Consider the following 113,018-nt stretch of genomic DNA (forward strand, 5'->3'; position numbering starts at 1 on the left):
ATCCTCAGCTCACTTGCTCTGTGACCACAGTCGATACTTTACTGATGAATTTACAGCCTCAGCTGCTAGTTTCAGTTCATAATGATTAAAAGATGAAGTTGATTTTTTAAATTATTATCCAGGAGATGCACATGAACATGCACATTGTGTTGGTTTTTGTGGAGCCATTTCCCTCTGTGCTGGGTTTTGCAGATTTGAATTTTGTGAAGGAGACACTCTCATGACTCATCAATTGACGCCAATGACTAGTCAACTGACACATTTTTGGATCGACTCAGATCGCTTGAAACCCCGGTCAAGTAGGTCTTATAAAAGTACCTGGAATCAGGTCCTCCCACCTAACCAAACCCTAAAAACTGAGTTGAGCCAAGCCAAACCAAACCAAGTAGATACTAAAGGAAAAGGGCTAAAAGATGGTCTCCATGCTCACACTGAAGTTTCATAACAGGACTTCAATAATTCATCAGCCAATGGGTGATGTCACAGTGGCCACATCCACCTCTTACTCTGTCAGCAGTAAAAAAAAAAAAAAAAAAAAAAAGTGGTTATGAGAAGAAAGTGTTACAAAGTAATGCTTGTGGATTTTACAAACTATTTAACATTCAGATCAGGATGTTCTAGTGTATCCCAGATTTAAGGAGTTAATAAAGGCACCACTGAAGCACTTTCATGTAGTGTAACAGATTTCAACCAGCTCCAGCTATGGCTACAGATACCTATGGGTCACTCCATTCAGTTTTCAGTCAAATGTAACCCTAGTGTTTGTAAAAGGACTTTCAAAGATACAAAGGATGCCAAGAAGTAGCATCATGCGGCATTCAGGGAAACATTCAAAAGATCTTGGCATATGACGGGAATCCAAATAGTTTAGACTTTAAAAAGCTCTCAAATTTCTTAGAGGTGAAGCTAGTGTAATCTGAAAACATGCCAAGGAGACTAGAATGAATAAGAATCACTAAGGAAAGATTTTATATAATAAAAGGCCCTCTAGCAGAGGCATAAATATTCATGCTGGCTCAAACACAGCATTTCATTTAGATGATTTAGAGGAACAAAAAGCCTCTTCTGCAGAGGGCTTATGACTGACCTTTAACATCCAGCTTTAGCAGAAAGCAGCTTTGTAGAAAGACTGCAGTTATGCCAAGGTGTTTGTTCTGAGTAATATATCACTGTAGCGTGTGATATGAGCTGGATCTTCTCCAATATGTCAAAACTGATAACTGATACTTCAGTTTGAATTTCATTTTAGGGAAAAAAGAAGGGAACCATAGCCAGCCTAGTGTGGTGGGTTGAACAGGTGATGAACAACAAACATGCTTGTGTGTTCTGTAAACTACTAATTAATAATTAATATTCATATAATATCCAGTATTCACTAATTAGAGATATGTCTTGTGGATTTTTTAAAATAGTAGCAGCTACACAGATTGTCTGGTAAAGTTTCAGCCCATCTTATGACACACAAGAAAAAAAAAACGAGCACAGCTCTTCATGAGTCATGGCACCTTTGAGCGTTTGATACAACTCCAGCTGTAAACTGCTCTTTGGTTGCTGGCTTGTAGCTGGAGACCCAGCTCTTCATGAGTGATGATGGTCAGAAAGCAACATAATTTTGGACAACCTTTTGTCAAAAAGGTTGTCCAAAGTTTTTGCAAAGATGGAAGTTTGGTCTTGTTTATTTGAATTAAGGTGCAGAGATGACAATGTTTCAGTTAAGCAGCAATTTGTTTTATCCCATAACTGAAGAAAGAGAAAGCAACAGACAGCAACTCCTGGAATTAGTCATAAGGTAATATTTAAAAAAAAATCCATTTAATTATACTTAATTGGTAATGCGAGCTTGTTGTAAGTCCAGTGTTTCTGGTACAGCTGGCATGATGAACATGACAGGATTGCCAATGGCGACAGGCAGACAAAGAGAGAGACACACACGTTAAGACTAAGCAAGCTTGCATGTAGAAAGAAACGTAGAAGTGAAACTGAGACGTGAGTTTATTTTGGATGATGAGTGATTGGTTTTTTTTGTTTTGTTTTTTTTAACATAACATCAGAAATGATAGCAGTCAGGAGATCACCTGATCAAATTTCATGGAGCCGGGCCACACTGTGCAGGCAGGCTCATGTGTTTCATACATCTTCCATTCATTTCTGTCCAAAACCTCCCTCATAATAAGCGGTCCATAATCACCGGGCATAAAGTCACACTGTGAGACAATAAGACTGTGCTATACGTGCTACACTACACTACACTGCTGCCTGTATTTAGCAATGGATTATTAATTTTCTTTAAATTCCTCAAGCTTCCGACTGCTCTAAGTGCTGGGTTGGGGTTTTTTTTTTGTTTGTTTGTTTTTTTTACTCTGGCTTAACATGATGTCAAAGAGATGGGATGACCCAAGTTTGGTGATCTCAGGCACAGAAACTCCACCCACTGGTTTGATAATGAAGGGCAGCTAGCCAGGAGAAAGTTGCCTAAAATTGGAAGGAGGTTCCTTCAAACAGGATGAACAGGATAATAGGTGCCATCAAGATCTAAAATAAATAATCATTATTTTGAGCTGTGAATCATACAAAGTTAGAGTTCTAGAATAAAAATATGGAAAGAATAGTGAGCAGTAAAAGTATGCTTCAAATGTTGTGTTTAACAGTGTACCACTAAGCTTATCTTAGATTTGTTCCAGATGAACACCTGATGAATTTCACTCACCAAATTAAAATACAGATTTCAATAAAAAAAATTGTAATCTTCAAAAATAGAAACTGGCTGCTACATTTAGAAACCTTGGTGTTCTTTTCCATCCACTATCAGGGCTTCACATCTAAAATTTCATTTCCATCTTAAAATATGGCTGCTGCACTGCCATTCCTCTCTCTGAGCACAGTTAGACCCAGGTATGTGATACACTGAACATTCCAAGATGAAACAATTTGCTTTAGTGCGTTACATGATGCATATCAAGGACTGGAATAGTTAACACTTGTTTCTCATGGAGTTTCGAATGTGGGAGAAGTGGTTTAAAGACCTGAACTACCTGAAGCAAAACCTGGCAAACAAGACTGCTGACTCAGAGCCTTTCTGATCTGGACTGGTGCAGCATCTGCAGTGATGTGGGTGCTGTACTGATCTGTGGAAGCTGTGGATTATGGTCCATCTATTTTCCTGCTGTATGTCTTTTCCTATGACCACAAGCTAGTGACTGAAAGAATACATTTGTGTATCTAAGTGGTTGAAATGAGCTTCTCCTGAAGGGTGTCTGGTCTCAACCTTAGAGTGGGAGAAGAGTATAGTGTGAGGAGCTTGGTCATTTGGAAGGGGCTCAGATTAAAGCTGCTACTCCTCCAGAATGAAAAGAGTCAGTTGAGGGGATTCAGGTATCTGACCAGGATGCCTCCTAGGTGAGGTTTTTCAGGTATGTCCAACTGGCAGGAGACCATGGGGATCCAGACAAGAGGCAGAAAATTGATGGATGTGTGGATAACTGGAATGGTTAAATCTGAATGGGAGTGTGACTAGGCCAAAGTGTTTGCCGGATGCATTTTTTGACTTTATGACATCACCTGAATTACTATGGATTAGGGATCAACACAGACATTCAATCTGCAGTATTACAGCAGCATTATAAAAGAGTAGCTGAGTCCTGAAATGGACTTAGTCAGATCACATATTTGAACTTCTTTCTGAGGACATTCAACACTCGTCATCGTCAGGGTGGCGATGCCCTCAATATAAGAACAGCATCACCGTCATCATCATCATCATTAGTGAAAACAGAAGGCCGTGTTCATGAGGACAGTTAACTTCAGCTCGGCGGAGGAAATCCAAAACAACATTTCCATCTGCCTGTGCTCGGGTTACAATGTGTCCTTGTGCTCTCTAATCCACGTGTTTGTCTGGAACATGTCCCGCCTCATAAATCAGACTGTTCAGGCACAATCATTCTACTTTGCTGAAAAAAACGGAAAGCATAGTGAGAGAAGATGAAAGGTGAAAAGCTGAAGAAAGAAAACAGAGTTGGCGAAATAAAGGCAAAGCATGATCACAGACAAAAGTATAATACAGCTTAGTGCGATGGATTCCCCTCATTCAGCTCTATATTTTTAGAAAGACTGTAAATCCTCTGTCCCCTCTGAATGATATCAGGCAGGGTTACTCTGCAGTTTGATTTAGGTGGATTACTGGACTGGGAGCTGGCGGTGGGTGTGCTGATGGAGGGCCGTCTGTTTGGAAGTGTGTGAGAGATGGTACAGTATTCACTGATGCCATTATGACTGCAGAGTTTAGGACACTGCAGAGATCATGCTGTCTAGACTGGTAGTGCTATAATGGGATTCAGGCAGATTACTGTGATTACACTTGTAGTTGTAAAGCAGGGCAGCTTTCTGGGTAGCCAGAAGGTTCCAGTTTCATTCACTGATGAGCCAGGTTGAATTCCTCAATGGCGAAGGCACATACTACAGGGAGGACTTCCCTTAAACAATGAAAAAGGTGTTTCTTCAGATAATCAGACTTGTTAGAAAACATTTGATGCATCTTGGCATCTGGTGCCAATGTTTACAGCCTGCTACATAAAACTGTTGTAGTCCCTATAGCTAATCTGCCCCTTCATAACAACTGTACAGTGGGAGAGTATTTTTATTACTCACCTGTATAAACTGCGTTAACACTTAAAGTTTGCATTATTAGGGCTGTAACCTCCTTGAATGGCTCATGGCTGTAGCTGCTATCTATCTGTTAGGCTTCACCTCAGATAATTAGGACCATGTTTATGCTGTTGGAGCCTTTTGGTGGTGGTTAATTTTTCTAACAGGCCATCAAAGAATTCTGAGCTCCAGTTTTGCTTAATGAAATTCGAAGATTTTATTTGTATGTTACTTACCAAGTATCTTTGTCTACATGATGTTCTCATACAGTGAATGGATGCACTTTAAAAAATTCATCCAGTTTGCAATTCTTAAATGATCTATCTTTGATATCATTTATGATCGCTCCACTTGTGAAAAAATATCACAATGTCTTCGAAACTGAACTTATTTAAGCTTCAAATTGTGTTTGTTAAACTCTGTAATCTTTTTCCTGCATCCTCTATTAGCTGCACATGAATTTTAAGTTCCATGATTGGATCCAAAACCACGCCTCCAATATGTTTGAATGTAGATGTTCATTTTTAATACTGTGGTGACCCCTCCCACTCTGGCTACCTTTAATCTTACACCACTGTTTGTTTTCCAGGCACTAGAAACTGAGTTGGAGCTGGGAGGGTCCTCTGCTCACACTTGTTCATCTGAGCAGGCTTCCATATAGGCATGAAGGACTAAATCTCTCTCTCTGTCTCTCTCAGCCAGGCCTCCTGGATTCCCCTCATTTTATTTTCCATGGTTTGGTTTGCTGCCACAGTCAACGAGCAGCTTTAGGTGGCTCGTGTTTAGATGAATATTCCTACGCAACTAATATTGAGTCAATGTGTTGACATTTTGACTTGCCTCTACGTGTTCTACTGTAACACAATATTCAGTTCCAGCCGGAAAACACAGTGGAAAATATGAGCTCTGGTGAGATATGCTAAGTGTCAATCCAGTCTTCTAAAGCTGTAGGGAAAAAGTGTCATATAGTTACTTAGGAAACACTTAACAAAGCAATGCAAAAACTTCTTCAGATTATCCACAAAACTTGCTATCAATACCCATTTCATTTGAAATTGTTTTTTTTAAATAACATGTCATAAATCCATCCATCCATAAATTAGTGTAGATTTTAGGTGTTTACCTCCACTGATTTGAGCAGGTGGAAGAATTTTCTGGGACACCCATGTAATGAAATCAGCATGGTTAGACATCCCCATAGAGTGTATATAAAAATGGACACATCACATTTTGAAACCTTAATGTCTAAAGCCTAATACCAATACTGTTTATATAATTAATTTATTTGTTTTATTTATTTTTATGCCCTTAGCACATTGCCCCAAAATATGCTAAGATCACCACAGACGTCCAGTTCCTCAGCGACCCTGAGTCGCTGAGAGGAAGCCTAGCAAACAGCTAGCAGCTATAGCTGCCTCTGCCACCATCCAGCTGTTAGCTAAACTTTAAGCTTTAGCAATATCCACAAATAAACTGAGCTGTTATGTCCATAAGCACTAGGTCACTTCTGGACATTGGAGTAATGTCACTGAATTTTCCAGCCCTGGAGGTTGCTGCTTGGATACCATAAGAGGTAAGTGAGAAATACCCTCTGACCCTTTAAGGCTAAAGTAAACACAACAGCTAAAGCTAGCGTGAAGCCACTTTCTCACAAACACACACAGACACATGACACTCAGGTGAGTGACTTACAGTGACTCTTGCCAAGCAAAGGTCTTAAGATTCCTAAATGAGGTCGTCCAGCTTCCCGTGGCCCTCCTGCATGCTGTTTGGACAGCCTGTCTGCAACTACGGTGATGAGGTAAATAGGGTTAGGACAGTGGAAACGGTTAAGTCAGAAATTACATGAAGTTCCAGACGATGCCCCAGACAATGCTCCTGGTCTTAAAGATGTCTGCGGCCCACATGTCAAGTTGTTTGAGGATTTCAAAACTGCCCCTTCACTCTGGCTTCTTGCTTTAAGGGGAATAACTTGCTTGCTTCAAAGCAACTGATTTCTCACTATAAAAGATCTTTTAAATGCTACATGTGGGTAATGTGATCAGAGAGGCTTGTGTTTGCTTTGTGTATTCGTATCAGACACCAATACGGAGTGCTTAAGTCACTGCAGGCTGATCTCTCTGCCATCACTCAAAATGATCCCTCAAGATATTTTTTCACCTACATACTTCAAATGGAAATGTTCCTCAAACATCATTAGTTGAATGGCTGTCTGCACAGGTGTACATAAGACTCAAAGCATGGTCATTTGGGCCTTGACTCAGGAGCTTTTAAGTGCGCTCTTGAAGCAAATTCCATTTGTTACGCCATCAGATGCTAAAGGGTGTTTTTACAGTAGACCTGCAACTGTTGACAATACAAGACCTGTTGTCTGTCATCATCACTCGCCCGTCTGAGAATGATACCAGTCACCCAATACTCTGTCACTTTTAAGCTCATCTAATGGTACTTCAAAGCACCTTTACTTAATCACCAAACCTAAAGCGAGAGCCCACAACAAAAGCAGGAAACAGTGGGGAAACTCCTCAACCTCTGACCTTTTCCCTTATGAGACTCCGTATGAGGAATTAAAGCTCTCAGATGTGGCACATATGAACCCCTTATTTCTGTCCCCATCCCCCAAACCCAAGCCTGTGAGCTTTTCTTGAATTTAACTGTAACCTCCCTCTATGACAAGGGCTGCAGATGGAACCAAGGAGGGGGCAGTCATGGCAACTGGATCATATCTGAGAGAGAACAAGTGGACCTCTGGAGACCACAAGGCACAGATTTCAGAGAGAAGTCAAAGGCATTAAGTCCAAGTCCAATTTCCTTGTATGTCTGGACACTCGAGGTTCCCAGACGGTTTGGTCATATGGAAAAAACAGCCGGGTCTTTGATTTGAGAGGAAGCACCAAGCTAGCTACTCATAGAGGTTTACTATGTAATATATCACAAGCTGGTTATAATAAAGGGGGAAAGACATGTCAAAAAGAATAGCCTTGATCATACGTCTGCAGAGTGTTTAGGTACCGCCATTCAGACAGGTGTCTGAGAGCTCTTGCATGAAGTTCAGATTGGAAAAGTAGAAAACTAACAGCACAACTACAGTCTAATGTCAAAGGCTAGCAGTCCCTGTAACAGGAAGAGTTTTCTGTATTATGCACAACTCACAAAAAAAAACTTTAAAATATTATCATGAATGTTGTTTAAAGATACTGTTTAACATTTTCTAATATAAATATAATTGATTACAGAGGCCTTTCCAGCAGTGTGTGATGCTTCTATTGCGTCAGAAGTGGCTAGTGTCACAGAGATACACACAAGGTGTGTGTAGGTATCAGTGCTTCGAAATGCTGGGCACAACAATTTTCAGTGCCTAGGTCCTGCCTAGGTTCCACTAGAAGTTGCCTAATTTAAGATAAACACAACAAACATATGGACTTGAATCACCACAGTACCCTCATTTATGGTGAACCTTTGTTATAACAGATTATAACAGATTCTTCACCATTTAAGGACGTCAAGAGCAATTTGAAGTGATTGGCATCTCCTCAGCCAACGGAATGAATTGGATGACTAAAAAAACAATCTAATTTTAAGTAGTCAAAATATGAAATATCTGGGACAAATCATAAAGATGGGCAGAAGAAGAAAAGTCACGAGGCAACCAGAGAACTGAAAGAGTTACAAAAAGGAAGTCAAAAAGCGGCCGATATGGGAGAGCGATGTAGAGATGAGGGAGAGTTTATTCCTCTCCCCTCCTCTGCTGTCCTTTTATTCTCTGAGGCTCAGACCACAGATGTGTATCTGGATCTGATCTGCATCTTTTTGGACTGATCCCTCGCCGGAGTTCCTCAAACCAACCCTCTGTGTTTGGGCAAGCTTGAAAGAGCGCTGATAGTATTCAAAGTGCCATGACAAGAGAGTGACGCACACAGCCACAGAGTGTTATCTCGTCATCGGCAGCTGCGAGTGGAGTCCCAACGCATGCCCGCCGTCTCACATTTCTTCAGCAGCGATCCCAAATGCAAGACAGACCATGAAAGGCGCTTCATAGGTCAATGGCTAGGTGATTTATGAGACAGTGAAGTACCGCACAATGACAACACAGTGTGCCATGTCACCTGAACAGATGCCTTAGAGGTCCTGAAATATTATCAGCTGCATCTCAGTCATACCCCTGAGCCATGGATACATAGAGAGATAAAAGGACTATAAATCCCCAAGTCTTGCAGAAAGCCTTAAGAAGCAACCAGCTGATAAATTCATTATGTTAATGTGCCCGTGTGGTTGGTCTAATTTCAAGCAGACTGTTCTAGTCGGAGAACAACAGGATGCAAGTTTAGACCAACCAGGACGTTTTCCTGCTTTATTGTCAGCACAACTAGCACCACACAGAATGGAAAAACTCAGCGGATATCCCTGAAAAAAAAAGGCCTCTGGTAAAGATGTGCCTCACTTATATCAGCACCACAGATCAGTAAGAACTGCGGGGAGGTCTTCCACATACAAGGCAGATGATTGTTCCTTTTACTGCAGTTTTTCTAAGCAGTGTTTGCGCTGGTTAGATACGCACAGAAGTGATTCAGCAATATTATCATTTATTTTGTGGTGTTTGAAATGTTACTTCTACTTGTTTCTACTTGTATTCTTGGTCATTGTGTATTTTTTTTAATTCATTTTGTGTCCCTTTTTAATCATTTTTAATTTTCACATTTTAATCACTTTTAATCACTTGGACACTCTGTTTGTTTTTGGTTTTTTTCTTTTGTTATTTCATGTATTTTTAGCCACTCGATGCGATCATTTCCTACCTCTGCACTTGTTTATTGTCTCTTTGAGCTCATTTTCGTCCCCTTTGGGCTGAAAGTGAAGCTGAGCGATCATGTAAGCATTTAGAAATCCATCCAATCCATCCAACTTGGGTGCACTCAAAACTAACTTGTTCATACATGTGTAGTCTGACCGTGCCTTAAGGGGGTCAGTGTTGATACCTGTTATGAACAGATGAACAGCCACACTTGACCTCTTAACCCTGTGAGATCAAAGTCATCATTGGTAATAGCTCTTACCCTAACACTGAAAAAAGACAAGGACCTTTTTGGAAAAACTGTAAAAAGTCATTCAGGGATGTCAGTTACAATTATCATTATGATTAATGCAATCTATCCATCTTTCTTGGCTTATCCAATTCCAGCTGTCCTAAGTCAAGAGGCAGGGTGCATCCTGGACAGGTCACCAGTCAGATGAAGAGAGACAGGCTATCATTCACTGTCATATTCACACCTATACCCACTTTAAACCTAACATGCATGTCTTTAGACTGTGGGAGGAAGTTGAAGTGCCTGCGGAGAACCTACACAGGCACAGGGAGAACATACGAACTCCACAAAGATAGACCCCAGGGGACACTTGGACTCAAACCCAAGCTCTTCTTGTTGTGAGGCAGCAATATTATTATATTTTTTTTTTGTCCCTGGGATGGCATGTCTTAGAGGAACAATTTCTAAAGATGAAAAAATACATATTTTTTATTTAGATAATTTTTATTTTCATTTTTTGTTGCTAATTTATTATTTTTGTAATTTTAATACATTTGTCTGACACAGATCTCTCTTGTAAACTAGACATTGAGTCAGAACCAGTAAAGGCTTAGATCTCACAGAGGTAAATTCAACCAGGTTGTTGATGCCCATCTGAGTTAGGGTTGGGTTTAGTATTAGCTACCTAATGAATGGGCCAATTTTTCAAAACTAGGACATTTTAAATGAAATCTAATACAGTTTGGCATTACAGTTATTCTGATAAAAGCTTTTTAATTTGCGAAATATGGCAAAAATTCTATAAAAAGGGGAAGAAGCTCAAACTACAGAGGCATGCTGGTCTGGTTGTGGATCTTGGAGAGTTGCAGCAGTGCGTCTCAAACTTTCCATGTATGCCCCAATTCAGAAACTAAAAGATGTCAACCGCCCACACCTCATTAATAACAAAAAAGGAGCAAATACCTTCCAAAAATAAAAAGTTTCACTTCATATTTCTCTCCCGATTGTCCACAGCCAAAATTTTGGCAACGACTCAGAATAGAAACACTTACGTGTGTGCATAGAGCAGCAACACAGTTCCAAGATTGGAAAAACAGAAAGTTTTCACACATCCAGAGTTGGTGTGTAAAAAGACTTTTTTAGTAGTTTTATAATTATCTGTTAAAAACCAATAGTATGTTTTTTTATGGCCTACAACCATCAAAACATAAAAATCAACGGGCAGATAATTTTCTGAATTCGTGACTGAAACAGCTATTGCAAAAACTGATCACCGATGCCTCCTTGTGTTGACCGCTCATAGTGCAGCTCACACAACCCTTAAGTGAGAACCTAAACCAAGCTACAGCAGTAAAATGACGTTTATTACTTCTATAAAAAACTCTGGCTCCAGCTGTAAACCCTCCTCTAATGTGTGATTTTCCTCTTTACCGTAACAGCAGTGGGACTTTTTACTGGATCATTTGGAGACATCACAGAACTCCCTCACCGATTCTTCCCATGAGAGTGACTGTTCGTGTGTGATTAGTGGTCGGCTTGTATGTTGGTGCTCTTTCACAGGCTCTGCGCTGCACGCTACCGTGACTCGGGTGGCCAGACTGGGTCGTGATTCACAGAATTAGCTTCACTTACAGTTACAGCTACTGTATCAGCGGCAATCTGTGGTTACCGGTCTGGACCTCAAGTGGCCAGAACTACTTTCTCATGGTGCTCAAAGGGGGATGTGAAGGAAAGTCCCAGACAGAGTCATATCCGAAAGTGATATGACTCTTTGTAATTGTTCCTGTGGCAGCTCGCTTAGCATTTGAAGTCTTAAAACAAAGAGATGACTTGTCTCCACCTGCTGAACTTGCATGGCCTTAAACAATGACATCTTCTTCACCACTTCTCCCAGTTGAGCCAACAAAATGCCTGGGCCGGATTTTAGAGACCGGGTCCTTTGAGGTTGACCGTGACTCACTGAAATGGGGCAACACCCTCCCTCCCCCGTCTCTCGCTCCCCTCCCACAGCTTTGAAGTGGTGGCAGATTGTGCACAAACAACATAAACCTCCCTGCGACAAACACTGCGATTTACCACCCAAGGCAAGGAAATGGCCACTAAGACAGATCCATTCAGTTTATAGGGTTGTTTTGTAGCTTTCGTACCTCCGGACGGACTCTCCTTTGTCACAGCCACTTTGAGATCTGTGGTAATGAGGATTCCCAAAGAGGGACTGCGACAAATGACCTCTCCAGGTGCCTCAGTGTAGCTTCGGGACAGTTTTGTCACAGATAAATACACACACTCTCACCGCTGTGCTTGACACCTCCAAAATACTGCAGTTAACTGCTGCTTCTTCAGGTTCAAGGTTCACCCACATGTGAAATCCAGAGCTGATGTACTAACAGTCCAGATGAAGGCTGCAAAGAACTAGATATATTTTTACACCACAATTTTCACTTAAAATTGAGTCAGAAGTATAAACAATTGTGTACCTCTTTCAGAAGTATAAGGTGTACTTTGTACTCCACAACAGTTAGTTAACTAACTAAACGCTATGGAGTACACCCAAAATAACAAGGACAACATAAACGCTCTAAACTTTACTTCAGCGAAGGAACTGAGTACAGGTAGCACGTTCCGTCGATCATGCCGTGGCACTGGAAGATTACCAGGGCTCCGATCCAGCTGTACCTGCGGGTGGGCAATCATTAAGCTCCTGTCTATGCATTCAGGTTTGTGCTTATTGATTTTTGAAAACAAAAGGAAGAAACACTGACTCGCAAAACTGAAAACATCAGATTTACTTCAAATTTTACAGTGATGATGTATCTCCTGTGCTGGATGAAGCTCTTGTCTTTTCAATGTGTTACAGTTCTTTGTTTCTTGTATCTTGCCATGATTCTCAGACTCTCCCACTTTTTATCAGCTCTGTTCATGTGCAGCAAGTCTTCAAGCTCAGGTTTTAAAAACCCTCAGTTTAACTACAGCCTATGGGCTCACAAAATATATCAACAATTAGTAAAAGACTATTTTCAGACTGAATCAGTTGAGACATGATTGAGACGCTTTGTTTCCAATCTGATGTCAAGCTCTTCAAAGATTTCTACTGATTTTTAACCGAAAACGTTGCAACACTTTGGAGGACCACTAGAGGGAAGCACTTTCCTATTAATTCAAGGCACAGTTTCCCTACATCTATTGTGACTCACTGAATGCATTACACATAGAGTGCATATATATATATGTGTGTGTGTGTGTGTGTGTGTGTGTGTGTGTGTGTGTGTGTGTGTGTGTGTGTGTGTGTGTGTGATGCTGACCAGCACTTTTTGCCTCTAAAAACCCATCAAATGTTCCAGTAAAAGAAAGAAAACTACACATCCACATTAAGGGCTGAATATTTAAACAGAGGTCAAAAGGTCAAGAAACTATGTGATACTGTGTTATATGGTTTTAAAACAGTGTTATTTAATGTAGTCCTACCAATCTAATCAAATTTCTTCTATCATAAGCAAAATGATCAGAGTAAGAAACTATTTTAAAATACATGTTAAATATGTGTTATTTTTAATTTCTTTTTCTCAGCTTATTTGCATCATTAGTGTGTTCATAATAACCTGAAACTTCCGACTGTGTACGGATGACACTGGAGGAGGTCGGGAAAACACTGGTGTGCTGTGAGGGGCACAGCAACTGAAGGAGGAGCTCAGCGATGGCAGATAAGAGGACAAAGCGGCCCCTGTACTCCAGCAGAGGGCTGCCTCACTTAAAGCCAGTACCTCATGAAGTCCACCTTGTTTTATGGAGCTGGGAGGATTGAACATGTCACATGTTGCACAGATTTTAAAGCCCTCTCTGTTGGTGAAGGCAATAAACTGATTTTAAATGCAACATTAAACTCTGTTCAAAGCAAACCTTTCTATTTGCTCTCATTTTTGTGAACTGTGCTGAATATTTTGTACAGATATGTCTGTTGAAAATGGGCTTCATTAACGTAAAATGACTCATTTTATTCTAAAATAAATGGTGAACAATAAATAAATGCAATAAAATGATTCAGAATAATGTAATATAAAACAATATAGTCTAGCCCTATTGGGATTAAATTTTTTAGTATTTTGCCCATGAACTAAAACCAGTTTAGCTCATTGGTTCAGCTACCAGTTTTATCAACTATCAATAAGAAGAGACAACACCTATGATGTTATGTAAAGGTAAGATTTGTGCATTTGGGCTGAATTCAGCCCACAAAACACAAGAAACAGACATAAAAAGTGAGTCTATTTGTTCATGTTCAGTGACACAAATTGTCCATGGACAGATACTTTCTAACTGATGCATTTCAACGACATATAATGTGCTGTCCAGAGAAAGCACCATGGTTCACGTAACCATGGCAGCCAAGAAAACAGATCTTTAAAAGGAGTGGCAACTGTGATGAATTTCTAAACCTAACCACATTGTTTCAGTGCGTAATCCAAACCAAGTCATTTTTAAAGGCTACACCAAGCAACATATGTTTACCATTAAAAAGTTATTAATTTTTCAAAATTAATACCTTTCTTAAAAAAAGAATAATAAAGGATGAATGAAAATCGGTCAAATGTGTGACTCAACCCCCTACGACCTTTTGGCCATTAAAAAGTGAAAAATATTTTGGGCACATAAACACAAAATAGTTCATATGTGACTGAATAGATGAGAAGTCATGTTCAGGGAGATGAAAAAAATGTATGTTCAGAAATACAAATCAATAGATTTGCGGTCTTAACTATTTTACAAACTGCTGTGAGACTGCGCTGGTTTGTTGTGTTGCAGAGATATCAACTGGAATAAGACAGCATGTACTCCCCGTGTAATGCCACTTGGAACCACAGGGTGGTGCAGTGAGTCATGGCAGTGTTATTCAAGCCTCCTTTAACTGAGCACTGGGACAGAATTTATGCTGCTTTAATACTGAGCTGACATATTTTGGTAGCTAGAGGCGCTCAGACGGGTAACCATTAGAAACCTTCTTTCATATAATTATTTTAAAAGAATTATTATTATTATTATTCTTTAATAATGAAATTTTAACTTTGCCTTTGATACGACATAGATTTCTAAATATTTGTATATTTATCAGTCAATGTGTTTTAGCCACAACATCCTTTTACTGTGTATTTAAAAAACATTAACTTGACTTGTTTCACAGATCTTAGGCTTATTACTTTTTTCTTCATTATGTAAAACAAATGCAGAAAAGATGTAATGATGAGTAATCTTAAATATCTAATGCTGCAAAACATCTCAGAGTGATTTTTTCTAAAAGTGAAATGAAAATAGCAGCATGATTGAGCAATGGATGACAGAATGATAACCAACCTGCCAAGTTATCAGTAAGAAGTATGCTATAAAGACAAACGCTGAGTTTCTATTACGCAGACACTGACCTTCAGATCAAACTGAAATCCACCAGATTGGCCAACAATTACATTTAAACAACATGTGACCTATAAACACGGGCAAATAATGAGCTGCACCATCACGGGCTGCAGGGGTCATCACTAAAGAATGCATGAGCTAATACGATCAAACTATGATCTTGTGGTCAGACTTTGAATCCTTTGCATGTCTTCACCTCACCTCCTTCCTTTTATACTTGTTCCCTCTTTGATTCTCTGTCCAAAAGCTTTGGTGTTCGATCTCTGCCGTTACATTCTTCTGCTGTAATCAGGGGAAAAAAACACTCATTAAAATTCCTGCCTGTGAGAGTGTAGTAGCACGGGAGAGAGGCCTGACACTGGCATTCACCCTCTTTTGAGGACACATACAGGCACAGAGGACGCTCATGTGCACAGGCTGGTTTTCACAGTGGCCACTCAGGCATGATGCAGGCGCAAAGAGAGAATGCCACAATAGGTGGCAGCACCTTGAGCCCCAAAACCAGCTAGGCCTGACAGCCCTCCTGTGACTCCGTCTATCCTGGCTCTCTTTGCTCTGGAGCTGAACATGTGTGGTCAGGGTTACCTGGGATGTCCATGTTAGTGCTTGTTTCTCCCACAAATGAATGGCAGGGCAGGATCACGAAAACATGCTAAAAGGCCTCTTTTATGGACTGTGTGTGTGTGTGTGCGTGTGTGTGTGAGGGGGCTCTGTGATTGACAGGCCCTCAAAAAACAAGAAAGCCTCGCAGGGATGAAAAGCCGATGAAGAATGAATGCATCTGTGAGTCAGTGTCTAACATCACCAGCCATTCAGCTTTGAGTCTCTGTTTACTCAACTGCTATATAGTTATTTTCCATATTTCATTTAAGTTGTCTAAATCGACCAGACTAAAACCGCTTCAATACAACTACATCCAATAATAAGAGCTGCAGTTTTTGGCCATATGAGTGCATTTTATTTACAGGTTGCAAATTAACGATCATGAAACTGAGTTTGTGGCTTATTGTTGGGCAGCACTGCAAGTTTCAGTCATTATGCAGCTGTACTGTTTATAAGGCTGCAGAAACCTGCAGTCAGCTCACAGTCAAGAAGTCGCAGGGATGAGTGATTGCATCCAGGTATTTATTTGTTTTTTAATATACAGCAATGGCACCTCAAAAATCTTGCAATAGCTCCCAGAAGTTAGCACTATATGCAACCCATGCCATAGAGATAGTGACACAGAAGTTTAAAATGCACTTTTAAAAAATGTTTAATGTTAATGTTTAATGAATGAAATCAAATTCACTTGTAGATTTTGGGCATGATAGTTGATGCCAGATTAGGTTAGCAAACATAATAATAACCAGGAACATATAATTAATGGTGAATTAATTTATGTTAATAGTATTTCATCTAACATTATGGAATCAGTAAAAAAAAAGCTTCAAAATCTGACCTTGTTGCGTTGACCAAGTTAAATATTAGCTTGTAGACACACTTGTAGACACACTTATCATCATGTTAGTTATCACAGGACGACTTAAACCACCATGAAAAAAACTGGCAGCTAGGTAATAAATCATTTTTAAATATTTATTATGTTACATTAATGAAAAGCAGCCGGATTTCTCACTGTAATGATCAGCTCAACTATGTCAAGACTGCAGTTAAAGGTTTGTTAATACTTGCAGTTAATGTTAGTGCTTTAATATTTTATTAATTTATATACAGAGATCTAACTACATGCACTTCACTTTGGCTTTACCACCTATTGTTTTTCAATGTTTTTATTCACGACTAATTCCTGAAAGAAGAGCTCTGCCTCCCTATATTCACATATTCCAAATCCCTGCACAGCACTTCCGGGAACTATCTGAAATCTATATGAACCACATGACAATCCCACATTCTGGACCCCACTGAAGCAACTCTTCTCATTTGAGGGTCTCTGTGTGGAACCATTTTGACAGAAAACAGAATAAAAGGCAGTCAACATTGATAAAATCGCTTTAGATTTTCTTTGAGAAAACTAGACAACCATTCCTGAAGACCACTTACAGAAATTGCAAGAAAGCTACCTAAGAGAGTTCAGGCTGTGTTGTAAAGGCAGTCATACTAAATATTGTCTTTCAGGCTCATTAGAATTGTACACACTCTGTTTTTGCCTCGTTTTCTGTATTTCCATGTGTGTTTGCACATGTTTCAAAGTGGAAACACATAGAAACACATAAGCATGCGATAAACTGCTGGACTTTTTGCTCCATTTTCTGAGTGAAATATGAAGAAATGAGTGGCAGCTCAAGACATTTGTGCAGTGTTGTATGTGACTATGTCATGAGTGGGGACAGCTCATTGGTAAACTGGTATTTATGTAACACTTTTCTACTCTTACTATCCACTCAGACTTCACACACGCGCTGCACTTCAAGCACTTTTTAACTGCCACTCACATTCTGACGCAAAGCATGCATCAGGAGCTTTGGGGTTCAGTATCTTGCTTGGGGACATTTCCAAATGCAGACTGGTGGAGACAGGGAACAACCCACTTGATGGTCTGCACAGACTGCAGAGAGGACACAAAAATTCAGTTATTATTATATTTTATTTGAAAGGGAAAACTGATGAATTTATATATATAATTTCTGTTTTCACACATTCACTGCAGCAACCAGCTTTTTAAAAACAGGACTTTTAGAAATGTTGACAAGGCTGATGCTGATGGATCGAGTGTTCTTCAGACTTTAACCTGCAAGATACCTGGTACAAAGTCTGTGCACTGATGTGCGAATAAAGCAGCTAATAACCTGGTTCATTAACTGCTCCATCAGGCAGCTTCACCTAAACCACACAGGCACTTACTGTAGTAATACTATGTCCTGCCTGTGAAAAAGGACTACTGATTCTCCTGAAATTTTCCATGCTCCATGTGTGAAAGAGTCAGAATGCACAGAGCTCTGCAACTTCTGGTAAGCCTGTGTTAAACGCAAATTCACTTAAGACTGGAACGTGAGGAGGCGAGCTGGAGCACGGATCTCATTTTCTTTTGCATTATGTGGATGGTCAGGTGCTGCATGGTGTGAACTTGGGGAAAGGATGCCAATGTGGCACTTTGAGCAGTGTCCCACTGGGAAGCCCTGGGTCCTGCATTCATGTTTCTGTGTCATCTAAACGTTTTACAGACCATGTGACACCTTCATGGGAGCCATGTTCCTCTTTTTTAACAGAAAAGATGCTGCCTTGGCATTTTGTGGCTGATAAAGTCAGTAAATCAGCTTCACCATGAGGCACTTCAGCATTAAAGTGGTGCTCACATGGAAAAACATCTGCTGGGGTATATATTCTAAGATTGAGGCCTTCTACTTTGGATACTTTGGGTATTTTTTATTTATTTCTTTTATCATGAATCTGTACTTAAGCAGGATTTAGAGTTCAGTCTTTTTACTCTTCAGCTAAATTCAGATTTGATTAAAAGTAAACTTTGCGCACTTGTGCAGAGTGGACCTGGCTTCCCTCAGTTTCTGTCTCCTCTTTCCACATCGTCACTTTCCTTAAAAAAAACATCTAATAATTTGAAAAAAGAACCACAAAATGAGCCTTTGAACGCTCTGCCACTGGCTGGGTTATGTGAGGTGAAATCTACTGTACATGCATCACATCATAAATGCCGTTTGTCCGCACCGTGCTGCCCCCGCTGCACCGCTCAATAAAAGGTTCCAACCAAGATGAAAAAGCCTCCATGGAAGTAAACAAAGCATGAATTATGAAGATTGCCTGTTGTCTACTTTTTAAATCAACAAGCTGTGACTGGAACTACAGGTTGTGGATGTATCTGTTGCTGAATGTGCGTTTGGTTTGTTCATGATAAAAGAGCGCTTTGATAATGTGTCCACCCACTCAAAGAAATCACTGCTCCCAAAAGGGAAAATTACCAGGCGCTTATTTCTTTTCCAACATCAGCGCTCCAGCTGATGCAGATTTGCGCATTTTAAGCGTGAAGTCTAAACCCGGCTCAGATAGACACGCTTAAAGATGAAGCCTGTGAAAAACCTGGCAATAACTGAAACTTAAGCTAACTTTTTTTTCCCCTGCCTTCTGCAACTGCTGGATTGAGTTAGCCCGGCCCATCTGGTGCAGCAAATGGCCCAACTCACCAGGGAGCACGGGGAGTGAGAGAAGAGGAGGGATGGTGAGGGGGGGGGGAGAGAGAGAGAGAGAGAAGGAGGGGGGTCGGATTGAAAACAGATCAGCAGTCTGAAGATCTCAACAGCACCGCATGTCTCTGCAACAACTGCCGTGAGACGCACACAAACCGCGTTTGCTTCCAAACTTTTACGCACGTCAAGGAAGAAACTTAAGCATGAGGTTAGTTAGTTGAGAGCGCGCACAGCACAGCACAGCACGCACGCACGCACAAGCGCACCTCTTCAGGAAGATGGATTGTAAGAAAAAGTTAGACACTGCGCTCTGAATCGGGACAGAGGAGACGAAAGAGAGAGAGATCGAGAGAGAGAGGAGTGTAATGTCGCGCAAACTTTGCGGCTTTCCAAACTTTTCTTAACTCGGTTCATGGAGTTTTGCGTCCAGCCTGGAGAGCGTCGCTCAGTGCTGGTGCCAGCTCGGTTCTAGTTTACGGGAATCTCGACTCCTGGCACAGTCCCCCACCCCCCACCCCCCGGCAAAAACACGGAGCTGGAAGAGCTTCGAAGAGAAAAAGAGACGTCAGTGAAGGTAGGAGAAGTTCGTGCTGATGCTGACGGGAGTCGCTTTAATGTTGCTGTTTTTTTCCCTCTCTTGTGTTAGAAAGTGTTTCACTGCTGTTCCTCCTCCTCCTCTTCTTCCTCTGTTTCGGCTGCCTTGCGTGTCAGCGGCAGATGAAGCTTTTAGGGCAGCTTCACATCTCATTTGCACTTTGAACTTATCTGACACAGGAATCCAAAAAATTTTTGCTCCTGCAACTTGATCCATATGGGAAGAGATGTGATCAGAATACCCGGCGCCAATCCTCCTGCTTCACTTTTCACAGTTCAGCACTAATATACCCAAAGTCGACTGTATTTTTTTTTATCTTCTTTTCATTTGTTTTATTTCAAGCAAAAATAACCTTTGATATATATTTTTTTCCTGCTTCATTGTAGTTATTCTGATGTCAGCCACACGCTCCACTTTTTTAATCCTGTAATGGTACAAAGGAGCAAAAATCAAACAGCGAGCTGAGGAATGCAGCAGCAGCGTGGACACATCAGTGCCTGGGACTGTGGGAGATGTGTACTTATTGTTGAAAGATTCAAAGTTTACTGTTTGCTCTGCAGCCTGAGCAGTCAACAAACACTTCACGCCTTTGTGGGACCCTTTAGCAGCTATATTTGCTGTTGGCTTTCCCTCCTATCTAACAGGCGCTGCTAATGATCTCCAAAGTCATGGGTGGACTTTTATGAGTCCCCCTTTTTTCTTACTTGCTTTGGCCTAAATGTTAGTGGGAAAGAAGCCCCGTCTTTGGTGGGAATTTTTTTAAGTCACATTTGAAAATCTGCTTTATTATTATTATTTATTTATTTATTTATTTGTATGTTAATGAGACACAGATTTAGGAAAATTGGGAAATTGTTGGACTTTAAGGCCAAAATGAAGCTTTTTCTAAAGAATTTTTAGATTTTTTTAAAGGTTCAGATGATGCCAGCATTTGTGATCCTTTTTTAAAAACTGAGAAGGTTCATGTGTGTTTTCCGCTCCACATGATGACACTGGCGGTCAGGGCTGAGGTGATTTGCATGAGAAGAAAAAAGAAAAAGTTTTAGTGCGTTTGGCTATTGTGAGGAATGAAGAGTTCCAACAGTTCAGGCCTGCGGAGAGTGAAAGGAGGGAAGAATGGATGAGCCTATTCAGCTCATTCAGCCTCAGTTTGGGGGCTCCGCTCTGTGCCGTTCATAGACCCTATAGTGGCCATGTCACTTTCATCTCCACAGCCCCCGTGTGCTGCTGAAGCCCCCGTTTCACACAGGCCCCATTTTATTGATCTGCTTCTTGTTTTGTTTTTTTTTGTTTTTGTTTTGTTTGTGTTTGTGTGTGTGTGTGTGCGTGTGTGCGTGTGTGTGTGTGTGTGTGTGTGTGTGTGTGTGTGTGTGTGTGTGTGTGTGTGTGTCTTTTTTGGAAGTCTGCAGAAAATTTAATGAACCAGATACTGGTAAAGGAGTCAATGTGTGTGTGTGTGTGTAGGTGTGTGTGTGTTGGAAGAAGAAGAAGAAGAGGAGGAGGGGGTACTTTTCTTTTTTTCTTTTCTTTTTTTTTAAAGCAAATACCGATGAAGTCTAGCGTACAGGGGCAGAAAGGAGGGTTTGGAGGGTGAAGTGACTCTGAGGAGGGGGAGGAGCACCCCTATACCACCACCACCACCACCCTCCTCCTCCTCCTTCTCCAACACCACAACCACTCACTCCTGCTGAGTAAACTCAAAAGTTGAAAGACAGAGAGAGAATGCCTCTCACAGTCTGCACTGTACCAATGAAGCCATTCAGTGGCCTGTCACCTCGTGATGGCACAAAGTGCGGCCAGCGTCAGGATGCAGTAGCTGTGGGGTGTGTGTGTGTGTGTGGGGCTTCTGAGGCCTCTGTGGTTGAGCGGAAAAATGTTTGCACTGGAATTTAGCTGCTGTGGATGAAGGATAGCTGCTGCTCGCTCCCTTAAGTGCCGTGTAAACCCCTGAACTGCTGCAGGGAGCGTCAGACAACACTTTGCAGACGTACTGATGAGCACTTGGCCATCAAATCTTTGAATATGTGCCTTCAATCACTTCAGTTAGTTGATTGTAATCCAGATTATAATCCAGAAAGTGTACAGAACCTCCAGAAGATGAATGCGTGGATGCTTGGCTGTTGGTGGTAGATCGGCAGGAGAAAAATAAATAATGAAAAAGCAATTTAGGCTGACAATCTGACTCCATTTAGGCTACAATTTTTAGAATAGCCATGGAAGTTGGGACGTGGAGAAAAAAAAATAGGTGTCCAATTCATCTTTATGTTTATTATGCCTTTTGTCTCTTTTCCCCCCCAATGATCTGCACTGAAAAAAACAAGTGTAGGGAGTTCCACGGAAAGGCTGTATTGTGAGTGTTAATAAATCAATACTTCAATACATGTCAAATTTTCTAAAATGACAATATTTCAAAAATGTTGTTTTTTGCTGTTACAGCATATGATATGTAATAACAGTATGCTGATCGAACAGGTGCTAGACACCTCTTTTGGAAAGTTATGTGGATTAGAAAACTCAACTCCAAGGCTGTGGAGGCACCAATAAAAAGAGTCAAGAGGAATCTGGCGATATTAGCTAATCGACACAAAACAATTACTTGATTTTATTTTATTTTTAAAAGCAGATGAAAATACAAAAGTGAGTTAAATTGTTCAAATGATTATATTAAAGGATTATGAAAAATAGTTGAGATCTACACCCATATATTCAGAGTGTGTGTGTGTTTTTGCTCCTGTTTTCACTGAGCTGGCCTCAGACTGTCATTTCAGTCTGTAACTGCATCTTTGGGCCTTTTTCATCTTCTTCTTCTTTTCTCTCTCTTCTCCTCCTCCCTTCATTTTCTTTTGGCAAAAACGTAAACATTACTGGCAGAGGAGCAGAAGCATGTGCACGCCTGAGCGTCGTGGACATGGTAGTGAGAGAGTCTGTGTGCGAGAGCGGGAGTCGATCTTGATGAGTTGGTTGTGAAAGGCCTGTTAACTCCTTCCTGCCTGTTGCTTTATTACCGTTCGAGTTCGTAGCGAGCCAAAATGAACCTCGGGCTACCGGGAAATGTCCTCCAGGCTCCTGACAGGCAGTCCGTCACCAGCTGCAGCTCTTTTCCCTGACTGATAAACTAAATGTAAATAGAAAATCGTGAGTCATGTTCTCCCTGCTCAGCTTTGCAAAGTTGTTTTTCACACATTAATTTTGGACCGAGTCAGGGTGAGATATTTTCAGTTCAAGTTCAAATTTTTAAGTTGAACTTTAGGCCCAAGAACCTAAAATTTAAGAGCTGAAGCTAAAACCTAATCTGCTGCAGACAACATCCTTCCTTTTAAAACTTTTATTTCTTGCTGATCTCATTGACCAAAGGGTGTTTTGAACTATCTTGGCTTGAGCTGAACTAAACAGTGATTAGATTTAAGCTTTTAGGGAGAGGTGAAAGCGCACTACTGTAGGTGCGCAAAAAAGATTTAATCTTTAAAGAGAAAATTAATCAAACAGATTTTTTGTTGATTACATGATTTTCATTATGATTGGAAGACAAATCTAAGTGAAATTTTAATATTTGAATAATCGACCAGTCTGAGCGTAAAGCAGGAAATACTCAGCTTCAGATGCATTCACACTCCGTGTGCTTTAGGTGAGTGAGCTGCCTGAACAGAGCGTGGAGGAGGCAGCACGCATGATCCTCTGTAAGGTTCTGGAGAAGCTTGGTTTGAAACCAGCTTTTAGTCATCCTGCTAAAATCTTCTCTGAGCACGCCTTAAAACCTGAGGCAACCGTCTCTGTGAGAGTCCCATAACTGACAACTTAAGATGACTTTCTGTTTTTATTTGTTGTCACTTCAGCCTGTGGTGTCTCAGGATTTTTGTCCATTCTGAGTCTTTAATGGGTTTTTTTTATGCCATTTCCACTTATATATTTTCCTTGAGTTCTTCTGCTTATCATATCGACGTGGCTGTTATGGTTTTATTTCTCCCTCTTTTTCACGCCGTGTGGTGTGCTGTTTTAAAAAAATAAGTGATTGGATTTGAAATTTGAGGTGTGAAAAAGATCAGGAAACTCACAATTCTGTCTTCACGTCTGTCACGGCCATTGTGCTTTTTTAAAAATATAGAAAACATGATATCAGCATCAGTTTCATTATCAGTTTCTCTTTCTCTTTTAAAAGACTAAAGCACCCATAGTTGTTAAATATTTACATTATTGAGGGGATGATGAGTGCGATCACACACCTCTTACAGAGCAAGATGTGTGTTTGTGTGTTAGTATAAGGTTGTATGCAGGGATTAAATATATAGCAACTGATTTTCACCATCACAAAAAACTGCTGTAAAATAATTAATTTGGTTTGTTTTATTTCAATTTGCTGAGCCCAAGTTAATGATTATGATTTAGAAAATAAAACATAATGAAATGTGTAGCTCAAAGCTGACACGTGGACCAAGTGAGAAATATCTGATATTGTAATTAATGAAATCTGTTAGACATTCTGATTTGGTGATGATGAGACTCACTGTGAGGCCCACAGCCCACAGACAGACGGGGTGGGGAGGTGTGCTGAGGACTAAAATGTGCAGGGATGAATTGATGAGACTTTAATGGGCGTTTAGAGCGGCAGTAAAAGGCAGTGAGCGTTGCACGCCGCCGCCGCGATCTTTCACAGTCAGCCTGCACTTCAGACGGAGGGGAAAGTGTGCGAGCGAAAGAGAGAGATGGCCGCTTACATTCATGTGTAGAGTCCTTCACTCAATCCCGTCTCCTTTGCTTCTGGCATGGCGGGCGGTGCAGGACAATCCCCGCTTGTTTTAACACTTGTTGTTTCTCTCCCCTCGAGGCGTCCCGTTCAATTCTGACTCAAGTGCGTGAGGTTAAAGAGGCTCACATCATATCCGGGCTGGGCTCCCTCCTCTTTACACTAGAGCGGGTACGAGTGGGCACTCGAATCCCGGCACAGAAACAGAGGTCACGCCACATTCAAAAGGAGCACACATGGCCTGTGAGAACACATGTGAAAATGCAGGATAATGTAGTTTTAACAAGCCGTTTTAAGGGCTGTGCAGTAAAATAACTGACAAGCTCATTACAGGCCAATTGACCTCATCAATCACTGCAGCCTTTCTCCTTCATCTTCAACACGATTGCAGCGGAAATAAGTTGTTTCAGGGAAACTGAGCCAAACTGAGGGTCTAACGATCGCCTTCCTCTGTCATGTAATTCTACCTCGGCCAGCTCGAGTCTCTCCAAAGAGGGAGGAAAACTTAAACATATCCACTCTTGTATACACTGTACTTGGTGTGATGCACGATGTGTCATCATCAGCAGTGGTGGACAAACACACAGCCCGGTCAAACTCTTCACAGACGCTTCTCCACTGACTCATCTCAAGCCTGGTTTCCCAAAAGTGTTTCAGGTCTAACATCATCATTGTCTATCAGCTTACAAAGGAACAATGGTGGTCACAGAGCGGGGGTCTTACGGGGAAACCCTACCCAGGTCACCACAGGTCAGTTCATTTGCAGGAAGGGAGGGAGGGGGTGGGGTGGTGAAACTTATTCTATTATCTCACCGCAAGATAAACTCTGTGGACAAAGGAAAGTGACAGGTTGGATGGGTTTTTTTAAGCCGAACACTGAATATTTTTAATTTAGTCCTGTGACTAAGTGATGAAGTGTTTGTCTCTGGCTTGGACCGTTAGAAAAATGGTAAATTACCAGACCTTATTAGCCTGTATCAGCTACAAGCAGTAACCTCAAGAGCTGAAAAATAAAACCAACATGGAAACATCAACAGGTGCAGTTCCTTTAACGTCCACTTGAGGCTCCAGCAGTCTGTTAGTGCCCATAGACGTCCATGTGATGTCCAACTTCACATGAGAGCAGCAAATTATTTTCCGTCTCTGTAGCTAATTTTCACCTGGACCTCTGGATTGCGTTTATGCTGCCGGAGCCTTTTGAAGCATTTTTAATGAAATTATTGGACCAATAATATGGCTGCTGTGCGGTTATTTGTACTAACAGATATCAAAGAAGTCCAAGCTTCAGTTTTGGTGCAGAGTGAAATTCTAGAATTTTATTTAGCAGGTAACTGTGTCTGTATGCTCCCATACAGTCTACAGAGGCAGACTGCAAAGCATTTCAGCTATGATCAGATGAAAACTTACCACTTCATTCAGATATGGTCACTTCCTGTTGTAGCTAGCATTTATAGATGTAAACAGAAAGTTGGCAACTAAACTGCACTGCACTCTTCTGCACATGTAGCCCTTACAGAGAATCAGCTTCAGATATTGTCCACAGTTGCTTTTTATTAAATGTAGCACACAGCACACAGAAATAGTCGACCTTTGACCTGTTCACACTTTAGGAAATAGTTGGGGGGGTTTTACACAGGCACAATCAAATGTTGTCGAGGTGTTTAATATCCAGACTAAAATTGGACATTTGCATTCTCATACTGTGCGTATTGCAAATAAAAAAAGGTTAAAGATTGAACTTCACATCTTTAGACTAAGTCGAACTGTCTTCCTAAAATATTTGAGTCTGTAGAAAGTGATAGTAAGTAAGTAGGTAAAGTTTATTTATTAAGCGCTTTTCATAGACATGTAGTCACAAAGCGCGTCACACAGAGATTAAAATAAACAGAACAATAAATAGCAAAATGCACAATATACACAATATAGAATTTAAATGTAAATTAAAAAATATAAAAATATAAAAGGCATTGGTCAACAGAAAGCTTGTTTAAACAGTAAAGTTTTTAACTGTTTTTTAAAGGATTCCACAGAGTCAACCAAACGTAGTTGTAGAGGTAGACTGTTCCACAGCCTTGGTGCCACAGCCTGAAAGGCTCTGTCCCCTTTCGTCTTCAGACGTGTTCTGGGAGCAACCAACAAACTCTGAGTCTGTGAGCGGAGACGGCGAGCAGTAGTGTATTTTGTGAGAAGCTTGGATAAATAATCTGGGGCTTGGCCATTTAGTGCTCTGTATGTTAAAACAATAATTTTAAAACGAATTCTAAAATCTATTGGGAGCCAATGTAAAGAACATAAAATAGGAATGATGTGAGCTCGCTTGCTAGAGCGAGTTAGTAGTCTGGCTGCTGCGTTTTGTATAGCTTGGAGGCGAGAAAGAGATGATTTATCCAAGCTGGTAAACAGGGAATTACAATAATCTAAACGAGATGACACAAATGCATGGACAATTTTTTCCAGTTCAGCAAAGGAGACCATATGTCGCAGTTTAGAAATATTCCTTAAATGAAAGAAACAGGAACGAGACAGAGATTTTACGTGTGAGTCAAGGCCCAAAGAAGAGTCAAATATTACTCCAAGATTTCGAATATTTGGCTTAGCGGAAGAACAGAAAGGGGCAAGAACCTGACTGATTTTAGAATATAGATCAGGAGGAGCTATGATCATGGTCTCTGTCTTGTTCATGTTTAAAACAAGGTAATTGTTAGAAAGCCAATCAGAGATTTGAGTTAAAGCCTGGACTAGGGTGGACAGCCTATCCAGCTGATGAGGCTTAAAGGACATATACAGCTGAATGTCATCGGCATAGAAATGATAAGAAAGGTCACTAAAAGACTGAATAATGCCAGCTAAAGGAAGCATATAAAAAGAAAATAATAATGGACCCAAAACTGAACCCTGTGGAACCCCGCAGGTTAGGGCAGCAGTGTTAGAGGAGAACCTATCAGTCCTAACAGAAAGGTCCTGTCTGATAAGTAGGAAGAAAACCAGTCTAAGGCGGTGCCAGATATACCAGCCAAAACCTTGAGCCTGTTGAGTAGGATTTTGTGGTCGATGGTATCGAAGGCTGCGCTAAGATCTAGCAAAATGATCACAGAACAATTTCCTGCATCAGATGCCATTAGTAGATCATTATGGACCCTTAAGAGAGCGGTCTCCGTAGAGTGCTGATTTTGAAAGCCAGACTGAAAAGGGTCAAAAATCTGCAATCGGCATAGTAAGGACCTGAACTGATTTTCTACACTTTTTTCTAGTAATTTACTTATGAATGGCAATCTTGAAATAGGACGATAACTACTAGGGGAGGTAGGATCTAGATTCTGTTTTTTTAACAGAGGGGTTACCTCATCGTGTTTAAAATTGGACGGAACACAGCCTTGCCTCAGTGAATTGTTGATGATGGATAGTAGTGTGGGACCAATGCTGGTGAGAGTCCCAGACAGGACAGAGGGAGGTAATATATCTAAGGAGCATGATGAGGATTTCATTTTACCTATTACTGCAATTAAGTCATTGAGTGTGATTGGAGAAAAAGAAGTAAGTGACCCGGGACAACAAGGGGCATCTTCATAAGGGGAGGCACTTGAGGAGATTTTGGATCTCAAGTCCATCACCTTATTTACAAAGTAATTGAGGAAAGTGTTACAGTCTTCATCAGAAAGTAACACAGCATGCTGAGTTGGAGGAGAAACAATACTATTGATAGTATCAAATAGAATTCTTGGGTTATTTTTATGACGATTTATGAGATTATTGAAGTAAGAGGCTCTGGCCTCTTTAACTGACTCATTAAATAAGTGAAGAAGTTCTTTGAAGTGTTCCCGATGGACAACCAGCCCAGTGGACTTCCAGAGACGCTCTGCTTTTCGACAGGAGCGTCGAAGACCACGGGTTTGATTATTTAACCATGGTGTGCAGGAACTAACAGTGCAATGACTAGTTTTGAAAGGAGCAACCTGATTAAGAATGGCAAGACAGTGTTCATTAAAAGAATTAATAAGGATGTCAACCTCGTCAGAAGAAGGTTTAAAATTAAAAAGTGAAGAAAACTTTAAAATGACAGAGTCATCAATGAAGCGCCTGCGCCTAATAAAGCTTTGGGAAAGAGACTCTGAATTGAACAATACATTAAAAAAGACTGACTTATGGTCGCTAAAAGAAACATCATTTAAGTTCATGTGGTCAAGGGAAACACCACAGGTGAAGACCAAGTCCAGAGTGTGCCCAGCTGTGTGAGTAGGACCTGATACATGTTAAACAAAATTGAAAGAGTCCATAATGCTCAGGAACTCCTTAGTGGTACTATTTGATGAGTCCTCTGCATGAATGTTGAAGTCACCAACAATGATAACCTTGCCCAGTTTAATCGTGGAAGTTAAAAATTCTTGTAGGTCTGACAGAAAAGATGTAGCAGATCCAGGTGGACGATAAATTAAAATGCCATATATGGGCTGTTCTCGTCCAATTTTTATCATAATCATCTCAAAAGAGTCGTAACAGCTAGAGGAGATCATCTGGCATAAGAATGTCTTTTTGAAAATTACCGCTGTTCCACCTCCTCGTCGAGATATCCGAGGTGCACAGAGAAATGAACAGTCAGCGGGACACAGCTCTAAAAGATGTGAGAAATCATTCTCACGCTGCCACGTCTCAGAGATAAACATAAAATCAAGCTTCTCCGTACAGAACAAGTCATTTAAGATATAAGACTTGTTGGCAATTGAGCGGGCATTAATTAACATCCATTAACGACTCACCGGGACAGGGGTAGGGTTTCCAGGAACAGAGTTCGTACTATGCGGTAAGCTGCGCAGCAAAACAGGGTTCCTGCCGCGATGAGGCATTGCTTTCCATGCTTTTAGGTGGAAGCCTGGGTGGTAAACACAGTGGGTTGTGGGGATTAATCCAGCTCCGACAAGTCTCAGGCGGATCTTACCGCTAGCAGCCCAGGAATAAAGCCCACGAAGATCTGCCTCTTTCCGAAGACGACGGAGCAGGACAAGAAAGCCGGCTCTCTTCCCCCGCTTCCTCCGACGAGGCCTCTGAAGCAAAATTGAGCTGACCGGCAAGAGTGGAGGTAAACCGGGTGCTGCGTCGCGCTCAAGCGGTGGTGGGAAAACAACGTCGTATCGTTGACTCTGAAAGTTATCCATGGCTGATTTGATCGCCAGTAACGCATGGCGATCATAAATCCGAAGGGAGATGACACCGGACAAAACTGTAGCAAGAACACTTGCATAACATATAAAGTAAACAAACACACGGACGGAGGCAGCGGCACAGCCAAACACAGGCGCCATCTTGCTTGATGATGGTGTCCTGTTTATTGTGAACAAATGGAAACCACATGGGAAGGCAGAGTAATGTTTCCAAGCTCATGCATGCTTTCTTCAGTCCATGTTGCCCCCCTGACTGGCTGTGTAATCAGCTGTTAGTGCCATTGATGAGGAGGATTTCTGATTTCCCTTCACTGTATCATTGTCACTTCCTCATTAAACACCCAGCAGGCTTTTTCTGTGTGGTTGAGAGCTGTGAGATAGACTGACACAGGCTAACAGACAATGCAGTATTGTCTGTGATGTTTGCCGTTGGCCCTAATCTGATGCAGAGGCAGAGATCGGGGTTTGCGCAGAGGCCACTCGCAGCGAAATGCAGCCATCGTGCTCAAAGGGAGAGAGGAGGGGGATCTGTTTGTGCTCCTAACTCTGGGGTTTGTGTTGGGAAGGGGAGAGGGCAGGGAGTTTGTAAGTTGTGATTTACACCAGGCCCTCCCATAGCTACAAAGTCAACGCAGCCTTAAGGGCAGGGCAGCCGGGCTCCTTTTCTTACGTTTCCATATGATGGGAAATATTAGATTCCACATCACGCTGACTCAGTGCCAGGCCACAGTCTCCTCTCAGATAGAAGCCGGAGACAAGAGTCGGAGCTCAGAGTTGAGCTAGGATATAGAGACATGTGGTTGTCTTCAGCAAGTTCCTCCAAACCTTCCCCCTCCTCCCTCATGGCGTTTCTGTTGCTGCCATCCTCTCCTCTCTCTCTGTGGCTTGGGTCCAAAATGAGGTCTGCTTGTGTTTTGTAATCAGCTCATTAGAGAGAAAGTAGGATGAAAACCTCGCCGTGTTATCTTCAGGGCCCATTTTTGTTCTAATTTGTTTCACATGCAAAACTTCTGTAATGTCAGGCTGCTCTGAGCGTGAACTCGGTAATGCCAAAACATGGTCGCAGGGCAGCAGTGGATTCCAGGGTGAAAAAATTCAGGTGAAGACGGCAGAAAAAGGTTGTTTAACAGCAAAGCACATGTTACTGTTCATACGGGTCTGACATATGAAGGTCACGCTCTAGGTTAAAGAATGCTGCTTCATTAAAGTGGTTTTTCTAACACTAAATCTAATCCTTGCATTTAGAGGACGGTGCCATTTGGCTCACCTTGAGCTACACATTTAGTACTTTTAGAGTTTGAAGCAGCCACATAAAAGCACACAAGAAAAGGGACGGTCTACCATTTCTACACATAAGGATCAATCGAGAACCACAGCTCAGCTTCTGAACAGTTGGAAAGTTTTGAGGCTCTTTCTGGAGTAGAAGAGATGTCTGAGTAACTAACTGAAAGTCTGCAATACAAACTGGGAGTGTGGAAATTAGCAGCTAATGGTGTAATTATTAGTTTTAGTGAAAATATTTAAAAACAAATTTAAAATGCACTTTAGGTCCTGATAACTGTTACCGGTCAACTAAGATCTCATCTGAAGATGCGCTTTGACAGCTGCTTTGGATGCCTGCATAAACACACATACACAGCAAACTTCAATGGGAGTCCCTCTGCTGTCACTAAAGCTTTGACTGTGAATTGGCAGCAGCTGGCATGAGTGGCCGATGCAGACACATGCAGACTGTCAGCTATCAGACACTTCTACTAAACTCACCGCAACGATGTGGAAGCCGCACCACAGTGAAACCTGAGTGTAGCAAATGCCAACTTTGGCTCATTTGAGCGTCCGAACACAGACGTGCAGAGTGGCAGTTTAGCTGATGTCGCGGTCGAGGCCATTGACAGCTGGAGCGGTCGAGAGTGAGTGCTAACAGCACGTTTAGGATGAATGACCCCCGGCCAAATGCTTCAGAGAGGGAGGCACGACTCAGCGGTGTGCATGGTGGCACCAGTGACAGCTGGGACTTAAAACACACATTACATGGATACAGACTCAGCTCAGCTTCATTCAGCTGAGATATGTAAGCAATGAGAACTTTCTAACTTGTCAGCTTATCATTTAATGGTTTGATTAATGATTTGCATGCTTGTTGTAGACCAGTGTGGTGGGGCCACACTGGCTAAAAGATTCAAGATTCAATTCAAGATTCTTTATTTGTCACATGCATGGTTATACAGGTGTAACACGCAGTGAAATGTGACCTGATACACTCCTCGACTGTGCAAAGAAAAAAAGAGAGAGACAGACAGAACTTTATATACAGTGAATGAGTATATACAAGGAGGACATTATGTGCAGCAAGTGGGTGGGTTATGTACATTATATAAATAGAAATAAAATAAAATAAAACAATCTGGAAATTTACAGCTTGTGTACATTGCGTGAGGAGGGTGTAAAGAACCTTCTGCCTGATTTCAGAAGCTGGAACAGTTCTTTGCTGGGATGGGACGGGTCCTTCAAAATCTGAGTTGCTCTAGTCCAGCATCTCCTGACGTAAATGTCCTGTAGGGAAGGGAGAGCAGTCCTGCAGCAGCGTTCTGCCATACGGATCACTCTCTGAAAATAACTAAATAACTAAAATAACTTGAAAATGTTAAAAAAAAAATAACTTGCTGTGAAATTTGGCGCGAACACAGTTGTTCCGTGAATTGTGATAAATTTGGCAGTCCTGTGACATTTCTTCTTGCAAAAAAATAAATACTTGCAAAAATAAAAGCATTCCCACTTTGCAGCTAAGGTGTAAGGTTGCACAGCAGAAGAATGTGTGGAAAATATTTTTTTGTCCCTTTTTCATGTAATCATCCAATAGAGATCAAAACAATTCAATTCAGTTTTTTAATATAGCGCCAAACCACAACAGCAGTCACCTCAAGGTGTTTTACATACAATATATTATATAAAATAACATGGTGAAAACCCCAACGATCAAAGGCTGACTTTGAGAATGCATTTGGTGACAGTGGGAAAGAAAAACTCTCTTTTAACAGGAAGAAAATGTAAGAATGTGAGTGACACCTAAATTTGCGGCAAAGTCTTTTTTTGCCTTTGACAGTGTTAGGACCATTAAAAAAAAAAAAAATCACATCCATGTAGCTTCCCCTCCAGCTGGTGACCGTGTACTATATAGGCCACGAGCTCCACATCTGTTTTCTGTTGGTTGAGAGAGACAAAGAGATCAACCACAGGATATTGCCTTTACTAGAAGGAAAGGTCGGGTTCGGGGGTGGAGTAAGAACTCATCCACAGGGCTTTTTTCTCTCTGCTGTTTTAGATGCCTTTTATATTACATCAGTTGTTAGCTTCTCATTACTCTGTATGATCTGCAATCCACTGGATGCTTGGTCTTTGGTGAGGGATTTGGTTCCCCCAGTGTATTGTGCACATTGTAAACATTTGGAATGGATAGTAGATTCATACAAACATGGAATGCGATGGAGAAAATAGTTCAGTAATCCCTGATTTACATGCCTGTGATTGAAAACAGGGCTCACACATATGAGCCATAGTGGTTTTAATTGATATAAGAAATTATTTGCAGGTTTCCTTTGATTCACTGCACATTAAATTGCTCTTAAAGCAAAGATCTTAAAGTAGCTCAGTCAAGTTAAGTGCTTAACCCTTAAAACAACCTTCACCCTGGCAATGAGAAAGCATATTGTGGCAATCGTCCCCTTTCTGCTTGACTGACCTGAATCTATACATGTGAGGCAGCCTGTGGTAATTTCGACCTCTGAATCAGACTAATGGATAACGTGCTGCTGTCAACTGCTTTCATGATCCTTCAGACCTGAGCTTCAAATCCTCAAAGGGAGACATTTCTCCACACAGAAGTGATTCACCCATGGAGAATGTGTCCTGTCCTAGTCTAAACTTGTCTTTTCCCAAAGGTCTTTGTAGTCGCCGTCCATTTTGGCATATCATCTGTCAACAAAAACATTCCTAGTCTGATACAGACTGTTTTGCACTGATGGGGTACAGATTTTGCCACAACAACATCAACCACATGAAGTAGTTTTATGGAGTTATGAAAGGAGTTTAGTTTTTTTTTTTTTTTTAAAGGTACCAAGTGCACATCTTCCGTTTTACAAGACATCTGCATTTTGCATGATGTCAAATATTTGTAATATTGTATCCGAAGAGGTTTTTTTGTTTTTTTGTTTGTAACAGATTTGTAGCTACATAGGGGAAGAATAAAGAAAAAACACAACTCTGACATGTTTTCATATTTTTAATTTTATATGGTGGACTACAGTTGCCTTCTTATACAGATAACAGACTGAGCCACGTTACCATTCAGTGGTCATCCCAAAGTTCAGTCTTATCCTGTTTTACCTTTGATCTTCGGTCTCCACCAACTTTTAAGGGAAATGTTGGCTTTTTAGTTCTTAAATGATGAACTGTTGTTGGGTTTTTAGAGATTTATCACTGAAAATAGCATGCTGCCATGGCTGCAAACCCAGCCAAAACTATAAATTCAAGTGAAATAAACTCTTGGGAGAAAGAGGGCCAACGCAGTTGAGTGACCCGTTTTATTGGTATTGGTTATTATGACTATAAAGGTATAATACTTGGTAACTTTTCCACATAATCTCAAGATTTAGTACCTAACAAGCATATCTGCAAATAAGCCCTTTGAGTGGGGGTCATTACCCCATGACTTTACTTTTACATGACCATGACCTATAGATGTTCTTTACTCTGGCACCAAAAACATCATGCAGAAATCAAAAAGTTAAAACATTTAAGCAATGGACATTTGCCTGAATACAGTCTCAAATGTGGTGAACCAAAGGTGAAAGTTTTAGAGTGTGGTTTAAAAATGACTGCCATTTTACTGTTAGGTAGTGTTGCAGCCAAGACCAAAAATGAGCTGAATAGTCTCAGGAAGGAAGCATTTGGTAAGTGAAAAATGCTCTCCTGGAGAGAACATCTGGGAAGTTAAATTAAAGGTTACTTATGAAACTGTCGCAGAGTCAAAGAGAAAGTCCAGCCAAGGTGGTTAGAGCTGGCCATGAGAGAGGGAAACCATATGTTTTTATGTCCAAATTTTGCCGTGAGCTCTCTGAACACGGAGGGGATGCAACTGAAGCACAGTGAAAAAAGAAACTTGCGGTGAACCTGTCACCAGCACTTCCCTTCCATGCACCGTACACCTGTCTACCTGTAAATTAGATCTGACAGCTGAAGAATTCCTACGTAACCTAAAAATAACATGAAACTTATTCCTTCCTACAGAGACTAAATAAGTAAAAATATAAATTATACAATTATCAAGGCATCAGTTAGATGGTTTAGTGGTCATTGTGTGTCACTGCATTTTAAAAGATTGTGAGTTCGATCCAAGCTAGCCAGCTTTATTGAAAGCATGCTAGCATACGGTGTGTGGGGTGGTGATCAGATCCCAACAAACCAAATGTGGGTGGGACAATGTGAAACACCCTAATATGGTAAGAGGTTATATGTAATGTAATTAACAAACTATGCAGAATACAGATTGGTCAAAAAGGTCATAACTAAAAAACAAATGGATTCTTTTTTTTCCCCCAGATTGACTATTAAGTAAATACAGTAAGCATACGTGAAAGATTCTTATAAAATAGTCTTCCTTCACCCATGTCTTCCCATTTTCTGTCTCAGTAGTTGTTCAGCCGTTATTTGAGCTGCTGTTCTGTCTGGTAACCATCTTTAGGTTTCAATAGGAATGCATCCGTACATCTGCAAGTCTCTTTTTGAGCGGCATGTTTCTTGTTAGAGCCAAGTATTCTGACTTCTGTAAAGTAGAGCCAATACAAATGTGGGACATCGTCCCGGTAACAAGAAATAAAAGTGCTATCCACCGTTGGTCACGCTATGGAGCTGACTTCATGTTTTTTAGTTAAGCAAACTTAAAATGGTTTAGCAGTTTTTTCAGCTTATGTGAATTATCCCTGTCATAGGACAACTTTAATCTAACAGGCTTAGTCACCTAAATGTAAGCAAACCTGAACCAAAAAGATGGCAGATCAGAAGGTACTCATAAGGGTTAAAGATGTTAAAGGTGACAAATAAGAAAATATGAAGAGTAGTATACAATCCAAAGTCTAAAATACCTCAAAAAAAGATCAAAAGTCTTTAATCTTAGTCATGGCTCCAAAACAAAATGTGTGATGAAGATCCAAAAATATGTAAAACAAAACCATATTTTGGCTCATTTTAGTTGTTTTGTTAACCTGCATGAGTGTCACCGTCAGAAACCTGAGCAGAGAGGTCTGCAGGTGGCATAGGGGCTGGAGACCTCACTTATCCGCCTGTCCCTTGTTTGCCAAGTGAGCAGAGTGTGGGACAGCAGTTGGTGTGAGAAACTGACTGTGTGTGTGTGCGCGCTGCCAGGAAAGAGAGCCTACCAGCATACGGATTGCATTCACTGAAAGATAGGAAGGAAGAAAGTAAGAAGAGCAAAGCCTGGAAATCTTCAAAATGAGAGGGCCTCTTTTGATGTGTGTTTGCATTCCTTTCAGTGTTGGTGAAAGGGGAGCTGTTGAACGGTAGTGGAGGAGAGGAACACTTGAAACTGAACGAGGCGCTAAGAAAAACACACACCGGGTCTCATAACAAAAGTCCTGCAAGTCTGAGACGAAGGGGGCAGAAGGTAAATTAACAGAGAGCGGAAGAGGAGTTCAGACAAAAGCAGGCGACACCAGGGGAAAATCAATCCTGACATGAAGAGCAAATTCATTAAGCTGGCGATTTTTCTCACTACTGCTTTCATCGTTGCTCCCAAAACAAATGATTTTGCTCAGAAATAAATGGAATGATATGGCTCTCCTATGATTTTAGGTCACTGGCAGCTCATCTAGGGCTTGGTTTGGTTTTAGCCACATGCTGAATAGCCTTTTTTTTAAATATATAAAGTAGAAGATGATACTTTTCAAATGAGGTGTCAGACATTTTGGGGTTAGTTTTTTTGTGTTAAAGTTTTCCATTTGATCTTCCAAACAGGCAAAACGTCAATGAAAACGGGGGGACATTAACTGAACACTAATCCTAGGTGACCTGATGGATGCTAAGAGGTTAATCCTCGAAGCAGAAAACATATCAGTGACAACTCCCCATTACCTCAGTCTTTTTCCGGTGCCTTGTGCGGTTACTGGCACGCCTGGACCGTCCATCATAGCAAGGTCCTGGGGAAGGAAAATCAAGATGTGCAATCTCTCCTGTAAACTACTCCTTTTCTATGAATCATCAAATACAATAATTTATTATAAATCTAGAATATGTTCAGCAGACTGCGTGTGACAGGAAAGGAAGGATTTGTGTAATTAAATAAATATAAGATGTTTCTTTGTGTCTGTGCTCACTTCTAAATAGCAGTTTTGAATGTTTGCAAGATAATTCACTAAAGTGGGGAAAATCATCCAGTTTTTTGTGGCAGGAAGGAGCAAGAACAAAGATCAAAGTGAAGCTGTGAAGCTTAAGGTTTCGGATATGGTTAGTCTGGCCTTAACCACAGGCAAAGAAAAGCAGCTTTGCATTCAGATGAACGAAATAAATCATTTAGAACTGCAATCTGTGCAAGTCTTGTTTTGGGATTTTGTTGTTAGACTGACATTGCTGTGGTGTTTTTAGCTCTGCACTTCCTAGAAATCACTCGATCATCAGAATTTTGAGGCCGTCTGTAGAACATCGCCTCCAGTGACCGTCCTGTAAGAGACCATATAAATTTAAAAGCCTGGGTTCTGCTCAGGTGTAACATAAAAAAAGAAGACTCAATCAGATGCCTGCTCTGCCCCTCTGAAGTCTCCGAGCCTGTGGTCACATGACACCAGAGGGTGGATGGGGGGGACCCTGCTCGTCCTGCGACAGGCTGCCCAGCCAACCAGAAGATGAGTAAAGAAGTGCACCCTTGTTGTTTGTTCGCCTTTGGCCCCTGCCATCTGTCCGCTTAGTTCCTGACACCTGTACCAGCCCGTCAGAACTGGGCTCCCCTGTCATCGGGGGCAACAGGGTCTTGCCTGTAGGGAGAGATTGGTTAAGGGGGGTGGAGGGTGTAATGTAACAGCTCCAAGGTATTAAGGAAGGATGAGTGAGGGTGAAGTTGGGGCCACTTTTTCAAAAATGTGCTCAAATTTTGCAGTTATTGACAGTTTTTGCACCTGTTTTTTTATTTATTCATTTATTTTTATTTCTTGGTAAACGAACTTTACAGGTGTTTGCACCCCAAAACCCCTCTTAATCTGAGTATTGGCTCGAGGTTCAGAGACAACTGGAAAGCAAATAGTTGGCTTGCTGTAAAAGCATGGAAACGGCCATTAATGCGATGCCAGATGTTCATCAGGCGGCAATGTTAAGGGGAGGATTCTCAGTCAGGCTGCTTGAAAGGCGAACACGGTTGCTCCGAGCTCTGGTCTGTTCATGGGCACATCTTATCCGAGCCAACAGGGATCACCACCAAAAACTAGCCGGCTTTTTGGCCAAGTCTAAATACGATAAAGGCCCATGAAAGAGCAAATTAGATTCTATCACTAAGGTGATGTCAGAGTGACGGACTTCTCAGAGACGAGATGGCTCGCTGGCGAGCTCAGCGACATTTTTGGCAGCAGAAAAAAAGAAACAGATGCAGCCTAAACCTGTTAGTCGCCCACCTCTAATCGGCTTACATTGGCTCACTGACAGGCGACTGGCACCTCCGAAGGGTCACAGACATGGCTGCTAGTATGCACACCTCACAATAAAGCATGACATGTTGGAAATCCACATGAAACCGAAAACAACGCTTCACACGTTTGCCTGGCAGGAACCAGATCACTGAGCAATTAGGTTTCCATTTGAATGACAGTATCATTCTCCACATTCCTAATTGTGTATTTACCTGGTGTCACACCATCCCGTGTTTTAATATGTTACAACATCTAGGCTCCACTAATGTAATTTATTATCATCAAGCTGCTCATAAAGCTCCCTGAAAAGCCTTCAGTCTATCCAAAATACACAATGAGACGACTAACTGGGACTAGAAAGAGAGATCAGTTGTCTTCTATATTAACGTCTCTTTTTTAGCGTAATTTAAAATCCATAATTGAATTTTAAAATACTTCTCCTCTTGATTAGGCCCCATCTTATCTTGAAGACCTCACAGTATCATATAATCCCAACAGAGCACTGGCTTACTTGTGGTTCCTAGAGTTTCTAAAAGTAGAATGGGAGTTAGAGACTTCAGCTATCAGGCCTCTCTTCTGTTGAACCAGCTCCCAGTATGGATTCAGGAGACAGACACCCTCTCTGCGTTTAAGATTAGACTTCAAACTTTAAGATATAAGCTTTCTAAAAAAGCTTATAGTTTGGGATGGATCAGGTGACCCTCCCTAACACAAAGTGAGCCGAGTGTTGTTGTGGATAGGTGCTGTATAACTGAAATATTTTGTGGTTTCTTTGCAGCCAAAAATCACATTTGCAACAATTAATATCCTCTGGATATTGTTTGTGTTCTTTGGGCACACATTAGGTCATAAACACATTTGGTTTATAAGATCTGAGGTTGTTTTAATCAGCTAGCTGCAAACAGGTGTGAGGAGAGGACTGAAACCTGCAGACCCAACAACCCCCTGTGATTACATGCAGTTGTTCATTCTCTTGTCTTTTCAGCATTGTGACAAACGTTTTCTCACCAGTGTCTGAAAGCATGTGGAAAAGCAACGACCACAAGCTAGCCAGAGCGCGGGGAATGACTTTTTCCTTCTAGGCCAGCCTGGTGGTGGGGGACTGGTGGGGGAGGTGGATGGAGAGACTGGGTCTTATTTGCTCTCAGCAGAGGATGATCTTGTAGGTCCCACCAAGTCAAACAAGTGGCAGGTTGCCAAGTCATCGAGCCTTTCACACAGACATGAGGAGGTATTGACACAGTGCGTGAGGCTAAAACCTCAGTGCTGAGGGCCACTCACATTTACAATTGGAACAGAAGGGGCTCCATGAACTCATTACATCAAACTGAGAAACCTGAGGGTGTGTGTGTGTGTGGGTGGGTGGGTGTGTTCAAGGCCTTTCGGTTACACTGGCCCAATAAACACATATGCACGCCTATGGAGATATGCTACAAACACACTATAGCAAGACAGTTTTTGTTAGTTCAGTATGAAAAAAAATTCACCTCTCTTGCTTCCTGTGCCGTCTGTTATGGCAGCAGTAATTACTGAGAGTAATTTACTTATTTAATGTTTGGCTTCCTGAAAGCCCAACTGTGCAATTCTACAATCTCCAGATTTTAATGTTGGGTCTTTTTCCAACTTAAATTCTATTTTGTAGCTTAAAGATTGTTGAAATTTGTTTGGCTTGTGAATGGAAACATTTGTGCTTTGTTAAACTTAGCTCTGTTTTTGTTAGTCTAGTGGTTCTCAAACTGTGGGGTGGGCCCCTCTGTTGGGGTATTTGACCCACTGTAAGGGGTCAGTTTTTTGTTCTTTGCTTTTATTTTTTTGTTACTGTTCATGTTAATAATTGAAGATAAATGTGGACTGTAAAGTGGGAATTAGTTTGAGTTTCTGAAGTGGGGCATGCAAGAAAAAGTTTGAGAACTGGTGTGCTAGATGTGAGAATGATGAGAATCTTTTTCGCTCGTTAGAAGAAAAGGACAATGTTTAAATATTTTTCAATGCAAGAGGATTGTTTTTTTGAGTTGATTTCCCAGAATGACAGAACACTAATACATTACTACAATACATTAATACAACTGTCTGACTGTTCTGTATCATCATCATTATTATTATTATTATTATTATTATTATTATTATTATTATTATTATTATTATTATTATTATTATTATTATTATTATTATCATTATTATTACGCTGTTTTTGCTCCTGCAGGACTTTGAGTTTAGCGCTTTACTTCCTTCACCACATGATGTTTTCCTTGATCAGTTTTTTGACCTTATGTTCTTATGTGTGTCTTGCCTCTGCAGCTTGTGACAGAAATTGAAGAGCAGCATGGAAACTTCAGCTCCAACAGCAACTGACAAGAAGGAGTGTAAGAGTTCTGGTCTGGATGGAAGCAGCTTCTCAGAACTCCCGAAGAAACCCTCGCCCACCACTCTGACCAGAGGTACAGCCGTATCCGTTTGCTCTTTCCTCATTGTAAGGTGGAAGTACAGCAGAAGACATGACAGATTAGAGCTTTGACATAATACTTGTCAAAGTAATTTGTTTAAAAAAAAATCAGCTTCTCTTTGGCGCCTTCAAACACCAGAATCTGGACCTTTGTCTTTAGGTTTCTGCACTCTGCACTGCAGTGAACTGCTGCTCACTAAGTAGTTGGGTGGCACATGAAAATGCTCAAAGATGGGGGCTGCGTGTTTCAGAGATGTCAGAGAATGGGTGATGAAAAAATGTTATAATGAGGTCGAAAGACCTTGTTCTCACCTCCCGAGTGTAAATTTCATGAATTACTAAAAAAGGCTGGCACAGCAGTGGACGACATGGTGTATCAGAGGCCGTGGATAAAGAGGAGGGAGGAGGGAAGCACCTTTGAAATGCTAACAAGATGTCGTATGACATTGTGGCGTTAGCGCTATTTCTGCTTAATGATGGGCTTGGTGGCCTGCCACGAGAGGAGCCATGAGCATTAATTGTTTAGGGATGCGTGGTGAGAAACTAGGGCGTTTCAGTGCGTCCTCTCTGGCACCTCCACAAAGGGTCCAAAAGTTTTTCTAACCAGCAATAAGAAAATATTGCACTTGCCATAACATGAATTATTCAGTCGTTTACACAGTTGTGACCATTGTGTGTCACGGAGGCTGTGGGGGTTGAATTTTCATAACCTTGCCCCATTGAAAAGCAGCAGGCTGCAACCATCAGGGGTTATTTGTGCTTGTGAGGTAACAGTGAGGGTGCTGGGTGTCCAAGACTTCGTCTCATAATTAAAAGATGAGAGCTCATGTTTTCATTAGTGAGTGTGTGATGAAAACTCATCATAACGAGGTTGGAGGACCTTGTTGGGGCCTCTGAGGTACAAGTGTTATAAATTACTAACGCCGGCTGGTGGACACTGAACCCCCTCAGAAAGATGCTCTGGCATCGAGTGAGAGGCCACTATATTGAATTCAAGTTGTTTTACTGTTTAATGAAGTGCCTGATGCCCTGCCATCACAAAGCTCACTTTGTCACACAGGGGAACCTTTAAAGTAGGACATTAGTATGTCATTAGATAGTTTTAAGGCTTTTGCTTTCAATTTGGATTATGCCTCCTTTTCGTTTCTTATATTAGTATGCAGATTCAAACAAAAAATATAGGACGATTGTGAATACATCAAGTAGTTTTGTACTGGTAAACTTTTAGGGCCTTGTTTGTTCTGCTTACTCGTATTTGAAATGGAATTTTTAAGTACTCAAACTACATTTAAAAGTACCCACGTCCTACTCCTAACCCCAGATGGATTTCCGTTGACCGAGTGGGTGTAAGGTTTAGGTTTAGGTTCAGATCCACTCTTCTTAAAGAATTTCTTCCTCTTAGGAAGACCAAAATGAAAATGCTTTTTAAAGAAAAATTACCGATGTGGTCTCATCGCAGGACTTAAAATGCTGCCAGTCTTCCACAATACCATGACAGCACATGGTGTGTTTTAGAGTGAGTAGCTTCACTCACTGCCTGTGACACTATTGGATGCACAAGGATAATAGTTCAATTTTAAAAGAGCTACAGGTTTCTTGTTGTGATAAGTCGCAGGTTTATCAGCCTTCAGACTGTTTAGGAGCCTTGTTTCACTTTAAAACAGTATCCCTGCAAGTTGAAAAAGGATGATTACTCTGAGCTTTAACGGTGACACCAAATGGTCCCCTGTATAGTCCATATGCAGTGAGGTTATTTTTGAAAATATAACTCCACAATGGAATAGTGTAACTCAAGGAGAAACAACCCGTGAACATCTTGTTCTCCATAATCCCTTCTGTCAGCTGGTCACGAATCTCATCACTTTGCTTGTGTTTCATGGAGACTTGCATTGCCCTGTTGAACTTGTCTGTGTCTCTGAGTGTGGAAACATAATGGAAGTTTGTGTCTGGTTTCTAATAAAGAGAGTGTGTTAGAATCCAAGGGGAAAGAAGAAGTAGGATGAGGATAAAGGGAAAGGGGAATGCTGGCACAAAAGCCCAGATCAGATTGAGTCCATATGATAAGAATCAGACTTGTTTCTCAGGGTCTTGTTAATGGTTTTAAATGGGCACCCACATTCTGTGTGACAGCCTGCATCTGTCTCGGTGCAGGGCGTGCTTCCACAGGCTCGCCTCCCGCAACCTGATTCCCAGGCCCAGGGATTTACGAGTGTGTGTTGGCTTGTGCTTCAGCATGTCAGAATAACATGTGTTCAGATTAGGTGCCCACTTCCAGGACTGTAAAACATCTCACAATTTCAAAGGGAAACCTGTGATTGATACACCCCCTCCCCACTTTGCACCAAAGTGTACATGCGCTCAGATGTGCTACTCTCCTCTGACCTCAACTGACGAAGAGTGACGGCTTCAAACACAGACCTGCCAGAGTTGTTTTACGACTCCCGTTATATTCAGAAAAAGTTTGCCAGAGAGAATTTTTCCATCATCGCTCATTTTTGTGTTGACTGTACGAGGCCAGTGGAGCAGACAAGCTGGGTAATGCTGATTATTTCTGCCTAACCACAGTGTTGTCTTCATCTTTCTTAGAATTTGCCAGAGGCTTGTGAAGCCTTTGCAAAGATCGATGATCCTCAGCATATAAAACGTAATGTCCACAGATAGTTATTCTCAGCACTGATGTATCTAAGGAGGGTGCCAATAGGAGAAAAATGACCTCACTTTCGAGAGCCCTTACTGCAAAAGCATTAAATCACTTCTTCCAGTCTTTCCTCATGAAAATAGATCAGAAATAAGTCTTACTACTCTAACTCGAAATATCTCTGAAACAGAAATCCAATAAACGTCTTTTTCTGTTCCTGCGGGTATTTGAATGTAACTCCTTGGGGCCTTTTATTAGGGTAACTATGAGTAACTTTCTGAAGGCTAAAAATGGATCATATATTACAATAAGCAGAAAACAAATTGCATCTGCAACTTTTCTTCTAGATTTAAAATGCAGGAGACCCTGAATACAAAGTGAAATAGGGTAAAATATTACTTTTACTCTGCATCTTAAAGATTTTCAATACGCTGCCACGTTTTCCTGGAATAATCTCATGAAGATGCTGGAATTATCTGATTACTAAGTTTGAGTCCATTTTATTGGACTAAGAAAATTTTATTCTGAATCAGGTACCTGTCAGCAGGTGAATCTCTTGCTTTTTAGCCCTATACTGAACACAGTTTAAGAAACTAGAAGATACAAAGATCTTTAATGTCAAGATCTTTGTATCTTGACATTAAAGTCCAAAATTGTCACCAAAGGTTCAAGACTGGTTTCTGGTCTCCACAAGGGTACAGCTGTAGTACCATAGAGGTTGCCACCCATGTGATAAGCTGTTTTACATGTAAAGGTACCGAAAGCGTAGCATAGATGGATGAAGACATGGTGTGTAGTATAATTAGTCTTTCTGGGAGTGGAGGGTGGATTTGCGATAAGGAACTGGGTGTTAATCATGGTTATCATTGGGTAAGTCTCAGAACTTGAGTCTGAGGGTCTCTCCTGAGGTCTCTGCCTTATGCACGGGGCCTTTCTCTGGATGGTGCTCTGGAGTGGGTCACGGCCCTCCCTGGCAGAGAAAAATGTCCCAGAGAAAAATAGACCTCCCCCCATCCCTCCCCGTCCACAGGGCTACTCCAAAGGGACAGCCACTAATCTTCCTGAGAAAGAGATTTCTGCTTTTCTTTCTGTGCTCCTAAATGAGGCTCTTACACTGCTGTGGCTCCACCGAACAGTTCAGAGGTGGAGGAGGGGGTGGGGGCACTCACTGGCCAGAGTTATGCAGGGATGACTCCATTCATGCTATACCCCTGTGCCCCCCTTGGGGTTCAACTCCTTGGCCCTCCACCTTGGTTGAAAGAATCACAGAATTCATCTTGTGATGCCTGAAGTACTCAACTAAAAAAAGAAAAATGCAGTTCCTCACAATTCTTCCTGAATTATTCTTTGAAGGAGGCAAGTTAAGTTGGCAGTAAAAATTCAACCTTATGTTATGTGTCCTGTTTAAAGAGGTGCTGTAGATCGAATTACATGGCTACACATACAAAAAAACCCCACCTCCCCTGGGTCTGAAAGCCACCAAACATGTCACGGGTTTCATTTTTAACAGTATATATCCCCACTGAGGAGAGGGAATCGACTCTTATCAGTTGTCATTTACAGTAACATTTTGTAACATATCAATAATGCCTTCCCTGATATTTGAGAAGACTTGCAAGCAACAAGCTTACAGGAAGGCCTATTGACCAAGTCCCAGTGTTTATTTTCCTGTCAGGGCCTATAGCAGCACACTATCAGGAACTCACTGCTGTCCTCCAAGAATGACTTCAAGAGCTGCCGATATTGTTTCTGTCCCGGAAAGACTTTCAATTTACAGCTTTTATTTCCAGATTTATAGCTTCGTCGTCTGCAGGATCGGCTTATACCTGTTTAGATTTCATACCTGATAGCTCCAGTATGTGTTTCAACCAAGTGACTACAGGCAGAAACAAGTTAAATTCAAGACTTCTGATGCTACTTTACCAAAAGTGCAATGGAAATAGATGAAATTTAAAAAATGTACATTTTTCAAGTAAACAGACTGATGTCAGTTCAACATCAAAACAAGTTATCTGATTGTCTGGAAAGGTCAAAAACACTAGCACTGTGTGCTTTACGTGAAATGACATAAAGCATTTAAACTGAATTTAACATCACTTAGAATCTTTCAAGGCACATTAGAAAGTGTGTATTAAAGAAATATTAGGTTAAGAACCTTTCTTAAGTCTGCGCAAGCTCAGGCTGGAAACATTGAATTTGTCTTTTTACACATGGACATGGACATGAACAGCATCTTCAGAAAGAAGCTAGTCAAAATCTATTTTGCCAATTTCCAGTTCAAGTCATTGATAATATGATATGATCTCATGGTAAACACATTAGAGGGTTACCTAGGCAATGAAGATGTTGGAATGTCCAGAAGCTCCTAGGTGTAAGCTTCCAAGCAATGCGTGACAAGTGGATTGCAACATTTTGAGCCATGAATTCATCCCCTAAGTTGAGACTGTTAGCATAGATTTAGACTATGTTGTTTCTAAAAATAAAAATTTGCAGAGGTCATAAAATGACTTCTGTGAAGCGATCTAAACATAACAGCCACACTGAAAAGGATCCAGAGGTGGGCGTGAAGATGATCTTGAGCTGGTGATCAGCCAAATTTAAATTTGGTTTATCTTTTGATTTTTAGCAATTTTTTTCAGTAGCTTCTTTGATCGCATCTCATATTCACATCTTCCCACCAGCTAGCATTCTTACAATACTTGAACAGTTAACTGGCTTTCTGGGCGCTTAAGTTAATTCATGTGGCTCTTATGAACAGTTAAGTAATCCTGATGTCTATGTCTGCCTCTCTGTCTTATCTAGTGTTTCACTTTAGGCCTCTGGCTGGCTAAGACAGAATTCAAAGATTAGATATGCTAAGTGAAAGCAGAAGGAGGACATCTTGTTTTGTTTTTTGGCCTTGCTGATTGCTGTGCTTTAGCCAAAAACACTCATTTCTGATCCCCGAGCTTTTGCTGAAGCCTTTATCATTAGTCATTAGAGGCAGTTCTCATCACAGAGTGGCTGGCCTACAAAATAAGTACAAGAGGAGGCAATAAGAAGCAATGGTGTGGCTGTCCTCCAGAGACGGGGATCAAATGGCTACAAGGGTTTTCAGTCTAATGTATGGTATATAATCAAACATTTGGGTATTTTATGTAAAACTGAATTATGAATACATTCCCAGTATTCTTTTTTATGTTTATAGCAAAGAAACCCCAACTTGAGTCCAACCAAGGAGTTCAGAGGAATTCCTAACGAGCTCAAAGCACCACAGAGACATTTCTTTCTACTTTTGAAAAAGAATATCACAAGACAAATGTTTATTTTACAGATTGCTTAGAAGACAGCCGGAGAGAAAAATATTAAACAGCCCAATGTTAACACTGTATTTTCTGAATCTATTGTATGCCAACTCAATGGAGGGCTAACAGCCTTTGGCAGCTCTCTAATGTGGTTAGGAAACATAAATCAGGCTCAAATGAGAGGACAATTCTGATACTGGTTGTTTCTTTGGAGCTCCGCCTCTGCTTCAAAGCCTCCAGAATTAAAAAAGCAATGTGGTATGCTTTGGGCAATGTCTGTGGATATAAATCTCTCTGTACCAGAGGCGTCTACACGCACAAGAACCAAAGACAACATGCTACATTCCTCGCAGTTTACAAACAGCGGGAGAGGAGGTGGAGGCAATATATGGATGCTTTAGGGGATTAGCCAACACTCCGTCAACCAGCTTTCTCTCCCTATCCTTCAAGTCCCTTCCTTGCACTTCCCTTTTTCTTTTTGTGCTTCATCCTCTCTTAAGCAGAAAGCCCTTTCCCAGCATGCAGAGTGTAATCCATGCCCCCACCTCTCAGACACTTCCTGCCTGTTTTGTTTGTGGACTGATGGAAATCAGCCCAAGAAGGTGCCTATAACTCTTCTCTAAGGTGTCGGCTCAGGCAACCGTTTTTTTTGGGGGGGTGGGGTTTGCCATGGGAAGATGCTCCATGTTATCAAAGAACTTGTTGAAAGTCAGCGACTGCGCTTTTCGACCTCTCCGCCCCAGTGTAATCCTCAGTATCCGTCAGACTAGAGTTCCCAGTCTGCCAGCTTCGGCTACTTTCATCCGCTAATGTAGCCCTAACACTCACAGTTCAAGTGAAGCCAAATAAACGTCCGAGAAGTTTAGACGTGGTAAAACAAAAATGTGTGCTAGCTGTAAACACAGGCGGGAGGTGCTTATATAAACAGGCCCAGTTCATATGGCTGAGTTGGTCTCGGGGCGGACAGTTTGTGGTCAGGCTCTTCCGGTTCTTATCCCCTAACCTCCCCCTTGACTGCAGGCACAGCTGTGGTCCGCCCTCGTAGAAACACTGCTGGAGGAAAAGGATTAAGGGGGAAGAAAGCCCACTGACCCATGATGAGACAAGCATGTCTGTGGTTAAGAGAATATAGGACCTCAGAACGTCTGCATCCACATACAGCTCTCTGGGGATAATGTTCTCAAATGTTTCACACAAGACCCCCTCGACTCCGGCCGCCCAACAGATAAGGTATGTGCCAGCCACAGTAAGCCGCTGGACAAAAGGTGTCTTTAAAATTAATGCCTGGTGTAATTGTGTTGTAGCTGAAAGCAAGAGGAGGAAATTGATTTTTGCCATCAGTGAAATTCCTCCTGGGGGACACACTGGTTCTTTTAATTACAGCTATAAGGTTTCAACACGTCAGTCTCTCGCCTCTGGTAGCATTTAGCAATTAGCCTAATCACCCACAGCTCTGGGGAACAGTCACACTTGCTCATACACATCACCTGCCAGCCTTTGGTTCAAACTTTTAAATAAAACGGTCATGGATGGAAACAATCTCAGACCATCCTGCCCTGTCAGCAGCAGCTGGGTTTGCAGCAGAGGCGGAGGAATTCCATAAACATTTATGAAAAAATAAACTTTTACAATATTTTTCGTAGTCACATCCCCAGGAGGGAGAAATCTTCCTCCAGACAGAGCATGCAGCCATGAGTCCGGCCGCCCCCAGTGGCCTCATTTGGGCAACCAGCAAAATAAGTAGATATCTGAGTCAAGAGTGGATACAATTTTCATAAAAAAATTTATTTTCACTGATGAATATTCACTGTGTGTGGGATTCAAAGTTCAGAATAAAGACCAGTTTCTAAAGCTATATACCATATAAACAATTTCTTACTTCTGGGCCTGGAAGTAGTAGTCCCGTTTTATTTTATTTTATTTTTACCATAGTGCTTTTAACTGTTAAAGCTTTCTAAGCTTCTATTACTTTACCAGCAGGAAAAACTTGTGCACTAAACCTTAAATACTCAAGAGAATTATTGGCAGAATTAGTTTTTAATTGATGAAGTTTTCAACTCTAGTGAGAAGTGGATGGGGATTGTCTTTACACTGTATATTACTACCAAACAGACAGCTTTTGAGGTACACATGCACATTTTTGGGGAGGTGTCTGTGAGGCCACAGCATAGATTTAACACAGTGTTATAAATTTAATGACTTTCATATTTTTCTAATTACATAAAAAACAGAGTATCTTGTAATTACATTACATCCAAAGGATATAAGTAATGCCCAAGTCATGAAACCAGCCCATTAGCTTTCAAGTGGAAGTTGTGCCTTACAGCTGAAACCAACATGTCTCAAAAGGCACAACTTTTTCTCTCAAGGCAAAGGTTCTCCATTTTTGGTTTGAGCCACTCTCCTCACAGCTTGTTGTTTGGCAAATAGTTGTTGAGAGTTTTCATCCAGTCGGCATCTTACGTACAAACTACAGGGGATTGGTGCAGTGCTGTATTCCTCTTTGCAAACAGTTTCATCTAGTAACAGCAAGAAATGTCCTGCATTCACCAACCAGTTGAGGAGTAAATCTTTTTCCATATTTTTCCATCCAAGCTAGGATACACTTAAAAATCTATCCCCAGTTCCTGACTACCTTCTGTTTTTAAGCTAAGCTAAGCTAAGCTAAGTTAAGCTAAACAAGTCTCAACTTGAGCCATGAGCTCCATCTTTTCATCCCACACAGGGGGAAAAAGCAAAAGTTTCCCAATTGCCCACCTACTTCTGTAAGATCACTCCACTGATATATCACCAAATATCATATGGAATCATATATAGCCACCTGCTATCATAAAATTTGAGTTGTCTTGTCATATGAAACAAAAAAGGCAATAAGCTGAAACTCATACAATTTTTTCATATGTAGAATAGAAGATAAATTCCAGTTGGGGACTGGTTTCCCTGTACAGTTCTTTATGTCGCCTTCTTTACTCCAGGATTAAAACAAACAAACAAACAAAAAAAACGCTATAATTTGGAAATATATTCTACCAGCTATAAGTATCCATTTGCTACATCCTCTTATTCTTTGTGAGAAAATTCTTCAGGACTTTGTTTCTATTAGTTACACCGCTCTGTAATCACGGCTAAGCCTGTCATGAGGCCCCTGGATGGTTGTCATGGCCCTTCGAAAAGAAAAAAGCAAACAAAATGCTGCCATATGGAAAACTAATTTGTAATGTCATTCATCATCCAGCTGCAAGAAAAATGCAGGAATAAAGTCAGTCGTTCTAACAGCTGGGTAGCAACACATGATTGAGTGGTATTCCTGGCTAAAAGCATCCACCCTGTTTCTAGAAACAGGATGTCTGAGAGCTGAATCGTAAATTCTCCTCATTTTGACTCATCCTAACACGACACATGTCCCTCCTTTTGGTCTGTTAACCTATCACTTTACGCTTGAATTGCCTTAGTGTTCATATGTATAGCAAACAGATCTTAGCTAAGCTGCCATTGTATTGTTTATTGGGTTTCTGAATACACTACACACCAGCGAGGCAGCTGTGCAGATTAGGAATGCAACCTGAGACTCACAAGATATTAAATCTCATTTGGCAAACTCAGAGAACCTAAAGAAATGACCACTACTAAGTTGCACATGAACTTAAAATTGATGGAAAAAGTAGAAAAGTATCTTCCCAAGGCAACAGAAGCAGCAAGGACTAAGCAGTATATAGATATTTTAAAATACACTCATATATTTTCAAAAGTGGTTAGAAATGGTCCTCTATAATGTTTCAGCTTTCAGTGTTTTGTCAGTAAAGTCGTGCTGGTGGTTTCATTTGTTGTTTTGCACTTTATATGAAGAGCATGGAGGGGGACACAGTGCCAATACATCACTGAATAACACACGCCTCATAATAACTTAATGTTAAAATTTAGACTTGTCAATGAAATTTGTTCATTTGGGGAAAATAACGCCCTCTTTGTAAAGCCTTTAGACTTTGCTGACAAAAAAAGAGTAGCTTTTCCACTTTGTGAGCATTGGTGTTTATAGGGTCCATTTGGGTCTGAACTGAAACACTTAAGACACAAAACTAACCAACATTCATGTTCTGTGAGGCAGAATTGCCACTTTTGTGAGTGGAGTTTGGTGGAGTGTAATGGCAGAGGTGCTAGTTGGAGAAAGTAAAGTGAACAGTTCCCCAGTATCTTTGGTCTTCAAGCTAAGCTAAGCTAAACAAGTCTCGACTTGAGCCATGAGCTCAATCTGTTTATCCTGCACAGGGCAAGAAAGCAAATATGCTTCTCAGTGTGTCCACCGAGATATCTCCACTCATATATAGCCAGCTGTTATCATAAAAGCTAACATGTCTTGTAACATAAAGTGCAATGAAGTGTAAATATAATGGCTTCACTTCCTGTCTGACATCAGGTAAAAACAGTGATAGATGTCTCTGTCCAAGCAGTCCAGGCTTTAGTTTGTGTTTCTGCTTTTTATTACAGGTAACATACTGAAAGAAACTCTATCCTCAACCGAGTGAAAACTGTTTAGTCATTGCCACTAAATGTAAATCTTTAACGGAAATCACATTAATCACTGCTGTGACTTCTCACTTGTTGCTTTAGTAGAAAGTACAGAGATAAATACATCATGTAAATCATCCTAAAAATATTAAGATAGAATTTCTTTCTATACCGTCCAGCCCTTTAAGCTGCATGGGATGCTTTGGTACATGTACGACACATGAATGGTGTTCAAATTCAGCTTTTACATTCTTAGAAAATACCAAGCATATTCCCAGACTTACCTCTGCCAAGTAAAGATAATGTTTTCTTATGCAAAGATATAATTACACTTGTGCAGTGAAGTTTCCCACTTTTTTTTCCCCCTACATCTAATCAATAGTCTGCAAATGAGCGTTTATTTAGCTGAAGGCTGTGTGTGTTAGGCATTTGTGTCAGTATAGTGTGTACGCTTGTTGTGTTTTGTTTGCCAGGTGATTTCCCCTGATGGTGTCAGCTAAGCCTGAGAATTCCTGGCTTGGGCTTCAAAGGATACTGGGGTCATCCCCTGACAGCAACAAATACAGACATGTTCAGGGCAGACACAGATCTGAAAAATATCCCGTCTGTCTGTTTGACCGCTTTCATCGCACTTTGCGCAGGCCCGAAGATTTGTATAAACTATTTCACAAAGAAACTGCAATGCTTCAACTGAAAACCAGTCACGAGTCCAGTGCTGCCTCACAAACACAGACTCAGATATTTGCCAAGACCATTTGTTTACACTGGATAATTTTATTCTTTCCTCCTGCTTTAACTTTAGAAATTCATTACTCTTTGAAATCAAACAAACGAGAGAGAGAGGGGGCTTTTTTTTTGAAGAGGTCATTCAGTAAATATAGCACATCCACTCTAAACTGGTCTAAACTTTAGCAACACTGCAGAATTACAAAGTAGCACTTTTTGTTTCCATGATCCAGACATCCAGACTTTTATTATCAAAATCAGAAAATTCACACAGTCAAAGAATTGGGCTTGGTATGTGATGCTTAACTGTTAGCAAAAGAAAAAAACAAAGAAATTTAAGAAAGTATAAAGAAGTGTAAACATGAATGGAAAACATTATGTAAAATTTAAAAATGGTATATAAGGTAGTGTTTGGAAGTGTTCATAGTGTATTTAGTATATGTTCTGGGGTTTTTGCAGGAATTATAAGCAAGAATTTAATATTCCTGCAGAACAACAGCACATATACTGGCTGCTCAGCTCTGCAACATGTGCTGCACACAGTACTGACACGATTAAACAGAGGAGTTGGAACTGCACTCCTGGGCAAGCTGTGTAATTATAAAATTAAATTGCCTCAATCATCTTTTCCTTTGTATTATGTTCTGTAAAAGACAAGCTTCCATAACTGGACAGTTATCAGTCATTGATATCCCACATCATTTTTATGTTCTAGTATTAACTCATCTTTGGTAGCATCTTTACAGTTCTGTGTGTTTGTGTTGTTGTTGGGCCGTTAGCTTAGCCCTTGGTTTCACAACTGCATCTTCTTTGTATTGCTTCAGTTTAGGTTGCTTGTAAATCAGTGGGTTTTGTGACAACCTTATGTTTTTACTGAAATATACACATGCACAAAAAAGCTATGTTTGAATTGTATGATACTGAGTAGAGGTTTGGCTCTGCTCTTTGTTTGTCCTTGGGTACAAGCTGTCTTGCTGAAAGGCTGTGTGATATTGTTGTGCAGACTGAGGCACTTTCTTTCCAGGTGCACAGCAGAAAATACGCACTGCTTTTTGAATGCATACATGATTTAAACTGTTAATTTTGGAATCATGACTATCTTCCTGTCTTTATTAGAAGTGAAAAAGAAGTTTTGGAGAAGATCTAGTTAACCTCAGATAGTTTAAACTGTGTCTATGCTCTTTGCATGAGTGCTGTGCACATTCTTTAAGTGTTAGCTTTGGCGAAACAGGTTTGAGATGCTTAAGCGATAAAGGTACTGTAAATCCTCTTTATTCAACAGAGTTGTAGTCTTAGGGAGAATCTGGCCCATCTGAAATTCCCACAGAACAAAGAAGGAGGAAGGGGGGAAGGGGTGAGGGGGGCGACTGAGAGGAAGAGAGAAAGAGAGAGGGAGAGGGTACTCAGCTGAAGAGGGGGTATTGTTTACATATCAAGACACTTCCTCTAACGCCGAGGAAAAGCTGTAATTTGCCTTGCGAGGTTTTACACTTTAATTTCTCCATTGTGCAGGGGGATAACCCCTTATTATAGAGGAGGAAGTAGCCGTAAGCCTCGGACAGAGGCTGAGGGCTCACAGAGAGCCTCAGTGAGTTTTCGACCCCCTCTTCTTCCCTTGCTCTCAATCTGGATTTTTTACTTTTTCATTTCTGTGGCCATTTTGGCTGTTCATTAGCACTCAACAGCGTCTGGGCACTTTCCAATTAACGCTCCGCTCCAGGTAATATTTCCTTCCTGTGAGGCCAGGCGAGCGCCACTGGTGCAGACTTATAGGCGTCCTGGCCCAAAGAATGAAGGGTGGGGGGTGGGGGGGGGGGGGGGGGGGGGGGATGGTTCAGGTTGCCAAAACCATGGGGTCCCTTACCATTTACAGACTGGAAATCACTTAATAAAATCATCCCAACTTTTGGAAAATTGAATGCAAAAGCCATTACATGACAAGCAAGCCAATTAACATCCAGACTGGGTGCTTGAACCTTAAGCTGTAATGACAGACGTGTGCAAATATTGACCTAACCTATAAATGTTCCAAGAACCGTAAAATATATGGATACTGCAGAGCTATCCATCAACACGTCATTAAGTTGTGTATTTAGTCTGAAAAAATCTGCACATGGTTTATGTTTTCATATATTTTCAGTGCGGTTTAAGTTGAAGTGACAAGTGTCCAACCTTTTTATGGAAGCTGATTAATCTCAACACATTTTCACACAAGTTCCAAAGTCCCTGAAAGACAGCAGGGATGACAGTACCTCAACAGACTGGAGCTGAAATAATTAGAACATGACTTAATCAATTGTGTACATCAGTTGAAGTTGGAGTTTCAGGATGGGTTGATTTTAAACTATTAGTTGCAAAGACTAGCTAGCTGAAAAGTGCACCTATAGGCTAGCCCATCCCCTGCTTTAGCGTTTTAATTTACGTTTATTTCAATACGACTTCAAAAGAGATCATAAACTCGTCAGAAAAGAAATCACTGATGTTATGAAGAAATCAGATTTCAGGCTCTTTCCATCCCTCTAATATAAACTGTGGTTTTGATTGCTGAAACCAAATGAAGCTCCCTCCATGACTAAAACCAGCAGCTGATGCAGACCCTAGTTTTTCCAGTACATCATACATATTTATGTTTGGGAAAAGGGTTTCACTAATTAACACTAGCTTTCTTTGGATTAACATCAGCTAACATTTTCCTACTGTTAAGATATATACGACTTTCTAGATGTCACACATAGCACCAAGCTGGCATACTTAGCTAGCCTCCTCACTAGCAAAATCAATTATGAATCCACATTGTTATTTTAGTCCTCACATGTAGTTTAGTCTAGTGTTTGTGATCTGGTTGTTACTGCTACTGATTAGTGGATGAGATTTTTAAGCTACTAGCTAGTGCTGCTAATCAGGCCATGTTAAGCCCATTTGTAAAAGCTTTTCTTAGTATATTTCAAGGTAAATTTGTTAGGATAGGCTGACTAGCTCATTCACCAGCAGCGAAGCTGTTTGTGCAGGTGTGCATTAATGTACCAGGCTGTTGCTGATTCTGTTCAATGGGTCTTGTGGAAAATTGTGTGTGTGTGTGTGTGTGTGTGTGTTGTCCTGACTGGTTAAAGTTTAGCTTTGGCAGTTTGTCACAGTAATCGAGACGGTGTAATTGCCCCTGAACTTCTCCACGGGGCAGATGGAGAAAAAACAATAATACACAGCTTTTATTTTGGGTGACTCTCACGCTCCTATAAGGACAGGATATCAGAACAGCTCACCATACTAACCTGAATATTTATGAATTATTTTCTGTAATTTTAAAGAATTTGTGAGAGAGTATGGAGCACATTAGCTCAACTCTTCACACTAGAAATTTCATACCTATTACATACAGTGGTTTTTGTTGGCCTCGCTGGGTGTTTTTGTAGTCTCATGTTCACCAAAAATGCTCTGAAAAATATTTTCCTTCAAAAAGTTACAGATAAAAGTAACAACTCAAACCACGCTGAACATCCTCAATGACATGTCAAACACTGACATTTAAGATAATCTTGATGTTCCAAATCTTATTAATATCAAAACTTCTAAACACATACGGGCTTTATTTCTTTAAGCACCACTAAACTCTGTTTTTTATGAAGACCAACATCTGTATGCACATTCACCTTCATCCTTCTCGTCCAATGTCTAACTTTCTCTCTTTCACTCGGCTGCCACATAGTTACTAGCACTATTAGCCTGTCATAACACGGCACATATAACCGGAGGTGATCCGAGGTCTCACTGAACCAAGTGTCCCTGGGGGCCCAGAGCTGTAGCAGTTGAACCCGATCACTACCTCATGGTCTGGGGTGATGGGTACCACATGTAAGCAGAGGCAACCGCTAGCCCTAATAGTAGCTGACAAGTGGCGGTCTGATGGGGGGGAGATCGCTATAGAAACATAACCCTGTTTCAATAAGACCTGTGGCAGAGTGGCTTGCTTAAAATAAAGTCTTTGTATGGTAGAAAAACTGAGCTTATGGATTGCTTGGTCTCCCCAGGTTTGGCAGACAGTGTAAATAAAATGTGTTCCACGACCTGTTGGGTCAGTCAAAATCGAAGTTTATTTATTCCACTAGTTATCAAAACTATGAGCCCAGTCTCACTGCCAAAGTAGCACATATAGGTGCTTGGTGAGGCTCCATCATATTTTAATTGGTACTCTTTAGCATCCTTAGAATAGATAAATAAATATAGTGAACTACGTATATTCTAACCTCTTAAAGTCCACCAAGTCATCAGGTGCATTCAGGTTAGCAGCAGGGTTTGAGTTCAGGTAAAATAACCAGAGACTTGTGCTTTTTTTTTTGCAGGACATTACCCTTAAGATCTAATGTGTCTTGAAACACAGTCTGTCTTTCTTACCAGGCTGTGTTGTGTACTGAAAAGTTATCTTCATGCTAACTCTAGTAAATGTTCCTCCTTGTCTGCTGTGACACTCACAACACCGCACAAGAAGAAGAGCTATCACCAATTCATGGGGGAATATACAAAATTCACAGCTCTGCTGGAGTGTCAAATGGTACTAATGCTAGATGGACAGAAATAGGACAGTGGTGTTTTTCGTGACACGGTACGTCTCAGAAATGAATGCATGCCTCAGCGCCACTGGTGTGTGGGCTCACACTGAAAACAGCAGAATGGATTTTAGATATAATGAATACTGTATGCCCCGCAAAGCTGGGAGTGTTTGCTGTAAGACTAACCCTTTAGCTACCAGTCTGGGAGTAGATGACAGAGAAAAACCTAACTAGCTACCTGAGACATGCATAAAAGTCTAGAAGCATTAATGGGTTTAGAGAGAACATGGACAGGAGACAGATTTGTGCTACTTATACCACTGAGAAGAGTTGTACTGTCAAGATATGCCCCCAAAATTCTCTGTTGCCCAAATCCAGCAACACAGCTGGCATTTGGCCCATATGAGGTGGATGTATGGCTGAGTCGAAGCAATGAGTCTCTGACTTAGCAGTAAAAACCAAATGTGGTCCAAAAAACTGCAAATATAGGCAACATTTAGGCCAAACACAATCAGGGGTGTGAACTAGTAGGCACTGGAAAGAAAAACACTGGATATTAGTGGAGCTGCCAAATTCACCATCGTCTTTATGGTTTTTTGCCGCAGTCATGATTCATTCCCCAGCACCCAAACCTCAGCATATGGCGTCACTTCTCACAGTGTTTGTTGTGAACTTTAATGTGGAGCCTATAAAAGTAGATTAAGAATAATACAGTGGCAGCATGTGGCACCCTTTTCTCCACAGAAAGAGCATGGGTTGGTTGTTGAACATCACAACTGTGCCACATGTGGATCATTACGAAGAGCCAAGCAGGGACTGTTAAAACTTCAATGTGCTTTTATATTAGTGCTTTGAAGCAGAGCAAAGGAAAAATACTTTCTAATCAAGGGCCCGGAAAAACAAATGCCACAGTGATCAAACTGTAGAAAGACCCATCTCCAGCTCAAGACGCCAGTCATGTTTACTGAAGGAAAACCCAAACTAAATAGTAAAAGATTGATAAAATAGGTCCATATGTATTTACTATTTGTTTTGTTCAGTAACTCGTTCTGGAAATTTCTTTAAGAAGGCATCAAATAACACTTTCTCATTACGTTAAATGGAATTCATATCTGGAAACAGACGGTAAATACAATTTAGCAGGCCCTCCCTTTTTGGATCGAGTCAAGATAAGCATACAAGAGTTTGCCCTGCATTAGGTCTGGAGTTTGGCATGAGTCCACACTGTAATTGTTTCACTATGTCGCTAGTCAGTTGCACAATCACTAAGACATTAGGGCGTCTTATTTTAGCCCTCCAAAACATCAAGGTCTGATGAAATGCCACTGTTATCACCACGTTGTGCTCTCAGTAAAAACATTTGACTGCCAGACTCTTAAATTTGTTCTCCAAATGTTTCATTTTCTATGTTGATGGAAGCTCTCCAGCACTGATTCAGTCTACATGTGGGCTCAATGACAGAGTACGCATACAGTCCAGTCAAGAATGGCTAACCCAATGTTTGTATGCAACAAACATTTGGTTTGCAATTTAACAATGCAGTAGAGATTTTAAATTACAGTATAAAAATGATTGAGTTTTACGATATGATGACACAAGTTCAAACATCTGTGTCAAAAATAATGATGTCAGGCTTCAACATGGTACACCCAGAATGAAGTATTCCTTCTCAAGAAAAAACACAACGAAAAGTGTCAAAAATTCAAGAAGCGGAGGCCAAGTTGTCCTGACTTTGAATCACCAATAGTAATAGGGTGTCTACCAATAAAAGACTGACGATCTTAGTAAGTGTAAAAGTATCACCTAGGAAAACTATTAACTATTAATAAAGCAAAAAGATGGAGCATGGTTTGCAGCCTCCAAGTGAATACACAGTTGGAGATATGATCAGGTCTGCAGTGGCACTGGTGATAAAACTAGCAATGTGCAACCAGCTTAGTGGCATAGGTTAGCTTGTTAGCTTGAAAAAATACGTGAATGGAGACTTCTGCATTTTGTTCTATGGCACCCAACTTTCAGCGCAAAATGCCAGGTTTCCACGGCACAACATGCCCAAATCATACTGCTGAGAATCCCTGGAAATTTGTGTGTACAGCTGTTAACTTGGACACTCCACTTCATGGCATTATTAACTTTATAAGTTACCAGCTCGTTGATGAACAAGTAAAGTTTGGGTATTTTTCTCAGGAGCTTATGGTGGAGGCAGATCTAAAAACGTTGTATTTTAAATATGTCAGTATTGTGAAGTGCTTGTTTATGAGGTTCATTCCACCAAATTAGCAACGTTAAAAAAATGCACACACAGAAAATGAAAATTAGCCAAAAGACATCATATTCCTCCAAATGCCCATCCTCAATCTCTTATATGGGCAAGAGTCCTAAAAGAATACATAAAAGTGTACTTTATAGCCGTCCTGATCGCATGCTCTGTGCAGAAATTCTGATGAGTATGACATCGGGGGATTAATGTCATAATGAAGTCATTATGCTAACACTGGATGACGAGTTCTTACCACAACCATGAGCTGCAAGAAATGACAAATATGTTATAGACATGGGATCCTATAAGAGAAAAAATAGTTTAAAACAGAATTTTAAATTAAATGTAGCTTTTTAATTTTGTTCTTTATTCTCAGAATGTAAGGTCTGTCACTCTGAGATGAATTTCCTATAAGAGACAAATTTCTGCAATCACTGCTCCGCTGCCTGCATCTCTTGTAGTTTCAAGTTACACACATCAGGGCTTTAGAAAGTTCAGAACACACATGCTTTTTCTTCATTGTCAACTAGCTGATTGTATGGCTGTCGTCGCCAGTTCTCCACCAAAGCAGCCTTGAAGTTTCCACTCACTGTGAAAATGCTTATTTTATTTTGACATTTGCATGTTTTGACATATTCACTGAAACACTGTAAGGCTACATATGTCGAGTATAGAGTCAATGAAACCACAATGCAGTCCAGATGCTGGGTGAAGAATGCCAATAGGAATCTGGTGGATCAATTTAGAAGTCAATTCCTTTTTCCTAGATGGTGCAAACTAGATATCCCCCTTTAAATCCACTTTCCCTTTAAGCCACCCGTGTTCTGAAAGTAGGCTTGAACGGCAAATCAGTGGTATTCTTAGCCTGAGATGACCATATTAAGAAGTTCCTCTCTCTATGACATCATATAGAGTCAAAAATAGGACATTTTATGACATTTTATATATACAGATCTATACAGTATTTTATGATATAGTCTGTGTCATATTAAAGTTCTGTCAAGTTATAAGTTCAGGTGGTGCAAAAGTGTCTTTGGGTGCAATTCAGACCCATGCGTGATGTTTGTCCAGCCTGCCTTGAATCAATATTTCTCTTTGCCACCATGGCGTTGTGTTTAAAGGAGGTGAGCTGAAGACACGTGTACAGCCCGCTTTGACCCCCTGACATGTTTACTATGCTGTTAAGATTGCTTTGAGGAGTGTGTGAGCAGAATTTAGCGATGGAGTCACAGTTGGCTGTGCTCCAAAAACAGCGCGCAAAGCCCTCGGTGTGCAGTCCTATTGGCAGTTGCAGCTGGGCTTTGGGTGTGGCTGTTGCTTTTCTTATGACGTATTTTTTGTAGAAATACAAATTAACAGGATTATTCCCTATTTTCATATTTGAGTTCTGGGAAAATCTGTTGCAAAGTAAGTCCTCATTCAGCAGCTGGTACTGAAGTGGGTTTGAGCAAGGCATCAGCTGAAGGCTGGTCGCTTGGGTCAGGCGGCTCAGTGGAGGTCTGTGGTTAAACTGGGCAGATTCTCAGTGTTACTATAAACAAGGAAGTGTGAAAAACATTTTTTACACACACAAAAAATCTTTAAACGGCATAAAATAAGTGGTTAATTTATCTTCCTGTTTGTTACATTTCGTCATTTATTATCATTATCATTATTATTATTGTTCCATCAAAATAATTTAGACTGAAATAGAATTGATACTTCCCATTCCAAAGGAAAGCTCCTAGTATGTAAAAGTTACAAAACTCTAGAGCCACTTCCTCATGATTGAGAGCCCTTCCTGTCTGTATCCATAAAGGTGTTTGTCAGATAAAGGAGATTCCCCTGCAGGCTCACCCCGCCGTGACTCAACTCTCAGAGTGTCACACAAGGGAAGTATCGTGTTAGCTAATTTTATCACACAATGCACGCTGCTGTCATTGCAGCTCCGGTGACAAATGACGCCTTATCTTGAGGGCTGTTGTTTGTTGTTGCTGAGTAATGTCCTAGCCACTCGCTCCCGTCTCTGGAGCTTTCATCTGCTCGCCTGTCAATTGTCACAAACCACAGTCACGTGCGCGCACACACACAAACAGCGACACAATCGAAAATGCTCAAGTAGCGCTCTGCAGAAACAACGCAAACTTTCTTTGATATGTACACAAACTCAAGTGTCATTTCCCCCATGGGAGGATTGCTTTCTATGTTCGCTTTTTCTTCTCTGATTTAAGCTTTCCACCGCTCGGCTTCATGCCCTTCACATTTGCCCGTGTATAATCTACTGAAGACAGACTTGTAGTGTAACATGGATCAACCTCCTCCTCTTTCCTTTCTAAATGGTTCGACCCCGTTGGCAGCAAGGCCCTGATGAAAGGGACATGTGTTACTCATAGGGATTCTTGTTTATTTGGCTTCCATACTTGCATTAAGGCCAAGTAAACTGGCCTTTAGGCTGAAGAACAACTGGAGAGATGCAAGCACTGTTACGCTGTTTGATCACTTTCACTATGGGGAGGAGATCTGAACCACTGATTGATATCTAACACTGATAGTGTAATGCCTTGTGTGCACTTTTAAAATCCAAAAGTGTTTGCACATGGAGAATGGTTTGCACAAAGAAATGCTTAAGGAAACAAAACACACACACTCACACATCAGATCTCTAACAGTGCCTGAGGAATGAGGAGGCACCTGCAGGCCCCCTGTCACACAAAGGCAGGTAACCAGTGGCTCATTCTGGGGATAGGGTTGGGTTTTGTTGTAGCCACATGTTAACTGGGCAAATATTCAGAAAGTAGAAGATGTCTAATATTTTAGCATTTCAATTTTCCTTGTAAGAGCTTTTTTAATTTAGAGGTTCCCAATAGGCATAAACCCCTAACCTTAGAGGGTTCACTGCTGACCTGATGATTGTTCATTTGATTCTGAGTGTTTGTGCTTCGCTGATAAGCCTATCCGGTTACACTTTTTGAGAAACACAATGAATAATCTGCTAAACCCTGTCTGCTACATTTTTATGTAAGACTGAAACAAGAGCCACATCACAAAAAGAAGACAAGAAGGGCAGCATTATCAGACTGCGGATCACCTGCGAGCCGATCCGTTTAGTTGGAGGCCCTCTGACCTCCTTCACAGCTGTTTCTTGTTAGTGCTTTAAAACCAATTCACAGAGTTTCCACGCTGAATCCTGCCCCGAAGAAAGAGGCCAGACAAGAGAGGGGTTTATAAGATCCGGCTTGTCTGTGTGTATATAAACAGCGCAGTCTTAATGTTTTATCTTATCAGGATAGCTGACCTGAGAGTGCAGGGGCTAGCACTTAAGATGCTCATCCCTGTGTTATGAACCACCAGCAGTCAGCTGTTGCTTTTGAGCTCTTCAAAATCTTTTTGTTTAAACCCTTTAGCATCCACCAGCAACTCATCTAATGTTAGGTACTGAGGGTTTAAGTTAACATCCTGCCTCTTTGGAACATCTGTGAGACTTCATTTGAAGGAAAACGCCTTATGGCTTCATGAAATTTCTCTATTTAAACATGTGACTAAAACAAAACTTAACCCTAACAAATAAGTACAGTACAGTGAATTCTTTATACTGTGTAGCTTTCTAATGCAAACATGCATTTAAGCAAAGTGGAAGGATGTTGGCTGTGTCCTGCAGTCGAGGCTGAAATGGCCCACCTGCTTTTAGAGCTGTTGTAAACTTTGCTGCTATTAATGTCTCAATGAAACTAATGGACATCAGTCGTTTATTTAATATAACTTCCACGCTGATGGATATAAACATTTTCAGCAGTACAAATTATTCTAAACATAAATTATTTTTCCTCTGAAACAATTTACCTCTGGCCTTTCTAAGCCTGTGTCTTCAGTAAGGGGAAGTGTGTATCCTTCTGGAAGACCAAAGACAGGCAATCTGATGGAGACCAGGTCTGTCCAAGAGATACTCCCCAGCCTCCTCCCGGGACCTGGGGAGCAGCTTACCCATGGGGGACACCTCACCTCGGGGTGAACCCCAGCTGGGACAGCTTTAGATTGATGTCCGCTGCATCCTTCTCCCACACATTGTATGCCATTTTGGGCACTTCCTCTGTCTTTCCCCTTCTTTCCTTTAAAGAAAAAAGCCCAGTTTGTAATTCAGGGGGGTCGGGGTGGCTGCTTTTGGGTAAAGGATGCTGTCATAGAACCGCTGAGGACGCTCTTTGTGTGAACTGGCAGCCTCTTCATCAGCTGTGTATGAGAGGTTAAAGGGCTCATGGGAGACAGACAAAGCTTTCCTGCCAGCTCTTGCCATTTGAGGTTACTTGGCTTGATTGGTGCTTGCTAACACTGTTTGGACCGGACAGAGGTCATGCATAAACCCAGTTTTTGATAAGTAGGAAAAGCAGAAAATGTGTCCGCGATACCTCATTATGTCAAGTATCACTCCATTGGATGTTAAACACATTTACAGGGGGCCTTCCGGTTTTTCCTTACATCCTCCTGACCTCCACAACGGTGACAAACCCAGTGTGTTAATTACCTGATCTGCCTCACACCTGTGCTCTAAAGTGGCCGGGCAATAAATCAGAAGTCTGTACAGGAAGCTGATTATCCCGACACCCCATCAGTCTTCAGAGAGAGGCCTGCTGTAGGCTACCTGAATGTTAGCACAGGATACACCAAATCCTGCTAAATCTCACGATTCAGGCTTAGTGGTGCATATCATATTTGTGTTTTTAGTCCATTATAAGTCTCAGTGGGTGGAGAGCCAAAAATGTAGCCAGTGTTCTTTAGAATAAGAGCTAAAAATGGAAATTTGGAAAAAGTCTGGAGGTAAAACTGACAAAATTGCTCCTGTTTCCCTCAGCACCTCTTTTACACCAAAGAGAGATATTAGCTCAGTAGCTAATGGCAACCCAGGTGAGACAAGGTCTTGGTAGAGCTCAGTCTTTAGAACAATTAGGGGAGGCGGTGCAGCACCTTGTAGACCAGGTGATGGATCATACTGGTGGTGGGTTCGTGGGGTTAAAGCTAAGACTGAGGAGTGATTGGCCGAAGCAGACGTGCTGAACTGACAGAGACTAATCACAGCAGAGAGGAGCCAGCTGGGCCTGAGAGGGATCTGTAAACACGCCGGGACAGGATCGGAGGCAGCAGAGGTCTGGGCGAGTAGATTCAGCATATGTGGGGGTGGGGGTGTCATGGCAATGAGACATAAACACAGGATCAGCAACAGACTTGTTAAGATTTTAATCACTCACTGACATGCACACAGTACATCATAAAAAAAGAATATCAATAGATGTCAGCCTATTTACAGAAATTTTAATATAAACAATTATCCAACTGTCTATTTATTATCTTGGTTTGGGTCATGGGGGCAACAGTATCAACACAGTACCTACACGTCTCTCTCCTCAGACACTTCCTCCAGTTCTTCTTCTGGTGGGATGGACACTGAGGCATTACCAAGGCAGGTGAGAGACACAATCGCCCAGTATGCTCCACGCCTCCTCCCAGTTCCACTGAAATTCCTGGGAGCCATCTAGGAATCATCCTGCTCAGATGCTGCACCACCTCAGTTGGCTCCGTTTGTAGCAGCTCTTGGCTGAGCCTCACCAGCTTTTTCTTGTGTCACTATCCTGATCAGCAAAGTTTAGGACCCAGCTCAACAGTTTTTGTCAAGTCTACCTAAGGATCCTTCAGCATCCATACAACAGTCTGTACGAATAAATTTGTTAAACCTGAGAGATTTCTGATGGATGCGCATGATTCATATGTAGAGCAGTTCTAGCTGTGCTGGTCAGTACTGCAGTTCCCCTGATTTGGTTCAGTTTCAGTTCAACAAACAGGGACCTACTATAAAAGCCTTGCTATATTTTTAGGACTTGGAGACCCAAACAGAGCTGAAAGCTGATAATGTAATTTGACCAACCTATTATTACATCCCTCCTCTTTTTTTTCTAACCAGCTTTAAGGATTACAAACAAACCATACTATTAGCAGTTTTTAAATGCTGCATATTATCTGATCCCAAGAAGCAAAACTGACTAAATTGTCCAACCAAAAAAACTTTAGTCTACAGTACAAAAGTATTAGGATCCAGCACCAAATCTAACCTGTACTGGACATTATTATGTTTGAAATATCCAATATCCTGATGTTCCATAACATAGTTACACTGATGATTCAAAACCTCTGGAAAACAATTGTGTCAGTGCTTCCAGGCTGCGAGCGTTTTGGTGTGTACACCATAACATCTACAGATTTAGCAGGAGTTCACAGGGACTAATGAATTTCCGCTCAAACCATCTTGTGTCATTACGGAGACCACTGGCCTAATCCACTTACCTTCTGCCCAGAATCCCCCTATCAATAAAAAAGGTATCATTTTACCTTCCCTGAGGGTTGTTAAAAGTAAAGAGCCACCCTGTTAAGACTTCCTTTCAAACATGGCAGTGGTTTTCGTGCTCTCCTGTAAGCCTCTAATCCTTCTGTCGCCATCACTCGCCCATGTACTGCCCTAGAGGAAGCGAAGTCTTGCAAATTAAACCTGCAGGTTTCATGTTGTGTGTGTACTGCGGGATTCCCGGATTAGGCTAAACACACACTTTTTTATTAATCTTGAGCATAGCACTTGCTGCAGTGTGTGTGTTTGAAAAGGGCAGTTCTGTTGAAGCTCCGAGCGGCACGTTTGTCTCAGTCACTTTCTGGACGTCTGCTTACGGAGACCGAACTGCAGAACAAATCAGTGTCTGTCTGTGTAATTGTGAATGTGAGTGTGTATGCAAGCACATGAGCGTTTGTGTATAGCCGTTGGCACGGTGCTGTGTAGTTAGGACTCGGGCCAACTTTTTCTAGTGGAATTTCCTGTCTGAATCGTGCACCCCCACCGCTCCTACTCCTCTGCTTTCTCCCCCCCATCTTTCTCCCCGCCTCTTTCTATCAAAGCACAACAGAAGCCTTTTTCCTGAAAATTATTCCTGGCCTGCTCTGGCCTTTCAGGGTATTATTATTATTATTATCATTGAGTACTTCCTCAAAGATATGAACCCACTCCGCTCTCCACTTCAGCGTAGTCCTGATCTGGGACTTCATAATGCAAAAGTGCTTTTCCTTCTTCCTCCCCTGAGTCATGAGACTCGAAGTAGCCTTTGTTGACATCGAACACCTGCCATTGTCTTTAGTGAGAGATCAAACCGAGGATTCAAGATGCAAACTAAAAAGAAGGGGTGGATGTGGGGCTCTTCCTGCTGCTTGGCAGGATGTTTAGCATGTCTGGAGCCTTCTTATGGGGGTCATGGGGGAGCAAAGATTTGTTCAGTTTTAAAACAAACATGTTACCAGAGTTCAGAGCAGATGTGAAGACTGAAAACGACTCCAGGTCAAAAGTCCCTGTGGCCGGGTTTGATTCATGAGATAAGACAGCCGGGTCTCACGGCATGAAATGGATGTTTTTTCACGATAGTTTGTAACTTATGTATTTCAATAGGAAGTTTGTTTAGTGTTTGTTTGTGAGGGGTTCAGTGGGACATGTAAAAACTGGCAACGACTGCATTTTAACACATATGATCTTTTAAAAACTTAATCATACAATTCTATTAATAAATCATCTATGGTGTGTGGTCACTCATGTTACTGTTATATCCTTAACAGTGGAAAACTGTTAAACAGTGAATAAGTAGATATTAGACCGATCTGATAAAAGATCATATTCAGGTGAGTAAAAATAAAAAGGGGAACACAACTTAATATTCCAAATGTCCTAACTATTTTCCAGACTCCAGTGGGACTGTGTTGCATAAGACTGTGCCAAAACAAAAGTCCCTCAGTGCTCCGTGCACGACACGCTTAACTGCATATTGAGAATGATAATGAATGCTATAATAAAAATAGTTGACTCACTATCCTACGGCTATTCCATGGTATGTACTTTTAGATATAATGTTAGATGCTGAGTTCTAAACTGTTTGCAATGACACAGCAGAAGCAAAACACTTGTGATGTCAGAGATCCACTAAATGTGTGTTTGTGCAAACACTCAGAAACCACAATGCAGTTAAAATACACAAAGGCTTCTATCTGAATAAATAAATGTGAATAAATCACATTTTAAGCAGTAAATCCATGGTACAATCTTGCTGTGTAAGTAAATCTAAAGTTGTCACTGTGATTATTTTATCCTCCATCTCTCTGGCACACTGATTGCTTTTGGGACACTGTGCTAATGCCATCCACACAGTTTAGGCTATATGAAGCCCAGGGTGGAGTAACCCCACATGCCAGCACGCCCAAAGGGGACAGACAGACGGTAAATCAAGAAGCTGAGGCGTGTGAATCGTCCCAGCCGTGTACCTGTCGGTAGTTGTCCCTGCAGCCCAGCAAACAATGCAGCTGTCTGGGTGATGGAAGGTCCTGCTCAGCCCTTATAACCCCCACATCCAGCAGCACCATCCTGGGAGGGGGTGGGGAGAGGGTTCATGCAGCCTCTGGAGCTTCTGCTTGGTGCTGGTTCTTTTAGTGTTTGTGCATGTATTTTCTCTAATGTCCTGGGCATTTGTCCTTACAGAAGAAACACCAAGACTTCTTCCTGTAGAATGTGATACATTATCCAAAAAGACTTAATCACTGTACATTAGCTTTGCAGAATCGCACAAAATATAATAAGTAAAGAAAAAGTAAGCTTCATCATCCTCTTCACCAGAGATGTGCCAGGAAGCACAAGCAGGGGGCACCCCTCACACAAATCACCAACTTCTGGCTCCACTTGTGAAACAAAGCTCAAACTTCTTTTCCCCAGCTCTACGTTTCTCTGGCGCATTTACTGGGTGCCTGTTTTGGCTTGGTCACCAGAAGCTGACTTGGATTTGGCTGACTGTCTTGCTCAAAAATAAATAAATAAATAAAATGAGGGCAGGTCAGTGGCTGAGAACCAGCAACATAGCAATGGAAACAACAAGCCCTTGGCCTTTACAGTTCAAGGAGGAGAAGAGGCACCAGACAGATTTTTACAACTCAATTTGTCTTCTAGATCAGGTCTCACTGTACCGGGCACATTCAGCGATTAATAAAACCTACAGGGGTTTTTTTCACTGCTCTCTGAACTAATAATTTTTATTATTTTTTTTAGAATTTGCTAATTTTTTACAAATGAAAATCTTGTAGCACAGTATAGAACATGTGTATATGTGTGGCTGCTTTATTTTGACTACATTATTACAATGGCATAGACATCAGGACATTAAAATGTCAGTTAGAACCAGAGGGTAAAGTCTCGTTAGCTTTACTGACTGCCACCATGTTGGTTTCTCTGAGCCGGACTAACTATATTTGGATGACAGATGAGATGAGTTCTGTGTTATCAACTGCTAGCTAGCCTGGATATTAAGCCATATCCATAGACCGTATGGGAGCATTACATAGATACATATACATGCTAATTGGTGCAAAGTAAGAGCCAAATAAAATCCAAGAATTTAATTCACCAAAAATTGAGCATTTTTTTAAAACAATTTCTGAGCCGTAAAATTAGAGATATGGGTGTGCGGCACTGCAGTTAAAAAGCTATTTAAATTGTTTTGTACAATTCTTATCTTAATCTCATGGTTTCGACAGCGTCATTAGGGCAATGCCTCAGTAAAACCGGTCCTGTCTAAAGTCTGTTTTCAAAGGGTAAAATAATCGCTGATCGTTAATGCATGGTCTTAAAAAAATTCCACTCCTGTCAAATGTTATACAGTTCAGAGCTGCCTTCAGGGAACCTGTCCTCCACCGGTCATGTGTGAGCCAATCCAAATTAACCAAGAACAAGATGGTGCAACATCACAATGATTGCCTCAGTCACACTAACAAAAGGCTCTATTAGGGTTAATGTCTGTCTTTGTAACTGCCGTCACCTAAAAACAACATCTAGTATTTAGCCATAGCCTGCAGGCACAGAGTCCTGTTACACACCTTGTTTTCACAGTACTGGCTAAAGTGAATTAGCACACCTGAGGCACATCTCATAGAGAAAGGTGTTGTTAACAATGCAAACACTGAATGAAATGATATTATATTTATACACTATACACACAACTGTTGCTCTTTTTCTTAAAAAAAAACAAAACAAAACCCATAAATACTAATTATTCCCAGCTGCTGTCACAGCAAGTTTTAAAAAAACATTTTTCACTAACAGGTGAAACTGCAGAACTTCTGTCCGATGACAGAAATAAAAAGTTTAGTAAGTTTAAGAAGTGAAACAAAGTGAGGAAGACGTTCTCGCACTGGTTAAATTTGGGCTGAACATGTGTGAATATTGCTTTGCATCCCATTGGTGCTACACCAGTTTCCCCCTGACACTTGATGCCAGTGTTTTTCTTAGGCTGAGATAATGATCTGCTTTGACCTTTAACCCTTCTGGTCTTGGGCTTACTCGTCCTTGTGAGGACAGAACTCCTTTTTTTTTTCCCTGGGATCAGCCCAGTGGAGCTGCACAGCTCTTTGTCTTTTTCCTCTTATAGTGAACAAACAACTGGATTTGCCAGTCAGATTCACGAAAAGTCCCGCTGAGATACGGCATATTTTTCTCCATCAAAGATCTGAGATGTAAACATTTTAAAGTGGAGAGAATTAGCCAGCCTTTATGTGTGATTAGACCTCTCCTCCTCCTTAAATCATGACGGTAAAGTTTCCTATGATCTGCTGCTCTAATGACAGTAATTAATGAAAAACGGCTGTTCTAATGAGACTTCCCTTGAGCCATCAGAGCATTTATGGCAGGAAATGGCAGATTCGTGCATTTTTTGTCTGACACATAAAGCAGCATTCATTGTTGTGTAAAACTTGCTTTGGTCTTATTGGGCGGAGAGGGAGCAGTTAATGAAGGTTCTTCAGGCACATACGGGTCGGTTTTAATTACTGCTGCATTATGGGAACTGTAAAATGGAGCGGGCACTAATCAGTAACTGTATTCCAGCTTTTCGGCGAGCGTTAAGAAATGCTGTTCTCTAACTCTTCTCTGTCTTTTGTGTTTACAGGAGCGCACCACCTTTTCCCCACTTTTCACACACCTATCCCGATTGACATGCGGCACCACGAGGGGCGGTACCATTATGAGCCACACCCACTCCATTCAATGCACGGGTAGGTATCTATTGATGCTTCCTGCTCCTTTTCACCCATGGGTGCAGTGTTATATTAATGGGAAAGAGGATTTGTATTTAGGAAATGAAACACTGTTGAACCATGTGTGCGAAATAAATAAATAAATAAATGTCCTCTGAAACACTTTATTTCCAGCCAACTATGGGGGTTGGGAGAAATTTAATGTTTAATTCAATGTCTAATATCCAACACATTCTGTGTGGCATTAGTAGCGGAGTCTTAGTAAGTGAATATCAGCTAAACAGGTAAAATGGGGTAAAGTCATAGCATTTTTCTGGTTCTTAATGGTTCACAGTTATAGCTTATGTCCCTGGGCTTGTCATAAAGTTTGGGAATCATGCTGTGCAACAAACCCAAATTAAAAGGACTTGAATTATTTTTATATTCTTTAAAAAAAGAGAAAAATACAAGACATACATACCATTAAGGAGGGCTGAAAATAAGCAGAGAACAAAAAGAAACAAACACAACCGCTTGCTCATAACGAGGCTCGTTATCTTAGATCACATGAATCATCAAGTTGTAATAACTCTTTACACAGTGCAACTACATTAGCTCAGTAAGTCATCACCTGTGGATTTGAGTTCAACATGGAAGACTCACATTTCTAGCAGCGTAAAAGCGGCTACCAGTCTAAACAAACGACTAGTGTGATTTAGTTGGAGGACTTGGTGAAATGTAAAGTTGTCTCGGTGTGACATGTCAGTTGGTTTATCTCACCACCACTCCATCCAGCACTCTAGCTGTGGCAATAAAAAATATACCGTAGGTATCTTGGTGTTATGTATGCGTAACACATGGGACATCACGAGCACTTTGAAAGTAAAGCCAGCTGCCACTGCAGACACGGTCAAGAGCATCACCCCATCAAAGAATCTAATCCAGTCTACTAGATGGCTTTCAAAATTGTGAATGTGTCATTCTGTATCTGCCCTCATGGACCATGGTTTAGGACTTAGGAAGCTTTCTGGTGCTGGCATCACATAAATGTGAGCTGTACCAAGAAAGTGGTCCAAACATTGAAAGAAAGTGTTTCTGCAACACAGCAACATCAATTTTGTATCCTTTAAATGAAAATAAGAGCACTGACTGATTGAATGGTTTGTTATAACAGGGTGGAAGTCCAGTTTTTTTTCCTCACTTTTACCACATGTATTCTAACCTGACCTAAAAACAAAGATTCATTTATTTTGTGACTTATGAATGTAGCATACCATAAAACTCTGGCCTGCTTAACATTACCACGCCTTCATATCCTTATCTAAAATATTCCAACCCTAGAAGGGAACCCAGGAATAAGATCAATAGAGGTTTTGTGGGAATTGTGCTGTTACATTTAAATTCAGCCAGATCAGGTGATACACGGTGCAGGCAGAGCTATTCATCACCAGCAAAGCGAGAGAAAGGAGGGGGGCAAGAGTGTGGCTCTGCACCCGGTTTGTTGTGATTAATGTGATGTGACTCTGACAGACTGCTCCCACTAATTCATCAAGGCCTTGATCTAGCTGTCTTTGCCCCGGCCCGCACCAAATTCACCTAATTACCACGTGTCGTACTGGAGAAATGGAGCAGGCCGTTGGCGCAGGGCACCTGCTGGCGGAACTTCGTCGGTCACGATGGTTCCCGAGTGTCAACGTCAATGTTGCACATCCTTTTTGATGGATCCTTCATTACTGTTTGCATATAACATAATGAGGTCTGAAGGCCTTTCTATAAAAGCTGCCATCATGTAGTTCCTGCAGTACTTCTTCCATCCTGTGATTCTGTAGGTATCGCAGGGCTGAACACGTTACACCGCCTGCTCCTTGCTGCAGTCACTTAGGATATTTGTGCAAGCTGGTATTGTGACCTATACTGGCTATATTGGAATCACACAAGTGATCCTTTGCTCGAATCTCCGCAGAACAAAAGACTGTTATAAAACAGTATCTAGGCCAAGTATGAATCAACTTTCTATGAATTACCCTTTCAATGTCATGTGCATTTTTCAGCAAATTTCTAAAGGCTTGGTCCAAAAATTTAAAAGTAGCAACCGTCACACTGTGGTCTCCGTGCCATATCCGAGCTGGCTCTGAAACACATTAGGAAGAGCTTCTGGTGGGCGGACAGTAGAACTTGGACTTTGATACAGTACTTGTGTGCTGTTTGCTGCATATGTGCATCTTCTGTGCAAACCCACAAGCCAGGAGAGCCAGCCACCGTGCCAGTACGTTTGACCGAGTAATTAGCATCTGAAATCCAGCCTTCCGTTCCCAGAACCTCAATGACAACGCCGTGGATGAGAAAAACAGATCCCCCGCTCATGCCACAGCCTGTATTTATGCTTTTTGGGAAGCAGTTGGGGGCAAATTGCAGCACTGAAAAGTTGAAATATGCCCAAGGTTTTTGTGTGGCAGAGCTGTGGCCTACACCGCCCCTGTACACAAACAGATGTGGTGCTGCTCACCAGGCAATCAGCCTGCTGACGGCCCGCAGCCCCGCAGCTCGGAATGTGTTGATTAAATACAGTTTACGCATGAGCCATTTGGGCTGCTGTTGTTTTTTTCCCCTTCATTGTTTTGGTTTGGTTAACATGGAGCGAGGCGGGGTAGGGTGGACTTTGGATTTTCGACTCCAACGATTGGTTTTCGGTGGTTTTGACAGACATGTTGGTATCTTGTGTTGTTTCTTGTTGGCTCCAGGACCTACTCATTGTCACGGCTCATGTTTGAATTCGGAGGCTCCCCTGAGTTGCAGCCAGGAATGTGCGGCTGAAAAGACAAGAGAGCCATCAATCAAAAGAGCGGGATGCTGCGAATCAATAGGCTGAAATTTGCACGGTTTATCGCATGGTTTCAGTGTAATTTTCTTAGACTTGGAAAAGACTAAATGGTATGTGACAGTAGCGGAGTCGAATAATGGATAATTACCCACTGTAAAATCCCATCTCGTTTTAGTTTATTATCCAATCGTCTGACATAGTTCCACAATGCCCCTCCTTTGTGTGCACAGTGCATGCTTCTCAGGGAGTGCAGTATCACATCAGCTCCAAATCCTCAGCATCCTGATCAGGGCCCCAAAAACATCCAAGGCAGGATCTCACCACATCCCCTGTGGGGCAGCGTGGTGATTTATCTTGATCGCCTTGGCTGCCCAGAAGTACAGAAGGGAGTGTGGTGCATCATAATTCATCCCACCCTGAGCCAGTAGGGAAAATGCCAGAGAGGCAAACACTAACTTGTTGGGCAGCTAAAAGGGCAGGGAGTCAGAAGGGGAGCTTACTCTATGTGACCTCCCCGGGAACACAGAAATGGGCAGCATCTTTTGGTAAAGAAAACTGATCATTTTCAGAATCTTTATTTGCACAGACAGTCCAGATTGAGACATTTATTCTTGTTAGAGATTTATCAGATTGGTTGAATGGCTCTTTTTGAGTTCTGGGTCCTCTTAATTAAACAGGGTTTCCCTCAAATCCTTTAACAGGCAGCACAAGTATATTTCTGTTTAGTTTAATCTTTTCACTTTTTACCTCCGCACACGTGACCAATCAGCACCTGTTTGGTTATTGGTTTGTGAAAGTCTGACATAATAAATTCATCTGACCCCACAGTCTTAATAAAAACTATAAATTTTGCACATTTGTGTTTAAAGGCTGAAATTGAAGGGAGACCAAAGCAAAAAGAGCATGTTTGCCTTTATTACAGAACTGCTTAACTTATTGTTTCTGTATGATATTGGACTGGAACTGTTCTGGCCCGTAAAAACGATCCACTTTTCTTTACCTCACAACTAATCATAGTGAAATCTGCCACCACCAGCGCTGTAATGTACATGCTCTGTGGTATGCACTTACTCATATGCTCAACAAGCCGTACCTTGTCCAAATCACTTTTTCTCACAGCAGCGTTTTAACAATGGAACAACAGAGAGCATGTAATCACACAGTACAGAACACAGAGACAAATAGCAATTACCTGCTTGAAAGCATGTCATCTACCGGCTCACACTGGCTTCCTATCCCTCTCTCTGTCTCTTTTTCTCCTCAAGTATCATCATCACCAGGACAAATGACAAGACATCTGTATTAGGTCTGTTTTCCATTTCTTAGTCTATTTCCACTGGGTAGCCACCCATAGTGTTCAGGTATGATGGAAATCTCTTTAAGTGGCAGCTCCTGATTAAGACGCAGGGCTCCTCCAGAGCTCAGAGCTCCTCGGGGAGCTTGCTATTAAGCCTCTGTGATTGGAGCCTCGGGAAAACACACAGACTTCAAGTAACATCTTGTCAGAAAAAGGGTGGACCGACAAGGCTTCAATAATGGTACCTGCCAAGCAGGACTATTATTTGCAACCACCTGACAGGCAGGGGCAGTAAATTTCACCTTATTATCATGGCCTCATACACACTCCTTGGCTGTTTGAGTGATTTACTGCAGCTCGAGTATTGTGTGTCAGCACGCGGGTTTGCAGTCAGCCAAGAAACAAATAACTTTGCTGATGGATAAAGGTTTAAAGTAAAATGTGGGAAAATAGGTGAGCATAAAGAGTTTGGCATTTTTATTATAACCGGAATTAAATACATTTATTTTCAAATCAAGCTTGAACTGGATAAGTGGAAGAGGATGGGTTGAAGTTCACACTTGAAACTCTGATTTTGCACTCAGTGAACAACAGTGAAAACACACTGTGGTTACAATTAAAGGCAGCTCATTTGACCTTATGTCTATAAACATAAAGACACACCTACAAATGACTGTGCAGCATCAGTGGCTGAGATATTTAGTACTAAAAAGCTTTGTGCTTTAACTTTCTTCGTGTTCTGATCATGTTTGCATTCTTTGGTTGCAGGTAAGTAGGTAGGTAAAGGGAGCAAAACAAGGGCTTGAAACCATCAGCTATCATCATTATGTAGTTTTTAATTTAATGCATTTCTATCCATAAACAAAAACTGTCAGATATCTGCAGATTTTGGCTTGGATATCTGCCCTCTGTTGCAGGTAGAATATAAACTATTATATTTTAAGATTTCATGAGACCTAAATGAAATTGACTGTGTTTCATTATGGACTCAGTTTCGATCCAGGATGGAGGTACAGATGCAACATGCTCAGCAGAGTCCTGTGGCAGGTATTTCTACTGTTCTGTCCATTCAGGACACATTGGATTGCCTTTTTATTTAGCTAAAGGCTGGGATTCCCAGTTACTATGATGGGCTTTGAGTCCGCTCTAAGCCAGCACCAGTGCCAGCTTACCCAGGTAGTCCTTCAGTGAAGCACCCAAGCACTAATCTGAGGAGGCAGTGCCAGCCTCTCTGTATGCTGTTTACAGGCAGATCGGGCAAAGCGTGTTTTTGTGTATGGAGCGTCTGTTTCTTCTCACTTCTCCCCTCCCGTCCAGAACAGAGGGCTCTTTATGGTTGTTTGTAGGGGACGGCAGAAAGTTGGCCCTCATACAAGGCCGGCAGTCTGCAGGCGCTTACTGGAAATGGAGCGAGGGCCTGGGCAGGGCTGGGCCCGGGTGCAGGTTGGCGGCCGCACAGCTACACTGAAAGAGAGACTGAGCAGGGAAATTCTGAAGGGAGGATGGGGTGAGGGGGACGTCTCAGCCTTACCAGGTCCCTGACCCACCTTTCATAGCCACAGAAAGGAGTTTCAACTGGGAGCAGTCACACTCATTTCATCAAATCCTGCCTGATTTTTGATTTTTCCTCATTAACTTTGATTTATCCCATAAACTTCTGATAAATTAGGTTATACCTCTATAAAAGATTAACCATTCCTAACACACACACACACACACACACGATGTGTACCCAGCCTGCAGTCAATGCTGCCAAAAGTCAAAACCACACATATAAACACTCATTTGTTCACACAACAGCCATGGAGATGCTGAAGTGTCAGAGTTTGCTTGGCGTCACTCGTAAAAAGAGCATTTCTGTTATTTTTATTACTTCGTATTGTTCTAGTGAGTGCTGCTGACAGATGCATTTAACTGAAAATGAGAAGATTATGTGAACGAGAGAGCTAACTCGAGGCATTTAGTGTGTAATGTTTGACAGATTTGAACAAGGCCAGCATAAAATCACTTCAATCACACACTTGAACATGTAAAGTAAGGCCTAATATGGGAACAAAATGACCAAATGGGAACATTTCAACATTCAGTTTGAACCTCTTAACATCCAACAGGTCATTGGCAACTCATCTGGGGTTAGTGTTCAGTTACACGCCACTCCTTTTTATACACTTGCTTAATCGGACCACCCAAATGGAAAATCTTATATAACATTGTATAGTTTATAGCCAACAAAATTTGCTTATTTAGCATGTGGCTAAAACAACAGCAACAAAAAAAGCCCAACTCTAACCACAGATAGGTTGCTGAAGACCTGCGGGATGTTAGAAGGTTAAAAGCAGCCTTACAGTGGCCAAAACTTTAATCATTTCTTGCTCCGACTCATTGTGCAAGGCCCTGCTCAAACTCGCTGACAGTTTTAGTGAGTCATTAGTCTGGTCATTTCTAAGAAAGGGAGGACCCCGCTGTCTTCAGGGCTGTCTTACAGTTATTACCCACATCTTTCTCCCAGTGCCTGTTTCTGTCCTGACTGTAGTATGAATGACTGATGACCTATGGCTGTGATGCTCCCACGTGATCACAGAGAATGAAACTTTTCGCATGTCTTCTTGGGCGTTCAAGAAAACAAGTGGATACAGGGTCTCACTTTGATTTCTGCAACATACTGATGGACAATTTACTAGTTAGTAATATAACCACCCTCTTTTATTTAGCATTTTAGTAATCATTGCTTAGGCTTAAGTGTGTTTCTGAGGGTTGGATCTGTGCCAGGTTTTCGTACCACACACTCAGGGAAAAACAAGCCACTTATCATGCCTAAAGCAAACTTGGCCGACATAAATACTAGTGCCCCTTCAAAGGGCTATGTCGTACTGCCAGCGGCTATCAGACAGTTTTATCTAGCTCAGGATTACAACACCTACTTGTCTGCGTTCTTGCTAGCACAGCTGCCAATTACCTGCCACAGGTAACAAATTTACTGTATAGGCCAATTTGACCGGCAGGCTGACGGAGAACTTCAGACAAACTTCGAGCCGAATGTGGCTACAGGGAACCACTTAAGGTTTTAAGCATCTGCTTGTGTCCTCTTATCACACTCCTTGTAATACTTGATTTGAGACACCCAGCAGTTTTGCCCACCCGAACAGATACAACACACTTCATCATAGCCTTGCAGTTGAAGTCCTTGGTCTCAACTTGTCTGTAGCTTTAGGGCTTAATGGGAGAAGGTGAACAAATGGGGATTATTATGTATTAGCTGTGTGACTGGGGAGGGGAAAGGGTGTAAATGGATTTGGACTGAAGACACAAAAGTTAAGGCATGTCTATGAATATACCACTGGAGATCATTCAGGAGATAACAACAATGCTAATATTTATATTCAAATGAACGCACTGTATTTTCTCTCCCTTGATCTCTCGCAGTCTGTCTTGCGCCTTCCCTTAATCCACTCTGCCTCTAAGTCTTTCTACCGCTATTTATATTTGTCCAATTTTTACTTCCTTTCCACAGACCTCCTGGACTGACGGGCAGTCCAGTCATCTCAGATATTTCTCTGATTCGCCTGTCTCCCCACGCGGCAGCCGGGACCGGCGAGTCACCATTCAGCCCTCCACATCCGTATGTCAGCCCTCACATGGAGCACTACTTACGCTCAGTACACAGCAGTCCCACCCTCTCCATGATCTCAGCGGCCCGAGGACTGAGCCCTGCTGACGGTAAGATTTTCCCCCCTCAGTGGATCTGATGCACCACCACAAAAATGTCAGTGAGCAGTGGAGCTTAAACCAAGTTGGTATATTTGAATAGAACTTGTGCTTTAAAGTTTATCAGAGTACATTTTTCTCAGCATTACCTTGTGAAGCTGTGTGTCAGGGTGCAAATGTGTAATTCTGTAGACTAAGAAGTTAAACGGGATTCCGACAAAGTCTGTGTGATACTTTTTATAACTTGAAGAATATGTGCGAGTAATCAGCCTGCAGACTCAAAGTGGTGTGCTCATCCCGTGCCCTCCTTCACAATCTAACCAGAGTTCTTATAATAATCAGATTTTTGCTGCTGTGTGTTATTTGTAAGAAAGGACATTGTTTAGAGTTTGTGTGTGAAAATGGCTCAGGTTTCACTGATTGTCCTTCTTGCATTCTGGTACAATTCAGAATTAAGTTTATGGTCCATTTAGAATAAACTTGCATGAGGTGTTTGCTCACCAAGTCAGAAATCTAAAGCACTTATAGTTGTTTCAATCCATAAGAATCACCATATTGTAGTTTCCTGCACAATTAGACAGCATGTGTGGTAGGAGAGGGAAAGGATGAGAGCATGTGTGCATCCAAGTGTGTGTGAACACGAAAGGAGGCACGTACACACTTTCTCAAATTAAGCTTTGTAACAATAAATATCACCACAATAATAACTTCATTATTCCATGTATGAACTGCACCTCCACTATCTTGCACTGCATCTTGTTGACTTTGTTTTGATCTGCAGCCTTAGTGAGCTACAAGGGGAGCAGCGTCAGCCACCTTGTGCAGGTTCTGGTAAAAGTGGACCTCCAACTTTTAGAGTTTCCAGAGCAGAAAAAGGACTACTAGTACAAGAGATTTGTTTGAAAGTCTCCAGTAACTCTTCTATGTAAATTCAGCCTCTAAGAGTGCAAGCTATAATTCTGGCAACTTAAATCAGAAGCTTATAACAATTTTTTTTTGCACCTTTATAACATTTATATCTAAAATCTGCTCAAGTAAAATAAGATGAGACTACCTTCTGTTGGATTACAGTCACCACCATGCATCTGCAAGATTTAAACATTCAGTCTTCTTTGCTGTATGTAATGACCACAGACTGAAGAATAAACTGGAAACTCGGCCTTAAGGAGGTGAGACAAGAGTTGAGCGGGTTTAGAATTTATGTATCCTGTGAACTATAAACCAAGTGTTTCTGCTCGGCTGCAGTTTACACAGCTGATTATTTCACCAGCAGTGATAATTAGTCTTACACCTTATACACTCCCCTACATAAGTCCTGACCCACACCTTTCATCAAGCATGCTCTGGTGTTTCTGCATGTGTGCGCATGGTGGTGATTTGTGGTTGTATCAGGCACATGCTTTGCGGTGCCCGCTCGTTTGTATGTGTGTTTGGAAAGGGGGGAGGGGGGGTGGAAAATTAGCACAGACACAAACGAACTATTGAGTTCACACAGTGACAGAGCCATCCTCGACAACCGATCGGAGAGGAGAGGAGCCCAAGGCCTGCAACGAGCTCCAATAAATCACAGAGCACACGCTGCTGGCAAAGCAAAGCCTCCCCACCTTTCAGGAGAAGCAATGCGGAAGAGATGCTGTCACTGATAAACAGGCGGGGAAGTATGGCACCAAATGGAGGGCACTCTGCAGCTCAGCAGAACATAAATAAAGCCTGTGGAAGCATGGAGCTCAGTGGAGCATGTGTAAACTCCAGATACAGTTACCTAGGTGTAATGCATGTGTTAAAGACTGTTTGTAAAACTGCTTTTGGTGTGATACAAAGTCTGTGCTCATAATGCCAAATGCAAATGTAATTACTAGCTGGTAGTTGCACTGATATGTATCTCTGACATTTCTACAGTATGTGTGGAGAGGTAAAAGGAAGGACGTCCTAACGTCTGACTACATGTAAAATAGCCTCAGCCATTTTAGCAGCATTCCTCTAGTGTTGGTTGGTCTCCAGAGAATAAAGCAAACTGCCCGTAGACATCCATGGATGTTTGCTCAGCACTGTACTGGACGACTTTTGCTTTTCACCAGAATATTTCTGAATGCCTGTTGGATATATAGATGGGAAACATGGCAGCTATGTGACAATGACTCGCTGAGCTTTGGAGCAGTTTCCAAAATGACTTTCTACCTTTGACACCTTCTTGAAGTCTGGTTTATTGTAGGGTTTTTACTTGACAATATTGGATTGAACTGTGCAGGAAATGTATGATGCCTTTAAAAGTTACCAGAATAAATGATTCATTTGTGTAGTTCAGCTTATAATAGTTTGAGTGATAGCTTTAGGTTTTTTCTGTATTAATGCATTCTCTATTATTATTATTATTATTATTATTTTCTGTATTATTTGTCAAAAGAAATATATGAGTTTGCAGCAGCAAAATAAAACAATGCAAGCAAGCAAGCAATTTACTCATATAGCACTTTCAGAAAGCTTTCTTAGCACTTTCAACAACAACACAAACAGGTGACTCACACTCATGTAGACACTCAATAAAATCCTCTCACGCTGATCTGTTGACAAAGACTAAAACTAAAGAGTACACAGCACCATTACAGTTCTTTGTTTTCTACTTTTTCACTTAGCTAAAATACCTTTGAACAGTGAGTTCAATTTTTTAGTTTAGCTTCAGTTCATTATAATAACCTCAAATGTGACCTCTGGCTGTGCTGAAGCTGGAGAAAGCCTGGGTTTGCATGGGTAGAAGCTGAGTTTGGAAAACATTTCAACTTTTGACCAGCGTAACTTTCTGTCTGCTTTCTCTGGGGCCGTGGAGCGTAGCCGCTACCCCTCATCCCTCTGTGTTCATATGTGAGGTCACAAACATTCACCCAGACACAAAATGCTTCTCTGCGGCGGTGGTAACGTGATCTGGCAGCCGTGGAGAAACCAGGAGTATGCCTGCAGCAGCACAAACATGCTGCCTGTGCGCTGTTACCACAGCTATGGCCTAATAGTTTCTGATGGACCCACAGTTTTGCTTTATGTGTCTCTGCGTGGAGAGGGTACAACCCCAGCTTCCCCCGTGTTTCCATTAGTGTGCATATTAATCCACTTTCAGCCCACACCCCTGTCTCCTCCAAATACCCACACCCACTGGAGGAATATGGAAGGAGCAGGAAAAAGTAAAAGCAATCTGTCGCTCACTCTTATAGTTTATGACATTTTTAAACATTGCTTTACTGGATGCAGGTGTTAACACTTTTTACGTCAGTATTACTTTTGCTCATACAGCGTTTAAGGCTTCCTCAGCATTGCAAGAGTCCGTGAGCACCTGCACTCTGTGTATGACTTCAGCCTGTCAGACACAAGAGGTGCAGGAATGTGGTCCCCCCCCTTCCCCCATTTGCCCTGCTCCCCTTCTTCTTCTGCTTCCCTTTAGTCCCCAGAGATTCTTCCCCAAACCCTTCAAGCCTCAAAGACATCAGACTTGTTTCATCAAAAAAAATAAAAAATGAAAGCCTCATGCCCTGGGGCGAACATGCAGAGACGAATCTTGAGTCTATGAAGCAGGGCACTCGATTCCTCTGCTGTTCTCCTGTTTGTTTTTGTCATTCTGTCGAGGGATATGTCAAACACTGTCTGTGAACATATCACTTCATTACAGGAAATCCATTTTGCTCAGCCCTTCTGACTTGTCAGAATTACTTTAGCATCACTTCACAGGGTTACGACGACCTCTGCACTGAGGGATGAGCGGGAATTCTAACAATTTCTCTTGCTGGTTGCGAGTATTTGCTTTGATCTTTATTTCCAGAAAAAGAAGCTGATCTATTCTCCGTTCGTCTCTCTTCTCTGCCGCAGTAACCCACGAACACTTGAAGGACCGCGCCCTATTCAGTCTGCCACCACCGCCTCCAGGAGCCAACCCTGCAGAGTACTACCTGATGGCCAGCGCCAGCCAGAGAAGCCCCTACGGTGACCTGCTGATGCAGAGTGGTGCGGCGGCAGCAGCTGCAGCGGCCGCAGCTCACCTTCCAGATTACATCAGCCCTGTAGATGGTGAGGAGAGAAATGCTGAGTGTACTGACACTTTTACTGTACCCATCAATGTATGCATTAATAGTTTAGCTGAGAAAGAATACTTTGAGTTTAAGACAGGGTCATTTTAAGGAAGCTAAATGGCATGTTCAAAAATTATAATATTTAATTTCAAGTTTCCATAGTGGAAAAAAGTCTAAAAAGGAAAAATGGGGTAAAAAAGAAACCAAACTCTGTAAAGCAGCAGATAACACAACGGTGTAGACTCAACAGACACAGGAAGCCACATGAGGAAATAACCTTCAAAATAAAACAGGAAGAAAACTGAAAAGATGAGCAAATAACAACCTACAAAGATAGGGAGAGGGAGGGGAAACACAAAGTCCCAGTCCCAAACACAGACACATACTGACACATGATCAGAGCCTATTGTCATATATGTACCACTTTAAGGTCATTGTCTAGCATCCAGGGCTGTCATAAATGGACATGATGAGGAAATGAAAGGATGCATGCAAGAATAGGTATAACTGTAACTCAGGAAATGTTGGAGAAGCTTATTATAGATGGTACTAGACTTTTAACAAATTTTACATAAAGGTGTATTTTATATCAAACCAGGGTTTCTTCTAATTGTAACTAAGTCATTTTAGTGCCTAAACTGCTTAATTTAGTGTGTTGACCTAATCAGACATCAATGGAAAAAGGCAAAGACAAAAGTAAGCATGTTCAGGACTGGACTTTTGGAGCTCCGTGTGAAACTCACATTGGAAAGTGACACCATGGGGGTAGCATGGAGAGAAGAAAAAAACCATGATTCCCACTGTGAGGTCAAATTTCAACAGCAATTCGTCAAATTATTGTCCAGATTTTATCTAACAGAATGTTTGGGTTCACTGGGAGATTCTGACATGAAAATCAGTCACTGGAGAAGATAGATCGTTCTGTTTGGTTCAGCTGAAAATCAGCCTGCAGACTTTTATTTCATAATTAGGCATTTTTTAAAACCTCAAACCAAATCAAAACCAGAACCTGTGGAAGCCCACGGCGCTTCCAGCATGATATGTCAAAATATTATCAACCATCCTGTTGATACGGAAACCCAAGCTTGTCTTTTATCACCACTTTAACACTAAGAGCCAAATTTAACAGCCACGTTGTCCTTTGTTCTCAGCACCAGGCATGTTGATACCGTCCTCTTGTTCTTCCTCTTGAGGCTTTTTCATGGCAGGGCTTTCAACATCAAAGCTAGTGGTTTTTAGACTTACACGTATGGGGGCCGAGGCTAGTTGAGGGTGTGTAAACACTGAAAGCCCAGAGGCCAGGATCTCATAAAACCACATTACCTTAAAGTCTCTAATTCTGATTGTGTTTCAGGTGTGTTTGTGATGTCGTTATGAGTAACAGCCGACAAAAAAGAAAAACGTCCGGGGTAGCCAATAAAGCGGCAGCATGGAGGTATACCTTCATCTCTGCTCTGTATCAGGCAGGGCTCAATCCTGCACATACTGCTATGTAATAGCATGGAGGTTATTGCTGACACACACACTCACACTCAGTGGCAGGCAGAAATTTAACCGCCAGGCTAATGCTCACAAACTCGTACACGTGTTTGCACACAAACTCACAGAGGCCAGCCTGTTCTTTGATGCCAGCCAGAACCTCGGCCCTCTATCAAAGTGACAGTCAGGCACCAGAACAGACGTTTGACTTCAGCAGGGAAACGCTTCCAAGAAACCTTCAGCCCTCATGAATGAGAAAGAGAAAGCTCACAGAGAGGAAAGTCGGCCTTTTCGATGCCTGATAATCAAACACCCTGCTTGGCACTGACCCCCTTCAGGAGCCCTCATTCTTCCTTTCATCCCATCCAACCACCCACCCAGAAAAAAAGAAAAAAACCTGCTGCACTGTCACGCTTCCAGAAGACACTAAAGCTGCCGTCCTCACACACAGGTAGGAAAACTCAGCAGAGAGGAGAAAATCAGGTACAGGATGGCTTGAACATTAATCTTTTAAATTACCTCAATCACTTAGTCAAACAGAGCTGAGCTGAGCTGCAGGCTGAGGCGGGGTTTCAGAAACTGTAGACCACCGCTTTCTCCCGCCCTCCTCCTCCTTCCCCTTCCTTCTCCCACCACCCCAGTGACCGCCGTTGTGCTGCCATGCCCACACTTGTTTGGGTGGTTGTTTACTCGTGTAGCCACAACCCCCACCCCAACACCTCCACCGCCTGCTTCACTGCAACGTCCACACTAGCTACCAGCTTTTATTTAGTGTTCTACCATCCTCGGAGTGATGTGGTCAGGTTTGGGTCACTCTGCCAGTCTCGAGGCACAGGGACCACATTGACCGAGGCGGACAACTAATGGTCATTGCGGGCAGCCTCAGCCTGAATCAATAGCCTTATTTACTGCTAGAACATGGGAGAAGGAGGAGGAGGAGGAGGACGTGGCAAATATGTGCTTCATCCCTTGCCGTTAGTTTTGGAAGGCAGCACAGATAAAATCCATATTAAAAATCAATTTATGCACTAATATTCAGCAGACCCACCGCAAGAACTGGGAGCACTCAGTGACCCTATAGTATGGCTCGTCCAGCCCATGTTTTCCCTCTGGATGAGTGAACAGCAAGGCTCAGAGTAGAGCCCCAAACACTGGGTGCTGCTGTGAGAAGGGTGCTGCTGGAAAAATTGTGAGCACATGGGATTTCTGACAGGACTGCAGGTCTTGCTGGTCCACTTAAGAATTTTTAGGATTTGCTGTCGGGTATACCTCAGACGAGAAACTTAAACACACCAATTTCTCCCCGATGAGGATGACAGCATTTGAAAGACACTGCTGTGGCGCTGACTGAAGTGGCACAGACTGTTAAAAACACAAACCTAACCAGCAAAATGATTGCTTTTTTTCACTGTTAAGACTCTCCCTTCCCTCAGGACTGCCATATGACAGGGTGATGGACAGGTCTCCTAAGCAAACAGTGTTAGCAGTGGCCGTGAAGGCCTCGCTGCAACGCTTAACTGCTTCTGTAAGTTAGTATCAGTGCTTGTGGTATGTTTTTCACACATCGATCACTGTCGTTATCTGGTGAGAAATCGACTGGGCTGAAATAACAAAAGTACATTCAAGTCCAAAGACACATTCATGAAAAATGTGCATTTTTGGCAGCTTGTTTAATTTAGCATTGTTTCCTAGAGTTTCTTTAATTAAAATAGCTTGGCTGGTTTAGAGTTAAAGAAAAGTTCCTTCAGTTGCTTCTTTAAGTGACAGCTAATCCCACGACTAACCTACTTTCAGTAGATTTTTACACCAGCTCATAAGCCAAAAGGAAAAAAATGAATAAATCAAAAAACATTTTTATTGTTACGCTGATCTACACCTGCCAACCCAAATATGTGTGCAGCTAATTGTCACATCCCATCAGCAGTATGACCTATGTGAGTCAACATAACTGGAAAACTCAGGTAATCATGGTGCTTCTCTCTTTCTCGTTCTCTCTTGTTATATTCAGTGTAATATTTGTAAGGAAGCTATTTTATTGCATAATAGTAATATACAGTTTTATCAGCTTCTACAACAACTATTTTCCTTCTCCTGTCTCTTTCTGCTCCACTCTGTGTGTGTGTGGAGGTGCACTTGCAGTGAGGCTGAGACCTGGGAAAGGAGAAACTAATATGAATATGAAGTAATGTGTAACAGTAGGAAAGTAAAGGAGACCAGGAGGACATTAAAATAAAAATAGTAGTACATTTAGCATTTTTTAATCTGTACAGATCTGTACAGATGCATCTAGTTGTAAATGAGGCCTAAGCTTGAATGAGGTTTAGGTGATACTGGGTATATGAATATTATTTTAAATGCCTTTTGCGTATTTTAAGGGTTTGATAATAATAAAAAAAAAAAAGAAAAAAAAAACAATAATAATAACAATTTAGATCTGTATAACACCTTTCAATAAACCTAAAGACAGTTCCAAAGAAATATACCAAAAAATAAATACTAATAAATAGGGCAGGTGTCATTTTGGGGTCCTCATACACACACAATACAGTAATATTATGTTGAAGCACAGTACGTATTACTCTGCGAGGCTCCTGACTACAGTAGCTGTAATGCTCCGACAATCCATCAAGCGGTGCAGCTTCATAGATTACCAAAGTCAAACTAAACACTTTTTTCACAGATTTTCGAGCGCCGTGTACCACATAAAATCGGTTCGAGGTCAGTAAGCACAACCAGAATTCATACATAAGGCGCACTGGATTATAAGGTGTGCTGTCAATTTTTGAGAAAATTAAAGGCTTTTAAGAGCGCCTTAGCGTCCGAAAAATACAGTAATAACGACAGCCCACTTGCATGTTCTACAAAAAAACTGTGCTTTGGTGCCTATCTGACAGACAAAAACCAAACCAGTTTCACATCACTGAAGTTGCACCATTTTTACAAACCAATTCTGGTTCATCTGTTTCATTCAACGATCCGCTTTTGCCCTTCTCATTCTCCGTCGCCGCCATGTCCGTATGAAAACAAAGGCACTGCGCATGCGCATTTTACCCATATTCTATCGCGATATTTGATTTTCTTATAATTGCCTAACATTGTATTACCTTGAATGGTATAATATGGCCCAGCCCTACTAATAAATAAATAAATATACAAAATAATAAATATATTAAAATTACAAAAGGGCCCATAAAACCAGTTGCCCAAGCTGGCCTTAGCCTCTTTAGCCCAGTAGAATTAAGACTAAGGAAAGTAAAGTTAGTTAGTGAACAGACTTTAAAGTGTTATTAGCATTGGTACACCGCCACTGCTATAGATGCAAATAAAGTCACATTATGGTATCACATTGGGAGGCTTTCAGAAGGCTGTTTGTACATGAATGCACAGGTATGTGAGGGGTGGGTGGGCAGAGAAATATCAGAGTAGTTTGCGGGAAAACCTTGAAGCTCCCATGACAAAAGCAGCAGCCAAAGTAAATGTCTGCCATCCTGAGGAAAAAGATTTCAGTGTTGATGTAGCAGGGTGGGGGGTGGGGGCCATAGATTTGTGTACCGATGTGGTGATGAGGGGAGAAGGAGTTGATGGGGGGGTGGGGGGGTGTCCCCTCAGACTGCTTACACAAACACTTAACTATATGTTAGTTCATGAGCACATGGGTTGGAAGTGTGTGCATAAACACGATGGCAAACACAACGCTGGCTTTGGGCTGGACACCGGGGGCTCGTAGAGGATACAGTGCGAACCCTCTCGCTAATAAAATTCACAGTGTTCGTATTAGTGCGATTTAACAGGAAAAATAAACAGTCCCCGTCTCAGGCTGGACTGGGGGGTGGATGGAGATGAGGAAGCCGACAGGCAAAACCTTAGCTTTGGTGTAATGGTGGTGAGGGTGGTGTGGTTATACCTCTATTCAAGGTCAAGGTGGGTAAGCTCAAGATTATCTGCTGATTTAAAAACGCTTGTCAAAGCACAGAAACATTATTAGAAACTCTTATTTGGAAAAACTATCATGCTTTGGTTCGCAGATTTGTGTTACTTTTGTATCTAGATGTTACTGTTATACACATTAAATATTGAAAAAAAATAAGCCACTCTGCACTGTTTAAAAGAAATAACGATTTCTGCCACGTGTCTTTACTCGCCAAAAATGGCGATTTTTCTTTTCTTTTTTTTTAACCTCCTTTTTTCATGCCAGTTGAAATTAACCAAACGCATTTTATTTTACCATTAACCATTAAAATCCAAGTTTTTACATTGATCTATTTTCCCCCATTTTCCCTAGAAACATAAATATTTACTTGATATTTTCCCCTTGTATATGTGAATAGATCTTTGCTCTACTTCCAGATTCGTATGATGGTGCTCAGTGTCCAAAGCTGAATATCTGTAGCATATTATGCAAACTAAAATTCCTTAAGAATTGTTTTAGAGAAGATAAATGTTATTTCTTAATGAAAATCTTTGACCCACAGAGTTAGTTGCAGTAAAACACAGTGAAGTATGCATGTTCTTGGCTTGGCTTTGCTGTCCTGTACTCAAAACAGATGCTAACCCTTTTTTCCGAAAGCAGAGACAGTTTGTTCACACGTTCAAGGATGTTAGAAGGTTTGCATTTCTTACTACGTGTTTGAGGATTTATTGGCACTGGGCTGAATTTCTTGGCAGTCTTTGTGGGTCCAACTCAGCTGCAATCCGCACCACTCCTCGTTCTGCTGTTGGCTAACTCTGCATTAGCTTAACTGTCTCCATGAACTTATCAAGAGGCCAATGGATTCTCAGAGAACTGTTTTCACTCTCATATTGGCCATGAATACAAATATTTTTCAAACACCGCTGTTTTGTTATCAGTGTTACACGAGGAAAAGCTGCAGACCAGTTCTTTGCAGGGCTGCAAAGTGACCCTCCATTGGCTCCGGCTGCACCGACACCGAGTGCTAGCAACTTCTGGAGATCATCACAACCCTCCAATTAGAGCATTTTCATTTTCCACAAAACCATTTCGGCACAAGCAAATGCTTAAAATAATCACGCACACTCCTCACTCGGGTTCTTTTTTAATATTCCTTTTCTTTACTGTATCAGTGTGTGCCTGTAATTATGCCTCTATATAAATCCAGATCCCACAATTACAACCAGCCCGAGATTCAGGCCCACAAAGCACCGATGCACATGCAGACACTCGCATATATGTACGCACAAACACACTCACACACGTTACCACACACTGCTGCGTCGCCACGGCCTGTGCAACATCTGTTTTCTCACTCCCTGCCGGAACCTGCTCACCCTTTCAGTCATAACCACCACCTATAAAACGCTCCTTTACCAAGTGGTGAGAGTTTCAGAGTGAATGAAAGTTGTTCCAGGTAAAATTAGGAAAGATCACTGAGCTAAACAAGAGCTTGCTGACCGAACATTGTTGAAAATTTGTTGCTGGAGGCACTGAGAATTCTTTTGAGCTGAATTAGATTTACAGATTGAAGGCGGCGGTTTAAAGATGGGGGTAGAGGGCGGCACTGTGGGCGCCGTGCCCAGAAGGGTGAGGCAGGCGCCAGCCTACCAGGGCACCAGGCTGTGAGGCCTGTTTCCTGCTTTATAAAGGGGAATATTAATACATGTATCTCCCATTAAATCTGTTGGCAAGGGTGCAAGCTCACCTTAAAAAAAAAAGTCCCCGTTCATGATCCCAGTTTTGCTTCAATCCTCCCGCCTCCCTCCTTTACTCCACTCCCACCCCTCTGTGTGGCTGGGAGATGATGACATGTTTATTTATTAACCCTACGGAGTCGCATTCCTGAGCAGCGTTTGTTGTTTTTGCCAACTCTTTGATACATGTCTATATCATCTCCACCAGCCTTTTTTCTCCTTTTCCAGGGCCCCAACTTCTGTTGTCTGCCATCTGAAGCTCCCGGGAGCCTTTTAACTGAGTGCATATGCCTCTGCTTTACGACTCGCCACCTCCAAACATAATAGCTTTGGAAGTAAGCCCCTTCTTTATGGCTGCAGGTCTGGTGCAGTGATTATGGCGGTGCCTGAATTAATTTGGCTGGAGGGGTTGTGAGTTGTACCAGCAAAGAGTCGGGATTGGCAACATATTGGCAGCAGTGTAGCTGACATGCAGGAAATGTGTGTGTGTGTGTTAGGTCACTATGCACGTGCTTAGGTGAGCCGTGATGGGTCTATTATGAGTTTCCTGCCCCTCACACCTCTGATGATGCCTGTTGTAAGTTGTAATTGAACACACCCAACTCAGCTCTCTGTCCCCTCACACTGGGAGGGGACAGAAAAATCACTGGTCCCCACCAGTGATTTTTCTCCGTCTTATGTGGGAGTGGGAGTTGCATGCCTTTAAAAGAAATAAATACACATCAGTATGTGTGGAAAAACAAATTGCCTTCTTTAAGTTCATGGGAAAGTAGTGAACCCCGTCATTTTCTTGTGCTCTTTTTGAAAAGAATGAGAAAACAGTACAAGAAGCAGGTCTAACAGGAGGCCATGAACTCTACCTTTGTGAGTCAGCCTTGTTCTTTTTTAATGGGATTCTGAAATCAATTTGTTCAAATTGCCTCTATTTAACTTCCCCAAATACAGCGGCTGAAAGAGATTCCTATCAGAGTAATTACTGAGAATGATTAGGCCCCGATTCATTATGCATAAGAGGATGCGAATGTTAAATAGGGGAGCTGTGTGTGAGAGAGATGCAGGAGATAGGGTTTAGCTTAGCATGGCTGTGACCTCCACTAGAATGCCCGCGGCTCAGCATTTCCTCGAACATGGTCCAGGATAACTGCTGGTTTCTATTGAGGCCGTGCATAGTTTTTACACAAGGAATTTACACATTAAAGGCATTCAACGTGAAATCCAAAAAAACATATTGGGACAATATGGGTGGAGTGTTAGATACCGTTAGCTAGCTTGGGTGTATTCAGTACTCTGGCTTTGCAGCAAAGCCAGAAATTTTAACATTGGAGTGTATGTGGATCCGGTCACTTTAGGAACCAGTATATATTAGGGGAATGGCAGTTTTGTCATTTCCTCACAGTCTGCATTTTGCTGTCTATTTTGCAAGCAGTTAATTTATTGGTGGCAAAAAACTCAAACTCAATGATCGGGCGATTGTGGCTCAAGCGTTAGCAGTTCGTCTTGTAATCGGAAGGTTGCTGGTTCAAGCCCCGGCTCCGACAGTTTTGGTCATTGTGTCCTTGGGCAAGACACTTCACCCGTTACCTACTGGTGGTGTTCAGAGGGCCCGGTGGCGCCAGTGTCCGGCAGCCTCACCTCTGTCAGTGTGCCCCAGGGCAGCTGTGGCTTGCCATCACCTGTGTGTGAATGGGTGGATGACTGAATGTAGTGTTAAGCGCTTTGGGGTCCATAAGGACTAAGTAAAGCGCTATACAAAATACAGGCCATTTACCATTTTATCAAAAGGCAAAATTGGTGACATTTCTGCATTTGTGTCTCTTGTTGTCCGTCTCCAGTATCCCGTTTTTCCAGCCCAAGGTTGACACCCCGGCTCAGCAGAAAAAGGGCGCTGTCCATCTCGCCACTGTCAGATGCTAGCATTGACCTGCAGACCATGATTCGTACCTCACCCAACTCTCTGGTGGCCTACATCAACAATTCACGCTCCAGTTCAGCCGCTAGCAGCTCCTACGGGCACCTTTCAGTCGGAGGAATCAGGTATAATTGCGGTTCATACAAGAATACTGTATAAACATTTACAGGCATATTTATAGTTTCCAGCAACTGTAGTCTGCAAGTGTCTGTTGATTCAGATCTACCACAGTTATTAATTAGTCACACTTTTAAAAATCATCATTCTTTTTCTTGAAATATCCATTATAATCAAGTTCCTTTTTTGGGTGGCTAGTAAATGTATATGTTTTCTATTCACAGCTATTAAAAACAAATGGAGCGAATTTATTGTATTCATACTGTTACAACAAACCAGTAGACATGCAGGGTGGCTTCAAGTTAAGCAGGATTGCTTTGAAGAAAAGATGACACATTCTTCTCCAAGAACTATTAAAAATACATCAGTGAGCATTTTACAACCATCACTTAAAGTGTAAGGTTGCACTGGAAGTAAAGGTGCAGTGTAAGTGGGGGCTTGTCCAGGATTTGGACTGAAACCACACAAAAAAACAATCCTGTAGTCATTGACTTGGTCTTTATGAGGCATTTTAGACTTCAAAGATTCAGAGTAAAATCGACTTTCCTGCAGTGCCAGGTTACACTACATGGTCCTTGCTTTAAAGGAGCATGCTAGCTTATCTATTTTCACTTGGTAGTGAGGGACAATGCGACCATGATTCCAGTTGCTTTAATGTTAGTAGACAAAAGTCTCCAGCCATGTTAGCCTTAAAATATCTTTTTTCCTCTCACCCCCTCACTCAGCCCGACATTCAGCTTCCCCCATCACATCAACCCCGTTGCCTACCAGCAGCTGTTGTCCCAGCAAAGGAGTCTCAACGCCTTTGGCCACACACCTCCTCTCATTCAACAGTCGCCGTCTTCGTTCTCTGCTCGTCAACACCCCCTCACTGCATCACCTATGTCCTCCCACAACAGCACCAACTCTGAAGCAAACCAGGTAACATTCATGTCTATATATTTTAAAGTTATACCTCAGATTCCATTATACGGATGTGTAAGCCTGGGATAAATACAGATTTTCTCTGATTACCAAATTTTCACTTTTTATGTCATGATTCTAATGTTTTGTGATCACTAGGTCACACAAACATTAATAGAATAAACAAAGTTTAAGTCTTGTGGTTCTCCAACAAGCAAAACCTTTATAACATTCACTGGACACTATCCCCTAGACAGTTGCCAGTCTTCCCAGGGAAGGGAAGTTCACCCTGAGCTCAGAATGTGCAATGCTCTGCAGCTACACCTCAGATTCTGCAGGCCTCAGTTGTTATGCTAATGTTCATGACAGTACAATTAGAAAAAGACTGAACAAATATGGCTTGTTTGGAATTTCTGGGCTGTACTTAGTTTTTACGCTGTTACTAATGCCACGGTCTCATTTTTCACATGTTGTTGTTCATCTAATGTTTTGTCTTTAAATAAATTTAAGACCTAATAAGGAGCAAATGATTATTTTTATTTTGTCCTGATACATAAAACATTGCAAAGAGTTTAAGTGTCTCTTGAACTTGACTGTAGATAAAGTTAAGAGAAATTGTAAAATAATACTTTGAAAAGAATTCTTCAAATGTAAGAGCATACACATTTTAATTACACATGAAAATAAAATGTAAAAAACAAACAAACATAGCAACCATAACAAGTAAAATAAACCAAACACAAGTTGATATCTCTGCAACACGATACGCAGACATCTTCGACATAATGTCCAAAGTGCTGTTTCTTCACATTCTTTTGATATTTTTAGATAATTTTAGAAGCTATAAAACTCCAACAAATAGTCCTAAAAAGAAGATAGTGAACCGAGACATAGATTTGAGGAGCTGGAACAAAGCCTAATTGCATGAGTTATCATGAAGTATTTTTATAAATGATGTCTCAGGTCAGAAAAATGTTTGAGGCTCCTTCCCAGTTCCATCTGTCTTACTTCCCACTGTCTCCTCTGCTCCACTTTATCAGCCCACTGTCAACACCGCAGCCCCTCGTAATGTAAACTTCCCACTTGGTGAATCACTCCATCTCACACTACACGCCACTGCCTCCAGCTCTGTTTCAGCACTGTGTCTGCTGGATCCAAGTGTGCTGGAGTGTACTGTATATTTGCACCTTTCTGCACACACTCACACACACAGCTTTATTTCTGTAGTGATCAGAACCATATTTCCCTCTTGGTTTCCAGCCAACTGAATGAATCATCGAGGCCCCTAGAACTGCACTGTAGTGTTCTGGGTGGGATTAGAAGACCCCCCTCTCCATTGTTGGACCTCCTCCAACGAACCTCAATAAACACACACACTCATATCTATCCTTTCTTTTCTTCTCCATTAGAGCTTTAACAGGCCTTCGTAGTCTTTGTCTTTTCAGAATCAGTCGGCAGATCAAAGCCCTTTCGTCGCCTCCACATACACTCACATACTCCTCTAGCCCCGACCCTGCCTCCTCCCCCAATCTGTAGCGAGGGTAATAACTCCTCTTCTTTCATATTTCCTTGCGGCTTTGGCGATCATAAAGCAGTCTAAACTGTTTAGTCTCGGCGGCGGGTCCTAGTCTGACTTATGGACCGTGGTGCCTGGTGCAACCAGGACTCGTCACATCTCTTTGCAGCGGCACAGCGTAACTTTGTGACTCCCCTTCTCTGCTCCCTGTGGTGTGGAAAGCAGTAGAGTCTGGTGCTCATTGGTTGGTTTAATTAAAAGGTGAGGGAGTGGGAGGATTAATAGTCCACAAATGAATGAATGGTTAGGGATGGTTTGTATTACGAGTAATGGAATGGTTGGCTGATAAATTATGAATGAGATATTTCCAGTGTCAAGGGATGGTTGAATATTTAAAGAGACAAACTCAAAATGTTAAAATCAAAACCTGTAAAAATAAGAATTTGGGATTTGTTTGTTTTTTTGTTTTGTTTTGTTTAGGCCATGATTTCTGAAATGAAACATTGCTGCTGAGTTTATTTATTAATGTATTTTAAGCACCAAAAAGTAAGCTCCATTATATTCAAGAGAAGGCAAACATCAAAAGCTTGATGTAAACTGGGCATTAAGATTGACAAGCAAAACTAGTGGCCCAAGGATAAACGTGTAAATATAAAATATTTCTGGGTGTACTGTCCCTTTAAGAACGATTATTCTAACTAATTTTCCTTTAATAAAAAGAAATGTAGGAAATGACAACCAGTTAAAAACACATGCCTCTGTTCCTTCATGTCTTTCAGAACGCCAGTGGAGATCCAGCAGTAAGCAGCACTGTCAACCCACTGACCACGAAGAGGTCAAAGGTGAAGACTGAAGCAGAGGGTCCACTGCCCATTTCACCATCATCTCAGGTGAGAAAATAATAAGCTCCTTAAAGTGGGAGAGTGGTACGCCTTAAAGTTAGGTTGCTAATTAGTCTCTAATTGATTATAAGTAATGAATAAAAATGCAGCTTTCATCTGTGACAAGAAGTGTGTTTTTTACAACTCTTCCTCTGTAAGGCAAGGCAAGGCAAGTTTATTTATATAGCACAATTCAACAACAAGGTGATTCAAAGTGCTTTACAGAGACATTAAAAACAAAAACAAATAAAAAGCATGATTTAAAATTGATTAAGACAAGCAAACAAACAAACAAACAAACAAAACAGTATATAAAATCAAAAATCAAAACAGTAGATAAAATCAGAACAGTAGATAAAATCAGAACAGTAGATAAAATCAGAACAGTAGATAAAATCAGTAGTTAAAAAGTAAGTTTTGAAATTTAAGCTTAATAGTGTGGATTTGGTGCTTTATTCAAAAGCAGCTGAGAATAGGTGAGTCTTCAACCTGGATTTAAATAAACTGAGTGTTTCAGCTGATCTGAGGCTTTCTGGGAGTTTGTTCCAGATATATGGAGCATAAAAGCTGAATGCAGCTTCTCCGTGTCTGGTTCTGACTCTGGGAACTGATAAAAAACCGGATCCAGATGACCTGAGGGATCTGGAAGGTTCATACTGGGTCAGGAGGTCACTGATGTATTTTGGTCCTAAACCATTCAGAGCTTTATAGACCAGCATCAGAACTTTAAAGTCTATCCTCTGACGGACAGGCAGCCAGTGTAAAGACCTCAGAGCTGGACTGATGTGGTCCACTTTTTTGGTCTTAGTGAGGACTCGAGCAGCAGAGTTCTGAATGAGCTGTAGTTGTCTGACTGATTTTTTAGGTAGACCTGTAAAGATGCTGTTACAGTAATCAAGCCTGCTAAAGATGAATGCATGGACTAGTTTTTCCAGGTCCTGTTGAGACATCAGATCTTTTATCCTTGAAATATTTTTGAGGTGATAGTAAGCTGATTTTGTTATTGTCTTAATGTGTTTTTCTAAGTTTAGGTCTGCATCCATCACTACACCCAAATTTCTCCCCTGGTTTGTGGTTTTTAGGTGTATAGATTGAAGTTCTCTGGTGACCTGTAATCGTTTTTCTTTGGCACCAAAGACTATTACTTCAGTTTTGTTTTTGTTTAGCTGGAGAAAATTGTGGCACAACCAGTCATTAATTTCCTCAATGCATTTACCAAGAGCCTGTACAGGGCCTCGGTTTCCTGGTGACATTGTGATATATATTTGTGTGTCATCTGCATAGCTATGATAGTTTATTTTGTTGTTCTTTATAATCTGTGCCAGTGGGAGCATGTAAATGTTAAACAGAAGGGGTCCCAAGATGGAACCTTGGGGAACTCCACATGTGTCTGCTCAGATGTGAAGTTACCTATGGATACAAAGTATTTCCTGTTTTCTAAGTATGTTTTGAACCAGTAATAAAGAGGTTGTAATAAAGAGGTTGATAAGATAAGAGAAATGCAAAATAGTACAGAATGCTTCTTAATGACTTGTGAAAGCTGAAGTTTTGTTTTTTGTTTTGTTTGTTTTAACTCATTTAAATTGGATGCACGTATTTGACATCTGAAGTATCATACACTTTGTCTCCAGGACCACGGTGGGGGGATCCTGGACCTGAGTGAAGATCTGGATAAAGATGAGTGCAAACAGGAGCCAGAGGCCATCTATGAAACCAACTGCCACTGGGATGGCTGCTCCAAAGAGTACGATACCCAGGACCAACTCGTTCATGTGAGTCTGTATGGCTTTTTTTTTTTTTTTTTTTTTTTTTGAGTACTCAGCTGGATTTTTTTGTTTGTTTGTTTGGTTTTTAATGACAGCCAGCTAGCCGACAGAGGACATAAATCCAGCGATTCCCACAGGATTAGATTATATTGCAGTGGTGGACGGGGATGTGCAAGCTTTCTTAATTAGATTAATAAGTAATATAGACTTCAGGAACCGGCCCTGTAGTCTCAGTCAGTTTAAACCCGTTGCACCTGCTGCAGGTTCTGGACTGCTCATCCAGAAACAGATTTTAAAAGCAGAACAGGAACTCCAACGATGGAGTTGGAGTCTGTCGCAATACAAGACATTACAGACCACAACAAGAACAACCTTGTTAGCATGTCTTAATGCATCCTCAATCATCAAGGAAAGGAAATCCTAAAAAGCTGATTCTGTTCTCACACTGAAAACAGATTCTGTCCATCTAGACATAGATGGACAGAATCAACTTTTTGGGACCTTTTTAGCAGTAACCAACTTTTTCAAAATAAGAGCACTGGGCTTGTCTATGAATTTAAAATATATTCTAAAATGGTTGAGAGTTGCAAAAAAATACTCAGTTAACATTGGGAAACACCAAAACTGCTAAACTAGAAATTCCTTTAAAGAAATACATACTACCTTCCTTCATCCCTGGTGGTTGTTAGGGTTCTATGTTGTGTTGCTCATTATGTTGTCAGTATCTGCTGTTTTGTTTGCAGTGACAGTGGATAGACTACTGTTGTTGTGTAAAATCTTAAAAGTTCAGATTCCTCTTCTGCTCCTAATTAAATCCATGCTGATTGGGTCCACTCAGAAAGCTAAGTAGTGACCGGTCTCTTTCTGTTGGGTCGACACGCGTAATGTTAATGAGCCTGCTGGCTCTCGCCAAATTCAAGCCCAAGCCCTGCAGCTGTGCCCACCCCTCCACAAGCCCAGAGACCCCTAACCCCTAACCTCTTACTCCCAGCAACACCCCCAACCCCCGAAGCCCAAAGGGCCGGCCATAAATCCATCGTCATGCCAGCAACTGGGGTTATGCACCCTCGCTTTTTCCAGGCCAACTTCTCTTCTCTACACTTTCTGACTGGCAGTGAGTCACCTCTGAGTAGCAGTAGGAGGGTCATATGTCAGGTCCATAGACCTACAGACCAATGGGAGGAGGTGGACAGGTCACTATAAGCTGCTACACGCAGGACCAGAGTTACCTTTAACAACTTTGCAAACTCTGTGGACCAGTAGAGGACTGTGCTGATAAACAGTGCCAAAGCGTTTATGTTCCTGTTTTCTATAAAGTATAAAATACATGGGTGTGATCTCTAACACCACCTCTCTGAGCACATCTGGGGTTTCACATGAGGTTCAAACATCATCAGCAAAAAGAGACCAAAACAAACACACACACACACCTGTGGGTTTCTTGTGGTTTCTGTTTGACCAGAGTAATCCTGTTTCAAGAGCCTCCAAATTACGGATTCACAGTAGTGTGTAACCTGAAAATAGAGACCTCTGCGTGGGCCACACACTTTTTTCCATTCCTCCTCCTCTTCCTCCTTCCTCCCAGAATAGCCCTCAGTAGAATTGCTAACCACAGACCTTTTCTGCTGGTGAAGAAGTGACCACATAAGTGGAGCATTGTAGGCTTGGATGTCCTCAGGAAATGAGGTGGTTCCTCTGGGTGTGTGGATATTTGAATGCGGTGGACGGGACAAGTGTTTTGAAATGTCTCTGTTCAGAGAAATCATGTTTGACTGCAGCAGAAGTCATTTGACTAAATATGTTGTAGCTGAGGACATTTTGCCTTGAAGTGCTCTAGGCTGTATGTATGTTGGACTCCAGCATCCCATTCTTTTTTCTCTTCACACCTTTGATAATTTAAGCTGAGTACTGTCTAATTTCTCTGAAGACTTTCTGCATATTTAAAGTGCAAGTTAAAAAGTCACACAGAAACTGTTTCCCTTGACCTCCTGATCCATGAAAAGGAAGGAAATGAAGGAATACAGTCACAAATCATCTTCTTGATCACTTTTTACGAGGATCCGCTGTAGTTCCTTTTCCAAGAGAAATGTGAACACAGACACAGCCTGAAAAAAAAACACACACACACACACACACAGCCTTTGTAGCTTTTGTCTCCTATTGACAAAGGCATAATAACTGTCAGCTATAATGGATTGCAGAGTGATGTCAGTGAGTCAAGCATGCATGGACACATGAGGCGGGAGCCTATTCTGGTGGGAAAAAGACAAGAATTTGCTGACTCTTCTTTAGCATTTTGTTACATTATTTTCATCTTTAGGGAAAAGTATCATAGAACTGTGACAATTGACTGGAATCAACCTGTATCTACAGCATATCAACAATGACCACATCCATGGTGAGAAGAAAGAGTTTGTGTGTCGCTGGGAGGAGTGTTCACGGGAGCAAAAGCCCTTCAAGGCACAGTACATGCTGGTGGTCCATATGAGGCGACACACGGGGGAGAAGCCCCATAAGTGCACGGTAAGCTCCTCGTATTCTTGGTAACTTGGTATCACGAGCCATCATCTCCCATAATGCAGCCAGCACCATTTTCCAGCTCGGATTGTAATGCAAGCTATTTGGCATAGTTGTTGACATCACATATACATTATTAGACTTGATTTAATTTACTTCAATTTCAATTGAGATTTATTTATATAGCACAAACTCATAACAGCAGTCGCCTCTTTATGGAAGCTAAAACTATGCAAATTAAATAACCTAAAGTATTACAGAGAAAACCTAACGATCCACTATAAGCAGCAAAAGGCAACAGGAAGGAAGAAGAAGTCCTTTCATAACATATATGGCATAGGGTATGGCACCCACCTGTTAAGCAATGATGTATTAACTTTGTTTCCAAAACCATAAACCTAGGTGTGATCTGCAAATATGCTTTTTAACAATGTGTGTGTGCATGAAAATGAGAAGGCAGACACAAAAGAGAGGAGTTGAGATGTTGCGACAAACTGAAGTAAACTTGGGCCCAGCTTGTTAGGCACAGCGTGTGCAGGCCAGTGTCTAAGTCTCCTCTCAGATTCACTAAAGTTCCTGCAGAGCCACAGCAGACATGATACAACTAGTTATACACACTGACTTTAATTCTCACAGTTGGTTGATTGATCTGTGTAAAAACACTGGAGAGGCCCTTTAACCTTCTTGTTAACATGTTAACCAACTAGTTGAAGTTGGAATTTATTCCGCTGCTTTAGCAGTCAAAGAATGTCAGCCCTTTAGTGCGTCAGTTTCGCCTGTGGAAAAAACTACCTTACAAAAAACTTGATATGATTTTCTTTGTGCGTACCACCACTATTTTTCCCGTGTTTGATAAATCATGGGCTTTCATTGAAGCCTTCATTTGCTGTGTGAAGATCAAATTGAGGGGCCTGTTTGCTTGGCTTCAAAGCTCACTCTGGGCCTCTCATGAATGTATTAAAACAGATGACTTGTGAAGGATAAAGTTAAGAAAGCTGATTGACAGTGTGGGTGTGTAATTAAAATTTGCAGACAAGCAGGGGGCCATGGGTCCTTATTAAGACCAAGCTGTATATTCTGCACACAAATCCCACATGCATCTTCTCCTAACTCCCCTTTAGTCTTTTCTTTTTAAGGATGAGTCTTCGGACTTTTTCATCCCCTTTCTGGGCTGCTCTAATTTGATTCTCTTTTAATTTCAGAGCCAATTACACTCACAATGACTGCTCAGAAGGAATACCAAATTATAGCTTGTACAGTATAAGTGAATACAAAGGCTAAACACAGACTTCTCTTTGTCTCAACAAAGTGCACCAGACAAAGAGCTCTACCACACCTCACACTTAGTTTGGATATTTTGTGTAATAGCCCTTTTTTTTACCAAAGTGTAGCAGAGCTTTGCTTTTGTGTGGCACACCACAGTAGGTGGGCAAGAGTCCAAGAGTAAATGACATTTAAAAACTGGAACAAAAAGAGCTTTTTCGTGTTGTTTTTGTTGTTGTGTTCCGGCTCTTTTCTCTGGCCAGCTGCAGACAAAACAACAGCACTCAAGCATCAATCTCGTTGTCCGTCTGTCCCATTGTCTGTCTCTGCAGTTTGAGGGCTGTTCTAAAGCTTACTCCCGCCTGGAGAATCTCAAGACCCATCTCAGGTCCCACACTGGGGAGAAACCCTATGTATGTGAGCACGAAGGCTGCAACAAGGCTTTCTCAAATGCCTCAGACAGAGCAAAGCACCAGAACCGCACACACTCCAATGAGGTAAGTTCACACATGGATCTCATCTGAGCAGCCGGAAAGGTCAGCTAAGATTTAGATTTGCCACAGTAAAAATCATGTTGAATCCATCTTGGCAGAAACCATATGTGTGTAAAATCCCGGGCTGTACCAAGCGCTACACGGACCCAAGCTCTCTCAGGAAGCACGTCAAGACGGTCCATGGACCCGAAGCTCACGTGACCAAGAAACAACGAAGTGACGCTCCCCCAAGGCTACAGCCACCCAAAGGCAATGGGGAGAACGAGGCAAACTCCAAGCACAGCGCAAGAGCCGTAGATGGCAAGGTGGAGGCCAACAGCACCTCTAGGGGAGGGGAAGACTGCCTACAAGTCAAATCTATTAAGACAGAGAACTCTATGGTGAGTCCTGTTTATCGGTTACACGACACAGTGGCTCTGGGTGAGCTTTAAAACAGGGGAACAACAGTTATCTTACATTTTTACTAACATTGTTAGTGAGAGGTTCCCTGCTGGACCTGCATGCGTCCTTTCAAACTCACTCTCTGTTTGTTGTCTGAACCTGCTTCTCTCTTTCCTTTGAAACCCTGCTAATGGACAGACTTCATTGAGGTGAGCACGCAGCCTGTTTCAATGGGGGTTTTTTTCAAATTCCTGTATGGTGGAAATGTATCTAGATTGCATGATCATCCATGTTCATATATTTTCTTGCTCCTTTGCATGTAAGACAGTCTTACGCTGCCATTACACTGGATTTTTATATCTACGAGCTCAATATTCAACCAACGATAAAAGTCATTGTCACATTAATACTGAAAGGCAGGGACTTGTGTAGCATGTGTGCTGCTCACAGAACTTTTCTATTATCCACTTGTTTTCTTAAATAAATAAACCTCCTTTATAATTCACGAGAGTATGAAGCTATAGGGCTACATTAGTTATTACAAAACACCATCACAATCAGAATTTTTTAACTGTGGTAATTATTTAATATTGAAGAATATCTAATGGGATTTTTTTTAACTTGGCACAAGGCTGTGTTTTCTTTCATTTATATTCATTTTTAAATTTCACTTTTTGATCATTTTTATTTTCTTTTTCATTTACTCAAACAGCAAAGTGAATATTTCTATGATCTACTAACCTCTTGGATTTTGATTCATGACACTTTCGTCTGTCCTCCTCCAGACGTATCAGTCCAGTCCTGGTGGCCACTCGTCATGTAGCAGCGAGCCATCGCCTCTCAGCAGCGCCAACAACAACGACAGTGGGGTAGAGATGGCCGTGCACAGCGGGGGCAGCTTCGGGGACCTCAGCGCACAGGACGAGTGCCCCATGGTTGACTCCACTGTTCCCACTGGGGGCCAGCAGGCTGGGATGGGGCTTCAGTTGAGGAAAGCCACGGGTCACGGTGGTGCAGTCACCATCAAGCTGGAAAACATCAAGAAGGAAAGGCTGAAGACGGTGAGGGACCCCTGCCCCTGGGTTAACTCTGCGCCACAGCCGCTGCAGGGCCAACGCATTAGCATGAAGCTGCCTCCCATACCTGCAGTTGGTAAGGACTACATGTTGAAGAAACACCTCATATTGGGCTTTACTGTCATAGACTGTGAAGATGGAGATGGAGATGGAATGAACCATTTATACCCATCTTGAAGCCTAAGCTTTAGTTATATGTGCTGCTTAGTTTTTTTAAATAAGTGATCATATTTCAATTAAAGGTTGGAGCAGTAAGCTAATGCTAGCACTAATAAGGAACATCCAAAGACTTGTCTGTCACACAGAAACCTGCTAATAAATGCTCAGTACATTCCAGTAAAATCCCAGAATTTTACTACCCAAACTGGAGCACAGAGTTATTGGACAGTCTGTCAGTACAGTTAACTACACAACAGCCGTATTATTTGTTCCAAAAGTGATGGTGAGTTTAATCAGGTGAGGTTAAGCCTTGCAGACAGCTAGGAGCTACAGCTCCCTGTACATGTAACAAAGCGGACAGTGCTCTAGCTTTCAGTCCCTGTACAGTTGTTATGAAGGTGGACACTAGCTATAAAGACCAAAGACAGCGATGCTGAGAAATGCTTCCTCTGTAATTATAAACTCATGTGTATATATAATGTTATAATATAATAATATTTATTCTAATCTTTCTATCTGCCAGGGTCCCTGCTGGAGAACTCCAACATGAGCAACTTAAGTGGTTCGTACCCCACCCAACGCATGGATGACCTGTCGTCATGTGAAGTGACGCTATTGAACCAGCTGAACGAGCGCCGTGACAGCACCACCAGCACCATCAGCTCTGCTTACACCCTAAGTCGGCGCTCCTCCGGTATTTCACCATGCTATTCCAGCCGTCGCTCAAGTGGGACATCCCAGTTTGGCGCTAATCGCCACAACAATATCAGTTCAGCTGACTCCTATGACCCAATCTCTACTGACCTGTCTCGTCGATCCAGTGAGGCCAGCCACTGCGGAGGTGGCGGTGTCAGTGGAGGAGGTGGAGCAGGCCTTCCAAGCCTTCTCAGTCTTACACCAGCACAACATTATCGGCTAAAGGCAAAGTATGCTGCTGCCATTGGTGGAGCACCACCTACTCCTCTTCCCAACATGGAACGAATGAGCCTAAGGACTCGCATGGCACTCTACAGCGACTCCCAAGAAGGCTCATCGCATCCCTTCCATCAGCCACCCTCTGGAACTGTACCAAGACGGTGCAGTGATATTGGATATGGCATGCAGAGCATGATGCCCCACGAAGTACCCACCAATCTGCCACGCCGTGCAAGTGATCCAGTGCGGCGTACGACACTGGACCCTCTCTCCCTTCCAAGGGTCCAGCGCTACAACAGCATGAGCAGCATGAACCCCATGAATGCTCCACCAGCTGCAGAACGTCACCAGACACTGGCTACACAGGGCTATACTCGCTCTGATGGAAGCCTGCAACGCTACCCATTTGCCCCCAGACCACCAAGCATTTCTGAGAATGTAGCCATGGAGAACATGGCGGTAGATGGAATGATGGTTGGGGGTGAGCAGGGTGGAGAGGATGATATGGTGCTTCCAGACGATGTGGTGCAGTACCTCAGGTCACAGAATTCTGGCCCCTCTACTCACAACTTGGGACAAACCGACTATAATTCCAACGGTCAGACTCAGGGCTACCAGACAGGTGTGGCTCCACCAGCATCATTTTTTGCGCAGAGGAGGATGGCCATGGTGGATACCATGATGGCTCAGTCCAATCAGGATGTGCAGTCCTGCCAGATGGGTCCGGGAGGTGCTCAGCAGCCTTTTGCAGCACCATCAGAAAGCATGAACAAGAATAACATGCCAGTGCAGTGGAATGAGGTGAGTTCAGGAACAGTGGACACCACAGCCAAGCTTCCCAAACAGCAGCAGCATCCTCTCAGGGGGAACCTAGCTGTTGTACAGCAGAGGCAGAACTTTGGGTCCTTCCAGACGCAAGGTCAGGGCTTGAGCAACAACCAGCAAGTTGTGCCTATGAGTCAGAATATATCTATGCAGGGGTATGCAAACCACAGCAACCAGAGGCTGATGAACATCTCTCTACAGCAGCATCCACAACAGAGACAGTGCAACAGCGTGAACTTTAGTAACCAAATGAGTCCTCAGCAAGGGTTTGGCCAAGAAGCAATCCCAAGTTCTATATCTGGAAGCACTAGCATGAGACCTACGCGCAACAGTATGGCAGATCAAGAGGTGCAAAGTTACAGATCAAGGACACAGACTGATGTGTATTCTTATGTCAGCCAAGTGGATCCTCAGCAAAATTACGTTATCTCCCAACAGCAGCACAATGTCCAAAATGGAGGCAGAGGAATCTTACAACCCAGGCCTCCCACAGAGCCCAGGTCTACTGCCAGACCACACGGAGGGTCTAGCATGACACAACCGAGCCGATTGCTCAAGTCATCGGATGTTAGCCCCGGTCAAGGTAATGATACCTCTGAGGCAAGCCCAAAGAGGCCCAGTGGGTCAGTAGCCCATGACAGCAACTCAGAAAATCCAAACTCCGCTGTGTTCTACACAGGTCAGATTCACATGTTTGAGCCACCTTCTGTCAGCTTTGATGCTCCCATGTCCCCATGTGCCAGTCAGGCTCCTTCCAGCAACAACACTTCTGCAGCCAACATGGCTTCACCAGGCGTCAACCAGGTCTCCAGCAGCACAGTGGATTCTTCCACCAGTGGATCTGGGGCCGCAGAGCACGCCCAGATCGACTTTGACACCATGCTCGATGACGGAGACCACTCAAGCCTAATGTCGGGCACCCTGAGTCCAGGCCTTCTGCAGAGCCTCTCTCAGAGTTCCTCACGTCTCACCACCCCCCGCAACTCTGTCACCCTCGCTTCTGTACCGGCAGGGATTGGCAACATGGCCATCGGTGACATGAACTCTATGCTCACAGCCCTGGCTGAGGAAAGCAAGTTCCTCAACATGATTAGCTGAGAGCAGTCAAACACCTCATCATCCATCCATTCTTACCATGCCTATCAGGAATATAAGGACTATACAAGAAAGCACTGATTGTACAATGCAAAACTGCTCATTACATAAACTTTTTCTACACTGTTCATAGTAATATGCTTATCCTGTAATATTTGTTTCAGATTATATGTTACATTAAAAGGTTAATAGTAAATATAGATAGGGTTAAGGACCATTTTCTATCATTTGTTAAAAAGCCATACTTTTTAGCTACAAATCTATGATAGCCCAGGGTATATAAACAGATCAAGAACAATTGCCATTCAGTATTTGCCAGCGTAATAGGCCTTTAAAAAGTGGTGCACTGATAGCAGTTCACATAGTGCCTTGATGAGGTCATCAAGTGTGAGAATCTGAATATGACACAAAAACCGAATTATCAGGAAATGGACACAATATGTGGAGAGACTGTTATGTTTGTAGATGATACTGTATGGTACCTGGTCTAAGATATGTTACACACTTGATGTTTAAGCTAGAGCTGTCAAACAGTTTATAAATGATAAATTAATTTTGTATTGACTTACCTAAACGATAATAGGCAGTTGCAAAAACTGATTATGGAAGCGTGGAGCAGTTTCTTCAGCCCATGTTATGGTTCTCTACTACGACTAACTGGCAAACCTCACACAGGGTGATCTGATTAAGTAGCTCTACCCTCTACATTTTCAACACATCTGCAAGTTGCTTTTAACCCACCCCAGTCCCAGCTCCTTGCTTCTAATACTTTGTCTGACTTCATCAGTGTCATGCTCAGTGCCTCTTCCTGCTGCTCACATCCATGAATGCGCGTAGATGGGAGGGCATGTTGAGCTACCATAGCACCAAATACAAATTACTGCATGTGGAAATAATATTTTTTGACTACAGTGGTCCAGAGTAAACTCACTTTAAAACATTATTAAAGAGCTTAAAAGAAATAAATGGCTGCCTAAGGACTACAGTCGCTTAGAGTCTTGATTATATGGTATTATTGCAAAAATGGGCCAGGCTGTATTATACCATACCATTCTCTTATCTCTGGAAGGATGAACAGAAAAAGAATAGTTTTTTTATGTTTGTTTGTTTGTAAGTGTGAAGTGGACCTGCAGGTCCAAACAAAATCACTACCCAACTAGCTAACACATCCTTCCTGTTGACAGGAATGACTTATCAGGGGGCAGGGTCTAGCGTGCAGTCCTACTCTGACACAGTGACCAAATAATTTTTAAAAAAAACCTGAGGCCAAATTACACACCAGGGATGGTCATGATTTTCAATAGTCATTAAATTATTTTTTCTTCTATCATTTTCTTTTCTTTTTTTAATCAGTTGGTTATGCTAAACTATATTTTCCTTTGGCTTTACCAGAATCTGGGTGGATATAACACACTAATACTCCCAGAGGTCATAGTAATGTAGCCACAGTCGTTGTTTAATGGTTGCTGACAACCATTAAACAACGGAAACAGGTTAAATAAGTTATGAAAAAGGACTGGATAACAGAAGCATGTGTAGTACAGCAAGGTTAGACGCTGCTGTACAAACAGGAGAAACATGCAAAGCCAAAGACAACCACAGAAATCCCAAAATTTAAACAAAATAAAAATAAAAATGAGGTGTGGTGCAGATGTTGTCAGGTAAAGCTAGCATGTTACTACATGTGCGTGCACTCATTCGAGTATTTGAGTCTGGGAGTCGAATAAGTTCCAGTAAATATCAGCATATTTCTGCTCCCTAATAAATGCCAGTATTGAAAAAAAAAATAAACTGCCGTTGTAGTTCATATATGCGCTTAACCATCCTGCAGCAGAGGAAATAAAAGCTGTGTTTGCTGGAACATGTCTTTATGTACTAAATGTTTACCATCTGAAATGTTTTGAAATGTGTTACCAACATGTGTGTGTGGCATAAAATTTCACTGAATGCAGTTTACAAAGTGAACATATTTGACAGCCCTAGTTTAAACACATGGTTGTTAGGCATTGTGATCCACAGAACTGAAGTGCTTTCTGATCATAATCTGAGATTGTGAGGATGTGAAATGTGATTTCCTTCTTTGCCCTCTGGATCAGAGACGTTCATTCTCCATGGTCCCATCTCACAAGGGTAAATGATTGAAAAGGACAAGGATATGCATCAGTGTTAGTCCATCAGGGCACATGAACCCCTGCGCATCTGATGAGGAGCACTCTCTGAAAGAATATACAAGTACCTCTGTGTGTTCTCAGTAGAGATCCAACCCTAATTAACACATTCATACCCCCGTCACTGCACCCTGTCTCTCCCCTGGGTTCTCAATGAACTGCAGAGTCCAGGAAAGGACTCAGACTTTGATAATGAAATCCTGTTTTCAGACAGGATAGGCAAACTAGGTCTGCAAATTCCTCTGTTTTATTATGTTTGCTGAAATTGCTGAAAGTAGCCTTTTAAATGTTTGTGTGTATGCTACCATCCACTTTTACTATGCTTGGTATGTGTGTGTGTGTGTGTGCGTGCGTGCGTGTGTGTGTGTGCATGTGTATATAGCTTTTGTACATTTCAAATAAACTATCTCCTCTTTTTCTGTTTAAATCCGCTTGCTGTGTCTTCTTTGAAATCACATGATCTGTGTTCCCTGGAGACAGACCATGAAAGTGAGGCTACACTGCATATGAAATCTCATTTATTGTGTATTTTCTCAGACTGTTCTGGGGGGGGGGGGGTAAATAAGTCACCTGTATAACTCATACTAAGATTGAATTATTAGGGGCTGCGGCTTGTTTGAAAAACAGGAAGACACTAATAAAGGAAAGAGGACTGAAGCTCGCTAGCAATTTCAACTCATCTCCTGAAACATGAATAAGTGCTGGACCTGAATCTGCCTACAAATCACCCGCCAGTGCCATACTTACCCTCAGTGCAAAAAGTAACACACATTAGACTCTAATGTGTCTATTTTTTGCATCTACCATCATCTTTAAATACAGCAACGTCTGGCTCTAGAAACCAAAGTGGCAGCTATAAAGATGAATTTGATGCTTCAAACACATGCCGATGGGTGACCTCACCATGGCTGCATCTATCTTTTATATGCAGACTATATGAGAGCATTTTAATAAATGCCTCACATGGTTATTGGGTTTAAGCTATTTTCATAAATACGTCATTTGATGTTTGACATCTGTAAATACTAATTAAGAAGAGAAATGGACCTGTAGCTTTACTTTTTAGCACACTTCACATAGTCTGTTGAATTTGTGCTAAAAATGATTCATCATCAGTGATTTAATTGTTGGTTTTAAAGGATATCAGTTTTTTGCAGGTGGTGTTTTCATCACCAAGGATTTTAACAGGCAGGATCGAATTTGGTGTGCTCTCATTTTTATTCTACCTTCAGTAAAATAAATAAATTCAATAAATTTTACTAAATACAATGTTAAATTATTGGCTATGACGTTATGCAAAATGCCAAACAGACCAGATTGATTTTTTTCTTAAGCAGTCATGATGATTTTTCACTAAAGGGCCCGAATCAAGACAGGATCAAGCGAGCAACAGGAACAATCAGTGACTTTAGCCCAAAACTTACTTCATGATAGAAAACGGAAGCAGTTGAACAACCACAAGGAGGTTGAAGAATTAAGGAACAAACAGGCAAATACTGAGTGACCGAGAAACAATCAGAGAACTGATTGGACGCAGGTAAAACTAATGAAGACGGGGCACACAATCACAAAGAAAGAAAAACACAGGCAAAGAAAAGAGGAAAAATGCCCAAAGAAAGTCACTACCAAAAAACAGGAAGCGAATTTAAACAGTCTACCTCTGAAGTTAACTTCTCCTCAGATGGTCACAATCCAGGACCTGGGACGTAGTTGCTTTTAATTCTTACTGGAAACAAAACAGCATTTAAACCATGTTGATAACTATTTCCACCATGTAATTCCTTTAACCTGACTGGTTTTCAGGGTTACTTACAGTCTACTTCACTATTTGCACACATCAACTATTTTCTCAGTTGCAAACCAGCAACTAGGTTCAGTTTCTTTGCTTTCAGAAATCTTCATCGGTTAAATGCACCAAACCCAGAACCCATAGAGTCCAACTTTACAGCAAAACTAAACATGTTTATATGAGAAACCAAAGAATGTTGGAGGAGAATATTCTTTAATTCACCTGTTTAAAGTTTGTCAATTAGGGGCATGGCCACTTTGACTGTTTTTTTGTTAATCCTTTTTAGTATTATTTTCAGCCTGTAATTGTATTCATTTTTCTTCAATTTGTCACCCTGTGTTTGTTTTACTTACTGTGCAGCGTTTTTATGTCTTTTATGTTTAAATGCTGTATAAATAAACTGATTTGAATCGACTGAGCAGTAATCAGCAGGTATCTCTGTCTAATAAAGCTAGCTGGTAAGTTAGCACTCCACTCTCTCATCCAAACGGTCCCTTTTAGAAACAAAGAACCAACTTGGTTGAGCCAAAACTTTGTGAATGTGGAGTCTAAGACCAAAGGGTAACATCACAGTGGCTATATGTACATAAAAGTATATATTTTACATAGTTTATGCTTGCAATTCAGTTTTCCAATTATTCGACATCACACAAATGCACAACGACGCAGACAAACGGGAGATACAGACACAGCATAAAGGAAAAACACTAAGAACATGAGAATGAAACAGCTCAGGGACAGTCCACATCTAGAGTTGTATTAAACTCAAGGTTTCTGCATACTTCATCCATAAATTTTCTCTGGGCTTTGTTTAGAACTTTCACCAAGTAAAGAAAATGCTTGTGCAAATGTTCCTGCTTTCTGTCTTCAAAATTATTCTTCTTATGTTTCAGTTTAGATTTCACACTCTGTGGCAGGTAAAAAAAAAAAAAAAAAACTCCTGAGGTTCTTCAGCATAAATATAACATCACAGTTAATATGGTGTCAAATTAAACCAATTTTCCTTCACACTTGTTTCCTTTGCCTTTAAGTAAGGTGTCTTTAGACTGCTGTGTGATAGCTTCAGTGCATATGCTTCAATAATAAAGGAGCAGCATTTGTTTTGCTTTGAAGCCCTGTCTTTCCTCTGCATACATCACTGTCTGTGTGCCCCTCTGCTAATGAAAAGATAATGGATTATTTCAGTAGTTGCACTTTTACACACAATCCTCCAGCCTTCCTTTGAACAAAAGAAAGAGGGGGGGGGGGGGAAATCCCATCTGAAAAGTCAGGTGAAAAAGGATACTCCATACAGCAAAATGCATACAGCGCAGTTTCTAAAGTTAGATGGTACGCTGGCCAAAATTAACAGTGGCAGGCCGGCCCTGAAGAAACAGGTCTGAGGGGCAACATAAGGCAGGAAAGAGGAGGCGGGAGAAAAGGTGGCACAAGAAAAGGAAAATCAGAGAAGAAGAGGGGGCTCTTGCAGAAAAGAAAGCAAAGCCAGTGAGAGGTGTAGAGCAGAAAAGAGATGCCACATGAGGGGCCAGGGGTAGAAGAAAAGATGCAGAAAAGAGAGCGAAGAAATCACTTTTAATCTGACAGTGAATTCAGCTGGGGACTGCTTCGAAGTGGAGCCCACTGATTGCTTTTGCCACTGGAATTCCTTATTCTCTTAGAGAGAGGATGGGAGAAAAATAGCCCCGGGGTAAGGAGCCTCACCAGAGAGGAGAACAAGAGGTTAGTGAGGCAGAAACGGATGATCAGACAAAGCACACAGCTGGGGAGAAATGGTGTGTTCTGAAGCACACAACTTCACATCATAAACAGGCTTCAGGACACACACATACACACACATACTGCCTATTTCATTCACACAAAATTTGTGTTTTACAGTAAAGACTCAGTTTCCCTCTCGTACAAACTTGTTGGACGGGCTGTAAATAATAATGTTCCAAAAGGCAGCGAGCATAGCATCAAGTATCAATCAACGTTATTGTTTCACCAGCTGTTCATATAAAATTATTAGCCAGTGATGCTTTAAAGTGCACCTGTTGTGCTTTCTGCTGTTCCATTGCAGGATGTTCGCATGAAACCTGCAGTAATCCATGTGAGCCAAAAGCTCAGCTCTTAAATCTCATCTTTTTTAATACTTAGTTTTTTTTCTACTTAATATCTCAGACAAATATGTCCCATCCACCTGCTGGTCAAACCTCTTGTTTGTGAGGGGCAGCTAATCAGTAGAAAATTGGTTTAAAGAGGGGGAAACTAAAGCTGTTTGTTTCAGACAGTTGATGAACTGAAGGGCTGCACCAAGACCCAGAATGAGTGAAAAAAGGATTATTTCTGACTCTATAAATGAGCAGAAAGTGTTCTTTTGAGGAAATAATTAGCTTTCTGGGCAATTATACTCCCAAACACAATGATTTTTATTAAAAATTATTTAATTTGATGAAAAGACTGAGGGGGGTTGGTTGTTGCTGCCAGGTTTGTCAACAAGTTCTTAGAGAAAAAGAGGGACTGAAAGCAAAGCGTTGCTATTCATCATTTTTGTTTGGCTCAGCTGTTCTGAGGGTGGACAACATCTCTTTGCTCTAAGATACAACTGCTTATGAGGTCAAAGGCAATTAGGAATCAGCTGTTGGTCGGTAGTATTCACACCCTGCACCGTGGCCACTAACAGACAAAACAACTTCCATCACAGGGGCAGAGGGACAAGTGGATGAAAGATGGATCCCCTCAGTTGACCCACATGGAACAAATGGAACTATAAAACCCTAAAATAACTTCTCAGAGCTGCAAACATAAAAAGCAGTAAATTACAGGGACTGTATGGGCCAAACAGTCTACAATGCCCTGTAAAGGTTAATAACAAATAAGTTAAATATAATATATCCCTAAAGAAATGAAGAGGAATTGTTTTTAAAGGACTTGACAGTTTTATAAAAGCTTGTCCTTCTCTTTTAGCAACACAACTGTTGAGGCTTGAGGGAACAAGATCAGCCTGCGACTGCATACCTCCATGAAGGCAGAAAATTCCCTCCACTCCATGCATGAATTGAGTCCATGGATCCAGAAGGATATCTGGACCAGGATTACTTTGCAGGGATTTTCCTGCATACAAAAACCCCCACTCAAAAAAACAGAAAAAATAACACACTAGGCACGCCCAAAAGAAGACCCAAAAGGACTGTAATGACAATATTTTTTACCCAGTTCTGTTTAATTAGGGATGGTTTACACAAAAATAGAATGCATTATTGTTTATAGCATGGCCAGACGTCACAGGAATATTCACACATCTGTTAAGGTATTCTCTCTCTCTCTCTCTCTCTCTCTCCCCCCCCCCCCCCCCCCCCCCCCCCCGCAAAATTTCATGGATTTCATGGTGGAAAGTTTCACCACCAGGTGTAAGTTTTCATGTAGTTGCACAATCCAATCTATATTACTTTTTTCTACAGACATCTGACAAACAGTGATTTTAATGATTTTACTGCATCGTTTCTGCTCTTTTAGCTATGATAGTAACATGAATGCTAACACTTGCTTAAATAATGTCGGGATGTGTCCTGGATAGATTAGAAGGTCCACTGACTCGCTTCAGCACCTTGTGGTGAGGGTTTATGATGTGAGAGTGCAGCTCAGCTCTATTTCAACTTCAGCTGATAACTCTGCAACATAATACACACACGCATCTGATACCGTGGATGCCATTTCTTTACATGCAGCTTCTCTTTAGGTAATTTTATTATTCATGAATTATTTTACAATTTGTACAATTGGTTTTACCTTTAGGTAAGCTAACACAGATTTGTTGCTTTAACTATATGTGGCCCAATCTTCTATCAGTGCATCTAGAAAAAAGAAAAAAAATATGTTTGGGGTTTTTTTTATGTAGGAACATCAAGTCAGTGTGTCTTGAGTTTTATTATTTGAGATTTGACATAAAATGTCTATTTTTGCCCTGGGGGTTAAAAAAAGGGTCAAATTCATAGTATAATGTGGGATTATTGGTTCATCCACAACTTTTAGCCAAATATCCCAACAACTAGGGACTGACATGAAAACTTTTAGATATTCCTGGATGGTGACCCCCTGATTTTTCCATCAGTGGTTTTAATGTTGTAGCTGATCAGTGTATATAGTGTGTTTCTGGCTTATTAATGTGTTTCTCCATCTGGTTAATTTAATTATCAGGGCAGTGAGATGAACATATGTAATGTTTATAAAAAATCATTTAATAAAATACAATAAAAATAACAGACATGTCACCAAGTGTTACTAAGGTCACTAAACAAACTGCAAAATAATATATCCATCATTTCAAGCTCTTTATACTACGATGGTGCTCCTGTGAATAAATCTAAGCCCAAAACTGTCGTAACATGTGTCCACGATGAATCCACAATATATTCCAAACACATCTGAG

The 113,018-nt window shown here is 41.5% G+C and overlaps 1 protein-coding gene across 1 annotated transcript; it reads left to right on the forward strand.

Moving 5' to 3' along the window:
• Positions 1-19,323: 19,323 nt before the first annotated feature.
• gli2a (GLI family zinc finger 2a) lies at positions 19,324-107,248 on the forward strand. Its single transcript, XM_063499370.1, has 14 exons — positions 19,324-19,784; positions 40,688-40,827; positions 69,770-69,875; positions 77,466-77,671; positions 81,512-81,709; positions 90,669-90,870; positions 91,588-91,783; positions 94,061-94,171; positions 95,794-95,934; positions 98,302-98,451; positions 100,041-100,205; positions 100,301-100,582; positions 101,369-101,735; positions 102,342-107,248. Exons 2-14 carry the CDS (start codon positions 40,713-40,715, stop codon positions 104,654-104,656), a joined length of 4,554 nt encoding a protein of 1,517 aa, XP_063355440.1. The 5' UTR covers positions 19,324-19,784; positions 40,688-40,712; the 3' UTR covers positions 104,657-107,248.
• Positions 107,249-113,018: the final 5,770 nt, after the last annotated feature.

The sequence above is a fragment of the Pelmatolapia mariae genome, linkage group LG16_19 (genome assembly GCF_036321145.2).
Source record: "Pelmatolapia mariae isolate MD_Pm_ZW linkage group LG16_19, Pm_UMD_F_2, whole genome shotgun sequence".
NCBI classification, from domain to species: Eukaryota; Metazoa; Chordata; class Actinopteri; order Cichliformes; family Cichlidae; genus Pelmatolapia; species Pelmatolapia mariae.

Excerpts from the sequence above, each read along its gene's own strand:
- gli2a (XM_063499370.1), top strand. The coding sequence starts at position 40,713 with ATGGAAACTTCAGCTCCAACAGCAACTGACAAGAAGGAGTGTAAGAGT. Across the intron at positions 95,935-98,301 it reads CCCAGGACCAACTCGTTCAT|CATATCAACAATGACCACAT; the intron begins GTGAGTCTGTAT and ends CTGTATCTACAG. Across the intron at positions 100,206-100,300 it reads ACCGCACACACTCCAATGAG|AAACCATATGTGTGTAAAAT; the intron begins GTAAGTTCACAC and ends CCATCTTGGCAG.